The following is a 141,561-nucleotide window of genomic DNA, read 5'->3' as shown; positions in this document are numbered from 1 at the left end:
GTTGCCAAATGCATCCTTGTTGCTCGGGTGGCCAACACTACACATGCCAGAGCTGCAGCAGCAGCAGCGCATCATGCTGTCTGTCAGAGTGGGGGTGGGGGCGGAGGGCTCACGCGGGGCGCGGTGGCAGCGGAATGGCCACCGGCGCTGTAGCAGCCGCCCCGGACCCGGAGGAGGCCGCCGGGATGGGCGAGGAGGAGGAGGAGGCCAGTATTTGCTGCAAGCGACGTTTGGGCTGCAGCGCCTTCAGAGGGTTGAATCTGAGAGGGGGGGGAGAAGAGAGGAGGACAGCCATGCCACACGTTGAGAGCCGTCTGCAGGCACGTTCCTTTTATAGAGGGGTGTGGGCCTTGGGAAGGTCTTAGGCCCGAACCCATCAAGGTACGGTATGTTAATACTATCTGTCCCAGCACGTCATGAAAGCTACCTTCAGCGTGATATGAGTTCAGGACTTACCGGCGAGAGCCCGAGCCAGTCCTCCTAGCGGCTGGAGCGGGTGAAGACATGGGGCCGGGCGGTTCCGGGCGGGTTCTGCTGTCTCTTGAGCTGAGTTACGTCAGCCTGCAAGCCAAGAAAAGTACTTAGCAACTTTGCAGCAGCTTTCTCTCTCTTCTTGAATTATATTTCCACATTTTCTTTTCCTATTATGACTTTATTCCCATCATATTATGACTTTAATCCCACCATATTATGACTTTATTCCCATCATATTATGACTTCAATCCTATCCTATTATGACTTTATTGCTAAAATATTATGACATTATTCCTGTCACGGTACAGCAGGTCTGTGTTGCGATGCGACCCCAGGATGCAGAGAGCAGGACCAAATGCAGGTAAACAATATTTATTTTAGCTATAATTGCAGCGGAAGGAAAAGCAACTCAGGTAGCGGACGGACAAACAACAATGATCCCACACAGGCAGAAGCACACACCTGAACTAAATACACACAGAAATTAGGGACAGGTGTGGGTGACTATGGCAACAAAGGCAGATGAGACAAAACAGGAAGTCCAATACAAAATAAGAGCGTCAACAACGGAAACCAAAGCCCAGACAGGGAACACAAACAAACTGTCACAAGGGAACCCACACAGGGCGGGACAATTCCCATGATAATAGGACTTTATTCCCGTAATATCCATCCATTTTCTATGCCACTTATACTCACTATGGTCGCGAGGGTATGCTGGAGCCTAACCCAGCTGACTTTGGGTGAGTGGCGGGTTCCATCTGGATTGGTCGCCCATAACATCAATGTATAATAATAATATTCCCGTAATATTATGAATGTATTCCCATGAAATTATGACTTTATTCCCATAATAATATGACTTTATTCCAATAATATTATGAGTTTTTTCCCAGGCTATTTAAAAAAAAAAAATTGGATTTTATAGTTTTTGTCCTTCTAAGATTAGCACAGTTTATTCTCAGAAAATTGTCATAAAATAATTTCCAACCAAGAAAATGGCTTTGTTTTTTTTAAGAGGCCATCTTTTGAAGCATGAAACAACAACATTGATAATTGTGCATTGTGCATGTGTGAATGGATCCTTGGGGCACTCTTGGGTCCCAGGCCACCAGTTGAGGACAAGTGCAGTAACGATGCGGCAGACATTGATGTTAGCTGTTAGCAGGATACGGCCCTCACTCGTCTTGTGTTGTTGTCCACCCCCCCTCCCCCCAAACGCCCCCTCCCCGAGAGGCGGAGATGCTGCAAGGTCAAATTGCCGCTGCGCCAAGGAATCTGTCACGACTTCCCACCACCATGGACGCCCCCCGAGCGCGTGCACCGTGCCCATGTGGCCTACAGTGGAGCGCAGGAGCGACCCCTTCCCTGGCTGGTGCGCACCGCCAACCCCCTTCACCGCGAGCCGCGTCTTACCTGCGGGCCTCCCGCCTTCTCGGTTGGCGCCGTTAGTCTTCCGTCAGCCTTGTGGCCGCCATCTTTGTGTGCTCCCCCCGCGGCCGAGAGCACCGCTGCAGGCGGACGACAGAGAAGACGTTAGCTCAAAGCAGCAGCGGTAGGAGGGGGAGGAAAGGGTGAGTGTGTGATGATGAGAAGTGGAGGAGGGAGGAGGCAAGGAGAGAGGATGGATGTGCTGCGTCATCCTACCTCACTTCAGTTCCACGGCAGCTATGACGTTCAGTTTAGCTGGATAATCATCATCATAATACAACTAATTCACCCCCCCCCAAAAAACCTCACTTTTCTTTTACAGGCTGAAATAATCATAATAATAATAATGTTGACAAACATAGGAAACAAGCCACTTCCGGTATCTAAGAGCCGCTGTAAACTTGCACATGCTGCCATCTGATGGAAACGTTGGGCACTGCAGTCGTCACTGGTTCATATTTCTTAACAGCAGAGGGCGCCACACGACTTTGCCACATATGCTAAGAGGCTCTACGCTACATATTTAATCTCCGCTTTGTCATAGAGATGAAAAAGTCTCTTATTAATATCCACTTTGAAGAGTTCAAGGTGGAGGTGGGACTGCATCAGGGATCATCTCTGAGCCCCTTCTTGTCTGCTATGTGATGGACAGACTGACAGATGAGCGTAGACAAGAATCTCCATGGACTATGATGTTGGCAGATGCCATTGGGATTTGTAGTGAGAGTAGGGAACAGGTGGAGGAGATGCTAGAAGAGTGGAGGTTTGCCCTGGAAAGGAGAGGAATGAAGATTAGCTGCAGCAAGACTGAGTATATGTGTGTCAATGAGAGGGACCCAAGTGGAAGAGTGAGGTTACAGGGAGAAGAGATGCAGACTTTGAAGTACCTGGTGTCAACAGTCCAGAACAATGGAGATTGTGAAAATGAGGTGAAGAAGCGTGTGCAGGGAGGATGGAACGGGTGGAGAAAAGTGTCAGGCGTGATGTGGTATAGAAGAGTTCCAGCTAAAATGAAAGGAAAGGTATACAAAACTGGTGAGACCAGCCATGTTGTTGGTCTAGAGCACGGGTGCTCATTAAGTCGATCGCGATCTACCGGTTGATCGCGGAGGTGGTACTGGTCGATCGCTGGTCGATCGCAGCGTGACATTAAAAAAATATCATCCCAGCATCAATGCCGTCACTTGATTGACATACAGGGCAGCCATTCAGATGACAACTGAATGTTGCCCTTCGGGTGACCAATCAAATCAAACAACGTCTCTAAGTGCAACAGGACTTACGGCCTATCATCCATCCCTGTTACTTGATTGACATACAGGACAACCAGTCAGATGACAACTGAATTTTGACCTTTAGGTCACCGCTAATGCGTAAACAACGATGCAAAGTGCTAAGCTCGTCGGCGAATTGCGTCAGATTTTAAGCCCTCGCTAAAGTTTATGGTCACTAAAATGAGTGAAGGAGCTGGAAATGTGCTATCTCTTTGACTGCATTATTCGGCTCCACTTATTTATGTGAGTCAGCCTTTTCTTACATGAAGATCATTAAGTCCAAATACCGTTCCACCATGACTGATGAACATTTGGAAGTGTGCTTGAGGCTGGCTATCAGCAGCTACTGTCCGGACTATGCATCCCTGGCTGATTCAATTCAGTGCAAGTCATCAAAGTAAACTCAGGTAATTACAAAAAATGTTAATAGTTAATTATGTGTGTTTTGCAATATTGGCTCATTTGGTTATGTAAGGTACATCAACATACATTGTACGTACAAATAATCCTCAATACATTTGAAAATAAATAGATGTTTTGCATTTTTGTAGTGGGTAGATCATTTTGACTCGGTCATTTTAAAAGAAGCTCGCATGCTGAAAAAGTGTGAGCACCCCTGGTCTAGAGAGACTGCCACTGAGAAAAAGACGGGAAGCAGAACTGGAGGTAGCAGAGATGAGGATGCTGAGGTTCTCATTGGGAGTGACCAGGATGGATAGGATCAGGACGGAATACATCAGAGGGATATTACATGTTAGAGACCTTGGAGATGAAGTCAGGGAGGCCAGACTGAGATGGTTGGGACATGTCCAGAGGAGAGATAGCGACTATATTGGTAAAAGGATGCTGCCAGGAAGGAGGCGTAGAGGAAGACCAAAGAGGAGGTTTATGGATGTAGTGAAGGAGGACATGAGGGTAGTTGGTGTTAGAGACCCCTGAAGAGAAAAGCCCAAAGAGAAAGAAGAAGTTGCCACAACACGAAACATCACCCTTGTTCTTCTTTGTTTCACCTCAAAGTCTCACCATTTTCCTTTGTCGAGATGACACACCAAACACCTTCTTTCCAGTTTCTCCGGTTACCTTTACTGTGTTCGTCCAATCATTCGGCAGATCCTCCCTACCCACCAAGACTGACAACCAAATTATCCTAATTAATGACTCACCTTGGTGAATGTTTAATCAATCGATGTGGCCTGTCTTTGTTTTGTTACCTTACCTTCCCCTTCTCTTGGCTTGGACCATCTGATGCTAATTCCCAGGCAGTGGCGACGTGACCTCCATCCATTTATTTTCACTCGGAAAAAAGAAGCGCAGACTTCCCGGTCTATAGCTACCTCTTCCAGCTCCAGTGGGGGGGCATTGAGGCATTCCCAGGCTCCAATCCCTCTAGTGTGTCCTCGGTCTGCCATGAACCCAGGTGAGCATGCCTGGAACACTTCACCAGCCAGTGTGATTCACAGTACTGACCGTCACGCTACCTTACCTGCACCTAAAAAGAGCTAAATTAGTAACTAACTTGGTGGAGGCCAACCTTCACAAGGAACAGGGTCAACCAACTACTAACCTTGCAGTGTGCCCCCAAACCCATACTCCCAGACCACCTCCTCACAGGACACCGTAAGAGTGTGGCGCAGTTGGGCAAACAATGTTGAAAAGAAATGTCAACCAAGTCAGTCCCACAACCTTCAGGGCAAAATTCATTTATCCATTGAGCTTTGCCGCTCAGCAATTTTTTGACAACCTCAGATACCTCAGCCAAGACGATGGTCAAGTCTGCTTTTGTGTCCTCAGAAGGTATGTCAGTGGGATTGAGAAGGGCCTCGACATGTTCCTTCAACTGCCCAACTAGTATATCCTCGGTTGAGGTTCAACATCGTGCTTCACCAAAGTCCTCCAGCAGCTGAAGTTTTGCCTCGACTCCCACCAAGGCCGAGTGTGGCTTAGCCTGTCGGTCCCTGTCAGCTGCTTCAGGAGTCTCCAAGTTGGCATGGGCCAGTATAAATATCACCATCACTGTATTGCAATTACAGCTGTAAAATGTCTTATGTTGAAATAGCTTAACTGAAAACAGAAACATAGTCAAGTCATTTTAAAACCATATCGCATGATGAAAATGGAATATTAGCATTTCCAATAAATATATTGAAATAATTTCTTTCTCAAGAAATACGTACATACAATTGATTTGCCAATGCAGTCTACTGTGGCCAATTCTGCAACTCTTTGTTTTTGTAAAACCTCCCACTGCCAGTTTGAAACAGGTGATGCCAGATCGTCCCCATTGTCTACGTGACGCTGGAAATCAGTCTCACAAACCTTTAGAGAATGATCAACCGAGTCACTGCAAAAATGATGTGTCACGTTACATTGTATGGAGGGATGCCATCAGCATTCCAGGACTATCAAGCAAGCATATAAAAGGACGGCTCTTTGTTGTCCTCAGCATCAAGCATCACCGCTGCAGAGGTAAGATGACACGACCGTACATGCTCCTCTTCTACCTCCATTTCATGGGATATTGTTAATATAACCATATTTGTTTATTATTGCACAGATGGCATTTGCTCTTCGTGTGCTCTTCCTCCTTTGTGGGATCAGTGGAGTAGCGACTGTCGCTGTAAGTCCAAATGTTACCTGATGCCACCTGCTGACTGTAAATAGAAATGTGGAGATTGTCAGTCATCCATGTCACGACAGAATCAAGGCAACTGGACTGCATAACTGTTCATTTATCTCCCACACACACAATGTGAGACCCGGGGGCTTCCTTCACCCCTCTTTCAAATCATCAGTCTTCTCTGTCCAAGAGTCTGGACCAGAAGTTACATTGTAAAATTCCAGTTGCCTTGATCCAGGTCTGTTCATATTTGTCAAGAAGTCTGACTTGAAGGCCTTTTCTTCTTCACAGTGGTCTGACTCTTACTACGATGGTTGGTAACTGACTTCATGACATTTTTTCAAAAGAAGATGGTTTTGTTTCTCCCTAAAATAACAATTGTGTTGCAGCCGGTTGCTGTCCCAAGGGCTGGGCTCAGTTGGATAATTACTGTTTCATATTCAAACGCGAGGCCACGACTTTTGAAAAAGCAGAGGTATGCAAGAATCTCACACAGGAGCGGTGACGCAGCTGCTTATTTGTTGTTCATTTGGGATCCGTCTGTTTGTCTTTACTTTCACTCTAGCATGACTGCCAAAAACATGGCGGGAATTTGGTCTCCATTCACAGTTCCCTGGAAAGTCTTTTTGTTCTTGGACTGCTGGAACAGGTGCCTGCAGAGTTTGCCTGGATTGGACTCCATGATCCTGCTGAGGTGAAACATTCAGCAGTAGCAATGTTGTTGTTTTGCTCCGGAATACATCTTCACATAAACCCGACGGAAGGAAGCAGGAACGTATACTCTTACTCCACCGTGACTCGTATTCCTTCGAATAAAACTTGACGTTTTTAACTCCTAGTCTGACCTCACACTTCATGATGCTATTACATCTTGATAATAATGTTTAAACACTCCAAAGTTTTGTTATCTTGTCTTTCAGAATGACTAATTCAAATGTGTTTTGGGCTTCTAGGATGGAGACTTTCGGTGGACTGATAACACCAACTTTGATTTTGATAAGTTTTCCTACGGACAGCCTAGTGATCATGGTTCCTGTGTGGTGATTTATGTGGCAGGTAAAAGTATATTCCGTGAATCCAATGTACTGACGAGTGAGTGTCATGCCAATCTTAAAGTGTTGGGCTATTTTTCTAGGTGAATGGTTTGTTAAGCCCTGCACCTTGGAGAAGCCGTATGTTTGCATCAAAGATACGAGCTGCTGTGCCAACCGCGAAACAGCCTAGCACGACTGACCGACCTCTCACGATTCCTGTATCAACGTCATTCTCTAATCACGGTGATCAAACTTCAGTGGTGTCTTTGTATCTCTGGGTTTACTATCAAGTTTTCTTGGCTTGGACATTGCCAATCGTCAATCAAACACGATTGAAAGCTCTCTACTTAATAAAGGAACCTGTGTGCACCAAACGTGTGTCTTATTTCAGTATTTCTTTTTTCAGAATTCTTTTTCTAACTTGTAGAAAAGGCCTGAAAATGCCGCATGTCTTTAACAGAAGGCCTATACTTAGGGAAAATGGTGACGCATACACACAGTGAAGCTCAGCGTCGCTTTGGAGTAAAAATGCATAAAAATGGCAAAATCAACTAAAGTACAATACAGGCACTCGGAAGATGCATTCAAATACATACTTTTGTTGTGTATTCTACTCTAGTCACATTGATGAGACTGTAGGAAGTACTTGGTATGGTACTTTGTTATGTCTTAAATGGCTCATTGGCCATCTAATTATGTCTTATATCTTATATCTTATGATAGCATTATTGGGTAATGCTAGTGTAAAGGTTATCACAGGGTTGTTATTTCATGTGTAGGGGGCTCCAACAACGTTAAAAGCTCCAATTTGAGATGCTCTAAGTATATAAATATGAAGTTTATAAACAGGAATCCTACTTTGTCGGAATTCACTTATCACGGTCGGGTCTGGAACAAATGAGACGGGACAAAGAAGGATTCTATTGTGGCAAAAATGGCGTTTGCTTTTCATGTGTTCTTCCCCTGTGGGATTGGTGGACTGTTGACTGGAGCTGGAAGTCCAGATTCCACCTGCTAACTGGTGGATACAAATGTGTAGCTTCTCAGACATCCAGGTCACGGTAGTAGTAGTAGTAATAGTAGTATTAGGATGTTGATAATTAGAATGTTGGTAATTAGTTCTAAGTTGACTGCTGTGGAATGAGTGATTGTTGGTTTTAATGTTTACTTTCTCTCTCCTTTCACCATGAGGAGGTTTGGGAGTGTCTTGGTCTCCACCCAGTTACCTAGTCTGGTCATTGCAGGGCCGGGGGGTGCCTGGATTGGACTCCATAATGCCATTGAGAAGAAACACTTACTAGTAGCAGAGTTGTCTAACGCTGGATAGAAGTATCTATTGGAGTGTAAAGGTGGGTTTGTCCTGCAGGCATTGTCCGTTCAGAGGTGGCATGTCATTAGCAGAGCAGGACAACACAGCCCTGGAAAACCTCCTCTGGCACCACCACACGTGTTTTGGCGTTTGTTTTACACATCCACTGAAAGGACTTAGTTGTTTTCTTTGTCATCTCGATGTTATATTTATGCTGTTGCATGAAAAGTCAAATCAAAAGTTGTCTGTTTGTTCTGCATTTTGCATCCAACAATATTTGATGTGTACTGAGAGAGTACATTTAGCTTTTTGACAGACTTGGCTTCTCTCAACCAGAGAGACAGACTAACCACCCTTCTGGAGGTTTTTTGGTTGTGTCTTGAACTTAATTACCCTTAATGAAGGACTATCTCAGTAATAACGTTTTGGGAAATCTATATTTGAACAAGATGCAAAAAGACCACTACTGTCTCCCCCCAACCTTTTTATTCCTCCACCCGTTTGCCATGAGGCCTGTCTGCCTTCCCTTTGTTCATTCTCTCTGTAGCTGCTCTCAGCCTAACTGACGCCTGGAATGTCCTCATTTCGCCATTCAGCATTTGTTCCTTCTTCTTCGTTCCGTCTGTCTTGTGACTTCCTGTCACCAGGCACAAAATACCAATCTGTTATGGAAACCTTTGTTTCTCTGGAAAATTTGGATGACTAAGTTTGACCCTAGATGTCCTTCTTGAAGCGAGCCTCTCCATTTATCTGAGCTTGTGATGTCTTCAGTCTCTGGTTTAAACAACAAATACAAGGTAATTGGCCAATTGATTGACACGCCCCGGCAAATGTTCGAGACACCAATCTCTGTGGCTCGCTTTTGTTTTTGTTCGCTTAATTTCCCTTTCACCAACTTGGAACAGTTGATTCCGATTACCAGACAGCTCCCCAGGGCCTACGTGACCCATGCAGCTGATTTGGCAACTACTACAAAAATGGCGTTTTCCTCAGTGTAAAGAAAGTCCTACCAGAGAAATAATCTCTTTTGTTCAAACCTCTCAACCGCCAAGGGCAAGACCAAAAAGCTGTCAAAGGACCTCATTGACAAGATTGTAGACCAGCACAAGACTGGCATGGGCTATAAGGGCAACACAAAGCTTGGTACCAAAGAGGCCACTGTTGGGAACCAGCCGATACAGCTAGTCCATATGGGTCCAAAGCACTTGGCCTGGTTCTGATCGTCACATGTTGGCATTTCTGCAGCTAAATAAAGCAAACAACAACCTAATTTCCCAGGCAAAACTTTGTTTTACTTTGCTGTTGGAAACATGCCTCTCCATTTATTTGACCTTGTGGCCTGAACTAGGAAGTACACTGGCAAGTGGTGTCTACACTCTCCGATTTAAACCACAAAAACAACCTGATACACACAGACCGATATCTGGCCTGTAAAATAATTGGACGAAATAGACCAAACCTTTCTCCCGAGCTTTTGGAGGTTGGTCTCACCGTAGCAATCCTCAGTGTTATGCCATGATGTTAGTACATCAAATACAATCAGAAGTATTTTTTTTAAACCAGTTTGTACAACTTCCAAGCAGTGCCTGTAGTAGACATCTTCTCCATTCGCTGTTCTTGCCACATCTAATATGGATGGTACAAGTCAGTGCTCAATACGTCTTTGTCACTGCTCACAGAGCCCAGCAAAAAAGGAGGAAGTTGATGGTGTGATTTTGAATATATTGCATTTTTAAGACAAACTCTCTTCAACGCAATAGTCATTTATTGACGGTCCCCAGCCTGAGTGGGAACTATGTAGTAACAGCAGTACAACTGCTGCTACGGAGCATCCAACGTGAGAAACTAACTTAACCATGGTAAACAAGTAAGGTGAATGAAGTATCGCTTAACGTGGGGTCTGATCAACTTGCCTGCTTGTGTTTTTCATGATTTATCTGGCTGTCAATGATTCTAGTATTTCTTATGATGGTCACCCTTGCAAATGAGATTTTGATCTCAGTGGGTTTTCAAATCTTTCCAGAAATAACATAAACCAAGGCACAAGAAACACAAAAGTATTGTTGTATAACTAAAATATGTTCTACAAGATCTAGTCAGGGATGGGTGGGGTAGCCAATAGAACAACTGTACTTATGTAAGAGTATTGTTACTTTATAACAATTCCACTCAAGAATAATAGATGTGATGTTACACACATCAGTATCAGTTGAGGGTTCAAGGCTGGGCCGCATCAGGTTTTCAAAAAAAACAAAAAACGCATTTATTAAAAACAGAAAAATATACAAACTACAATAAAAGCTCTGATAAAACATTCCACTGTTCTCAAATATCTTAATTTTTATTTTTCTGCACAAAATAAGATCAAATCAAATCAAGAATAAAGAAAATCAATCAATCAGTAATAAATAAATATAATAATAAAACTTAAGAAATCACATATAGTTGGTGGGTAGACAAATTATTTTTTTCAGATTAAAATGAACAAAGCATTATTAGAGCCCTGTAGACATGACAAAACACAACTATAGTCACATATATACTTTTTTTTATTTACAACATATTGCGCAACTGCAGGATCTTGAGACACATGCTAACTCGCAAACTATAGAGCTAGCGACCTAAACGGTAGCCTTCAAGTTATTTCCTTTAAACTTAAATAGCCCAAAACTTACCACTTCCACACGGATAGGGAGGATAACTATTAACAGTTATTTAACCTTTAACATGAACATTGATCAAACGTAATAATTTTTTCTGGGTACATGATTCCATACAGCATCCATATCAAACTTGCGCGGGCCGCACTAACATTAAACTTTCATATCAAGGCTGGGGCCTCAAACTAGTGTCCTGCGGGCCACTTTTGGCCTGCGGGCCGCGTGTTTGAGACCCCTGGTAGACCATAGTCTACCATGAAACGGTGATAATTAACACATTTCTCAAAAAATGAGACATGGTGTGGGAGCAATAATCCAACCAATCCAATATACTGAGGGACAACTGTATATACAAAGGCTTTGCAAAAATCCAAACAATTTCTTTACTTCCAAGGGACCAAGGCTTCGTAGAACTTCATACCTGTCCAGGCCCACCATTGGTGAGTCCAGTGTCCGGAAGCAAGTACTTGGCTTGTTTGAGTTCTCACTGTTAGCTAACAGCTCAGACAGGAACAGGAAAGGGAAAGCAGATCTGTCGCTTTTTCCACAGAGTTAATACGTTGATCCAGATGTAGTAAAGTTGCACAGTTAATACTACCAGTTAAGCTACCTTGTCTTGTTTCCAAAGCAGTTGGGTTGACGCCAACTTCTGTGATTCTGATTGTCAAAAGATGACATTTCTGCAACTAATTAAAGCAAATAATAACTACCTAATTGACTAAATGAATGACACATCCAAGCCAATGGTTCATCATTCTCTGTGGCCTGCTTAGTTTTCAACTCTTTGTTTTTGTTACCCGTTCCACCAGCGTGAAACAGCTGATGGCGAGTCCCAGTCATTGTCACCTTTCATTGTCTACGTGACATCTGCTTGAATTTCTTTCCAAGAGGAAATCAGTCTCAGTGAGAGAAATCAATGTGAGTCACTTTTGTGATGATGTGTGATGATGTTCCTTTGTATGGAGCGATGCCGTCCATTCCAGGACTGTCAATCAAGCATATAAAAAGGATGGCTCTTCGTTGTCCTCAGCATCAAGCATCACCACTGCAGAGGTAAGATGACACGACCGTACATGCTCCTTTTCCGATTTCATCCCATGTGACATTTGGAATGTAACAGTATCGGGCTTCATTGTACAGATGGCACTTGCGCTTCGTGTGCTCTTCCTTCTTGGTGGGATCAGTGGACTGTTGACTGGCGCTGTGAGTCCAAATATCACCGACTGACTTGTTAATAGAAATGTGTAGCTGCTTAGTCGGCCAGCTCTTGGCTTTCTCTCAAACCATCAACCATCTCTGTCCAAGAGTCTGGACCAGAAGGGGCTACCTTCGTGTTTTGTAAACTGTACTAGAAATTCCACGTCACATGTCTTCAACAACAAAGAAGAATTCCAGTTGTCTTGTTTGCCCATACTTGAAACTGTTTGATATTTACCAAGTGTTCAGCTGTCTGATTTGAACAAACAGTGTGTCTTCTTCACAGCGGTCTCTGTCTCACCATGGCAAATATGGTTGGTAGCTGTGACTTATAACAATAACTTCGTCTCGCTCTTTCGACATAAAATAAGAATTGTGTTGCAGGTGGTTGCTGTCCAAGGGGTTGGACTCAGTTTGATGATCACTGTTACAGCTTGAAAGCTGAGGCCAAGACCTTTGCAGATGCAGCGGTATGTAAGAGTTGGACACAGTAGTTGTGATGTGGTCCAAAACCAGTGAGTCATCTCCTTGAGTTCATGTTTACATTCACTCTGTCTCTCCCATAGAATGTCTGCAAAACGCTTGGAGGGAGTTTGGTCACCATCCACAGTTACCGAGAAAATCTGCTGGTTGTAGGACTGCTTGAAAAAGGGGCTGCCAAATTCGCCTGGATTGGACTCCATGATCCCGCTGAGGTGGAATATTCACCAATAAGTTGCCTTGTGCCTAGTTGAAGTATTCCTTGCGACAAAGAAAATGTCTTTGTCTTCTAGGATGGAGACTTTCAATGGATTGATGGCAGCGGCTTTGATTTGGATAAGTTTGGCCGTGGAGAGCCTAGTGATAATGGTGCCTGTGTTGTGACGTATGCAGGAGGTAAAAGCATAGTCGGTGAAAGCATTTTACCCAAGGTTGAGTCTAATGTCATTCTTAAAGGTCTTGCTTTTCCTTCTAGGTGAATGGTTTGTTAAGGACTGCACCGTCAAAGTGCCATATGTTTGCATCAGAGATGCGTACTGCTGTGGCAGGCACTAATCAGCCTTCATACCACTGCATCTTCTGGAACAATGACTCTACTCAGATCATCTCAATCTTTAGCGGTGCCTCTGTATCTCTGGGTTCACTATCAAGACCTATTTTTTCTTTCACAAAGTGAAGTTGTCATTGCTTACTGTCAGTCAAACACATTTGAAGATATTCTCTGTAGTCAATAAAGGAACCTGTCTGCATGAAAAACGCATCTGTCCAGTATTTGTTTTTTTCAGCAATCAACCTCATTGGATTCATTTTCAGGGCTCAACAATAACGATGTACCGATGGCCCGGGGCAAGTTAAAACAAAATTCGGCCAAGTAAATCCAATCAGTGATATTCCCATCGGGCAAGTGTACTTTAGCATGCCGTACTGCCAAGAGCTTTTTTTAAAGCGGTTCTTGTTGGGTGTTGGTAAAACACGGACTGCGTAATTCCGGTGGTAGTTTGCAAACCAATCATTGCAAATCTTGAAATGGACCAATCAGAATCGTTTATTTAGACCGCAGTCCGCGTTTTACCCACACCCGTTCTTGTTCGCGATCAACCAATCAGCGATGGTTTGACTAGGAAAACATCTATCATGGCGTCCCTGCCAACATGGTCTAATTCTTCAACAACTTGTGAAGGAAAACAGCAAAAAGTGATGAACCAGTGCCTCCTAAACAAGTATTTTATTAGCGGCAGCAAATCAAATGATGGCACAGGTGAGTGAATCACATTGCTGTGACAATTTGAAGTGGTCACAATGAAACACCACCCATTAGATCCAATACCAAGTGCTGATATTGCACAAGCTACAAAATCTAGCACTTCCATTTCTCTGTGTATTTTTCTCACCTTTGCTTCACAAATTATTGTTTGACCAGCGTGTGGCCTGCTGTCCATTGCTGCCAGAGCTGTGGCTGTGTGTGGGAATTGTGTCTCATTTTCAACGTCAACTCTTCCATAGCATAGTCTTCAATGTGCTGTTAGCTTTAAGTTGAACCAAAGCACGTTGGTTACAATCTTGTCAGGGTTCCCAGCTCTCGCCACCAGCGTAAACAAAGCGGTTGTCTGGTGAGCATCTGCTTCACCTCCAGGTAAAACTTGAGTTTTACCCCATCAGTTTCTTTAAAAAGCAACCTTAAGACTGGTGTCCTCCTTTTAGGCTACCGCCCTCCAGTGCCATCGCTCTGTCAGAGTTTGTCTACTTTGTCCTCACAACCAAACCTCACTTCCCAGTGTGTGTGTAGTGGATTATGAGTGCCACATGCAGAGACTCTCCTAAGCAGAGCATAGTCTCCATCTACTGGTGCTATAGGGTAAGGACCTATTTAGTTTGAGCTCGTTCATGTGTTTGTATGATTATTTGGTTGACTTCATTTACGTGCCCTATATTGGCAGGATTTAATTCAAGAAATATCCTCAGTTATGAAACTAAATCTTTGTGTATGTGTTGCCATGAAAAGATGTGTTCCCGGGCGTGAAAAACGGAACAGACAGGAAGTGACGTGTGTGAGGCCCCTTGTTGGCAGACTTGTAGGCCTTGTTAGGGATTGTAGTGCTGTGTGCTGATGGTGTGTCAACAATAGAGGCTGTTCCGCCTTTCCAGTCTGCTGTTTGTAGTGTTCCATTATGTGACAGCTTGTTAGTGCTTGTCTTTTCCACCAGGTGGTGCCAGAAACACTACCAAACATTCAAACACACCATCCCTGAACAGACGTCTGTAAATGCCCAGACTAGTGGAGGTTCAAATTGGGACTGAAAAGGATATCAGGTACTCGTAGCTTACAACATAAACATTTAAGACCAGAATAAAAATCCCCATAAAACTAAAAACGAATAAACAATCTGGGACTGTTGGACTGGGAAACTGTCAGTCACAAAGGAAAAATGTAACATCAAGTAGAAAAACACCAGCCACGCAGGGCTTGAAAGACACTACATGCTAAGCAAAATGGCTGCACTCAGTGATGGCTTTGGTGAGGTGCCAAATGGGGGGCATGCACGACGGCGGCACCTTTTGGACTCAAAGTATAGGCTGTGACACAATGCTGCCAGCAAGAGTTGTTCTTCTCCCTCTTTGATTGAGAGGTGGTATTTAGTTGAAACGTCGGTAGATGGCCAAGCTAGCTTGGGCTGTAAATGCCACTTGGTAGATTTCATATGACATAACTGACATGAAGCGCCCCTCCTGAGTGGCTCCTCCTCCCCCGTGGTGAAACGCAGCTTTCATTTATTATTCTGATTACGGATAAACTAACTGACCGGCTAGTTTCACTTCTCTGACCTCTGACCGCTGACCTTTTAACAAATGTTGCATTGTGCAACCACTAAGTTTCAGATAATGAGTTTGGCTCATTTGGAAGTGAGCCCTGAAAGAAGTTTGGATGGCTCTGAATGCTCGGTTTCAGAGAGTTTTTTCAAACACTGACGTCAATGAGATCCGTAATTCCTCATACGGACATGCCCAGATACGCTGTAGGCCTGCCCTCCACCCAGCTTTCCTTCACTCTGTTTACGGTTTTAGCAATGGCTTCCGGGAAATGTTTATTCGGGTCTAACGAGCGGTAGGAGGAAGTTGGAATTCCTTGATTCCAGGCCTGCAAGAGAAAAATATTTTCAGATGTCAACGGCATTTCACATGGGACTGTTTTGTGAACATGGGCCAATATGAAAGTGCGCTATCCTCAAAACTGTTGCAAGGTGTAAGTAACAATTTATCAATGTCCCAACTGTGTTGATTTTGTTGTCTGGAGCTGCTAATAGTCTTTTCCCACCGCAATGAGCGGGTCTACCCAAGATAGTCCTGCAAAAAACGTGTAATGACCACATTTCCACCACATTTATGATCAACTCCAACACCGACCAAATTAGAAAGGGGTTCGGCAGCTGTCCGGAAGTCCTCAGTTGCCCAATGACAGTGGAGTGGGCGTGCCTGGAGGTGGGCTGTGGATGGAATAAATTAAAACAGACCGTATTGCCGGAAGCAGGAAATGCAAGGAAACACAGTTGGGATAGGTGCAGATTCTGGAAGATGTGTAAAGCTTTCTGTGCGGGTTATTGTGTGTAGCGGCTCTACAGGAGTCCACAACTCAATAAAAAGGGCCCAAAGTAAGCATAATAGGTCCAATGATTTCATGATGAATTGGAAAATGTGCCCATTGCTGAAATCTTTGAAAAATGTTGCTTTGACTTGGGCTGCAACGTCTTTTGTATTATCATTTTCATTTCTGTTTCTTGCTAACCGGACGTGATGAATACTACTTTGACTCACATGTTAGTGCTACTCAGTTTATGTGTAATTATTTTTATTGTCACGATTGAATGTAATTAGTATAGCAACTACTTTGATTACTTTGAAAGTAAAATTCTACTCATTAATGTTTACAATAAAGTTTTCTTACCAAAATGACACACCGTACACTCTGGAATGCTGAGTCACGTTGGCCACGTTGGTGAAAGAAGACTAGCACAGGGTGAGGCAGAGCTATTGACCAACAAAACAATGAAGTCAACGATGATCGTCACCGTAGGACACAATACTTCCTTCATCTCTGCACTTGAATAGTGTAGACGGGTGTGTCAGTCATTGTGAATAAGTTCCCCGAAATGTCATTTGTATTCCGAGGTGTGTAATTAACCTGATTGATTGGTATGTTGTTTTTCTCACAGGTGGAGACACACAAAGCATAGGTAAAGTCTGCCGTAAGTTATTTTTGGCAACAAATGCTGGGACCCCCACACAAATATCGATCAACAAGCCCCAACCCGGCTCCGCAATATTACTGTTGGAAAGATATGCTGTTTAGAAAAGCAGTTTGTGTATGTTTGTGTAAGACATATATTTACTATATATTTATAGTATGTATATCAGGGGTTATCAGTCAAAATGATCTACCTTTTCTGGAAAACATATACTGTATATAAAATCTACTATTCCAAATTGATGACTAGTATTTCCCCATTCACAGTTTCCAAGTGTACAGGTCATCCAAGTATTTCATATAATATTTACATTCAGTATGGCCTAGGCTCCTCACATTATTCACTGGGCCTCTCCAGCCGCATCCGCTGCACCCCCTCTTCAATGAGATTGCTGAGCAAGGAGTGACGATGATGGCCGACTTGGCAACACAGAGCACAGATCCCAGCAGAAGGGCTTTGACAGCTCGGGAAGGAAACTCTCGACAAAGACAATCATATGGAAGGAAGGAAGTCCCACACTTTTTATTTTTTATTTTAAAGCGGTACCGTCCATTTTCACTGATATTGGCCGATACCGATGGATCGGAGCACCCCTATTTTACATTAACTTTATTTTGCTCCAACTCTTCAATTCAAATAAAGCGGCACAGTTGCATCATTTTGGTGATATTGTGACATGTATTAAATATTTCTAAAAGTGTCAGTATGTGTATGGGTGATAGTATTAATCAGTCCTTTACTTCACAGGTCATTGAACCTGTTCGTGTTAGTACTTTTGTGTAGGATTGTTCTATCACACTGTATGCACCTCAAGTTGCCAAGCAAGTCTTTTGTAGTTAAAGCAATAATTTATTTAATTGTATGGTGTGAAACTGAGCCGAAGTAAATTTTCTAGTTCACCCAGTAATAGATAAGATATGATATCCCTTTATTAGCCCCACAGGGGAAATTCCAGGTTTACAGCAGAAAAAACAGACTACATACGTACGCAGTTTTTTTAAACCTGGATTTCCATTTCTTTGAGCCGACTCCCATTCATGGAAATACCTTTAATTTAGTCTTAACTCTGGGCATTACCACCTCCAATATGATGCAACTTCCTTCTATGACTGTTAGCTTTTTATGACCATATTATTTCATAATATTTGAAGTCTCTCTGGCCATCATCAGTGCTGGTAATATTACTTCTTCAACTGTAACTGCACTGGCTGAACTACTGCCCTCAGCAATCGTCCCCTTTTCCTCTTAAATGGGTCCCATTGGTAAGCTTACAAATGATTTTACAGAGGTTTGAGGTAATACTATATATATATATATATATATATATATATATATATGGATTCAAGGATTTGATCTCGATACCTTATGGCAGTCAGAGAGCACCATTTCCTAGGCAGTAGAGGTCTGTGCGTCCCTCCATGGACATACCTTCCCAGACCATCACTGACCCACCACAAAACCTGTCATGTTGAACGACGTTGCAGGCAGCATAACGTTCTCCTTGTCTTCTCCAGACTCTTTCACGTCTATCACAGGTGCTCAGGGTGAACCTGCTCTTGTCTGTGAAAAGTACAGGGCGCCAGTGGCGGACTTGCCAATTCTGGTGTTCTTGAGCAAATGCCAGTCAAGCGCCACGGTGCTGGGCAGTGAGCACAGGGCCCACTACAGGACATAGGGCCCTCAGGCCACCTTCATGAAGTCTGTTCCGGATTGTTTGGGTAGACACATTCACACCAGTGGTCCTCTGGTGGTCATTCTGTAGGGCACGAGCAGTGCTCAGCCTGTTCCGCCTTGCACAAAGGAGCAGGTATCGGTCCTGTCCAGCTCTCCGAGAATAACCACCAGTCTCCTGAAATCTCCTCCATGTTCTCGAGATTGTGCTGGGAGACACATTAAACCTTCTTGCTGCAGCACGTGTGGATGTGCCATCCTGGAGAAGTTGGACAACCTGTGCAACTTCTGTAGGGTTAAGGAATGGCCTCATACTGCCAGTAGAGATGATTATGCAAGCCAAAATCAGCACGAGTGGAAAACCAGCCAAAAAAGATCAAGAGGGAGAAACTTGAAATGACCTCCACATGCAAAACCAGTCCTGTTTTGAGAGTTTTCTAATTGTTGCCACTAAAGTGCACCTGTTGTTAATTCCATGAACACCAATACAACTGAAATTGATTAACGAGGCCTTATCAGACAGGTTTAATTCAATTCATGCCAGGCCCAATAAAAATAGTGTTCCTTTAATTTTTGTGAGCAGTGTATATATATATATACATATATATATATACGTATGTATGTATATATATACACACACACACATACATACACACCCACCCACATATATATATATATAAATATATATATATGTATATGCACATACACACACATATACGTATATATATGCCCATATATATGCAATTTCTAGATGAATTGACCTTCATGTAAATAACCCTAAATACTTATTCGACACAGTTGCATTGCTAACACAAAAGAGGTCCTCTCCCAATAGCTGACGAGTTTATGCAATTTTTAAAATAAAATTGAGCTCATTAGGAATGAAATGAAGGACAACCTGCCTCCAGGTCGGTTAAACGTGTCGGCCGCCGAGACTACTGTTGGCTTTACTTCTATTCTTCGTCCTACTAGATTTTCCTATTTTGAGGAAGTATTCCTTACGAGGGGCTGCACGGTGGACGAGTGGTTAGCGCGCAGACCTCACAGCTAGGAGACCCGTGTTCAATCCCACCCTCGAGTTAGCATGTTCTCCCCGTGCATGCGTGGGTTTTCTCCGGGTACTCCGGTTTCCTCCCACATTCCAAAAACATGCTAGGTTAATTGGCCACTCCAAATTGTCCATAGGTATGAATGTGGGTGGGAATGGTTGTTTGTCTATATGTGCCCTGTGATTGGCTGGCCACCAGTCCAGGGTGGACCCCGCCTCTCGCCCCAAAACAGCTGGGATAGGCTCCAACACCCCCCGCGACCCTCGTGAGGATAAGCGGTAGAAAATTAATATTGAACATTCATATATTAATATACGTATATATTAATATATATATTAATGAATGAATATTCCTTACGAGCTTACAAAACCTGTTAGTGCAACAAAATAGACAATATGTCTGCTTGACCATCTTCCTGGGAATCTTGTTAAAGAGCTGTTCCCAATTTTAGCTTCTTAGCTTCTTAAATATTATAAATATTCTATTTTTATAATAAATAATAAATAAATATCAATTATTATTATTATTATTAATAATAATAATAATAATAATAATAGTAAATAAATAATAATAAATAATAATAATAAAATATTATAAACTGTGCCGGCTTTCAAAACTGCGGTGATTCGACCCTGAGATGATTTCTCATAGGTCAGTATCTAACTTCCCACTGTGGTGTCACTTGTGGAGTTCCACAAGGATCAGTGATTGGCCCTCTTGTGTTCAATATTTACATGCTGCCGCTCGGTGACATAATTTGCAAACATAAGATTAGCTTTCACTGTTATGCTATTAAAGCGAACTGACCCACGGGACTGCGCTACTCTCCAGGCGTGTCTCATTGATATCAAAAAATGGGCGATGGGTGTACAGATATGGATACAGATACAGATAGTGGTGTACTCGCTCATCCCTAGTACAAAAGGCTACAGCACGACTCTTCCCAATGACATGTCAATTCCACCATATTTCTCCAGTCCGAGCCAACTTGCCGTGGCTCCAAGTTAATAATAATAATAATAATCCAAAATGTTTTGGTATCCTGGAGCATTCAAAGTTCCTTTCATTGGAACTACGGGGCCAAGCCCAACTCCTGAAAAACAACCCCACACCATAATTACTCCTCCACCAAATTTCACACTCGGCACATTGCAGTCCCAAATGTAGCGTTCTCCTGGCAACCTCCAAACCCAGACTCGTCCATCAGATTGCCAGATGGAAAAGCGTGATTCATCACTCCCAGAGAACGCATCTCCACTGCTCTATAGTCCAGTGGCGGCGTGCTTTACACCACCGCATCCGGCGCTTTGCATCGTCTTGGTGTAGCTTGGATGCAGCTTGGATGCAGCTACTCGGCCATGGAAACCCATTCCACGGAGCTCTCTGTGTTCTGTGTTTGGGCTAATCTGAAGGCCACATGAAGTTTGGAGCTCTGTAGCAATTGACTGTGCAGGAAGTCGGCGACTTCTTTGCACTATACGCCTCAGCATATGCTGACCCATCTCCATCAGTTTACATGGCCTACCACTTGGTGGCTGAGTTGCTGTTGTTCCCAAACTCTTCCATTTCGTATATTACAGCTGACAGTAGACTGTGGAATATTTACATTTCACGACTGGATTTGTTGCACAGGTGACATCCGATGTTCCACGCTGGAATTGACTGAGCTCCCGAGAGCGGCCCATTCTTTCACAAATGTTTGTAGAAACAGTCTGCATGGTTTTACACACCTGTGACCAGGCCAAGTCATGAGGATACCCGATTCTCATCATTTGGATGGGGGAGCAAATACTTTTGGTCATATAGTAGGGTATTTTTACACTTTAGCATTTAGTTAATAGTATTCCTGCCCTGCTTGACTGCCGCTTCACCCCCCGCCCCTTGTTGAAGAGGGGGCCCAGCAGAGGTTGCCGCAGTTGCCCTGACAGAATCAGACAAGATCTGAGGTGGTCCATCTCTTAGAGGCGCTGCCACCGACCCGCGGCTGATGGCACTACATGGCCTGGGCTATGACGCTATTTGAATTGACTTTGTTTATACTTACGTTGTGTCATATGTGTTGTCTGCTCGACATCCATTGCAACCTGGTCATCCTGGAAGGAGGATTCCCCCATCCGCTGTCCCTTCTCAAGGTTTCTTATTTCCCTAAATGGATTTTCAGTTTTTGTAAAGCCCTTTGACGTGACGTCATTGAAGATGTGATGGCAAAGACAGGATGAGGCAGCAAAACCAATGCAGACACCACCTTCGTGTTTTGTGATTTCCCGAATTCAAATGAAAGGCAAGAAATTGACCTTCAATGACCTTCAGTGTAGAAGGTGTAGTGTTACATTTGTTCACTTCCTGCTTTCCTAATATAGTTAAATTTTTTTATTTATTTTTAAATTTTATTTTTGTCACGTACCGAAGTACGAGGTGATATGACCATCCAATGACATAATGGGTACCATAGTAAGTTTCAATATAGTGATATGTATAGCACATCATGACTGGTTCAAGACTCTTCATTCAAATGTAGTTCTTCCCTGAGATCATATTTCTCCTCTCTTGTAGAGAATGGATGACATTTTTTGGTAATTGGTTGTTTTTAGCCTTATGCATTATTTTAGCTGTTTGAAGATGAACTATATCAGCAAGTTTAAGTATTTGTGATTTTAGAAATAAGGAGTTAGTATGTTCTCTGTACACGGCATTATGAATTATCCTTACTGACCTTTTTTGCAGTACATTTAGCGAGTGAAGATAGCTTTAATAGTTATTAGCCCATATTTCCTCACAATAAGTAAGATATGGTAGAACCAGAGAGCAATAAAGAGTGTGGAGTGATTTCTGATTGAGAACAAATTTTGCTTTGTTCAATATTGAAATATTTCGTGCCACCTTATGTTGTATATTTGTAATAGGAGGTTTCCAGCTCATATTTTTCAGCTATTAGTCTTTCGTGACTTTGGAGATATCATTGATGTACAAGTTGAACAGTTTTGGTCCCAGTATTGACCCCTGGGGAACCCCGCACGTAATATATGAACTATAATATACTGTAACTGAACTGTAATATATGAATATATGAAATATATCAAAGCGGGGCCTCACGATCCTTCCTGCTTTTTGGGTTTCAAGCAGGAGGTGTCAGAAAAGTTACCACAGGGATATCTGGCTTGTGGCAGCCAAGCGTTCATAGCGATGTCGCTTTTTGATCCTTCGATGTCGGCTCTTCCTATCATTGTGAAGCAGAATTCACCAAGCGTTGGATTGTTCACCCACTAATAGGGAACGTGAGCTGGGTTTAGACCGTCGTGAGCCAGATTAGTTTTACCCTACTGATGATGTGTCATTGCAACAATAATCCTGCTCGGCAATGGTTAGGCAATGGAAGTAATCATTCTTTTAATTGAAGGAGTGGGAGTTCAACCAGAAACAATTGTTGGCAACTCTGGTCTTTTTTATTCCGTATTTCCTTGTTGTGTTTCGGAACTGACGTGCACATTCCAGGATCGAGTCAAGCTAGCACATAAAAGGGTGGCTCTCTGTTAGCCTCAGCATCCCCCGTCACCGCTGCAAAGGTAAGACAACCTGGCATCCTACTTTTCTACCTACCAGATTTATGATAACAGGATTTGTTTACCGATGGCACAGATGGCGTTTTCTCTTCACGTGTTGGTTCTCCTTTGTGGGCTCAGTGGACTGTTGACTGGAGCAGTAAGTCCGCAACTCAATAAGCATTCATTTGATATTGTGTTTCATTCACTCTGGTCTTCATAATTATCGATGTTGTGTTCCTTTCTTCTTCATAGTGGGCTTGGCCAAGCAGGAACCGAGGTTGGTGGCTGTGGCTGAATGACTTAGTCCATGTGTTGTTATCCACCTAAACTAACAATTGTGTTGCAGCTCTTTGCTGTCCTAAGGGCTGGGATCAGTTTAATGATCGCTGCTACATCTACCAAGGTGAACCCAGGACTTTTGCAGACGCAGAGGTATGGAACCATTTCACCGGGTGGTTGTGATGGAGCTCTGAACCGGTCGACTGCTGTGGGAATCAGTCATCCGCTGTTTGTTCATTGAACACCTTGTCAGAAGTCCAACTCTGACCAACTATCTGATGGAACTAGATGAATGAAATCTATTCTTCTCCCACCAGCGTATCTGCAACCTTCTGGGTGGGAATCTGGCTTCAATCAGCGACGAGCTGGAAAATGCAGTCGTTTATCACCTGGTTGAGGAGGCGGGTGCGAATCAAGCCTGGATTGGACTCAGTGATGCCATTGAGGTGAAACATTGACCAGGACCAAAGCTATCTAGGGATGAGTACAAATATTTCCAGAATGAATAGGAATATCATCCAGAATGTAAAGGATTTGTGTTTCATGATGATACCGTATAATGCTTTTCAAAACAATCAAGATTTTAAATACAGTCGTATGAAAACGTTTGGGCACCCCTGATAATTTCCAAGATGTTCCTTTGTAAAATGACTGGTTGTTGGAATCAGCCATCCCAGGAAAATATATCATATAGCAGACCAACACAGTCATAGGTGAGAAGGGAAATTAAGTTTATCTAAGATTTTTATTGGCCTGCCACTCTGGGCCTTAACTAGAACTGAGCCTGTGGTCTTCCATTTCTTCACTATGTTCCTCAGAGTGGAACCTGACAACTGAAATCTCTGAGCTAGCGTTTGTATCCTTCCCCTAGACCATGATATTGAACAATCTTTGCTCTCAGCTCATGTGACAGTTGTTTTGAGGCGACCATGGTGCTACTCTTCAGAGAAGATGTAACTTGCCATTGGCCACCTTAAATACCCTTTCTCATGATTGGCTTCACTATGCAGGTCAAGGGTCAATGAGCCTACCAAACACATGTTGTGTTCCACTAATTAGTGTTAAATGTATTCAAATCAATAAAACAACAAGGGTGCCCAAATTTAGGCATTAGGCACCTTCATATTATGATATGGCTGATCCCAACAACCAGTCATTTACAAATCTTTCTGCATTGTGACAAGCAGTCGATGAAATTGCATCCAGTCGTTATTTTTAGGAGTAACTCAGTAAAATGTGACTTTGTCTTCCAGGATGAAGTATATTTTTGGATTGATGGCACAGACTTTGAGTTTGAGAACTTTGGCACAGGAGAGCCTGGTGACGATCAATGTGTGGCGATTGAAGCCGATGGAGGTACGAATGTCATCAGTGAATCCGATTCCCTTGAGTTTCAAGGTCATGCCATTCATCAAACTTCTGGTGTCTTTTCCAGGTGAATGGGTTGGTGAGTCTTGCGACAGCGAAGAGCCGTACGTTTGCGTCGCAGCCGCCAACTGTTATAAACACTGATCATCCCTCTTACCACCGTACCCTCCCTCAGCAATCACATGACTCGACTGAGACAGTACCTAACTTTAGTGGTGGTTTTGTTTACTCTGTTCTTCTAAATCATCTCTCTACCCAATAAAGGACCAATCAGCATCAAGATCTGTCTTTGTGTGTTATCCTCTACACCAGTGATTTTCAACCACTGTGCCGCGGCACTCTAGTGTGCCATGATGAATCATCCAATATCAAAAGGATTATTAATCATTTTCTGCAAACATGATGTCATTGTCGAGTGTTTGGCCTGTGGCAACACACTGTCCAAAAAGCAGCAACTGTACATATAACTTGTACTTTTGTGGTATTTTGCTTCATAGTGAAGTCCGGGCACGCCCAGTCCGCTGTGGTTGCTCACACCCCCAAGTGTTTAGAAAGACTTGTTGTGAACCCAACTTTATGGGCGTTGATAAATGGTATCGGAGTTCATAATAAAGGTGATGTATCTTTTTAAAATGTGGGCTTTTAACCATTCAGCCATATGCTTTGGATGCCCAATCCCATCCAAAGTGGAGACTGGACAGTCCCAAGTTTCTCCAGAAAAGAGGTTACTTCATGACGTCATCTCAATGTAAGTAGCCTTAGCATTTTAGCATTAGGTTTTCTACAGCATGGGTAACGTCTAATGTGGCCATCACAGTTTTTTTTGCAGGACTACCAGTGTTTAAAAAACTCTGGTAGAGCCACTAATTGTGGTGTCAAACAGCTGTTAGCAACCCCTCCCTGTATGCACACGCTATAATGCTACACAGGCAAGCGCTTCTGCTCCATGACTTCCACTAAAAAGACAGTTAGGAGACTGATAAACTGTTTAGAATAGAATAGAATAGAATACAGTAACGTTAGCGGGGCGTAGGGCTTCAGCCAGTTTGTGGGCTCGTCCAGCTGCATAGTGGCCACTAAACAGTACAGTGGGAAATGCCACTGACAGATTAAAATGCACCGACCTTTGACCTACTTGTTCATTTATTAAGCTCATATTTTAATACAGCGTTACTTCTAACCTACTTGTCATTTAATAGACGATAACTGTTATTTCTACAATGTACTTCTATTCAGGCACATAAATGAGTCACGAATAAAGACGAATAATATGAGTTTGTCTAAAATCTGCTTGTACACATCACTCAATTAATAAATCAAAAAGTACAGCAGTATCAATATGTGGTATTGAGAATAAAGTTTGGAGCATAAAGATCAAAAATTCACATTTTATGGGCATTCTCAATTATGTTCATTTCCTTTTCATGGGTGCCCACATAAAGTAACAACTGTGTCTTTATTCCGCTACATTGTTGTGAGTGATGTAGTACTTTGTTTTCATGGCCAACATGAGAATATAAACAGTCACCATCAGAAGTCACGTATGATTGAAAGTCCAGTTCAAGAAGGCAAAAGGACACAGTGGGACAGCCCTGCTTATTAAAATATATGAACGGGTTAGCATCAAACCCAAATCTGAGTATGGAAAGTATTAATATTTTACCACACTACCCAAAACAACAACTTTAAATAATAATAATAAATAAATTGGATGTTGCTGTTTTGTTTCTTTCCGTCCTTAATTCCCTGCCAGATGGCTAGCTTGCATTGGAGCGTTCGAGACAACTTTTGTAGGGTCTCTCCACATTGTGCCGCAAATGAGACACTTATATTTTTATTTTAAAGAAAGTAAAGAAAAACTCTTCCTCCCAATCTCTGTGAAATTTGTAAGTCCTTTTTCGCCTTTCTGCCATGTTTTTTTTCCGGCTAAACTGCACAAGTTAGATAACTCCTCATCACCGTGATGTCGCACACGTGAACTTTGACCTGAGGTCAGAGTTCATTATACATTAAAATCAAAATACATTAATGTAAGCAATTCTGATTCAAAATTTAAAGTACAAAATAATAATGATAATTTGTGACCAGTGCTATTTTTAGAACATGCCTTGCGGGCGCCTTAAGTGGCCCACATGGGCGCATGGGCGTTTATTCTGAAGAACAGAGTAATAAAATAAACATCTTCTCATCTGTTGATGCCAAGCACGTTGTTTCACGTGGATACAAAACGCAGGCATTATATTTGCACTATATTTATAATCACACTGCACCATTTACACCTAATGTGGAAACACTGCCGACTAGTGGCCAAGGTAAAGAACTGGGTGGAGGGAAGAGTGAACCATAAGTATAAAATTTCTACACTAGATTCTTCTACACTTCTACTCTGTGCACTGCCAGTGATACGATACATGACGATACATAGAATTTTCTGGCGACAGGATGCGATACGATTCACCCTCTTCACGATACGATGCCATGTGATACGATAATCATTTAGTTCAAATCAATGCAATCCGATATGATATGGTGCAATTTCTTGCGATATGATGCAATTCAACATGATGCAAATAAGTAAAGGGAAAAATGGAATTCAGTATGGTCCTACAAAAAGGATTTGGCTTTATTCCTTCTAGCCACTTGGCAGTAAATTCAAAGTGCTGTTTGTCTTTTTTTTTTTTTTACTATGCACCACTTCTTGATCATTCTTTTTGCCATCTTAAAACAACTTTTCCTCCCAGTTTCACATCGGCTATGCAATTCCAATAGCAGTGGTTCAATGGTGGAGTAAAACAATTCAACAATAATTACTGCTGTAAAAAATACAGTACAGCAACAACAAAGTTAAAGTGACACTTTCAACAGTAGAATCAATGTTTGTTTATATTCCTGTCTGTAAAACATACTGCTAATATGAATGAGCTAGCAGCTAGGCTAATACAGTAGTGAGGAGCAGAAAGTGGAAAACAACTTCTACCCTTTTAAAATTGTTTCCAAAGTCAGGAAGAAGCCAACTGCTCTGCTGTTCTAATGTCACCTGCTGTGCTGAGCACGGGGGGGGGGCTTGTTGAAGGGACGGACAAATAGCTCCTGGACAATTTGGAAAGCAGCGGAAGATCCACTGACCTGATTTGCTTGGTTCTTCCCCGGTGTCCGACCAGGAACGAGACGGGTTGGGGGGGGGGGGGGGGGGGGTAGACTTGTCTGTGTTGTGGTGTCCCCTTTTTAAGGGGGTCTGCATGTTCGTAGTGCTGCCGTTGGACGGCTTCTGAACGCGTCATTCTTTTCAAATGACCAACGTTAGTGTTTCCAAACATACCATTTAGACGTTACGGGGGGGTTAAGTATAGAAACTTCCTCGCTGCTGCTTGCGTGACAACTTCCATGCTGTTTTACGAGTAGTTGTATGTGCCTTACGGCTTCCGTCCGTATTCAATACAAAAGGGGAAATAATGATGGTGCATTCATGGCACCTGGGGAACAGCATATATGGCGAAGTTGAACATTAATAATCACCCGTCAATTGCATCCATAACCACTGAATGAGCCAATGCACTCCCATCGCGCGCATGCGCATCGATGTATCGATTACTATAGATTATTTCCCACACCCTTATTCTAAACATACCTGAAGGACAGAGCTATAAAACACATCTCTGCTGGTTTGTTCTCTTGTGTGCCTACAGATTCAAAACGTGATTGCACTTTGCATATTAATGTAACAACTTTTTTTAAAGTAGCACAATTGAACAGCACAATTATTTCTCAGAATATTGCAATTTAATTATCTTTATATTCAGACTATTCTTGTAAAATGACTGCTCTTTTCATCCATCCGGGGTGTTTTTTTTCTCTTTCTTTCAAGTTTTGCCCCCCATTCTTTGGACCCCCGTTTGAGATCCACCAGATTGGTAAGATGTTCCATACTTCTGCATCTGCAAAGATCTCGGCCTCATCTTGGAAGTTGGGTCCACACAAATAATAGCAGTAATTATTGAGGAAGGAACTACTGAGTCATGGTTAGGGTGTGTAGGTTGGTTCCTCATTAAGTACTAATACTACACATTTTGTGTACCTTATTGTAAGATGTAACAGTCATCATTCAAATGAATGATTATCGTCTTTTATAACGTCACGCGTAGAGCACAATGGCAGCCTGTCCACCCTGGAATGCTGAGACACACGTCTAAAAGACGGCAGACGGTGAGGCTGGAAATTGCCAAGCTTAGAAAGACAACAATCAAAGTTGTCATCACGGTAGCAGGAAATAGCTCATCCAGTACCGACGAATACTGGAGATGGGTGCGTCAGTCACTGGGACCTTCACATTCCCCGCAGTTAAAATGTCCTCTATTTTGTGAGTGATTAAGCTAATTGGTTGGTATGCTGCCGAGGGACATGATCTTACAGATGAGGACATGTCAAGTCTGCCATGAGTTCTATTTAACAACGCATAGGAAATGAAAAGTCATCCAGTCACGACCCAGCTCTGCAATATTACTGTTGGACAAATATTATGTTATTGCATTCATAAAAGCAGATTGTATTTGTATGATTGTCAATGGCTGCTTGCATATTACTATAAATACCGTATTTTCTGGACTATAAGTCGCTCCGGAGTATAAGTCGCACAAGGCCAAAAATGCATAATTAGGTAGAAAAAAACATACGTAAGTTGCACTGGAGTAATTTATTTTACAAACTACTTGACCAAAACAGACATTACATCCTCTTGGAAGGCATGTTCTAACAATAATAAAAGAATAGAGAACAGGCTGAATAGATGTAAGATATGCTAACACAATGGTTATTCAGCTACACCAAAAATAAACATGAATAGAAAAGGTGTCCAGTGTTTATGTAACATAAACAGTTGTTTCATTTATAAGTCGCTCTGGAGTATAAGTCGCAGGAACAGCCAACCTATGAAAAAAAGTGCGACTTATAGTCCGGAAAATACAGTATATATCACTGTTGGAAATTTTCCTGTAAAAAAAACGGTAAACAACTGGCAGCAGGGTTGCCATTATGTTACTGTAAAATTAACATCTTTTTATTGTCACTGAAATTCACGGTTTTGTACTCTTCATGAAAAATACAGTTTTGGTTTTAAAATTACTTTCACAGTATTTTACAATTTATTGACAATTTAGTTTGTATTATTTATACACTATAATAAACTATTTTGAAAAATGACATTAATTAAGACATAAACAGTCATATGATGACATACAATTTTGTGAAGAAAACATGTTAATAGACCCTCACTGGTTGGTTTGAACCTGGCTACATGCACAGAAGGCAAACCATAATAAAATGTTCTTCTTGTGAATGAAGACCATAATAATTGATTTTTTAATCTGTGATTACGCTGTAAAAGAAAAAAACCCACGAAGCTTCTTATTGCACTTTAATTTTTTTCATGTAAAGTTCAAAACTTGAAAACATGATGTAGCCCTTTATTCTTGTCACTTATACAGAAGTACAAGCAAAATAGTGCAATCCGTCCATACATATACAAAATACTATGCAGTGAGACAAGGGGTGACAGGACGGGATGATTGGGCGATGAAGGGGGTGAAGAAGGGGGGCAACACTAGGAGAGGGGAGGGAAAAAAAACAACAACTCCAAACTAGACTCCTAAATGAAAGAGCACAGTGTGGGACTGTTAAAAAAACCTCTTAATACAATTGGCATACAAGTAAAAACATTGTTCACACACATAGACACAAGACCAGTGCCACCACGGGAAAAATAGCCGATGCGAGCAGCAGCCAAAACATGCAGTACAAATGCGTTTTACACAACTGCTGACAAAACACTTGGAGTCAAAAATATTGACTTGATCAACTTTGTACCATATTATAACATACTGTTATACCCAGCCTTGAGGTGTATCAGTTGTAAAAAAAATATCTGAATGAATAATCTTATCTTAATGAAGAAAATGTCCCAAGCCTGAAACATTCAAACAATGTGTGAATTCAGAAACAGAACACAATAACAGAGAAAAATATAGAACGAATACAAGGTGTACGAAAAAGAGATGTCATGAGTAAAAGAATGACTGAGAATAAAAAAGATATCAGAGCGAGAGAAGAAAAGAGGGATTCAGACAACTATGTAAGGGAGAGAGATGAAGGAAAAAAGTCAGTAACATTGAGAGGAAAGGGGAGAGACAATTAGAAGATTGAGACAAATGTTTTGACAAACATATTAATGGGATTGAGCTATTTCACCATCTCGAATGAAGTCCCACTCAGAAAATATATTTAACACACACACACTATTTTACACTTACAATTCTAACATTACATTAGCATTGAATTAGTTGTCTAATATTATCTGTAAAAGTGTCATACTATATGATCTCATGTCCCTTTTTTCAGGAGCACTTTAAACATCAGACCACATCAAATTACGAAATTGAATTTTACATTTTTTTTACTGAATAAGACATTATTCGAGTGGTTAGCGTGCAGACCTCGCAGCTAGGAGACCCCAGTTCAATTCCACCCTTGGCCATCTCTGTGTGGAGTTCTCCCTGTGCATGCGTGGCTTTTCTCCGGGTACTCCGGTTTCCTCCCCCATTCCAAAAACATGCTAGGTTAATTGGCGACTCCAAATTGTCCATAGGTATGAATGTGGGTGGGAATGGTTGTTTGTCTATATGTGCCCTGTGATTGGCTGGTGACCAGTCCAGGGTGGACCCCGCCTCTCACCCAAAGACAGCTGGGATAGGCTCCAGCACCCCTGAGGATAAGCAGTAGAAAATGAATGAATTAATGAACAAGACATCCGACTTGCAAGTCATGTTGCCAGCTTGTATGTTAAAAGTTGAAATACTTAGAAAGCAACTGGCGGGCCGGATTCAAATGCTTGGTGGACCGCATGTGGCCCCGCATGCTGCTTACTATGATCGGTAGCGCAGTGGTAAAGTCATCTAGTGCATCTGCAATATCAGAGAAATGTGTCAAAAATCAATCTAAATACCAATGAACAGTAAATTATGATGATGCACAATGCAAGGTGGAGAAACAATCACGGTTACAGCAAAGCATACGTATCTTCAGTACTTCATTTGTGATCCAATACTTGAAAATAATCTTGCATTTGAATCTCAACTGTGACACACAATTTGGATGGACTATAGTCTTACATAATATTAGCCTAATTCAACTGTAATTCAACAATACTTAACAATACATAGACTGTAAAATGTTTACAAGAGGCTTCATCATAAAGCTTCATGAATTCACTGGCAACATGGCAGGTGTCAAAACACATTAACTTAGTTCATTGGCAATCATCTTAGAAGATGTAGCTAACTGCTGAATCAAATAAAATTGCTACTCGGCAAATAATTAGTAAGATGGAGATGGATCGGGAAAGGCGAGTATCTAGCATCACATGCGCAGCTCACTTGAAGCATTTCCCAGAATGCCAAAAATACTGCATGATACAGTTAGTTAAGATGATTTCATGGTAGAGTGCTGTTTTCTAGAAAACAGTAAAAGGGGTGTAATTTAGTATTAACAGTAAGATACTGTATTTGTAAAAAAAAAAAACATTCATTCATTCATTCATTTTCTACCGCTTTTCCTCACGAGGGTCGCGGGGGTGCTGGAGCCTATCCCAGCTGTCTTCGGGCGAGAGGCGGGGTACACCCTGACAGGTCGCCAGCCAATCACAGGGCACATATAGACAAAAAACCATTCCCACCCACATTCATACCTATGGACAATTTGGAGTGGCCAATTAACCTAGCATGTTTTTGGAATGTGGGAGGAAACCGGAGTACCCGGAGAAAACCCACGCATGCACAAGGAGAACATGCAAACTCCACACAGAGATGGCTGAGGGTGGAATTGAACCCTAGGCTCCTAGCTGTGAGGTCTGAGCGCTAACCACTCGACCGTAAAAAAACACCATAATACTGCAATTATATACAGTGTACTAATACCTTTCAAAAACCCCAAGTTGGTTTCTATTATTACTTCTATTATATTTGGAATATTTGGCTCACCTTTTATACACTGAATGCATGTTCCTTCCATAACATGAGGTCAATATGAAATGGTGACCCCTTTTCCACCATGCGGCTAAATGTTAAATGTAAATATACGTGTTAAATTGACATGTTGAATATGAATGTTTCATATGGTAATGGTTTGATTTCATTTGAACATGCATCAGATTACAATTGAGTGCATCCCATAATCAGTTCACAGTTCCACATGTCCAAAAGGAGTAGGAAGAAGCAAAGCTTATTAAATCCTACCCCTCCATCTGGTACTTTTACAATCAGTAACTGTTACATTTGTTCACTTCCTGCTTTCCAATATTATTTAATTTTTTATTTTTATTTTTTGTCACGTACCGAAGTACGAGGTGATATGACCATACGATGACATAATGAGTACCATAGTAACTAAATGAATTTAAGTTTTAAAGGGGCCTTTCCACTTTCCTGACCTATAAATGTCGCGAGGAGATTGTATTCTGGTGTTAAACCAGCCCAAGTTTCAGATCATGAGGTTTGGAAGTCAGCCCTTGAAGAAGTTTGGGATGGCTGAGAATGCTTGCTTTCTGGGGGCGTGGTAAAACTGTACGCTTGTGATGTCACACATGGACGGTCTTCCTTACTCGCCCAAGGTCTGCTTCTGCTTCTGCTTCTGTTAGCAAGGGAAAGCTACATTTGTTTCCAAGTCCTGGAGACGGCACCGTCAGACACCAGCGGTTGGAGTTCCTGATTCCCGGCCGGGGTTCTTCTTATCTGAAGAACCATGACCATTTTCATTCCAGCCCCTTCACACTGGACTGCAAACTGATCCAGTGAGAGTTGAAGATCACAGCCCGGTGAAGCCAGGAGGACCACATCATCTGCATAAAGCAAAGACCCGATCCTGCATCCTCCAAACAGGGACACCCTTAAACGCCCTGCGGAGTCCAACTCTCACTGGAAAGGAGTCGGACAATGTAGAGCAAGTCGTCCCCATAGACCTCCTCTCCAAGTCCACAACACATGTGGATTGGTTGGGCAAAGTCCCATGCACCGTCCAAGACCCTGCGGAGCTGTAGAGTTGGTCAACAAGAAACCACACTGCTCCTCCTACCCGCTGGTCCTCCTCTGAATAGACCTTACCTGGAAGGAGTGTTGGAGCACACCCTCGGGTGCCCCTTTTGAAGGACGGGAACCCGGGGAAATGGGGGCCTTGACCTGTGACTGCTGTGCTGTGAATGCAGAAGTGATTTATAAGTGTTCAATAAAGACGAAGAATATGAATACGCCAAGACGACAAAGCCCGGTCTGGTGGTAGAAATGAAGATGGAAAAGTGACACCATAAAAATGGAGAAACATCAGCACCGCCTTGAGAAGTACTACAATTACACCCACTGATCCTCTTATCGTTAACACATCGTTAACATGCCTTCACCTCCTTAGAAAAGAGGTTTAGAAGTTTTAAAGCAACACAAGTTAATGTGGTAGGAAACATGGACCGCATGTGTCGCCTGCAGGTCACATACCCGACACGTACTGCCTTTGACATCACAATAACAAGTACTCCTCATTGAGTACTCTGACTTACAAGGTGTGTGGAAAAGGGGACAGAAATCTGGCATCTTCCTTTTTTAGAAGTGACAAAAACGTCGCAAGACATTATTCCCACTAATTATACATACATTTTGTCAGTTAGCTCAAGACAGTTTTCAAGTGGCATAAAGTTTTCCAACTGTCTATTCCAATATTTAACATCAGTGAACAATCAGGGAGCATCGGTCATCCTGGGGATGGCATGCCTCCCATCCAAAGGAAGGATTATTCTGCCCCTTTTTAGTACTTATTTACATTTTCACTCACGCCATCTTTTTTAAAAGGGTAGGAAGACGTGTGCAAATGTGCTGAACATACCAAGAGTCAAGAATCCCACTGCCACCGTCCCTGTGGTCTCCACGGCTGAGAGGCAGCCTGACCTCCGACCTCCGCCCACTGGCTGTCTGGCTCTCATGGGCAGGATCCAGTGATAGCCTGCTTGGCGATATTTCCTCTCACCCAAACCTGCTCAGCGTAATGGAGACCTGCTGTGGTGAGGCCTGGGACCTGGTGGAGACACCACGCCATGGTGTGTCTCCACCAGGTAGGACCTTGGCTCACTTGACATGCTCATAAATCTGATGGGGGGGTTTTCCAAGCTTAGTCCTGACATCTTGGCCTGAATGGGGAAAGGATGGTCAACTGGGTACGGCATCTGCTCCAGGTTCAGAACTAGATCCAAGTTCAGTTCACACAGTATGAATATGAATACTTCATAGTTTCGGAGAGTTTTTTCTAATGCCGAGCTTTGTGACGTCAATGACATACAAGCTTCCTTATATGGGCGTGCCCAGATATCCCTCCAGCTCTTTGTTTACGGTGTTAGCAATGGCTCCCATGAAATGTTTATTGGGGTCGAAGGAGCATCAGGCATAGGTGGTTGGTTTCGCTTCACCCCCAGCAAGAGAAACGGCATCTCACACTGGACTGTAAATCATAAAGTGGAACAATCGCATTATTTTAGTGATATTTTGACTTTGTTGTATTAAGTAGTGTTGATCATTTTATGTTTACCAGAATTATTGCTCTGTTTTATAACTCTGCTCTGTTTTAATTGTTGCTCTGTTGATAACCACAATCAACAAATGAAAGGCAAGTCAAAAAGTAATTCAACAATGTTGAAAAATGTCCAAGTCTAATCTACTTGTCATTTAGATTACAGGTTCTAATTGCTCCTCTTCCTGCCTTTGCTTTGGTTTCGGCTTGTCCTGCCACATTGTATGCATGACACCAGTCGCCATGCAAGGCTAGGCAATGAGAGCAATGATGATGTCTTTAATTGTGTGGGTGTGAAACCGAACACAGTCAATTTTGGAGTTCAGCCAAAAACAATAGATTTTTTTTATTCCGTATTTCCTTGTTGCGTAGACGTTGTCTCAGAACTGACTTGCACATTCCAGGATCGAGTCAAGCTAGCATATAAAAGGGTGGCACGCTGTTATGCTCAGCATCCCCCATCACCGCTGCAAAGGTAAGACAACCTGGCATCCTACTTTTCTACCTACCAGATTTATGATAACAGGATTTGTCTACCGATGGCACAGATGGCGTTTTCTCTTCACGTGTTGGTTCTCCTTTGTGGGCTCAGTGGACTGTTGACTGGAGCAGTAAGTCCACAACTCAATAAGCATTCATTTGATATTGTGTTTCATTCACTCTGGTCTTCATAATTATCGATGTTGTGTTCCTTTCTTCTTCATAGTGGGCTTGGCCAAGCAGGAACCGAGGTTGGTGGCTGTGGCTGAATGACTTAGTCCATGTGTTGTTATCCACCTAAACTAACAATTGTGTTGCAGCTCTTTGCTGTCCTAAGGGCTGGGATCAGTTTAATGATCGCTGCTACATCTACCAAGATGAAGCCAGGACTTTTGCAGACGCAGAGGTATGGAACCATTTCACCGGGTGGTTGTGATGGAGCTCTGAACCGGTCGACTGCTGTGGGAATCAGTCATCCGCTGTTTGTTCATTGAACACTTTGTCAGAAGTCCAACTCTGACCAACTATCTGATGGAACTAGATGAATGAAATCTATTCTTCCCCCAACAGCGTATCTGCAACATTCTGGGTGGGAATCTGGCTTCAATCAGCGACGAGCTGGAAAATGCAGTCGTTTATCACCTGGTTGAGGAGGCGGGTGCGAATCAAGCCTGGATTGGACTCAGTGATGCCATTGAGGTGAAACATTGACCAGGACCAAAGCTATCTAGGGATGAGTACAAATATTTCCAGAACGAATAGGAATATCATCCAGAATGTAAAGGATTTGTGTTTCATGATGATACCGTATTCCAGTGGAGTACCAGAACTTTGTAGAAGCCACTCATCAGAATGTCATCTTGTCTTCCAGAATGACGAATATTTTTGGACTGATGGCGTAAAGTTTGTGTTTGAGAACTTTGCTTCGGGCGAGCCTGGCGCCGATGAATGTGTGGCCATTGAAGCTGCAGGGGGTACGAGGATCTACTGTCAATCAGCAGCTTCAATCTTAAGTCGTTCTTCAACCGATTTCTTTCATTTCCAGGTGAATGGGTTGGTGAGTCGTGCGACACCGAGGAGCCGTACGTTTGCGTCGCAGACGCCGAATGTTACAAACACTGATCATCCCTCTTACCATGGTATCTTCTTGAACAGTGACTGGACTGAGACAATATCTAACTTTAGTGCTTTTCTATCACCGTTTTCTGTTCTTCTTCTACAATGTAAGTAGATAATCTCTCCACCCAATAAAGCATCAAGCATCGAGATGTGTCTTTGTGTGTTATCCTCTACACACCTGATTCCAAACTTCATTATGGAATGGCAACCTTGTCAGAAAATCTAACTTGTACTTGTGTGTTCTCCTGATTCGTGTGTATCAAAGGCTGGCTTTGAGAATGATGACAATGATGGGCAGAACGAGGTCAAGGTCATTCTGGGTATTCTGGATAAAAACACATTGATGCCGCAAGGAGCACAGAATGGGGCTGCACTGGAAAATAAAAGATTTCCTTCCTCAAACTGCTTCATCTGCTGCATGTCTTAAGTGTAAACGTAATCAAGGACCATAAAAGCCTGGGGCCTCGCGTACAATGGAATCTAACCCAGGCAAGCACCAGGAACCCAAGACGTGAGGAGAAACATAGAATAAAAGTAGCACACGCACACATTCACGCTACTTGAGCTCCACCTGCTGTCCAAATGTGCGTATGCAACTCCACCCCTAGCCACGCCCTCTCCACGCCTTCAATTTCCCTGAAATGCTCAAAGCAAAGTGGCTCATTAATGCAGTGTCCATATTTAATGATCCTTGATTGGAGGCGACCCCCTCGTCACCTTCAGACTCGACTACTGCCTTGTCACTCACACCACCCCGTCCCTTCAAAATCCTTGATACAGAGGAGTCACGAAGAGAAAAATGTATATGTATATTATGTAATATTTGATATTGTTCATGTATTTTTATTTGATATTTCATTTTTACGTTCTGCAATTAATGCAAGTTTGTTGACAAGGTCTTTTATAAAAAGATGTTTCTGAGCTAAATTACATAAAAGTTTAGAAATGTGTGCACATTAATTTGTAGTAGGAAATAATCTTTAAACAATACTATAACACCAATCAACTTCATAAACAGGATTTACCAGAAATATCTGTCAGAGAGTAAACAATGAAATTGCAGTATTGTTTTGGCACACATGGAAGTTGCCAGTCAATCATAGCTAAAGAAATAGCAACATGTTTGTTGTCAGCCAAAATAGATAAACACGCAGACTTCTGCACTGACTTCTTTCTGGGCGCGGCCTACGCAAGCTCTCCATGGTTCTCCTGGTCAAGCGAAAGTGCTGAACATTACAATGCAGTACGCCTCTGGGCCATCATTTTGGCAACATTCTTTGGTTGCTTACCTTCAGCATGTCGCCTATTTATGCTTTACTGCGAACACCAAACGGAACTAAAACGCTACAAGTTACATAAATTCATAAGCTTGGTCAGCTGGTGGGCCGCTTTAGCGTGGCTTGCATGACTATACATTGAATCCCAAATGAATACAATGAACATATCTTACTTCCCCAAAGTGGGTACGCCGTCCGTTAATTCATTCTGTCATTAATCCGGCCACTTGCTGTTTTTGCTGGTTTCCGGACACACGTGGAACACATTTCAGTTAAAAGAGTTTTTTTATGGACAAGGTTGCAACAGTCAGACAATCCTTTAAAAAATAATTCAGAGTATCTGTTGACACCACTTGATTTAATACATAAATGCAATGTAAAAAATGTAATTAATTGATTTAGATAAACTTTCTAAGTTGCTAACTTATGTTCAAACAACAATGTTGGCTATTACATGAACTTAATTTAGCATGTCATATACACTCAAATTTTATTGTTGGTAAGCTTCAAGTTCAAGTTGCAATGACTTAATAAAATTAGCTTGGGAACATACTTTTTCTCAACATTAACCTTTCCATTTTAAGTTCCATCTCCTACAAGACACGACAGTGCAGGAGGCTGAAACAACATTTCATGGTGAGTAAAATGTATTTCTAATTGTTCTATTGAAGTGATGGCTTTAAATTAGTCACAGTAGACTTTCATTGAGATAAGTCAAACTTAGCTTGTTTAACCATGTGACTGCCAGCTTCTATAGCACTGTTACCACATGTTAGTTGTATTTTTCCCCTGAGCTAGTTTAGCCGTGTAACTGCTACCTACAGCAGCTGTTACCCAAGTGCCACAGCCACGTTTTTTTCTGAAAAAAATAGATATTTTGTTCATTCACATGTGCAGCTGGACTTTCCCCCAAATGGTGGTCTGATGTTCTGAGAGGAATCAAAGTAGTAAGTAAATTCTATATCTTGTCTACCTGTTTAAAGGCAAACGCACCACTGCTGCATATTTTTGTAACATGGCATTTTGCAACACCATACTTCATCAACAGTAATATTAGGTGCTAGTGTATAATATGAGCCATCAAATGTTCTGGTTGGTTTTTCAATTGGAAGGTCACATCGTTCAATCCTCAGAGTTTTGAGTTACCATGAACACACTATTACTCAGAAGTAGCTGGAGAAAAGTGTATTTTTTTAAATACAAACTATGTACCCTATTTGTGCTATTAATGTAATATTATGACTGTTGTGATCATTATTTGTGGAAGCTTTTTTTTAATCTCAGACTCATGATGTGTTAGACCCTGTGTTAGAAAGCCCATAATTGACATTGTTCATGTTCAGCTTAGAGTGCAGTGTTAGTTCTCAGGCAGTATTCAAGATTACATTCTGTTACTTAGTATACAGAAAACACGCTGATATTAATTTCATAAACATTGTGACTGTTAGAAAGCCCATAATTTACATTGCATTGTATGTTCGGCTTAGAGTGTCGTTTGTCCTACGGTGATCAGCGGTCAGTAAACGCACCACAGTGCGGGACGTTTTTTCGGTTGAACAATATATAGATCTCTGAGCCTTATTGCGCCTCATACATCATATCACCAGGTTGATGCTGTGCGTGAATGCATAAAGGTGAGTTTTTTGGCTTATTGTGGGAGCTGTGGAGTAGTTTGGACACCCTTTTCACAAAGTTAGGCTCCCTTTTCATCGGTGCTAATATCAGTACTATGACTAACGGTTTGCTTGGTTTCTTTGTTGAATTTCTGTGTGTAGCGTGCCTTTAGCTCATCATTATACTTGTGTAATATTAGTTACATTACGTTACTTATCATTTATTGTGTATTTGTCTTTGTATGTATGTCTCATCAGTACGACATCATAACCCAAATAAAATCACCAAAAGAGGACAACCTTCCGTGTTCTTTGATTTGAACACACCACCTATACCAGGGGTCGGGAACCTTTTTGGCTAAGAGAGCCATGAAGGCCAGATATTTTAAAATGTGTATCTGTGAGAGCCATATACATTTTGAATGCAATAAAATGTGTGCATTTTTATGTAAGACCAACAGTTTTAGATATAATGGGCTCTAATTATGTAGACCAGGCACACTACCCCACGCCAATGGGGTGTGGCCAGCATACTTTCGTGAGCAGCGCAGTGTCCAATAATAAATCAAATACTTGCTGCCATTAATGCAACTTCTGCTGCTGCATAGTTTTGAACCGTATTCAGTACACGTATTTCATTCTTTTGGCCATCTTCACTAGAAGGCTTGGTTCTGCAGCTTTAGCTATTTGACTAAAGGAGGAAAGTTTTACATTACATTTACATGTTTTTTTGACATCTCAATGACCGAGGTAGACTACAGCATTACCCAGTAATAATCAAGTTTTGGTGTTTGACCTGGAAAATATCATCAGGAAAGATGGATATGGTCGGCCGTATTGCAGTCGAAAATAGATGGACGAATTAAAATGCATAAGAAAGTTTTGATTTTTAATATTATTTTAAACAGTGATTTCTGTGATGTTTACTTTAAAATGTTAGCAAAAATACATTTTTATTGTGGTAAGAAATGCTTGAGAGCCAGATAGTGTCATCAAAAGAGCCCTACCTGGCTCCCGAGCCATAGGTTCCCTACCTCTGCCCTATACCTTTGACCGCTCCAAACTAGTGCATCCTGGGAGACGATCTCACAACCCGAGAAGCCTCTCCGCTACACCCTGGGTTAACATTATGCTGGAATATTATGTAAGCTTTGATAGCAACGTAAAGAAAAAGATGACAAATAGTTTAACTGGTTCTCCTATTTTATGCAACATAAATTGTCGAGATACAAATTAAACATGAAGATGTACTGTACAGACAAATTTAAGGTCAAATGTAAACCACGAAAGACAATAAATTCATTTTCTTTTCCTTTTAAAGGACAACAAAGAGTTCGAGTCCAGCCTTGAAAGTCACATGATGAAAATCGCCATTGTTGGAGACAGGTCTACCTCTGGATCAGAACGCAGGGGAACAGCAATTGTTGTGGAAGGAACCAAATGTTTGGTTGAGAGAGACATTCCAAGGTGCTGTGCCTTGTTGATGGGTGTCATTTATGCCCTTAACCTCAGCTACTGCAAAAAACTGAAATATAGTACTTTTGAAGCTTTTCAAAAGTTGTTTCTTGACCTGGATGGGCTGAGAGGTGTTAAAGTCAGGGGTCTGAAAAACATTGTTTTCTAAAAATTGCAGATCCATCTGTTTCAGAACACCGACACTGTCACATTTTCTTCAGGTGACGTGATTTTTGAAGAGGCAACAAAGAAAAAAAATGAAAATGAGTTTGTTAGGCTAGTTAGTGTTATGCTGTAAAGTATGTTCAACCTTCATGACAGTTGTGACAGTGGACAAAAAAGGTATTAGTTAAAAAAATATGTTCATATTTTAGCCCAAAGTTTGTTTACTGAACTGAAGATGCAACAAAAAAGGAGACTGTTACTCATATATTTACATATATATATTACACTCACACATTTTATCCCAAAGAGAATGTTTTTAGTTTGTTTTCAAAGGGCTGATGCGGGCTTAGTTATGATTATACTTGTTACTATGCAGCTTTCAGTCTTTTGCAGTTTGTCTCTTGCCATAACATTGGACGAGTTGTCTTTTGCTGTTATATATCTATGAAGACTTTGTATGTGGTTATTTTGAGCTGCTCACACAAACATACATAAGAATTAAAATTTTTTGTCACAGAGGACCAGTTGAAATGTAAGATTGTTTTCTTACCTTCTTTTTGCAACGCTTGCGTTCAAAATAATAATTTGCAGTTAATTGCACAAAAGCAGTGGTTGAACTGTCTTTCTTGAAAGCACAAAAAATACCAAAAAGAAAAAATGAAGTATGTATGTGTATATATATATATATATATATATATACTATATATATACTATATATATATATATATATATATATATATATATATATATATATATATATATATATATATATATACGTATATAGTTACTGCTACTTAAAAAGCTGTGTGCATTGTTATTATAATTAAGTAGACAACAAATTAAACAACTTTGAATAAAATGATTAAGTCAGTTGACCTTTGAGTGAAGAGGAAAAGCTAATTCGTGCAATGCAATATTGTTTGTTGGAAATAATGAAATAAGTTGTCATAACTAAGAAAGACTAATGGAAACTGTTGCGTTGATTTTTTTTGTTGAGGCTAAATATTTATATTTTTTGAGTGCATTCCAAAGATCTCAGAGGTTTTGTAAACAATGTAGTCCTGCAAAAAATGAGAGTATGACCAATCACAGCGGAAAGGGCGTGCCCGCAGGTAGGCCGCGGTGGTGTGCAGCTGCTCTATATGAGTCCACAACTCAATACAAAGGGAGGGCCCCCTTTAAGGTGCTGTGTTTGGACTAGGTTGCCATTCTATGATCAAGAAAAGCACAGAGTCAGTTCAGAATGGAGTATAAAAAAAATAAGACCGCAAAACACATTTTATTGTTCTTTTCTTCAGTTGACTGCACTGCTGCCAACACTGCAGCCAGTAATACAACAAGCTGTTGGCGCTGCTACAAGTCGCTGGATGATGTTAGCGGCTAATTTCCATCTCATTTGCATATAGTGTAGGAGAGACCAAACACCTTCATTACCTTTAGAAAGAATGATTACTGGATTGTTCATTTAAAATAGGCCATCATTTCATCACTTTTGAGTCTCCAAATACCCCCAAAAGTCCCCAACAACCAATCAGAAAAAGTCGCTAGATTTATCGTTTCTGAGAAAATATGTCGTCAAGAGGTGTTGGAATGTGGACCAAATGGCCCAGCTGGCAACACTGATGATCTTTCTAGGTTGGAATGTGGAGAGGAAGACGACAAGAAGACTTGATGGTAAAGCCAGAGACAGAAAGATTTGATTTTGATACGAGAGCAGGAGGTATGATTAGTGGTTGGAACAAGTTGCCTCTCGGATGCAAACGTATGGCAGCTCGATGCCGCACGACTCACGAATCCACGGACCTTGAAAAGAAAAAAAGTGTTTTTCAGAAAGACTCTACAGTTGAAGCTGAAGTACTTAGGATTGAATGATTATACCTGAACTTCCTTTGGTTAAAATCTCCAGACAGAAATCATCGCTCGGCTCTCCGGAGTCGATCTGGTTGAAGCCAAACTCTCTGCCATCAGTCCACAAAAAGTCTCCGACCTGGAAGGCAAAGTCACATTTCAATGAGTCCCTCTTAAAGATAACGTTCCGATATTTCCAATAGGTGTACATCTCCTTCCCTGAGTTTTTCGTCTCCATTTAGTCCGGAGGAGGCTTTCATTTTCCGTATTCTAATAAATCGGTTTTTAGACAACTTTGGTACTGGGAAATGTTTCACCTCGATGGCGTCGCTGAGTCCAATCCAGGCTGACCTTGCTTCTCCCGAATCAACCAGTGAAGTAACAACTCGGTTCTCCAGCTCGCTGGTGATCGAAGCCAGGTTCCCACCAAGAAGGTTGCAGATGCTCTGATGGGAGAAACTGAGTGAAAAAATGATTTCCAAAGTCTTGGCCAAAAATGGTCATAAATTCCATCTTGAGGCGTCATGGAAAAGGGTGCACCAAAGAACAGAATTCAGTCAGCGGTGAAAAGGAGATGTGACCCTGATTGAACCAATGTCCCGACTCCTCACCCCCACGCTCCATAGAAGGGGGGTGGCAACAAGTGCTCACAAACTGCCATTAATCTCATTCTTTGTCCTTCTTAGTCTACTGCGTGCTTTTCTACCGTACCTCTGCATCTGCAAATGACCTGGCTCCTTTTTTGAAGACGTAACAGTGGTCATCCAACGTGGTCCAGCCCTTAGGACAGCAAACACCTACAAGACAATTTTTGTTTGATATATGGAACATTTGTGTGAAAAAAATGGAATAAAATCCCAGGTACCAACCATTGTCCTTCTGGAAGGGCCAAGACCACTTGTGAAGAAAAGAAACAAGGAGAGACAAATACGCAGACAGCAGTTATTGAAAGAGAATATCACACAGGTGATTAAGGAGGACAGCAAATGAGATTTGGACCTACAACTCCAGCCAAAGGTCCACTGAGCCCAAAAAGCAGGATGGTCACACGAAGACCAGATGCCATCTGTGCAACGATAGACAAATTTCGCTATAATACAAATATAACAGGAATCGTAATGAGAGAAGTAGGCTATGAGTCTGTGTCGTATGATGATGCTTCATGCTGTAGACAACACAAGGCCATCCTTTTATATCCCAGCTTTCCTGGAACGCAACCCTGGAATGTTCTGTATGTCGAACATATCAACGTATGCAATGAGGAAAGACAAGAACAGCCACAGCGTTAGGTTATTAATTTAAACGATCAATGGAAACACGTTCATCCTGGACTGGTTGGGAGCCAATGGCAGTCACACCCCAACAATTAAACGGATTATTGTTTTCTTTGCCAAACTTTTTATTACCGCCGCCAAGCACACTACGGAGGTTGTTTACGCGGTTGATCTGTTTCTCTTCAAAATAACTTAAAAAGTTCTGTATGGATTTGGATGATATTTTCAGGAACTGGATAAGGAAGAACTGTTCATTTTGGGGGCGATCCTGATCACCACCTGGATCCAGGATTAAGAGGATTCTAGGACCATTTTCCACTCAATTCGGAAAAAAATTACAGAACAATTTTCCATAGGTTCTACAAAGTATGAAAGACTGATAATGAAATATATATTGTAATACAGTAAACCTCGGATATATCGGACTCGGATATATCGGAAATTCGCTCACAACGGACAGATAAAAAAGAACCGATTTTTCTGTAATGCATTTCCAATAAAAATTCATTGCATATATCGGATTTTTTATAACGGATTTCGCCTATTTCGGACAAAATCTCCAGTCCCGTTCCAATGCATTTCCATTAAATTTCCCTCGCATATATCGATGGCCACATCGTGGCGCTCCGATTCGTGACAGGCCGCTATACGACGTCATTTGCAGCGTTTGCAGCGTTGCCTGCGCGTCCAGGTACATTGGAAACATAGTCAAGGAAGTGCCTTTTTATAACGGATAAATCCGATTTACGCATATACCGGATATAAATCCGATATATGCGTAAAACGGACATTTTCCGGTATACGCATATAACGGATTTCGCTTATATCGGACAAAACCAGTGGGAACAATTGAATCTGATATATCTGAGGTTTACTGTAATATGATCCACAATATGAAAAAAGAGGGGAAGACAACAATTGAAGCTGTAACCAAATACTGTGATACTGCATATAGTACTTGCTATAAGACACTAGCTGCATTTACGTCACTTTACGTCAATCTTTGGCACCAACTGACACCAACTGGCGCCGGCCCAGTGGACTCCTAGCATAAACTAAGCTAAGCTAATATATGATATTGTCACGCCTTTGTAGGCTCCTGTGTGGCAGTTTGCTCAAGTTACCTTCTTGCGCTTTAGTTTCCGTTTTTGACACCCGTATTTTGTATGGAACTTCCGACTTTGCCATATCTTCCTTCGTTGCCCCAATCATCCACACCTGTCCCTCATTTCTAATTGTTTGCATTTAGTTCAGGTGTGTGCTTCTCCCTGCGTGGGATCATGGTCGTTTGTCATTCTGCCTTCCCGAGTTGCTTATCCTGCTGCTATTTGCACGCAATAAATACTTTTTCCTGCATTTGGTCCCGCTCTCTGCATCCTGGGGTCGAACCTCAAAGCTCTCAAGCCCGATGGTGACATGATATGCCTTTATCAGTCCTACAAGGGGGCATTTCAGGTTGACAGCAGCAAAAGTAGCACACAAGAGTACTTACGACTGCTACGTGGTGATGAAGAGGTGTGCTCTACAAGTAAATATGTCGCCCCCACCTCGTCCTTGTATGTGTTGAATGCCCCTTTGTAGGCGCGATGGAACCCACGGAGGAGCGACCATAGCCGGCTAAACAAGAAGTCAGGTTTGATCTTGTCATTATGATAGTCGGTGGGCTTTGAGTCATTGATGACTACTTATGACAACTTGTTGAAGTGGAAATTGTGAATTAGGCAGTGGACAACGGCGCGCATACCGAAGAGCCCGAGGCACTGAGCTGCAGTACCAGAACTAACCAAAAGGGGGCAGTAAAACACAGAAAAAGGTTTGGAAGAAGACCTTTGAAAGCAAGAGGATCCAAACTATCACAGTTACAGTTTTTCTCGATTATTTAAACACATTTTGTGAAAGGATGCCTCATATTCTCAGAACTCTACACACAAATAAAAAAATCACTCACACATTTCTGAAAACCCCTCAATTCTCCTGCAAAATGAAACTTTACATCCAAAACAGTCTTCATTCTTCCCTAAATGGTGTTTTGTCTTCAAATGAGGCACAGAAACCACTATATGAACAAACATTTATATGAACCAGTTGAACACTGATGTGCTCAGTGTAAAACACTGTGATTACATCATATTCATCATGACTTGGGCCTTTTTGGGTTCAGTGTGACACTTCTTGCAAAATGTTTTAGAATTGTTTTTTGTTTTTTTGGTATTTTTTTTTACTCAGAACACAAAATTACACTGAAATATAATTTTTTAATTTTTCACAAAAAAACAATGTACGGAGTGTTCATCACAGCCAACACAAAGTTCCACATACAGTGATATAAATAATCATCATCATCAACAAAAAATCAATCAATAACAAAGCAAAAGACTATGCTGCATCACGTCTTCTTCTGTCTTCTGCACCTCATCTACATCACATGCATGTGTGACAGGTCTTTACCCATGTGATGAGTCAGTGTGAATAATAGGAATATTAATTTTACTGTTTTGAGTGGCATTGTGTTCTTTGTGAAAACAAGAAGTTTACTTCATGAAAATTGTGCCAAAACTCAGAGAATTGTGTGTAGTGTTTTGAAAAAAGTGTGTTATAGATCTGCAGTCTGAGTGTAAAGCAGGAATTGTGCTTATAGTTTAGCAGACTTGGTTCATGGAGTTGGTGCATTGGTTATATGTTGTGGTCCTTGTGTCTCAGGCATCACAAATTGTGTGTAAACAATCGAGAAAAACTGTAACAGCGGTGATGGGTATAACGGCGTTTTTTGAGTAACGGGTAATCTAACTAATTACTTTTACTGTCAGCATAACACCGTTACCATTTTCGACACCCCGTCACTGCACGTTACTGAAGCCGCCTAAAAATATATCACCGACTTCAAAACTAATCTGGAGCGCAGTGAGAGTGTTGCAGAGCGACAAGGGAGGGGGTGAGATAACCACATAAGCAACGAGGATTGGCTAAGGTTTAGTAAGATTGCGTCTTCATCCAATCAGAGAACTTGGGTGGGCGGGTGTTTAGAGCACATAAGCAACGAGGATTGGCTAAGGTTTAGTAAGATTGCGTCTCTAGCCAGAGAACTTGAGTGGGCGGGTGTTTAGAGCATTCATTCATTCATTTTCTACCGCTTATCCTCACGAGGGTCGCGGCGGTGCTGGAGCCTATCCCAGCTGTCTTGGGGCTAGATTGGTCGCCAGTGCATGTTTTTGGAATGTGGGAGGAAACCGGAGTACCCGGAGAAAACCCACGCATGCACGGGGAGAACATGCAAACTCCACACAGAGATGGCCGAGGGTGGAATTGAACTCGGGTCTCCTAGCTGTGAGGTCTGCGTGCTAACCACTCGACACATCGTGCAGCCCCACGTCCAAACAGCGTTTGCCAAATGGAAGTACAGGTAGAGATGGGATTTTTGAGGGGAGCCGGATCTTGGTGAGCAGTTCCTTTCAAAGAGCCGTTCAAAAAACTGGCTCATTTTTATATTTATTTTATATTTAAACTTATATTTAAGTTTTAAGAAGCCAGCCTGGCCTTAACTCGTTTTATCATGGAAATAATCACTGGGAGGAATGAATTTAGATATCCCACCAATATGAGTTTGAATTATTCTGAAATACTGATTACAACCTTTTAAAGTCTGATCTGGATTCATTGTAAATATTCCACAAGGTGGTGCTATAACACTGCTTTGACAGTGACGTCAATGTTCTGAATTACCCTAAATGTAAAAATTCTGTGTATGTGTGTGTGTGTGTGTGTGTGAACCATGACTTGAACATATATAAACATTAAAAAAAAACAAAGCAGGCTGCAATGAATTTATGTGTAAAACAGCTCATTCATTCATTCATTTTCTACCGCTTTTCCTCACGAGGGTTGCAGGGGGTGTTGGAGCCTATCCCAGCTGTCTTCGGGCGAGAGGCGGGGTACACCCTGGACTGGTCGCCAGCCAATCACAGGGCACATATAGACAAACAACCATTCACACTCACATTCATACCTATGGACAATTTGGAGTGGCCAATTAACCTAGCATGTTTTTGGAATGGGGGAGGAAACCGGAGTACCCGGAGAAAACCCACGCATGCACGGGGAGAACATGCAAACTCCACACAGAGATGGCTGAGGGTGGGATTGAACTCGGGTTTCCTAGCTGTGAGGTCTGCGCGCTAACCACTAAAACAGCTATTAGTGCGAATAAAAAAAACATCCAAAGAAATAAACTGTTCAATAGACTGGTGGACTGTCCTGGGGTGCATTTTGTTGCTTTGTAAAAAAGTTAAACCCTGAGAAATCTAAATCTGAGAAACCAACTTGCAACACTGGACTTCAATTACAGAAAATATTTCAAGTATTAGAAAAATAGATAAAACTAGAATAAATAAGAAGAAAATATGAACATACAGCCCACTATTACTTCTAATACAAACTCTGCATTGACAGGTGGGCTGTCCTACAATTGTATGCAAATGAGCTCCTTTTCGAAAAACAGGAGATCTGCCCCTTCAAGTCTAAACTGAACAATAACAAAATGTGATGTAAACAAATGCAAAGCAGTTCCATATTTTATGGCTTCTTCTGCCTGTCCATCTTGTCTTTGGGCAAATTAGCGTTAAGGAAGACAAGCAACCTTTGAAGGCTTGAGGCGACTTCTCTTCTCTGAGATAATAAGTCCGGTTTTCGAGAATATTCTCTCAGAGGGAACTGATGTCGCCACAACACACAGCTTCTTGGCCATCAGCTTGCTAAGCCTGGAGTACACAGGGGCCCGACTTTCCCACTACTTGAGGGGGTCCTCATTTTTTGCAAGAAGAGGCTCCGTAGGCTCACACCTCCATGACAGCATCTGCCGTGGGATTCCTGGCTGATACTATTCCCGCTACCTGCTCATGGTGGGAGATACAACAATATTTTATGAGATTGTGATATTCGATTGATGTCATCATAGATTTACAGAAAAGTGATACATTTTTGCTACCCTTACATCCTCATGGAAATACGTACAGTAAACCTCGGATATATCGGATTCAATTGTTCCCACTGGTTTTGTCCGATATAAGCGAAATCCATTATATGCGTATACCGGAAAATGTCCGTTTTATGCATATATCGGATTTATATCTGGTATATGCGTAAATCGGATTTTATCCGTTATAAAAAGGCACTTCCTTGACTATGTTTCCAATGTACCTGGACGCGCAGGCAACGCTGCAAACGCTGCAAATGACGTCGTATAGCGGCTTGTCACGATTCGGCGAATCGGAGCGCCACGATGCGGCCATCGATATATGCGAGAGAAATTTAATGGAAATGCATTGGAACGGGACTGGAGATTTTGTCCGAAATAGGCGAAATCCGTTATAAAAAATCCGATATATGCAATGAATTTTTATTGGAAATGCATTACAGAAAAATCGGTTCTTTTTTATCTGTCCATTGTGAGCGAATTTCGGATATATCCGAGTCCGATATATCCGAGGTTTACTGTAGCTCCAAACAATTGATTCAGCTGCAGTCGCACTGCCTGCTTCTTCCACTACGACTTGTTGCTGGATGAATTCACTGCTGTTAGGACTGAGTCTTCCTGCTGCAGTTGATATCCTCTGGAAGGTCTCATTTGCAGTTCTGGCATCAGCGAAAGTCATCCTCTTAAATCGGGGGTCAAGAGCAGCAGCATCTGCAAGGATGTGGTTTGATTCGACTCGACTGGAATCTAGTCGACATGCTTGCAGAAAGACCGTTGACCATGTCTTTTGCTGCCTGTGTTGATGCCCTCCTTCGGAAATCATTTGTGGCTCTTTGCAGTCGCCTAGCCAGCAGTATGACTTTGGAGGCTGTCACGTAGCTATAGTGACAAAAAAACATGTTACATGTACAACACGGTGCTGGAGCCTATCCCAGCTGTCTTCGGGCAAGAGGTGGGGTACAGCCAATCATAGGGCACATATAAACAAACAACCATTCCCACCCACATTGGACACACACCAATTAAGTGGCCAATTAACCTAGCATGTTTTTGGAATGTGTGAGGAAACCGGAGTACCCGGAGAAAACCCAAGCATGCACAGGGAAAACATGCAAACTCCACACAGAGAGACGGCCGAGGGTGGAATCGAACTCGGGTCAGCTGTGAGGTCTACGCACTAAGCACTCAACCGCTGATTAAACAGATATTCCTCATTTAGTATAAGGTAATTTGCATGCCTGCTATAGAATTCTACTGCAGAACAACACACCTTTCTGCACTGACTTCAACAGTGACCTCCTCAAATGGTTTCAAGATGGTGCACATATCCTGCAGTGTAGTCCATTCTTCTTGGGATAAAAGGCGGACTGGTGCATTGGTGATGGCTAGGGTGGACGTGATGGGATTTTTCATTCTTCATTTGGAGCTGTGTTTCCTTCAGTTTTTGTGCAGCCACTGTGCTTCTGTGGAAGTGTTGCACTGCCTCTTTCACTTTATTGATGATAGATTGTGGACCATTAAGGGCATCTCTGACCACAAGATTAATGGTATGCGCCAGACTATTATTTGAATAGCCTTAGTAATGTTTGCAGTATTGGCAGTTAAGCAGCAGGTGCTTGGTCAGGCAAAGATGTGGGCCCAGTGGTATCAGAGGCTGCTGTAGCGGTAGCTGTGGCTAGAGTGGTAGTAGCACTGGTATGACGTCTAGCACTACCCGATGTGGAGGCAGAAGAGGCACTGGTATTTTCAGAGACCGAGTTATCTGGCTCTCTTCTCACCTCCGCCACTCTTACTGTTGGATGTTGAGTTTTCAGGTGTCTGGGCAAATTATTTTTGGAGCCTGACTTAGAAGAAATACTTTAAAAGTATGTTTTTGAGAAGTAACTAGTAACTATAACTAATTACTTTTTTATCCAAGGACTTTGTTCATGTAAATGATGATGTGTTACTGCTGCTTCCTGAAGAAGAAAGAGGCTTATCAAAGTCTGTGGTCCAATCCAAAAAATGAACATCAAGTTCATGAATCCTACAGAAAAATGGATAAATACGTACTTGCTTATTTTTTTAAGAACCTTAGGAACTTCAGGCTGTAGTGGAATGTGTGACTAATACACGGAGCTATGCTTTATGCTAGCTTCTGTTGTAAATGCCGAGGAGTGACAAGTAGAGTGACAGTAGAGAGAGAGAGAGACAAAAACAACAGTAGCAAGAATTCCCATTACAACAACAATGACAAACAGGACTGCATCCGTTAAATGTTAATGATGACTAAGGGTCACAATGGAGATGACATCACTGAAATGAAACAGTCCAACTTACCAGTGGCAATAGTAACAATGAAGACATGAACCGTGATAGTAAACACAATTACAGCAATACAGTTACAGTAATTAAAATCTCACTGCTTAACATCATTATTACTGTAATAATAGCATAGCAATAGCATAAAGACATCAAGGATAAGATGGTAGATTGTGTAGAGAAGCACCCATGTACTGTGAGTGCACATATGGAGGTGTGTACTTCTGTTGGTGTGCATATTCATATATGTGTGCGTAAATGTGTTCATATGTGTGTGTGAATGTGTAATTGTCACTGAGAATGACAAAAGGAGAGGGGCTGCCTTCTACCACCCAGTAAACCCCGCCCCGCGCAGCCAGGTCAAGCACTCACCGGCAGAGATCCACCGGCCCTGTGGGTGCGGGCAAAGCCAGGGCCGACTCCCCAAGACCCGCCCCCGAAGCACCCCCCCGAAGAGACCAGGAAGGGGCCATGGAGTAGCAATCCCAACCAGCAACAGGGCGCCAGCAGGCCAGAAAAGAGCCACACCCCCGAGACCGGCGGGAGACCATTTAAAACAAAAGCACACACCGTGGACGTCCCTGGGTGGGGCGTCCGGGGCGTTATAGGGCGGGGGTCCCAGGGGTCCCAGACCCACAATCAGGCCCCGAGCCCAGGGAGATACGGACTGCCAAGGGATAGCACCACAGACCCCCCTCGACCACGGCGTCGGAGCTACAGCAGTGAGGCAGACAAAGGAGCGGGCGAGGGGGGGAGGCCCGCAAATGAGCAAGTGGAGGGGGCGCGCATGCGAGCAGAAAGGCAGCCCACCGCACCGGCTGACACCCGCTGGTCAGCTCACCCCCGGAGAGGAAGTGCCACAGCTCCAAGCCACAGGGAGGCCAAGCACCAGAGCCGAGGAGTCAAGACCAGCACTAGGCCACCAACGGACCTCATCATCCACCGGGATGCCCGACCTCCCCCTCTCCACCCACAGAACCGGCAGCGCACCACCCACGTACCGGAGAACCATCCCCAACGAGCCCTAAGACAGACCGTGGACGGGCAAAGACAAGGAAAGTGATGCAGCAGAGCATCGAGACCAGTGGTAGCAGAACCAAACGCCCGGGAGAGCATTGTCCCCCCCAGCAGGCCCGACTCTGAGGCGCATGCCCCCCACACGCCACCCAGGCCCCCGTCCCCACGAGCGAGATCAGGCCCCATCCCAACACACAGCCCGGTCCCCGCAGCAGCCACCACAGCGTAGCAACCCCAAGCCACCACCGCAGACTTCAGGCCACCAGCAGCATGGACTCCACTGCCCGGAGGTGCAAGGTGCGACCCAGGACAGACCAAGGGAGGTATCGCCAACCGCGCCCCCAGGGCAAACCCCAGCTACAGCTGGTTCCAGCGGGACCCTCAAGAAGGCTAGGCAGACCAGCCCAGGGCACCCCGAGCGAGCCGCCACGCCCCAGCAGCCAGCGGGTCAATCGAGGGGGTAGGCAGAAGGCTTTCCGGTCCAGCCTGCCACGCCTACACAAGCGACTCTAGCATCTGATGAGCGTATGACATTGCCAGAGGGAGGCCCATCATTGCCTGCGGCGTTACACGTGTCCCACAGAAGCAGCAAATCTTCCGGGTTATATCGCAGTATTTCGCCACCATGTCTTCCAATCACCGCCAGCACAAACCAGGCTGTGCAGAACAGCAGCAGCACACATTTCCTCTTGGTAGAAAGTATACTTTACAGGCCTGATTTCACCATGATGAGAACGTCCAACAAAACAAGCCTGTTGAAGCCCGATGAGCCCCTGGTCAGGATGCCTCCCTGGAGAGGGCGTCTGACCGGTTGTAGGCCTTGGGAAAGGCCCAGGATCCCTTGGAGAGGTTAAGTCTCCCAACTGGCCTGGGAACACTTTGAGATTCGCCGGGAAGACAGGGATTTGCCACCCGACTTGGGATAAGCGGAAGCAGATGGATGGATGGAAAATATCAGCAAACCCCAAATCCTTCTCCTTCCTGTTTGTCTGCTTTCAAAAGAGTCCAAAGTCATGCCTGTACTCCACATAGTTCAGTGACAGCTTGATACTTTCTTTGGGTGTGACATTTATGAGCTTTTTAGCCAAAAACTATGTTCCTAAGGGCTTGAAAAGACACCAGTTTTTCCAGTTCTTCAGAGACTGAAAGAAGGTGGTTGAACAAAAGGAAAGAGACCTCCTCTTTGATGTCTCTGCAGCCCATACTTGAAGTTTCTTGTATTTAAATGATCCACAATCTCATTACTCTTTTGCACAATAAATGTTTGCACATAAAAGATGTTCTGAACATCTTGGCTTCTATGTCCCAAGACCCACAAAGACCAAATGTACCGTTCCTGAAATGATCATCAAACTTGTCTTGTGCTGATGCATGGCGTTACTGTGCAACCACTGCAATGTCATTTTATTCAATTGCAGTTCAAATATCTGCCATTTGGGGTGTCGCTTGTGTTCTAGTAGTGATGGTGGGCCCCTGTGCCAAAGCAGTTGAGGACCCCTGTTCTCTCCATTGAATGTTACAGATAGTAAGGGAAATGTAGGAAAATGTATTATTCAGACTCCTGTAAACCCCTGCACCAGATTTAGCATTCCACAAGTATCCACCTATTTCAGCATTCCATACTAGACCATGACTTCAGTCAATATAGATAGGAATTCATCCTGGTTGTGGTTTTTGACGATTCCCGAAAGCACTTGTAGAACATTCCAGGGTGGGGCTGACATATATAAAGATGCTCCTTGTCGTGTTGTTGCCTCAAACATCAGCAAAGGTGACATCTCACAGTTGTTTGTTGTTGGCTGTCACTAACTTGGGATGATGATGATGATGATGTGCTTTATCCACAGATGGCATTTGATCTTCACTTTGTTTTCCTCCTGTATGTGATGAGTGGGCTGTTGACTGGAAGTGTAAGTAACAATCTGCAACGTTTGAAACACATCAGCAGGCTCTCTACTTCCGTCATGACATATTTTCTTCTCTCCCTCACAGCAATCTCAGTCTGATGATGGTCAGTGTCTCCATTCCACCTTCACGTCTACTCCTCATACCGTATGTGCTATTCATCTAAAGTGAGCACTGTTTTGCAGATGATCACTGTCCCGATGGATGGACCCAGTTGGACAAACGCTGTTACATCTTCAAAATGGAGAAGAGGGAATTTTCAGATGCAGAGGTACTACCACTGTTTCACACAGTCCTGGTGATGCTCCTTGAAACATTTCATGGTCAGACTAAACACACTAAACAATCTTCATAAGAAAAACATAATCCCTCTCGCGTGCCCGCGGTCTGCCCGGGGGCTGGGTATGCCCATAACGTCCAGGAGGAAACGCTTGTACCTGTGATCTCATGCTTTCAGTAATGACCCAAAGTTCACAATCAAAGGCGAGGGTAGAAACATAGATCCATCTATAAATTGTCTCTCCGCCATGACGGTCCGTCACAGCCACCTCGTTACGGCAGATGCTGCTCCAATCCGACTGGCAAGCTCACACTTCAGCCGTCTTCAGATGCGGGGAAAGTCCTCAACCTACCCTAATCCAGCTGAGAACCATCACCTCAGACTGAAACGCTGAAGGTCACAGCTCAATGAGGAACACATCATCTTGGATAAGCGAGATGAGATCCCAAGGCCCCCAAATTGGGAGAGGGGACACTTCATCCGTTCACTTGTGAGCCCTCATGGGGTGGCAGGGAGCCAGAGGTGTCACAAGTTCAAAGACGTGGATTTTTGTTGCGGGTTCGATGGTCCGTCCCAAATCCCAAATCCAGATTAAGATACTGAGGTTACTGAGAGTAGCCACATTCCCATTCTCTCAGTGGATCTATCTGCCTTTGCAAAGCCGAGAACTTCTCCAAGATGTTTTCCTTGTTGTGATTCATAGTCACAGTCCGAGTGCTAACGTCTACAGCACCAGGCCTGTTATTACGGTTCCGAATAGTGGACGTCTTCTATATCCTCCACAGACGCATGACCTTCCACTCCAGATCCAAAAACGCGCTGCTTTGTGATTATTGGCCTTACAAGTTATGTTGTTGGTGTTTTCTTTCTTTTGACATGTACATTTTTGGACTAAATGTGGAAATTAAAAAAAAATATTTAAACAAATGTTACTTCCAGCAACATGACAACATGTCATCAAACATGTTTGTGTCTCACTCGCTCACATTTTGTATTTGCTGAACCTTTGTGGCCGTGTTTAAGAGCTAATATGCTAATAATAAAGAAAAATAGTAATACAAAAATATGCTTGGACGGAGGCTGCACGGTGGTTGTGTGGTTAGCGTGCAGACCTCACAGCTAGGAGACCTCAGTTCAATTCCACCCCTCGGCCATCTCTGTGTGGAGTTTGCATGTTCTCCCCGTGCATGCGTGGGTTTTCTCCAGGTACTCCGGTTTCCTCCCCCATTCCAAAAACATGCTAGGTTAATTGGCCACTCCAAATTGTCCATAGGTATTTGTATTAAAGAATACAAATATAATATGTATACACTGTCTATAAAAGTGACAGCATGAGAACCATTGAACCTTGGAATTCTAGAATTTCTTAATCTTTTTTTTCCCACAAGCCATCTGACTTATTCCCCCTTCATCAAGGCCCGCCGGTGGTAACTTTTTCCGAAGTTCTACATGCAAGAACAGCGCATGTATGCGGAATATTCGCTCATATTTGACTTCTAGCAACGATTATACGCTATATGCCCCCCCCCCCCCAAAAGGCTGTTTGAGGCGGTGACGCCAACCTGATGTATGGCCACCTGAAACGGAGCAGTTAGCCGATATCAGCCAGACGCCCAACACCAAAATGGTTCCCAGTTTCACAGATACGCTGAACTAAACATGACTGTGGGATTATGAATGAGATGATTTGAAAGCCATTTACAGTACCTTGGATATTCACAGGGACGCCTCCTGGCCTATTTAGGCAGCGCTAGCTTGATGTGCTATTGTATAAAACAATTTGTACTTTGTTTTCTCTTGTCAGAGCGTCTGCAGAGTTCTTGGTGGGAATCTGGTGTCCATCCACAGCGCCCTGGAAAATGCAGTCGTTAAAGAACTCATTCGGAAAGGGTCTGCCGTGTTTGAAAATACCTGGATCGGACTCCATGATACTGTCCAGGTAAAACATTTGTGAAACAGATGTGTGGAGGACAGGAAGTGATGTTGAGTTTTAGGACAGTAGCCTTATTTTTATTTATTGTCATCGTTCACTGTTGTGAGATGATTGAAATCTGCAATAAGAGCTGTCTGGTGCTCGTCTCACCAAACAATTACTGACATCGAGTGACCAGTGTACAACGTTGTATTTGGATCTTAGTTCATTTCATCATTTTGTACTTATAATGCCTAATTTAGACAAAAAAGGCATAAATGTTGCTTAAACGTGCTGTTTTCCCCAAATAATAGGCTTATTCAACCACAAAACAGATATAATTTATTCATTATTGAATTTTAAAAAAAAACCCGAAAGTGAAGGAGTGGTGTTGGAACCGCCAAGTAGCGAGGGCGGACAGGTCAGAGTCACGATTGAAATGTGACGTTGTCTTGCAGGAGGGGGACATGATGTGGACGGATGGTTCACCCACTGACTACACCGACTATGGAGATGGAGAACCTAATGGTGACGACTGCGTTGAAGTGCAAGAGAAGGGTATACTGATTTGTCATTTCAAGTCAATGAATGGATGTTTGGGATTTCACTCATGTCATTCATCTGTGTGTGTGTGTGTGTGTGTGTGTGTTGGGCTTGTACTGCTGCAACATATATGAGGGTAATATTGTTGATATCACTAATTGGACTGTTTCCTTCCAGATGAGCAGTGGAATGATAGCAAATGCAATGAAGAGCATTCATTTCTCTGTGCTAAAGATGTGAACTAAAAGACCCCGTTGCTGTCATTTTACCTGCAAGGAGGAAAAACTGAAATTCTCGCCTTTTTGTTCTGGAATTATCATCTCTGTATATGGCTTTTCATCCCCTGGAATATTAGGCAGATACCTGGATATTGTCCACTGCTGTTAATAAAACATCATAGAACAGGGTGTCCAAAGTGCGGCTCATTTATACACTTTAACAAGAATTTTTTTTTTCAACAGGAAAATTAACAAGAATAAATATCAAAATGGTCGAGTGGTTAGCACGCAGGCCTCACAGCTAAGAGATCTGAGTTCGATTCCACCCTTTGGCCATCTCTGTGTGGAGTTTGCATGTTCTCCCCGTGCAGGCGTGGGTTTTCTCCGGGTACTCCGGTTTCCTCCCCCATTCCAAAAACATGCTAGGTTAATTGGCCATTCCAAATTGTCCATAGGTATGAATGTGGGTGGGAATGGTTGTTTGTCTATATGTGCCCTGTGATTGGCTGGCCACCAGTCCAGGGTGTACCCCGCCTCTCGCCCAAAGACAGCTGGGATAGGCTCCAGCACCCCCGCAACCCTAGTGAGGATATTAAGATATTATCAACATATTAAGAGAGGGAAAAGGCAATCGAACTAAAATAATACTTTTACCAATAATAATACTATGTGGAAGATTTTAGCAGCATAAAGTTGAAAGTTAAATTTCCCAATCAAAATTCGCCTTTCTTCATCATTTCTTTATCATTTCAATATTTGCTCCTGCTTGTCGCTGCACGGTGACAACTACGGGGTCAAACAGGACGAACGTTAACGCATGTTTGACGCACATCAAAACAAAAAGTTTGCCGTTAAAAGAAACTTCCACTAACTTTGACAGCCCCAGCCCCCATTGTATAGAATTAATGAGAATAAAGTCAAAATACGATTATGAGAAGACAATTTACAAAAAGAAAGTTGAAAGAGTTGGAAAATAATTTAAAAATCAGCAGAAATGAAAAAAAAAAAAAAACGATAGGTCCAATAGGAATGTAAAATCGAAACTTATGATGTACCGAGTTCGGAAAAAGCTGTGAGGGGAAGGCCGCTCTTCAAAGAGGGTATGGTGCTTGGAGCGCAGACGGCAAAAAACAAAGTTCTGCCCGTGGTTTGCTTTATTGAGTCCTATCCTCCTGTTCATGAGCGTCCCATCAGAATTTGAAGTCTAACAGTCGGCTGTGGTGAAGCAGGAACGGAGCAGACGCGGAGCGCCCAAGTTACAGGTCAATCTACATTCCTCAAATTGAAATAGTTGTCAAATTTTGAAAAAATGTTGATACTAGTAGTAGGCTTTTTAGGTGAGATGTGTTTTTCCTCTTGTGCAGTATATCACTTCCTACTATATCTATACGTGTTGCTTGACAAATACCAAAGTGGCTAAGTTGGACACCCCTGGAATAGAATGTATTCAAATGTGTTGTTTTGGCTAGACAATTCAAAAGGTGCACGCAACAATAAAGCTTTACAGTATAGATTTAAAACATGAATTGTATGCAAAGAATACTATTGTATGGACTTTATGTGCAAAATACTTATAGTATTACTGTAGATATTGTGATACGACCCAAAAATATCAGGATATATGGTGCATAGCACCCAACCCTGCTTTCCACTATTAAGGAGTACGCTTAATGTCATAGAGTCTGCTAAGTGGTTTGGAAGAAGAATGTAGGTTCCATTTATCTATACTGCTTATCCTCATTAGGGTATGCTGGAGCCTATCCCAGCTGACATGGGGGAGAGGCGGGGCACATATAGACAAACAACCATTCCCACCCACATTCATACCTATGGACAATTGGAGATATGTGATGAGAAGGAATTTCTCTGAATTGCATTGAATTCAATTGAACATCCTGTGGTGGACTCAATTCAAATTCAGCTCAGTGCTGGCTACTGCTTGCTCCATGCCAGCAAGCTAAAGTACCTAGCCCAGGGTGTGTTGATGTCACGTCGGGGGCTATGAAATATCTGACACAGGTTGGAGGATGTCATAACAGTCATGTCTACAGTAAATGTCAGCATGGCTACATTTTTACTTAACCATCAATGTTGACGTAAACAAGCATTGTACGGTTCTGTCATGGTAAAATGTCACATACTTACCTTCAATTATTTAAACAAGCTGGAGTGCCTGTCTTTCAGGTTCCAAGTATTTCCTCCTTTGGCTGGAAAACCACGGAGGACTATTGTGTTATTTCAATTGGGTTTGACTTTGTATGTTGCCCAGTCCACATCCTGGTCCAGTCCATTCCTTGGCCAGTAGGGGGTTCAGATCAGGGGATGTTGTTGATTGTTGCCAGCTTGAAAAGCCCTTTGCCACACATACACAGTAAATAAAGTCAACTTGATGCCGCTTGCATGTACAGTCTGTTTTCATATATGTTGCAGCAGTACAAGTCCAGCACACACACACACACACACACACACACACACACACACACAGATGAATGACATGAGTGAAATCCCAAACATCCATTCATTGACTTGAAATGACAAATCAGTATACCCTTCTCTTGCACTTCAACGCAGTCGTCACCATTAGGTTCTCCATCTCCATAGTCGGTGTAGTCAGTGGGTGAACCATCCGTCCACATCATGTCCCCCTCCTGCAAGACAACGTCACATTTCAATCGTGACTCTGACCTGTCCGCCCTCGCTACTTGGCGGTTCCAACACCACTCCTTCACTTTCGGGGTTTTTCAAAATTTCAATAATGAATAAATGATATCTGTTTTGTGGTTGAATAAGCCTATTATTTGGGAAAACAGCATGTTTAAGCAACCTTTACGCCTTTTTGTCTAAATTAGGCATTATAAGTACAAAATGATGAAATGAACTAAGATCCAAATACAACGTTGTACACTGGTCACTCGATGTCAGTAATTGTTTGGTGAGACGAGCACCAGACAGCTCTTATTGCAGATTTCAATCATCTCACAACAGTGAACGATGACAATAAATAAAAATAAGGCTACTGTAGGCCACTTCCTGTCCTCCACACATCTGTTTCACAAATGTTTTACCTGGACAGTATCATGGAGTCCGATCCAGGTATTTTCAAACACGGCAGACCCTTTCCGAATGAGTTCTTTAACAACTGCATTTTCCAGGGCGCTGTGGATGGACACCAGATTCCCACCAAGAACTCTGCAGACGCTCTGACAAGAGAAAACAAAGTACAAATTGTTCTATACAATAGCACATCAAGGTAGCGCTGCCTAAATAGGCCAGGAGGCGTCCCTGTGAATATCCAAGGTACTGTAAATGGCTTTCAAATCATCTCATTCATAATCCCACAGTCATGCTTTTAGTTCAGCGTATCTGTGAAACTGGGAACCATTTCATGTTTGCATGCTAACGGTGTTGGGCGTCTGGCTGATATCGGCTAACTGCTCCGTTTCAGGTGGCCATACATCAGGTTGGCGTCACTGCCTCAAACAGCCTTTAGGGGTGGGGGGCATATAGCGTATAATCGTTGCTAGAAGTCAAATATGAGCGAATATTCCGCATACATGCGCTGTTCTTGCATGTAGAACTTCGGAAAAAGTTACCACTGGTGGGCCTTGATGAAGGGGGAATAAGTCAGATGGCCTGTAGGAAAAAAAGGTTAAGAAATGCTAGAATTCCAAGGTTCAATGGTTCTCATGCTGTCACTTTTATAGACAGTGTATACATATTATATTTGTATCCTTTGCCCCCCCCCCCCCCCCAACTACAATGATAATTACACCACAGTTCATGTAAGGGATATCAATTTGGGAAATATGGGCCATTATTTAAACAAAATAAAATACTGCCCAAGCATTCATTCATATTCTACCGCTCCGAGCAGACGCGGAACGCCCAAGTTACAGGTCAATCTACATTCCTGAAATTGAAATAGTTGTAATATTTTGAAAAAAAATGTTGATACTAGTAGTAGGCTTTTTATCTGAGATGTGTTTTTTTCTCAAAATACTTATAGTATGTGCAAAATACTGATTATACAGATTGACTTTTTGTTTTGATGTGCGTCAATTTAACTTTCAACTTTATGCTGCTAAAATCTTCCACATAGTATTATTATTGGTAAAAGTATTATTTTAGTTCGATTGCCTTTTCCCTCTCTTAATATGTTGATAATATCTTAATATCCTCACTAAGGTTGCGGGGGTGCACATCTCAGATAAAAAGCCTACTACTAGTATCAACATTTTTTCAAAATTTGACAACTATTTCAATTTCAGGAATGTAGATTGACCTGTCAGTATACTGATTAATATGTGCAAAATACTTATAGTATTACAGTAGATATTGTGATACGTGCATAGCGCCCAACCCCACTTTCCACCATTAAGGAGTACGCTTAATGTCATAGAGTCTGCTAAGTGGTTTGGAAGAAGAATGTAGGTTCCATCCATTGTCTATACTGCTTATCCTCATTAGGGTATGCTGGAGCCTATCCCAACTGCCATGGGGGAGAGGCGGGGCACATATAGACAAACAACCATTCCCACCCACATTCATACCTATGGACAATTGGAGATATGTGATGAGAAGGAATTTCTCTGAATTGCATTGAATTCAATTGAACATCCTGAATTGAGTGGTGGACTCAATTCAAATTCAGCTCAGTGCTGGCTACTGCTTGCTCCATGCCAGCAAGCTAAAGTACCTAGCCCAGGGTGTGTTGATGTCACGTCGGGGGCGACAAAATATCTGACACAGGTTGGAGGATGTCATAACAGTCATGTCTACAGTAAATGTCAACATGGCTACATTTTTACTTAACCATCAATGTTGACGTAAACAAGCATTGTACGGTTCTGTCATGGTAAAATGTCACATACTTACCTTCAATTCTTTAAACAAGCTGGAGTGCCTGTCTTTCAGGTTCCAAGTATTTCCTCCTTTGGCTGGAAAAACACAGAGGACTATTATGCTATTTCAATTAGGTTTGACTTTGTATGTTGCCCAGTCCACATCCTGGTCCATAGCCTGGTCATCCTGGAAGGGGGACCGGGGGGGACCCCAAGGGTCCTGGGGTCTTTTTTCCCCCAAAAGAGGTTATGAGTTTTCCTTGGTCAGTAGGGGGTTCAGACCATGGATGTAGGATGTTGTTGATTGTCGCCAGCTTGAAGCCCTTTGCCACACATATACAGTAAATAAAGTCAACTTGATGCCGCTTGCATATACAGTCTGTTTTTGTCACTTTATGAATGCAGCCTGATTGCAGCTTTGCAAATATTTCTTTTTTTTCCTGAAGCAAGCTATCATTAGTGACAGTATTTGCCTTGAGGACCTTAAGAAAATCCTTCCTTTACGAATATTCAAATTGCTGTGAATCACTGCCAGGACCAATCAGACCAAGGGTGTACTAGAAAGTGCAGTCCAGGGCTATTTAAAGAACAGGTTTTTAAAATGAATGAATAGAATAACAGAAATAGTCATTTGACCCCAAGAAGATGACTGGCATTCAAGCATTCACTCACTGTGCAGCCTCAGACATGTGACTGGAAACTTTAGCCCTGATGACGTTACTACAGGCACAATATTCCTCAGCTCAACATTTTCAAAACATTGCTGAACACAAGAATGTGGGTGGAACATCATCAGCAGCAGCAACTGCAATCATGCGTTTGGGATAACCTCCATAATGCTGGAGGCTTTTCCTACATCACAGCCCTTTTGAAGGTCATGCCACAGCATCTCAATAGGATTCAACAGAATTCATGCTTCCATTTATCACAGCAAGTCTTCCGGGTCCTGAAGTATTTTCCCAAAGGTCTTGGGGAACATTAAGATGTTTTCTGAGACAAGCCTTAATGTTTTGTTGGATCAGTAGTGGTTTTGGTCTTGGAACTCTGCCATGCAGGGCGTTTTTGCCCAGTCTCTTTCCTGTGGAGGAGTCATGACCACTGACCTCGCAAGCGAGGCCTGCAGTTCTTTGGATGTTGATGTGGGGTCTTTTGTGACCTCTTGAATGAGTCATTGCTGCGCTCTTGGGGTCATTTTGGTTGGCCAGCTACTCCTGGGAAGGTTCCCCACTGTTCATGTGTGTGCCATTTGTGGATGAGCTCTGAATGTATTGGTCCATTTAAGGTATATCCTTACCCACGCTGAGGTCACAAGCTTTGGGTTGTGACAGAAAGAACTAGGATACGGATACCGAATGCGGAGGCCGAAGGAGTTGGGTGAAGAGCTCAGCCTTCTGGGAGGGGCGCGAGTGGAGCCACTACTCCTTCACATCCAGAGAGAGCAACCAGTTGAGGTGGCTCGGGCATTTAGCCCTCCCTGGTGAGGTGATGCGGTCATGCCCAGCCAGCAGGAGACCCTAGGACAGACCGGGGACACACTGGATGGATTATGTCACATAGCTGGCTTGATGCCCTCCTAGTGGAACTGGAAGAAATGGCTGGTGAGCGGGACGGGACGTCTGGCCTTACCAACCAAGACCGCTGCCCCTGTGTGTCGGACCCGGATAAACGGAAGAAAATGGAAAGTGACCAACTCAAAATGGAGGACAGCATCTAAACAAGAAAACAAGAGCTCTTGTCCAGGAGGGACCAATCCATGCAAAGAAATTACACCCGACCTGACGCTTGAAACGCCCCAATCTCTGTGGGCACAAAGCCCCAAGACAGTGATTTAGTCAAGAAGCTGCTTACTCAGCCATGTTCAATCCCCAACATCGTCTGCAAAGTATACCAGAAAAACCTCAGATATGACTGAAACATTTCCTGGATGCACACCTTTACCCAGATCAGAACCAGTCTGCCAGGCAGGCATCTTCCACTCAAAGAAAAAACAGCTTTCACTGGTAGAATTTATTCGGCAGTGCATCTGCAATAGTTGTGATGAAGAGCTGTCAGGCGTTCCAACACTACAAGGGAATAAACTTTGTACTGTCCATGCTTGTCAAATCCCCTAACTTGGGTGCACTGACCATCACAAGCGGCAGCTAAAGAAACAGATGCTCAGGAATATATTCGGCAGTCCTCAGATCTGCTGTGGCCACACCTGAAGGGAAAAGCCGGAAGAGAACCAAGAAGAGGTCCTCACTGAAAAGTTTGCTTCTTTTGACAACGTGATTTTACACTTCTTACCCAATATAGTATGTTTTTCTACTTCCTGTTGGATACAGTACTTTCCGCGCTGGCTATTGCCTCTTCAATGTAAAATTCAATGTCATATTTTACTTCATTTAGCCATTTTGTGCTTGAAAATGCTCCACTGGAGGCAAAAATATGCTTTTTAAAACTAATAGGCCGTATGGAACCATGAAACCAAGGTAAATATCAGTGAAGCCGTGCAATTCAAAGCTTGATGCAGTGCAGGAGGACTGTACATATTAAACTCCTTTGTCATATTCTGACTTGGTTAGAAATTGTGAATGACTATAATATTCAGCCCTGAATCTGTTCTTCTCTTTGCTTTGGGAGCAAGAATGAAAAGATCTTGGTTTCAATGACGTGAAAAGCAACGCTGCGTGTGAGTTTTATGAATTATTTACACTGTACACTCACAGGCTGCTCTTTCAGTCTCTTTCAGGGATAAGCCTCATATACACAAACCGCCAACGCACCAAGCGCGCTAATCAACACATTCTCGGGTCGGCTCTAAAAACCCCAAATAAAAAAAAAAGACGCTCAGAATTCCTCGTGGACGTTCTTGGCATAGTCCATCAACTTGCTGCCCGTGAAGTACTCGCTGTACTTGAGGATCTCGTCCAGCTCCAAGCTGAAGTTCCTGTTCTCATCGGCGACGGCAATCATCTGCTTGGCTTCGTTGAGAGCGTTGTGCTCGTTCATTGGGTCCATGTACTCCTGCACCATATAAACCATACAATAATAAAAATATCAGTGCCTGTGTGATTATGACAGGTGCTCGACATTACACGCAGCTCGTAATATTATTGAAGAAATGTTAAATACATGGATTATATGTAGTATATTCTGCAGAAAGCAACAGAGCGGTGAAAGCATGGCCTCACCTCCAGCTCTTCCATAGTGACGATGCCATTGCGGTCCGAATCGATGACTTCCCCAAACTCCTTCCTCCGCTCGCGAACCCAGTTGTCGTCCAGGTCCTGGGCCTGCTGGTTCTCCACAGTGCCCGCGGGCAGCGAGATGAACTCCGACAGCGTCAGCTTCTGGTCGCCGTCCTGGTCTGTGACACGGGTACACAGAACACATGAAGCACGCACGTCTGTCACACGGCAAGCATCCCGGGGGACGTTTGTGAATTGAAGAGGGAACCTACCCAAGTCACGCACAATCTCCTTGACCATGTACTTGAGCATTCCTTTGCTGTGCTCCGGGTGCAGGAAGGACAGGAATTCCTCCTCGTTCAGCAGCTGGTCCATGGGAGGGTTGTCGGCCTGCAACCAGCGGTCCTTCAGGTTCTCTAGAACCTCCTGAGCTGTGAGGGGCAACAAACACACAGAGGTGCTTAGGCCATTCAGTCCAAATTCTGTTTGGGGTATTCTACACCTTCAGTGATTTCAGGATTTTGTTCTTTAAAAAAGTTCCTCATCATATTGTACCTTTCATTACTTCATATAGTAGTATTTATATAATATTATTTTATTTATTATTTGTAAAATTACAACTTATTTCCTGTATTGCTATACCTCGACTTTTGTGCTACATTAAAGATGTAGCCAGGAACCCAAGTGCAGGAACTGTTTGGTGTCGTTCTCAACTTACTTTCTTCATCCAGTTTCAGATCGTCTTTTTTCTTGATTTTCTCCGCAGTCTCCTTTTCATTAAAACCTTTGCTGGCAAGAAACTTGATTCTGTATTCATCCCACGTCACGTGACCTGCACATTCAAAAGAAAACGTTACAAAATAAAGATGAGAGTTGGTCGTGTTGCTTGAATCAGCTCACCATCGCCGTCCGGATCGACGGCACGGAAACTGTTCTTGTTCTCCTTCACAGCCTCCTGGAAATGCTCTTCCGTCTTCTCCATGATCCAGCGCTGCAACTCCTTGGCGCTCACGCTGCGGTCCTTGTTGAAGTCCACTCTGGGAGAGAAGCATTACAATCAGCAGCCAAACCAACGTCATCGATTGTAATCAGTCATCAGTATTGCCTCGTACTTTGTGAATATCTCAGTAAGCTTCTTCCTGTTCCGCCTCGGTTCAGAGTCCTCGTCAAACTCCTCCATGTCTTTGCCCAGGAAGACCTCCTGGTGGAAGTCCCTGTTGAGGTGGCCGTCCAGCTCCATCTTCACGCCGTTCAAGTGGTCCGGCGGGAGGATCTCGTTCTCATCCTTGCCAGCCGCACCCTTGTCTTTGGTGTCGACAGACACATTGGCCGGCCGTGCCTTCACGTCTATCCCCAGGAGGAGCAGAGCGCACAGGAACAGGGCCGCCACCAGGACGTTGTGGCAGCTGAGCAATCTCCACACAGACATTTTAATATCGCCTGCAGACATGTAAAGTATCACATTACGAGTGGGAGTTCAACATCTCTGAAACACACACAATTTACCTCCTTTATTTTCTAATGCATTAAATAAGGGCTTTCACGACAGCTTTTTGCCTTTAAACATAAAGTCACCTTAGCTGGTTAGCTGACAGCATATTTAATCCTTACACTTTGATTAAGAAAATACATATTTGTCAAAACTGTAAAGTTATCCAAGAATGGTCCATGTTAACACCTGCCATTTGCGTACTGCTACGTGTCGCCAAGTGACGTTTATGACGTAATGACCGGTGCTATGATGCGTCCACGCAAAACAGAGCAAAGCGACGTCAGCCTAAAACTTCTAATTTGTACTATACATATGTATTGATCAAATAATACCCAGAAAAAATAAGGACGCTCCCCTCAAGTGTTGGTATCAATCACGGACCCCTTCAAAGATGTCAAAATGAAAGCTACCTCGTCAATGTAGCCCTGCTGTGCTAGCATAGACAGACAAATAATCGAGGGCGTGGTAACATTGGAATTAAATAGACAAAACGTTTATTTATTGCAATACGATAATGACCGCTCACCTTAATAACCCTTACAGTAGTCAAAACCCGCTAATGATGACGTCGTCGGCCGAGAGGCGGGGGCTACCTACGGCTAACGACGCTAAACTGTCACACTGTCGTAGGTTCTTTTCCTGTTGCCGTGGCTCTCCTTCCTCTGCCGTTGACTGCACAGTGTGGGACGGATAACGACAGCGACCTACAAAATATCCGAGGGAACGTTGTCTTTAAATAAAAAAAAAGACGCATCGAAGCTGACGCCACACAGTTTTAAGTTTACGTCCACGCTAATCAAGGAAGTATCACGAAAACCGGAAGTGGGGCGTTCAAGTTAAAATGTTTCCGTACGACCGTAACAGAAAAAAACTACCGTCAGACATGGAAATAAATTACAAACTACTAAAGAAACGTACTTATTTGTTGCTACGGTTTATTTAAATAGGGCTTTGAAGTCTAACGTCAAAACTCCCCGTTCGCTGTGCTTTGATGTGCGTTACCGAAGTGACGCGAGCTTGATCAGAACAAAGCCAGCCATTGACGCAGCCACTGCAAATCAGGTGACATCCATTAGGCGCCATATTGGGAAGGTCAGTTGTACTTCACGCTGCAGCCTTTAGGTGGCGCAATATTACAGCCTAATAATATTGCGTACTACACAATAAACAAAAAGTTGGAAAAAGTCCAGTTTTATTTTTGACATATATTTGCAACGATTACAGGATTTGACACTATTTAGTTACATGTTGTAACCCTTCACACCTCTCCTACTTGATGACAGAAGATATTTCATGAATTTGCTCAAGGCAAATTGGATCTTGAAGGGCTTCAGGTAGCATTTCACCTGAATTATCATGCAGAGCTCCACACGTTGTAACACACCTCTCACGCATGCGAGTCGTTGCCAAAAGAACCTCTTGTACTTCATATCAGATAAAACAGAACCGAGCTGGTTCAGCTGGAGTGCTTGCCAACAGCGGAGAAGGGCGGTAGGACGGCTCCTGTGTGCTCCCTCCTGGAAGCTCAGAAAGCCAAGAGGACACTGACGCACAGAGCCCAGCAACACAACTCGCTGCTGGTGTCTCCTGTGTGTGTGGGGTGCGGTCGGGGGCCTTCAGAAACCACAATGGCCGTGGATGGCTGTGGCCACTGATGAATATTCAGGAGGAAGAGACAGGGAAGCAAGACCTTGCCTATACTCAAAGGTGTGATATTTTTTGTTGGCAGACTTGACTTTTACTCCCTCCATCTCTGTGCAGAAAGAAAAGTTGTGGACGCCCCTCCCCTCTGCCTTTTTTGGTGCACCCCCTCTTGCCTCCTACCTCCCATCTTCCAGCTCAGCCCCCAACAGAGCAGAAAGCGTGAAAAATCTCACTAATGGGTTTATTTGCTGTCAGATGGGGGCCACGTGTCATTCCCTCGGTGCATTCTGCTTGAAACATTTCATAGTTGAGTAACCAGGAGGGCGAAGAGGGGCGAGGGTGGTGGTGTGGGGGGGCTCAGCTGCAGTTAGTGACTGTCTCTCGGAGTTGCTGCATTCTTCTCGGCTCGGTGGCTCGTGAGCATCCTCCCAACAGAGAGTCCTGTCAGGAACCCGTGCGTACGAGTCTGGAGATGCGGTGTGGGTACGCTCCGCTGGCTGTGGCGCTGGCGGCGTTGTGGACGTACTGTGTTCTGGATGCAGTGGAAGCCAAGAAGGAGAGGAGGAGGCCGAAAGAGAGTTCGCCACAACACACCGAGACCTACAACGCGACTCTGTCAAACAGTGAAGAAGAGTCCGGAATCCTGAAGGTATGCGCCCAAACACTTGTGATGAAGTTTCTCACCAACGCTAACAGGTTGCAGGGGACAGGTGTGACCCGCAGGGGTCAAACCCCATCAAAAATGTGTGAAACCCTGAATGGACGACTTCCAGGGGGTATGCCAGGAATGTGCACAGCTGAAAGCTGATCACAGCATCAATTAGTGTGAAGTGGAGTGTGAACGTTCTCCACCCGCTTCACTGCAAGGTTAGCATTGTTAGTCGTGATACCTTGACCCAAGAAGTCGACTTGTAAACACTTGCTAGTTTCTGTTTCTCAGTTACTATGCTTGTTTGATGGTTGGCTTCAGGGGCGTCACTAGGTTCTGAGGACAGTGGGGGCTTAGCCCCCTGGAGATGCACAGGATATGAATGAATGTAGTAGACATTCCAAAAAATTCAAAAAATCAAAAAAACAAATAACGAACAAGAACCGGGATATAAATTTCCCACTTCTGGACAGATTTAGAAGGGATACTCTAATTGTTTTAGGCTACCATTAAATTTACACAAGTACACACAATCTATACTGCAAAACCGCTGCTCAAGCTCTAACAACTATTCTGTCCAGTGGACAGTGATCGATTACGTAATAATCATAATTATATTATTAATTAGCCTATTATTATTACTATCATCATTATTCTTCTTGTGATTATTACTACTACTATTACTAGTAGTAGTAGGCTAGTATTAGCCTGCTTATTGGCTCGCTTATTAGCATGCTTTTGCCCTATTTTATAAAATTTGTGAGCTCCAGCTTGATTTTTTTGTAAACAAAAAAAATCAATTAAAAAAATCAATAAAAAATACCAAATTATTTAGGGGGCCTTAAGAACATTTTAGGGGGGCTGACGTCCCCCTAAAATAGGCCTAATGACGCCACTAGTTGGCTTTATTCAGGTTGTTCAGAAACCAGAAGGTTGGTGGTTCGAACCCTGCTTTCTCCTTTGCAGTCTTAGTTGTTGTGTCCTTGGGCAAGACACTTTACCCACCATGCCTTCAGTGCTGCCCACACTGGTGGTCACGTTTCCATCGTCATGGAGCTGTGGATTCTCACTTGGAAGTGCTTCGGGTATTTTCAAAAGTGCTACATAAAACCAATTTATTAAAGATCAGTGTCCTGTCACCCGCCTCTCAAAGTCAGCTGGGATAGGCTCCAGCTCACCCATGGCCCTGAACAGGAGAGTCAAAAGATCAGGCTTCCAATCTCAGCATCTCTGTGTGGACCATGCAGGTTCTCTCCGTGCTTTCAGGCATCCAAGACCACTTGCGAATAGTGAATAGTGTCAACCAATTCTAGTTTCATTATGCACCACGACAAAGGACGCTCGCAAGCTAAATGCATAAAAGCTGAATCCAGGTTTATTCCCACACCCTTAAAATATTTTAAAGTGTAAAATGTATAGTTACTCACCTAATGAATGATAATGAACTGTGACCAGATGGAATCCAGGTAGGCCTGTCACGATAATAAATATATGAATCCATCGAACAGGTGGGAAGCATGAGCCCTGGATAAATTGACATATAAGTGTATACATGTCTGCGCCATTTGTTAGTCTCTCTGCGCTACACAGGCTGGATGACAAGAGGGTTCACCCTGCATGTGTCTGTGTGCATTGGCTCTATATAAATCAACACAAAAGAGAGTGAGCATCTTCTCCCAACACAAATGAAAGACCAAAGGTGATAGTTTGTAAGCCCGATGCAACAGTGTGCACTTGCTGAGGCTTTCGATGGGCGGTGTATAAATATTACACCAAACGGTGCAAAAATGTGACATGTGACATGACAACAATGACGTGACACAATGATCTTTGAATGATCATCTTAATGATTTTTTAAAAGTTGAAATGATATCATCTCAATGACTGTTTAGTCGAAATTGTCGACCAGCAGAGCTGGTTATCGTGGCAGGCCTAAATCTAAGCCATGTTTTGCCGTCCTTGGGTGTGAATGTTTGTTCGCGTGTGCCCTGTGATTGATTGGCAACCAGTCCAGGGTGTCCCGGCCTCTCATCCAGAGCCCAGCTCATCCTAGTGAAGACAAGTCAAGTCCTTTCCGCTCTTCTGATGGCATCGCTGTCATCATCGCGAGCAGGCTGACATCATAAGGTAGATTGAGTCCTTTGTCATGGGGAAGGACTCAGACTGCTCACAGATTAGCGACTGTTAATGGGCTTGCAGCAGTTCAAGGTTTTTCTGGGCAACTGGGCAACAAAAGAAAATGCAGCCAGACTCATCAGTGGATCAGGTGGCTCTTTTGCAGACTGTGTCCAAACATTTTGAGAAAATCTCTCCAGCCCAGTGGTGCCTCCTAGCTTCGGGTGATTTTGACTCCAGCACAGCGGCCATGCTGGCGGACATGTGCACAGAGATAACCCAAAAACTCTCGGCTGATACAATGAAAAGCATCATACTGTTGGTCCAGCAGCGGATTGGCGACACACTTGTTGACAAGGTGAAGCCAATCCCGGAGGGCACCATGAATAAAGCCTTTTCTTTGGCGCTAAGTGTCCCCGTGCAGCCGTGTGACTACGCCAACAAGTTGGACTCGCTTCTAACGGATGAGATTTCTCAGAGGGTTAACCGCGGTTTGGCGTCGGCCATCAAAATGGAGGCTCAGTCGTTGGTGCCATTCCTCTACATCCCCGGCACATTCACCAATCTCAAGATACTCTTTCAGATGGTGCGGCTCGCTTGTGGTGCATTGTGGACTTACCTGGGTCAAGTTAAGTTGAAAACCCGGTGTTTTGGACCCTGTTGGCGTCAGTTGTCAGGCAATGAGCCACATGACCACACTCAGGTCACACAGCCATCCAGCCGGATGTCGGCCAACAGTCCAAAGTCAAACATCAGTGTTGATGAGACAACAGAGGCGGTAACTGAAATCCTCCACAAATGGTCTGAACCCAAGGACACAGAACCTGCAGGTTTACGACCCAAGACTCCCGTGAATGTACACGGCACAGCATCTGACATTGTCACCACGATAGTCGCCGACCTTCATTACGCCTCAGACACTGACAGCAGCAGCAGTAGCAGCAGCAGCAGCTCGGTCAGCCCTCATTTCGATTTGAGGTTGATTCAAAAGACGCTGATCAGCTTCTTCGCATCAAGCGTGCAACCCATCCACCGCCAAGTGTTTCTCCGCAAAAACAGCTTTGTGGACTTCTCAAGAATGAGATTCGAGAAGATGATGGCGGATGTGGTCAGTCAGGGTCTGTGGAAAGAGTCGGAGTACCTGGTGAGTCTCCCCGGCATCTCGGCTGGTACATCAGATCCGAAGGTTTCCCTGCCAACTCTCCTTCCTGAGGCTTCTTTTACTTTTGAGCTAATTCAAGATGACATTGAGGACCTGTACAACAATTTTGCAGTTGCAGGAACAAAAGTCACCGAAACCCTTGAGAACCTGAGTGATGAGATCACAATGTTTTCCAAAAAGCTGAGGAATAAAATCTACAACTCTGTCAATGCCAACCAGGAGACCTCTCAGCTTGCAGCCAAGCTGTCCCACGGACAGAGAAAGCCCACCAAAACAGATGTTTTGTTTCAAATTGTCGACGATTCTGTCGGGAAGTTCTTGCAGCAGGTGATCCTCTGGATGGAGATGGAGCCCAGGAAGTGGAAGGCCAGTGCTGATGAAGTTTGCGGTACCCTAAGTGACATTGATGCGCTCATCACAACAATAGGCACCTCAGCCATCACTGACTCGTCACTTTCACGATTTTGTGCACAGACTCAAACAAAGCTGGCAAGAAGCCTCATGAGGAAGCTGATTAAGACGCTGGTCAAAGATCTACCTCCCAACAGGCGCAAGTTGCTGAAAGCACACACCATACAGCTGATAATTGTCCGACTAGGAAACAAAGTGTCCAAGAAGGCCAACCTGCAGTCTCTGTCTACCTTAGATGGTAACTTCATCCAGACTGTTGCGGAGGACATCCTCCAGCATTACCGTTCTCAGGAGAAACTCTTAGAAGCTTTAATTTCACAGGAATTGTCTTTTGATGACGTGGTGTTGAACCATCTGATGAGCAACCTCAAGAGCTGCAAAAGTGCTGCTGAGAGAAGTAAAATCAAGAAGTTCTTTACAGTTTTACTCAAACCCTTCGCACCTTTCTGCATGGACTGAATGTAGGAAGGAAGGCTGTTCGTTCTTTGGTCCTGACCAAAGCACTGACACGATACACAGTTGTTGTCCAGTAATACCACAGTAATACCACAGTAATACCACAGTAATACCACAGTAATACCACTGGTTACTGGAATCCTCTTCCACTCCTCGATGATGACATCAGTGGTGGAGCTGGTGGGCGTTAGATACCTTGCACTCCCTCACCGTCCTTCCTTCCGCTTGAGGATGCCCCACAGGTGTGGAGGAGACATACTTGTCCACTCCATCACCTTCATCTTCCTCAATAAGACTCTTTGGTGTGTGTTTGGACTCCTTATTATGTTGGACAACTGCCATGCAGCCCAGTTTCTGCTTCACATTGTCACAGTATCTTGGAATTCATCTTTCTCCTCAATGAACCGCAGCGCCCCCAGTGGCAGTAGCATTCGTGCTGCCCAAATCGTTATGATACCACGACCAAGGGAACTGATCTTCAGAATGGCCCAGAACATGTTGGAATTCATGTTTTGCCTCAACAAACCACTGCTCCCTCAGTGCAGGAGTACTCATGCAGCCCCAGACCGCACTAACACTGTCACCACCTGGCGAGCGGACCTTGAATACGTAACAGTACACATTGGAATTCATGTTTTCCAATGAACCAGACTTCCCCAGTGTGAGCAGCACTCGTGCAGCCACAGACCGTGACACTACCGCCACAAAAGGAGCGGACCTTCAGAATATCACAGCACATTTTGGAATTAATGTTGTGAACCGCAGCTCCCCCAGTGCTGGCAGTACTCATGGAGCTCCAGACTGTGAGACTGCCGCCACCAAGGGAGCGGATATTCAGAATGAAAAGTGTATCCGACTTTACTTTGTGTAGTATTGCCCCCTCTTTCCACTTTGAGGAAACGCATGTTTTCATTTTACTGTTTGATTGTTTAGTGGCTCAACAAAAGATGAATAGGTTTCATGCTAAAAACAAAACAAATGATGGCACATTTTTATGCAGCGTGAACCATATGTGCTCTGTGAAGGCTGGGTCACAAGCTCCAATGTCAAAAGTATGGACTGGATGCGAACTGGATGCAAACTGGATGCAAACTGGATGCAAACTGGATGCGATCCAGACTGTGCATTTGGCAGGAATTTGAAGGTAACGTGGAAAATCCCATTGAACATGTTGAGACGCTTTAATGTGTATGTTGTGTTGATGTAGCACCCGGTTACATTGTGTTCCCTCGGATTAAACATTAAACATTCAACTCATTCATGAATGTGCGCATGTGTAAAGTAGCAAGCCGCAATGAAAAACGTTGCCTTGCTCAAGGGCAGCTTGTTGTGAATGTGTCAGTAGATTTGTTTGTTGATTTGGGTTTTTTGTTGACGTATGGCCCACCCATTATGTTGGCATCCATGTTGTAGTGTCCAATATAGAGTTGCATGTATGCGTGTGTGTTTGGAAGACAGCACGGAGGCACTTGCGGCCGGCTGCTGTTTATTTGGCTTCGGGCCGCCCCATAAAAGCACAGCCAATGAAGAATGACTGCGCGTCTTAACTCAAGGCTGCTCAACATTATGAGTCCCTGGGATTCCGCTCATCCGTCTTGGCGGGTGCGGGGGTCTCGCTGTTTTGACAAACGACACCCCCCCGCCCCCTCGCCTCCTCCTCATTGTCGGCCCTGTGCCATGATGTCATTCCTGGGAACGCTCGGCGGGCAGATATTTTAAGAGTTCTTCCCAGTCAATTGATTCTGTCATTCAAAGCTCCATCTGACTCCGCCGTGTCTAGGACGTCCCAACCGGGAAGGGGGAGGGCGGGCCTGGAAAGTATCCAGAGTCCTGAAACAGAACACCTTAAGGCCGGGGGGTCCAAAGTGTGGTACATTGGAAAAATATCATTCAACAAGACAACAAACAAAACAACAACAGCAAAAATGGACAAATTAGTACTCTTTCAAGAACAAGTCAAAATATTTAGAGAGACATGTTGTCATTTTACAAAAAGTATTGTCAAATTATTAGGAACAATAACTAGTTTGGTTGCATAAAGTGGAAAGATTTAAAAAAAGATTTGTCCATCTATTTCTATGCCGCTTCTATCCTCATTAGTGGGGGGTCGGTGGGAATACAGGTTGTACCCAAGTCAGCTGGGATAGGCTCCAGCATACCAGCGACCTCAGTGAGGATAAGCAGCATAGAAAGTGGATCGATGGATTTGTTTTGTTTGTTTCTCTTTCAACTTGTCTTTTACCTTTTTACATTTTTCTTCTTCATATTTATTTATCATAAAGAAAAGCTACTTCTGATGTTCCCAATTTTAGCTTCTGTCCTTTTTTAATGCTATTTTTATCATGCTCAGCTGGTCAATTGAAAAACAGGCGCAGGCTGCACTTTGGACGCCCCGGCAACAGCATGTCAGCATTAATATCATGTATCCAAAATACGACAGAATGGTACCTTTACGTGTCGAGTGTTGACACGTGGCAAGTAGAAGGACGACACGTCCTGCCGTGACACGTGCATTGTGACAAAAGAGGCAAACATTCAAGCCTGACGTTGACGTAGCGGTGAGGGCGGCCAGGGCCTTCTCCGGATTGATGGGGCCGCTCATGCCTTTCCAAGACACCTAATCCTCTCCTTGTGCCAGTTTACACTCTCTTAGAGGGAATGTGAGCCTCTACAAACAAAAGACCAGTGCAATCTGTCATTGTTGAGAGCGCTGAGGAATCTGCCACGGCGGTAATTGGGGGCGTGTCCAGTCAATGACTAATGGCGGGAGTTTGCCTCAGGCCCAGCTTTTTCTTTCCTCACGCTCGTCCTCGCCGTGGATGAATGCGCCTCTGTCTGTCTGACATTTTGCACCGAACAACGCCACAGATGCGCCTGTTGTTCGATAAGTCCGTCCGATCACGCGCCCCCGCCTCCGTACCCCGCCAGGGAGAATAACTCTCATTTTAGGATGACAAATACTTCAATACACGCATTGTTTCGGTTGGAAAACTATTTTGTGTCATGGGAAATCAGGGAAACTGTCATACAAGCTTCAATAATACCGTACATAGAAATAGTCTGTTCAAGGGTCAAACTGTGGTCATAAAAGCTTGATGAAGTGTACGAGCAACAGCCTTTTCTCAGGTGTGAAGAATGATTGATAATGATGGTAATGAACAATGCCACGTGGCTGCTGCACGTATGACAACATTTTACCTGGAGGTTGCCTACAGCCACAGCTGTTGTGAGTCGATCCTTGCCTTTATGGACCGCACACCCGGCAGTTAATTGAACAGAAGCGCCAAGGGATCATGTTGCGTATTCTGAGGTCTCATCTGCATGGAAAGTGAGTTTGTGTTTACTGGAAGCCATCTTGGCGTCTGCTGTTACGTGTTTCCCAGCAGAACGGGGATTAAAAAAAAAAAGCTAGCTTGTTTGTTTAGTCTGAGAAAGTCGCGCCAGATGTTTTGAAAGCATTTTGATTCAAACGTGTTGAGAAGGCAAACAAGATGTGGCTTTTTTTTATTGCAGTGGAAAGCAGACGCAGGTCCGCTGTTGCTTTTGCAGATCAGCCAAAAGCTAAACAAATTCCACCTTGCTCTTTATCTCCTCATCTATCTGCACTGAAAGACATTGGCTGAAAGGCTGCTTAAGATTGATGCTGTCTGGAATTCATCGGGCCTGACGTTGGACAGGAATAATCTTTTTTTTTTAAGCGGACGCAGTGCGATGCATGAAAACAACGCCGCTTCCAGACGGCTTCTTGGAGCTTTGGCGTCCGGCGAGCTCTCGGACTGGCTTGTTTCACACCAGCTAACATCACACCCACGAACTGCACTACGCCGTTTCCCCCAGAGGGCAAACATGGTGTTACAAGACAAGTTTTCCACTTGTCTTGCAGGTTTCCGACCAGCAGAGAGTGGATCCACTGGGATCATGGATGGACTTTGTCAAAAGACCTGTTGGCAACTTCCCGGCCAAATGTCGCAAAAGGAAAAGACCTCTGGTAAACACTCCATAGCCCCCAAACCACCCCTTGACATTTAGCGCAGTACAATGTAGTACTATTATTTATTTAGGATTTATTTATTTATTTTCCATCTTAATTACTCAAACTACTTCACCATTTTTCATTCAATTCCAACATCATTATTAATATTGCAACACTATTATTGCAACAAAATTATGGGTAGTACTAAAACCATTAGTAGTAATTGTAATACTGTATTGCTTTTAATAATCATCATAATTGTTGTCAAAATACATGACTATTATCATTATGACCATCTGATGTCTTGCTAACTTTGAATGTCTGTCCTTCCTGAGCCGGGTCCAGCTGGTCCCCCGGGTCCTCCAGGCCCACAAGGCCCACCCGGCTCACCTGGAGCTGAGGTGACACAGGAAGTTCTTCTGCAGGAGTTCAAAGAGATGATCAAAGGTGGATATGACGTAGATATACGATGTCATAGACGCAGGTAACATGACCCCGTGTTCTGTGACGATAGAGGCCACAGAGAGGCGGACCGCGGCCCTAGAAAGACAGTCCGTATCCAGCCAGCCGCCCGTTACTCTCCTCACGCTGCAGGAGGACATGACCCCCTGCCGGCGGATCCAGGAGGCCTTCCAATGCAAGCTCAAAGGACCCGTGGTGGTCGACAAGAAGACTCTGATGGAGCTCCAGAACTTCCAAACCGTATGTTCTTCACTTTTACCCTGACTCGGAGTGCACGAGAAAGAGGAAAGTTGTAATACCCGTGGGGCCACGGTACAGTCCTAGTGTGTCTGGGTAGACCGCCATAGACCTGAAAACGCTCCTTCCGACCCGTTTGCTTCTCTTCCTTAAGACTGTTGTGGTGAGACGTTGTTGTTCTTGGTAGTCGGCAATGGGTTTGTGGGCGGGGCCAGTCGCCCACGGAGGTACCTGGCTAGCGCAAGGCTGAGGTTCGGCGCAGAGACCGACGGGCTGTCCAAAATATCAGTTGAGTCGCACGCATCACTCTCTGGCCGGCGCACAAAAGACACTCTGTCTGTGACTTGGACGACACTTTGGAGAGGACAGAAATAGACACTTGCAGAAACAGCACGCCTGGTGCCCGGGCTAGCGTAGCATAGTGAGTTCCAGTCCTGAAGAATGACCATTTCATTGGGGGCTGCATAGCTCAGAGGTAGAGAGGTCATCTCCCCAACCTGAGGGTTGCCATTTCGGCCCTCTGTCCTGATCATGCCGAAGTGTCCTTGGGCAAGAAACTGAATCCCCTACCTTGAAGCATTCATGGTTGTCCATGTGGTTATTAAGTTATTAAAGCTCTTTCACGCACTAAACCTCCTGTTGACCTGTTTCCTCTTTAACACATCTGATTGTATTTTCAGCCGCCGGCTAAGGGAGCCTTCCTCAGAGGGTCTGGCATGGACAAGTCCACCGGGAGATTCACGGCCCCCGTCTCAGGGATCTACCAGTTCTCTGCCAATGTCCACATTGGTAAATCACACAAGACAAGCTTCACTTGATGGGAGTGTCAGTGGTCTCACTGAAGTGGGTGCTGTAAACAGGACATTCATCCAAACACTACATGCAAGAATGACCCTTTGGGTGTTTTCCAGGCATACAGGAAGAGGCAGAGGGTTGCAAGGGAAGGAGAGTCAGGATTATTGCTTAGTTGTCACTTTTCCTTTCATAGGAGCACATGTTCAAAGATACCATCTTTATCCATAATGATGTTAGCCTTCATTTTCATTGACTCGCTGGGATCAGCAGAGCCCATGCCCCCCCCCCCCCTCCCCCCCGCATCTGGGGGACATGCCAATGTAGTTCTCTCTAACTAGTTCTCTCTTTTTGTGTGCGGTATTCATCATTTATAGGAGGGCATCGTAACCATGACACATTGTAACCCCAAATTGGCGGTAATGCCAAACATCATACGACAAAATGTAACACAAAAACTGTAACTTGAAACCTCTTAGCCACGAAAGTTCGTATAACCGCCAAACTGTATAACTTTGGAAGGTAAAATGTCGTAAAACAAAATTTCGGAAGGCAAAATGTCGTAATACGAAACATTGTAATGCCACATGTCATAACCACCAAATGTCGCTGGGCATGACACTTCCCAACTTCAAGCATTGTAACCACAAAATGACGTAACCATGCAATTTTGTAACAGGAAATCTTATGACCATGAAATGACTATGAAACGTTTCAACCACAGAATGTCATAAGACGAAATGACATAATGTCAAATGTCATAACCCGGAAACGTAACCATTAACGTAACCGTTAATATGCCTTAACCACAAACTTTGTAACCAAAATGCCACAACGCCAAACAGTGTAACCACAAAACCTTGTTGCTTTGGACATAAACACTACAATCTTTCCAGATCACAGCGAGGTGAAGAGAAGCAAGAGCCAACTCAAGGCCAGAGACAACATTCGAGTTCTCATCTGCATCGAGTCGCTGTGCCACAGATACACGTAAGCACCACACATGGTGTCTTGCATGCTCCCAAGCTCCCAACGCCTTCCTTTTCACAAGTAATGCCAACATCATTTATCTCACCGTCTGTCCCCTCTGAAAGGAAAAAAAACAGACACTTGCTGGTGATGTTGTTGTCTTCTTTAATGTGTTTTTGAATATTCTCTTTTGTGGTTGTCATTTTGTTCTTTACATTCTCTCAGTCTGTCCCCTCTGAAATGAAACTTAACCAGACACTAGCTGGTGATGTTGTTGTCTTTTTTAATGTGTTTTTGAATATTGTCTTTTGTGGTTGTCATTTTTTTCTCTACATTCTCTTAGTCTGTCCCCTCTTAAATGAAACTAAACCGAACACTAGCTGGTGATGTTGTTGCCTTTTTTATCATCTTGTCTCTTTGTTCCCAGTTTTCTGTCAGTTTGGTTTCCATATTCAGTCTCACTTTTGTGTTACTCAGTCTGTCCCCTCTTAAATGTAAGCAGACTACGCACTAGCTGTGTTTATTGTCTTATTTGTAGTAGTTTTTCTATATTAGAAATAAGGTACACAGATGACTGATCAGTGCAACGTTCTCTGCAGGCCTTGAAATGAGAATTCCCTTTGAACTCGTCACTTAAGTGACCATGGCCAGTCCCCTTGAGCTATTGTTACAGCATTTATGGTGATGTCTTGCAGGTCGTTGGAGATGATTGTGGGCTTGGAGAGCAACAGCCGGACCTTCAGCGTGAGCGTTCAAGGACTCCTGGAGCTCCAGGTGAGTCCAAGGCAACTTTTCCACTGATTCTGAGCGAGGAAGGACACCTAGCATCGACTAACAATCGGGCTGGCCCCTGCAGGCCGGCCAGTACACGTCCATCTTTGTGGACAACGCCGCCAGCGCCGCCGTGACCATCCAGAACGGCTCCGACTTTATGGGCGTGCTCCTGGGCGTGTAGCGCGACGCTGCGGCCGCCGTTGCCGCCACGCCACCACATGAACTGCTGTGCCGAGCGCGGCCACGCGAGTTCAAATTGAAGGGGGCGGAGCTTAAGCCAGTTTATTTTGGACAAACTCTGAGCGACCAAACGAGACGTGATTGTCACTCTTGTACTCCACGTAGAACGTAGAAGCATGTACAGTACGTATGATTCATACTGTGTACATTTCTTTACGCTGTTGTCATGGCAACATGCTCCAAAGTCCAACATTTGCTGTACATTAATATCCCTACTCTATACACCCTTGTAAATGATCATCATTTGTTAGCACTGGACTTTGTTGTGATATTTATGTATGAACCTTGCAGTGTGTATGCTATTCCACCAAATAAAATGACTTTTATTAGAAACTGTTCTGGGGTCAAACTGTGGCCATCATAGAAGTACACAAGTACAGACAATGTTTGAAGTCATTTAAACATTTTTACTTGCCATACAAGTGTAAAAAGAAGTTAATTGCTGTTAACAATAATGTAAATGGGCGGCACGGAGTGGTTAGCGCGCAGACCTCACAGCTAGGAGACCAGTTTGCATGTTCTCCCCGTGCATGCATGGCTTTTCTCTGGGTACTCCGGTTTCCTCCCACATTCCAAAAACATGCTAGGCTAATTGGCTACTCCAAATTGTCCATAGGTATGAATGTGAGTGTGAATGGTTGTTTGTCTATATGTGCCCTGTGATTGGCTGGCCACCAGTCCAGGGTGTACCCCGCCTCTCGCCCAAAGACAGCTGGGATAGGCTCCAGCACCCTCCACGATCCTCGTGAGGAAAAAGCAGTAGAAAATGAATGAATGAATAATGTAAATTGTTCCAGGGTCAAACTGTGGCCATGATAAAAGCTATAATAAGTGCGCAGGTTGAATGTAATTGTAAAAAGAAGTTAGTCATAATGTAAACAGAAATAGTCTTTTCCAGGGTCAAGCTGTTGCCATCATGGGAGCTCAAAGGTACAGGCGGGTCTCAACTCTTATTTAAGTGTAAAAACGTGGCATGTCATGCAGCGCAAACAGGATGACGTTTGTAGCGAGTTAGTGACCCCTAGTGGCCTTTTACGGATGTGCTGCAATGAATGTTGCCATGTGGATTTTGGGTTTTTGAAGAAATTGGTCTTGAATAAATTGTGTTGCAGCCAGAGCCTTTCCCACGTTGCAGCCAGACTGTCCCATTTCCTGTTCTATGTTTATCATCACATGTTGCCACACGGGCCACAGTTTGGATAGCCTTGCTTTCCAGGCTCCCCGAGCTGACGTCTTTTAGGCACCTTTTCCCAGAACAGAACTCAAAAAGTGTTGAAAATGGAAGATTCTTCCTTGGTACTTCCTGTCTCTATGGCGACGGCTGGAGGTGTTGGACGCGTGTGCTCGACGCCATCCGTCACCCCGCAGGTCGGTGAGGTGGAGGAATGTGCTTATTAGTGCACACACACACACACACACACACACACACACACACACAATGGGGCTGCTTGATGCAGAAAGGTCTTGGTGTAGCAGGGGCGTCTCTCAGCGTTTGCTGTAATCGCCGTCACTCAGTCTGATGCTGATAATGGCGACGATGGGAAATTCCTGTCAGCGCTTGGGCAACCTCTGTCTTGGCAGGCTTAGTCCAATGCGTTACGGCACGCATGCTGTCATTAAACACAATTTGGAATAGAAAGACACACAATTAAAACTCCAAAGGCGTATTGTGTGCATCAGGCTGCGCCTTCCTCCTTGCTCATCTTGGCATGTCGTGGAGAGGAATATGTGGGAAAGTGGGCTTTCAGCCGTGATGATGCTTTCATGGGAACAAACACAATCCGACATATGAAACCTCTCATGTCATCAAGCTCTGACAGGCGACAGGATTTTGGACTCGTGGTTTAGAACGCGGCCTATTTCTTGTATGACACTTGTATGACAGTTAGGAGTGTTAAAAATGTGATTTAATACTTTGCCTGGAAACACTAAAGCTTTTATGATGGCGGCTCCAAATAAGGCGGTGTGCAACAGCTGACCATAGTAGGAGGCCTTAGTGTGATTATTATTAGCGGCTGATCCGGGACTCCCGGGATCTTTCTGTCTTTTGTCAGCACTTCCAAACATGGCCACCTGCAGAGCGGCTCAGACCGTCAGACGGTGTGCAAAAGGATGCCAGGGTCCTGCATGTGACGTCTCTGGCAGGCCTGGCATTTTTGTCAGCGCTGCCATTGGTTACTGCAAACACTGGCCTGATGATACTAAACAAAAGCTGCCTCCTGCTTATCCTCACAAGGGTGGGGGGAGGCTGGAGCCTATCCTAGATGTGTTGGGCAAGAGGCGGGGTCCAATCACAGGGCACATACGTAAAGACAAACAACCCACCCACAATCATACCTATGGACAACTTGGAGTGGCCAAGTGCGGAATCGAACCCAGGTCTTTCCATCTCCTGTCTGTGCGGCCTCTATTCTAACCAATTGTCCATCCAACATTTTCATGCTTTTCTTTTCTGTGTGGGTCTACTCTTGCTTGGGGTTCCACGTTTGGTGGCGTGGTGGAAGGAAGCTTTGGGTGTAACACATTGGCGGCCACTAGAAGCGCTGTCTTACCGCTTCGCCTGTGTATGGTGTTTTGAAAGCGTAGAAGAAGAGAGTTTTAAATTGTCGATCTTTTACCTGCTTTTCTTTGATTTAATCTTTTTCCCTCCCCAATTGATATCTTGTTATCCAGCACTCAAGCAAGTGTTTTTCGGCGCAGTTCATCGCTGTCCGCCATGCTATATACACGCTTTGTGAACTCGTTGAATTGCTAAGGAAGTACCATATGGGAGTTGTTGTTCCCTCAACGTGGAGGACGGCAGGGAGGAACTTCCCTCAAGACACCAGTAGGATTTCACCTGTGGATTCAACGGTAGGATTTGTTTTCGTAGTCCATAGTAGCGACCTGAACATGTTGTCACAACGTTGTACTGATGTGTCTTCTACTGACGTCAACGCGAACCGGACTTCCTTATATGGGCTGGCTGCAGGGCCGGGGCTGTCAAACCAGAGCTTTTATTTAAAAGGTTAAAAGGTATAAAAGGTTTTTTTCAAGGAAACGGAGGTTGAGACCTTCTTGAGTCTGGTTCGTAAAACTTCATTCATTAGCTCAGTTCAGGGGTTTGCAACCATTGAGGGTACAATAAGCAGACAATTATTTAAAAAAACAGCCGAAAGAAAGGTAACACAACCAAAGCTTGAGCTAATGACACCACGAGTCACTTAGCCACGCAATAACAAGTCAATGAGAAATCATTCAAGGCGCAATCAAACAAGTCACCTTACCACACAACATAGCCGGAAAACTTCGGGAGAGCTTGGGAGTGTGACCAATCACAGTGGAGAGGCGTGGCTGCAGGCGGGCCGTGCGTGCAGTAAATGAAACAGAAAGTCTGTGGAGAGACTGCAGAAAGAGGTGCAGATACTGAAAGAGCTAGAAAGTTTCTGTGCAGGTTGTGGTGAGTAGCTGCTCTACAGGAGTCCACAAATGAGCATCATAGGTCCCCTTTGAAGAAAAAACTGTTACAAACTGAAAAACGAGTTGTACTATTTGTACAATTACATTGCAGGAAAAGTTCTAATATTATGGGGATAAAGTAATAATTGTGAAAAGAAAATGATTTAAGAAGTATGTTGACATTTGTGGAAAAAAATAACAGCAAAAATGGGAAAAAAAGAGCAAAGTAGTAATAGATGCAGTTTTTTTTCTTTTCTTCTTTCTTTGTCTTGCACTCTGTGTGTATGATGGCGGCCCCGCCTCCACCCACGGAGTCAAAGAGACCGTATGACTGACAGAAGGGCTCACTCCATTCACTCCTTTCTCGATGGCCGTAGACCAGCGTTATCAGTCTCCCATCATGACAGGAAGTTAATGTTGTGGGTCTGTCACTGGGAAAGTGCCCTCGCTGGTGGCGGCATCATGTAAGTGGAACACCAACCGAAGAAACAACATAAAAAGATGCCGCAAGGCATACTGGGAGTGTTTCTGTATGCTACATTTTAGTTTCAAAACGCGGTTTTGATGCTGGTGTTTGCATAAACGCATTATAATGGCACCCCTGAGCCCCCACCCGCCATCCTTCCTGGGCAAGACAGTAATTCCACCCAGGACGGGGGGCGGGGGTCCCCAACTGGAGCCGCTGGTCAGATTAGTATCGTGTTAATGGCTCCACAGGCTCCAAGAACCGTAAGAGGGCCCGGAATGCGGAGCTCCCTCCGATTGTGGCCCCTCATTAAAGACAATTGCTTGTGCTCACCGTCTGCTCTTGGCATTTCCCATGCCACTCAGGTCTGCAAGGAATGTGCAGAAAGATCAACACGTCCATCCACGCTCAGTCACGGATGGGATCTATTAGTCTGCCTGCAATTGTACTGCAACCTGCACAAATGTGTTCCTTATACGTCATATACTGGACGTCTTTGTGCCGGCAGACGTTCAGAGAAGAAAATGTCATCATGACATGCATCGTAGGACAGGCAGGAGAGCTCCCTCCAAGTCAAATTGCTCTATTAGCACTAATAAGGCCAACTAGCCCCCATTATCTTTTCTCCGAGCCACGGCCAACGACGGTCTGCGAGGGCTGGACGAGGGCTGGACAAGGGCTGGACGAGGCCACTCGGCGGCTCCTGGGAATAAACGCACACCTTTTGATGACAATGATGCATAAACATACGTACCTATGATGGCCCAGATGCTCCTCCTCCTTCCGTAAACATAACAAATAAATCAACAAATTAATCAATCAATCATCAGATGGCATATTGCGAGAGGAAAAAGAAAAGCATACATTTTAGGAGACTAACATTTGAATATACGAGACTACATATTCAAGTTATGAATTATTATTAGTAGTATTAGTAGTATTAGTAGTAGTATCAGAAAAGCACATACATTTTCTGAGAATGAAGATGTCATATGATGAGAAAAAGACAATTCATTTTATGAGACTTATGTTGGCATATTATAAGAACCAAAATATTGAATAAATTATTTTTACCAGAAAACTATGGAATCCGGGGCTGCACGGTGGTCAAGTGGTTAGCGCGCAGACTTCACAGCGAGTTCAATCCCACCCTCAGCCATCTCTGTGTGGAGTTTGCATGTTCTCCCCGTGCATGCGTGGGTTTTCTCCGGGTACTCCGGTTTCCTCCCCCATTCCAAAAACATGCTAGGTTAATTCGAGACTCCAAATTGTCCATAGGTATGAATGTGAGTGTGAATGGTTGTTTGTCTATATGTGCCCTGTGATTGGCTGGCCACCAGTCCAGGGTGGACCCTGCCCAAAGACAGCTGGGATAGGCTCCATTATTATGATTTGCCGTTGCGATATTGGTTCCTTTGGTTCCATAGAGAAGGCATACATAAATAGAAAAAGCAGATCTTTTGTGAGAACACATTTGTAATATTAGAAGAAAAAGCTGTGGTTGCATGTGCGCTATGTTGGTTTTGTAAATAACTATGGAATAAAACGTCGTTCGTTGAACCACGCGTGCGAGTAAACCCGGGGAATGTGGAGCGATCCTCGTGTCGGATGGCAGCCGTTGGTGTTTTGGGCGGGTGGGAGAGGTTGCCAGGATGGATTCCTAAAAGTATCTTCCCAGACGCTGGGAGTGGAAAAACAACAACTCCCTGTCTTCTCCCAGGGAGACACGGCTCGGCCCGATATCCATCAACGGGGGTAACCTTTAACCCGAGCATCACATGACGCCGGGTGCTCAGAGATCCCGCTGCAGCCAGACAGTCTGTCTAGGAAGTCTTATCCCGACACTTCCTTTGCTCTCTCCTCACAGCCCCGCTTTATCTGGGACTCCACTGCACGTTTGACCAAGCAACCTGCGAGGCAACACACACATGTTTAGTAGAAAGTAAATATTTGGAAAATGTAAAAAACTCAAGGGCAAAAAGCGTGAATTTGATATTCATAATCGGCTTTTTCACTGATATCACAAAGCTGAGATGCAGTTTTTTCGTGATCCAAAGCATAAAGAACAGAGACCACGGAAGTGAAAAGCAAAGCGGAAGAAAGACTTATTATCGTCAATGCGGTCACGACGTACGGCGGATGCAGCGTCTGGTTCCATGTTGGTTGCTTCTGAGCGTTGGATGAGCTCGCCAGATCTGGTGGAGCCGGGAGCTCGAAGCGTGGAGCTTCCATGTGTGTTGAGCTTCACTGACGACCAAATCTTACTCGGGGAGAAGCGCTGTCACGTTCTCTGCCCGCTGCCGTTGTTGAGTGTCCACACGGGCTTGCAGGGATGATCATCTGGTAGACCGTGTCGAGAAAACATGGCCTGCTTTGACCTTCAATGGCATGACCTTGACCACCAGTCACTGGACCGCTTAAACTCCACAACTTAAATACTTTGAACAAAATCTTAAAAACTGTCCTGACAAGACCTCTAACCAAATATTTTGGACAACACATGCCCGTCTTTTATTGAGAGGTCAGAGCTTGCTGATGTTTGGGGTCTCTGCTTCTGGTTCAGCCAAATAGGTCTGGTGGACTTGTTCTTCCACAGCAGAGGTTTGTTGGGGGATTGGACATGTCGGGGTTCGGTGTTAGTTTTAGGTTCATTAGGTTGATGGGGTCAGGATTAGAGATTATGGTCATCTTAGTCCGAGTTAAGGTAAGTAGTGTTGAGGGTTAGGGGGTCACGGGGTCAAGGGTTCAGGTTAGGGATAGTGTCTGGTTGGAGTTAGGGCTTGGTTTGAGGGTGGAAATGTTTTGGAGCGAGGGTCGGTATCAGGGTTTGGTTGTGTTAGGGTTTTGGGCGTGAGCACCAGAATGTTTGGGTATCAGGGTTTGGCTTCGGTAGGGTTTGGGGCGTGAGCACCAGAATGTTAGGGTGTCAGGGTTTGGTTGTGTTAGGGTTTGGGGCGTGAGCACCAGAATGTTAGGGTATCAGGGTTTGGTTTCGTTAGGGTTTGGGGCGTGAGCACCAGAATGTTAGGGTATCAGGGTTTGGTTGGGTTAGGGTTTGGTTGTCTAAGGGTTTAGCGTGAGCACCAGAATGTTAGGGTATCGGAGCAAGGGTCGGTATCAGAGTTGGGTTGTCTTAGGGTTTGGTGTGAGCACCAGCTTGTTAGGGTATCAGAGCGAGGCTTGGTATCAGGGTTTGGTTGGGTTTGGGCGTGAGCACCAGAATGTTAGGGTATCAGGGTTTGGTTGGTTTAGGGTTTGGGCGTGAGCACCAGAAGCCATTTTATGTGATGCTCATGTTTCAAAAGCAGAGCGATGAATATAGAAGCTGCGTATTTGACGTGTTTCCCCGTTTAGCATTGTGCAGGAGTGAGCCAGCGTGGCCAACGTGTCGTCTCACGCTCCGTGCGCCACGCCGCGCTCAGGCCGACACCCCCCCCTCCTGTTGGCGTGGCGTGACTCACTGCTGAGACATGCCTGCTGCGTGACGCCTGCCAAAGTAGAAATTGCACATAAATGTGTCAAGCAAAGCAAAGGGGGCCCACCTTCGAGACCCCCAATTTCAAAAGCTCTCGTCGCCATTCCCTCGCCAGAGCTGGTCATGTTTGGGCTCCGTGCCGCTCGTTGATTGGCACTGAGCGGCGTCTTGCAATGCAAACACTGCATGTTTCTGCAACAAAGTGATGACATGTTTAGTGAAAGTATGAATGCACGCCGGCCTCTGCAATTATCACGCAGCGCCTATAAAAACCTCAACAATAAATCAAACGCGCGTCAGGATAGACGATGTCAGCGCGCAAAAGGAGGATTTAGGATTTGTTTGCACAACCACAGACGCACTCTCGCCGCATTTCAAGTCAGGGCTGTCCCAACGTTCTCCAGCCTGGGCCACCTCGTGAAAACAGGGAGGAGGCAACCTTGATATTTGGTACGGCAACACGTGTGGAAGTGCTAAGATGTTATCAGATACACAGCAGCAACCTTCTGCTAGTCAATGTTCTCCACACACAGGGCCATCAAGCTTAAGACTTCTTTATATGTTTATGCTTCTTGATGATCTGAAACATTTCAGTGTGACCAACAGGAAGGGGAACACCAAAGGTTTGGGACGTCACCCCAACATTGGATCATAACTTTGAATTTTCCACGTTTTGGACAGCTGTAAGCTAGGCAGGTGGGGACACTTTGGGTAAGGCCCCAATGCCACAAAGCATTCTGGGTAAATATTGTGCTTTAGGAACGGATGGCGGACAGGCCGCCTGGGTCCGGGACGTGACTATCACCTGCACTGACGTGCTGACGTGCTGCTCAGTCAGCCAGGAAGGCTCCCGGCAGCGAGGTCACAGGTCAAGTGATGTGGTGCTGGTGCCTCGGCTTGAACGCTTATGTGGCTTTCATGGCCTCCTCCCTCCCACAGATATATTTCTATTCATAACATATATAGATATAAATATATATATACATCTATATATATATAGATGTATATATGCTCTTTTTGACTTTATTGTTGGAAGTTTTTGTTTGATTAAAAAAAATATTAAAGGTTTTTATTATTTCCATATTTTTATTCAATTTTATGTATCATATTGTAATAAAAGTATTTGTTTTTGTTATATTTTACACATTATATGACTTTTATATTTGATGTGGAATGATAACAATTCAAAAGTATCTGTCCAAATTAAAAAAAAAAAACATTTTTGATAACCTTTGGCATACAAAAATTGATGGATTTTAATATTTGATTTGTTTTTATTTATTGGATATATTTTGTTGAGCTTTATTTTTCATAAATACTGTCTATAGTTAATATAATACAATTATCAGACCGTTATATTATATTATTAAGTTTTACATAAATACAAAAATTCAAATCATTGATTGACATTGTGTGATAAAGCTGCCAAACCCGATGTCGACTGAGTGCGGGGTCAGTTTTAGGTTTTTCTCTCAAAAGAAAAAGATATAATTAATAAGTGACATCAAATTCGTTTGAATGAATCCGAGGTAAGATGCGGTGAATTGCTGCCATCTTGTGACCGACTTGTGAAATGACGTATATGTGACCTAACTCAGTCCAGCAATGCAGTAAATGACCCAGCTGTCCCTGGGTCTGCTGGTGTGGAAGCTGCTCAGAAAAAGCTTGATGTAGCACAGGCTTTTTATCGCAGAAGTGCTTTTTTTTTGTAAAATTGAGAATTCTGGCTGAAAAATTGAACTTATTTAGGACTAATTCTTGATTTAATTATTTTTCTCTGGTCAAGTTTCGCCATACTTTTTTGTTGAATTGATTGAGTTTTTTTCTTGTGAAAATGCATCTCTCATCTAATAAAATATTAGTTTTCATTCTTTGTTTATTCTTACTTTATTGTTGGTACATTGCAGTATTTTATTATAAAATTCTTACTTTTTCCCATAAAGTGACAGTTTTTTCTCATTTTGTTTCTTGTAAATTTGCAGCATAAAAATGAAGTGCAAAGTTTGTCTCCTAAACTTGCACATTTATGATGAATGATGAACATTTATGTTTCAAGTCTGCCACAATAATTCCAGTGCCCAAGAAATCCTCCATCACATGTCTAAACGACTTTCGGCCCATTGCACTTACATCCACCATCATGAAATGCTTCGAGAGGGTGGTTAAGGACCATATAACCTCCATACTCCCCCCCCATCACTCCACCCATTCCAATTCGCATACCAGCCAAACCGCTCCACTGAGGACGCCATCTCCACTGCTCTCCACCTGAGCCTGGAGCACCTGGAGAAGAGAAACACCCATGTACGGATGTTCCTGGACTTCAGCTCAGCATTCAACACGATCCTCCCCCAGGACCTGGTATGCAAGTTGGAGCCGCTGGGCCTCAAGACCTACCTGTGCAACTGGCTGCTTGACTTCCTCACAGATAGAACCCAGTATGTCAGAGTGGGCAACAACACATCCAGTGTCATCTCCCTGAACACCGGCTCACCCCAGGGATGTGTTCTCAGCCTGCTGTTGTTTACCCTGATGACCCATGACTGCCGCTGTGGCTTACAGGGAGGAAGTGAAAGACCTCGTGGATTGGTGCAAGGCGAACAACCTGGTCCTGAATGTTGACAAAACAAAAGAGATCATCGTCGACTTCAGGAGATCCAGACCCAGCCACACTCCGCTCTGCATCAACGACACAGCTGTAGAAGTTGTGAGCGCAACCAAGTACTTGGGGGTGCACATCACAGACGACCTCGACTGGTCACTCCACGCCTCCTCTCTGGCAAAGAAGGCACAGCAGCGACTGCACTTCCTGCGGCGGATGAGAAGAGCCTCCCTCTCCCCTCCTATCCTTACCACTTTCTACAGAGGGACCATCAAGAGCCTGCTGACCAGCTGCATCTCCGTCTGGTCTGGGAGCTGCAAGGCCTCGGACTGGATGTTACTACTGGATTTATTCTAAATTATTAAAATTATTTGTACAAATTACTGTACATTGTTCATATTTGATGTCATCTATTTATTCTCCACATTATTATTTATTATTATACGGGAGCCAGGCAACGACATTTCATTGGCAATTTCACTGCTGTGTTATTGTGCAATGACAATAAAGAATGTCTATGGAATGGCGTCGGGGCCTGCAGCTTTCTGCACGTTGACCTTCCTCAGGACTCTCCACACTGCAGCAGCATCCAACTTGACTGCCTGTTCATCGGGGTGGGGGGTAGCCTTCCTCGCAGGGTTGTTGTTCAGAGCCTCGAACCTTCCAAAGAAGTTATTTAGCTCATTGAGGAAGCTGATGTCATTCTGGCAGGGTGCAGGTGTGGCTTTGTAGCCAAGTGACAGACTGGATGCCCTGCCACAGTTGTCTGGTGTCGCATGGGTCCTGGAAGAAGCTTAGGATCTTCTGACTGTGGACACGCTTTGCTACTCTGATGGCACGGTTCAGGTTTGCCTTTGCTGATCTGAGTGCCATCACATCACCAGATTTAAAAGCAACATTGCGTTCCCTCAGTCTTTCACGCTCCTCTTTAGTCATCTAAGGTTTCTGGTTGGCCCGCGTGATGATCGTCTTGGTGACTGTGACCTCCTCCATGCACCACTGTATGTAGCCTGTTACAGATGCTCAGATACAGATACTCTTCCACGTTGGTGTGCTGCTTGTCTGTTGCAGCCTCTCTGAACATGTCCCATTCGGTGCCCTCAAAGCAGTCTTGCAGTGCAGACATAGCTCCCTCTGGCCACACCCTCACCTTCTTCACAGCAGGCTTTCCTCTGGTGAGTAGACCAGAGCAGACCGCCGGCTCAAAGCTAGATGGTCACAGCCAGAGGACCGAGTTCGCCAGTGGGTGCTTGAACAACGTGCTGCCGGGAGAGGCTTGTCAACGGTGCAGTTACGTCTCCACGACCAGGTCGTTGCCAAGGAGATGAATATTGAGGACTTTGCGGGAGGACCTTCTTGGTGCTTCCGCTTCATGAACCACAATCACCTCTCAATCAGAGCACGGACAACGGTGTCACAAAAACTGCCAGCAGATTTCCAAGCCAAGATCGATAGTTTCCGTGAGTTTGTACTGAAGTACTGAGCACAGCGTGACACCGGATCATATCCTCAACATGGACAAAGTCCCCCTCAGTTTTGACATCCTCGTGGGTCAAAGTGTCGCAGAGAAAGGGCCAAAGAGCGTGAATATAGTGACAACTGGCCATGAAAAATCACGCTTCATAGTGGTGCTAGCATGTTGTGGCGATGGATGACAGGTGCCAGGCATCCCAGACGACCTGAAGTCGTGAAGTGACACCACTGCCAAAAGAGGCAAATGGAAGGTGGCATCGTCCCACAGAAGCTCGGGAGTGGTCCTTGACTCTAGTGCTCGTTGTGAGATTTTGCTTCCAATATCTCACACCTCCTTTGGAGACTCCCAAAGGAACTTGTTGCCATAAATGCTGACAATGGCTCTCAACTGGGAACATCTTGGGATCTGATGGGAGGAGACAAAGTCACCAGGGAGAGGAAAGTCTGAGCTTGCCTGCATAGGCTGCTGCCCCCTGGCCCCACCTCAGATAAGCGGAAGAAGACGGACGGACAGACGCATGGACAACGGACGCATGGACGGACGGATGCATGAACAGACGGACGGACACACAGACGGATGGACACACAGACGGACGCATGGACGAACGGACGGACGCATGGACGGACGGACGCATGGACGGACGGACGCATGGACAGACGGACGGACACACAGACGGACGCATGTACGGACGGACAGATGGCACAAGAGGAAGGAAATGATGTCATTTGATCAAGACGTTTATGAGGCTGATACTCAGCAGTGGGTGTTCTCTGAGGCGGGAAACTGCTGAGATCTTACGGCATCAAAATCTCATCACAGCACCAACAGATGGAAGTCCAATAAAATGAATATGAAAGGACTTTTATTTTTATTTATTTATTGAAAGGCCTCATTTGACAGGTTATTTGACAGGTTATGAAATACAATCTTTAAATTGATTCACTCTGGGGGGGCAATGGCGCCCCCTGCTGCATGCAGATGGAGACACACTGGAACACGTCTCGGGCACAAACATAGGAGTTGCTCTCCGAGCAAGATGCCTCACTCCACACACCCCCTGTGGAGGAACACACACAGAGCAGTGAAAGGAAGATGTTAGGTCGGTTGGGTTTTTTTTTTTATTAAGTCAGTCTCTGAAAGGCACCAGATGGAAAAATGGAGCGTGTACCGTCAAACAGTACGCAGAATGGAATGTCATCGATGTCGCCTACTGAATTCAGAAGATCAAAGTCAAAGTCTGAGCCATCGGTCCAAACAAAGTCTTCCTCCTGGAAGACAAAGTCCTAGTGAGTCAATCAGGCAGACAGCGTCCCTCAGGACTGCAGTATGAGTATCTACAGTATCTATCCATGTTTTCATGGAAGAGGCTCCAAAAGTCTCCTCCTGGATTTGCTGCCCGTTGCTGCTTTGAAAAACACAACTTCGAGTGGCCTGAATGCCATCTAAATAGTAGGCAACAGCAACCCCTCATACTACATCTTCTTCTTCTCCTATTCCATCTGACGTCAGGTGAATGCCCGGGGGGGCAGACGGACACCGATGTTGTAACAGGAAGAGTGTGGAGGATGAGTCTTCCGGCTCAGCCTGGCAGGAACATTTCTTTACCAACGTTGGATTTGTAACAAATGTCAACCTGTAGGTGGCGCTAGAGGACATGTTCTGTCTGAAGGACACCTTCATGTTGCGTGTACCAACAAATACTTCTACTGGGCACAAGAAAACCCTGTTTCACCTCTGTGGAAAAATGGAGTCCAATCCAGAAGTCTCCGCCATTGACCAAACCTTCGGTAACTTCTTCGTCAACTTCCAGGTTGAGCAGCACCTCCTCAGTCAGCACATCGATGAGTGCTTGTTCCACGGGACTGCGGATGGAGGCCAAATTCCCACCAAGACGTTTGCAGTTTTCCTAACAGGGGAAAGAGAATTGTCCAAAAATACACTGGTTAGCGCCCTGGTTAGCGTCCTTTCCCTCCCAGAAGGTACAACTCTAACCCAAACAGAAACAAAACCAATTCATTCCAATTCATTTTGTTAACACGAACCCTCTTTTCATCGTATGGAAATGGCTTTGCTTTAGGTTTAGAGTTACTTGATCCATACCTCTGCTTCGGCAAAAGTAAGTCTGTCATTTCGAACGATGAAACAGCGATTGTCCAACCGCGTCCAGCCTGTGGGACACTGATTACCTGCATCACAAAGGGAATTTTAGCATGAGACAAGACGCAGACGGTGAAGCAGGCATCAGAACATCAGACCACCTACTTGAGGCTCCAAGTTGAGACCACTGTGAAGAGGAAGAAGAGGAAAACGCCAATGTCAGGAGCACGTATTCAATTGCACGGAGGTCCTAATCAGTCTTTGAATGGGACGTATATGTGTATTGGACATGTGCCAGTCATGAGTTTTTTATTGAATCTTGATTCCGTTTACTCACCCCGCTAATCACGGGTACTCGGGGTCAAACATGCACGACAAAGACTCCAGGTTCACTGACTCACATGCACTGGACAAAACCTCTGGTTTGGCTCACTTGCAGTGCCCTAGGAAGACCTGGGTTTCACTGACTCGGTGGCTCTTGACAAAGTCGCCGGTTTCAGTGAGTCCAAGGTACTGAAGCTGATTTTTAGGTACTCGACAAAGCTTCAAGCTTCACTGGCTTACGGGTGCTCCAGGAAGGCTCACGGGTACTCCACTGACTCACTGGAGTCTGTGCTGGAGCCTATCCCGGCTGTCTTGGGGTGGCCAGCCAATGACAGGGCACAACCATTCCCACCCACATTCATACGCCAGTTCACCTAGCATGCATGTTTTTGAAAAACCCAGGCAGGGGGGAGAACATGCAAACGGCACACAGCAGTGCCCGAGCTAACCACTTGTCCACCGTGTGGCCCATATAAATGTCTGATCATTCATTCATTCATTCATTTTCTACCACTTTTTCTTCACGAGGGTCGCGGGGGGTGCTGGAGCCTATCCCAGCTGTCTTCGGGCAAGAGGCGGGGTACGCCTCAGACTGGTCGCCAGCCAATCACAGGGCACATATAGACAAACAACCATTCACACTCACATCCATACCTATGGACAATTTGGAGTGGCCAATTAACCTAGCATGTTTTTGGAATGGGGGAGGAAACCGGAGTACCCGGAGAAAACCCACGCATGCATGGGGAGAACATGCAATCTCCACACAGAGATGGCCGAGGGTGGAATTGAACCCTGGTCTCCTAGCTGTGAGGTCATGTCTGATAATAATAATGAATAATATGATGGACTTACAGCTCCAGTCATCAGTCCGCTGACCCCACAAAGGAAGATCAATGTCCGACATGCCAACGCCATCTGTCCCGATGTAGACAAATACTTTGTAAATATGACAACCTAAAATGGTGGCCAGCTTCTCATCTGACCTTGTGAAAGGTTTTAAAAAGGAACATCAAACTTGACATCATATAAAAAAAGCACGTAGATTCGTCTTACCTTTGCCTGAGGCGGCGAATGATGACTCCGCTTTTGTTTCAAGCCGGCTGGAATGTTGACGCCTTCCCAACTGGGAAAGCAGGAAACAGATTTCTGAATAGAACCTGAAAGGCCTGTTGTTTTTTCTCAGCTCAGACTTTACAACGTCAGGTATGGTACTTTTATTTCAGCAGAGACAGAATATCAACAAACACCAACAGATTACCAGAGTGACCAATCGCCTTGTTGGGGTTGGACAGTCCCTCAGCTGGATAGTGGAAGTGAACCCGCAGCCTCTGGATGGACAACCAAGTCCTCCACTAGTTGAGCTATACAGCTTCCATAGACTCAGCAGAATGATGGATAATAGTAATAGTATAGTAGTAATAGTAATAGAATCATTCTATTGCTGTTTCCCAGGATTATAACATTTTCTTAAAATTGCAGCATGAAAATTGAGTTTTGACTATTTTCCCCCAGTAAAATGCAAATTATTTCTGATATTCACATTTTTTTGTATTTCTGTGAAATGTAAAAAGTTTTTGTGCAGTATTCATCATTCATTTTCTACCGCTTATCCGCACAAGTGTGGCCGTGGTGCTGGAGCCTATCCCAGCTGTCTTTGGGCGAGAGGCGGGGTCCACCCTGGACTGGTGGCCAGCCAATCACAGGGCACATATAGACAAACAACCATTCACACTCACATTCATACCTATGGACAATTTGGAGTGGCCAATTAACCTAGCATGTTTTTGGAATGGGGGGGGGGGGGGAGTACCTGGAGAAAAGCCACGCATGCACCGGGAGAACATGCAAACTCCACACAGGGATGGCCGAGTGGAGATTCCAACCCAGGCAACGCGGAGGAAGTCAAAAGCCAATTTAGGAGGCAGCTGAGTCATTACTCAAACCCGATTGACCGTCCTTCCTCATACTTGACGGGCCGAGCACACATAACGCAATGACACCCGACGTTGCAACTTTATTTATAACCGTACGGAAAACAGACTAGTTCCACAACTCAGCAAGCCTGCATGTTGTTCTACATGGATAAAGTACATGATGGCACTTTAAGATGTGTAGCAAAGCCTTGTTTGTGGTGGTGGGCCTCGGAGGTTTATATTTATATTTATGTTGGTTTGGTATTGACGAGTAATAAGTATTACAATATTACAGTATATTAAAAACCTGCTTCTTATGGGAGGCAAATGGGACCCAATCGGACTCAAGGGCATCTTTGCAAATGTCATAGTCATCATTTCATTTGAAAGAAAATAATAATACTAATAATAAAGCAACTTTTATACAATTGTTTTATTGCTCTCTAAAAAGCTAACTTAAAAAATGGTAATGGTTTTATTTCATTTGGACATGCATCAGATTACAATTAAGTGCATCCCATAATCAGTTCACAGTTCCACATGTCCAAAAGGAGTAGGAAGAAGCAAAGCTTATTAAATCCTACCCCTCCATCTGGTACTTTTACAATCAGTAACTGTTACATTTGTTCACTTCCTGCTTTCCATAATACAGGTTAAGGTTTTTTTTTTTTTAATAATGCACCTCGTACCGAAGTAGGAGGTGATATGACCATCCAATGACATAATGGGTACCATAGTAAGTGTCAATATAGTGATATATATAGCACATCATGACTGGTTGAAGACTCTTCATCCTTGTATTTAGCAAACATCAACTGCTTGTATTGTTTCTTGAATTGGCTCATCGTTGTGCATTGTTTGAGGTCCTTACTCAATCCATCCCATAGTTTGATTCCACATACTGAAATGCTATGGCTTTTTAACGTAGTCCTAGCATATAAGTGTTTCAAATGTAGTTCTTCCCTGAGATCATATTTCTCCTCTCTTGTAGAGAAGTATTGGATGACATTTTTAGGTAATTGGTTATTTTTTGCATTATTTTAGCTGTTTGGAAATTAACTGGAAAAAAAGAAACCATTTTAGTGGCAAAAAGTTTAAATATTTAAGAGACAAAACAGTGAAAGGAGAAAAAGTTTCAATTTTACAGGAATAAACTGGTCATATAGAAGAAAGTTGATGTTCAAGTCTGTTCAATATACCAAAAGGAATGACCACAATGAATGAAATCAACCAATCATTAGCCTGGAACATTGGCAGCCATAGCAAAGACGTCAATAAGAATGTAGAGGCATGGTATGGTTTTCATGGACAGAAGATGAAAATGCACATTTGAATGATTTGTTCATGAAAAAAGGTGCCAGTATGAGGCGCTAAATGTGTCTTTATTGCATTTCATGACATAAAAACATGCTTGAATAAGAACATAGGCATGGTAATCATGGAGAGAAGATGAAAATGTGCGTTTGGGTGGTTTCTTAATGGAAAAGGTGCTGATATGCTTTGAAAACGTGTGCAGCTGAGTGTGTGCGGCCTCCTCCTGCAGGCTCCTCCCTGAGAGAAAACATTCCAAGAGAGAACTCGGCTCCAGGACCCGCCGAGTCTCCAGTCTGTGTCCAACCCCCAGCACCCCACGCTTGCTTGGACCAGGACGTTCTGTGAAGTTCTAGAGGGATTTAGACGAGAGAAGAATGAAGCTGGTGTTGATTTTGCTGGCGTCCACTAGCTGGACGCTGTGCACGTCTCAGTTCTACGACCAGGCCCTGATGGACTATGTGGAGAACCGGCTGTTGGCTATGGAGGTAGGATCCATGTCCACACACCCGCCCACCCACTTTGCAGCGCTTCCAACTTTGAAAGGGAATGTTACTCTTGCGTGTCTGGTGTAGCAAATGTTTCCAAAGAAAAGTCCAAAATATGACATTTTTATGCTTGTAAAATGTGTGACTTTTTTTGCACCTTTTTTAACACTCATAATTGTATGACTGTAGTGTCTTTAAAATTTACAAATTTTATGGGCAAATTTTGACTTAATTGAGATCATTTTTGCAACTTATGATATTACAACTTTATTTTTGGAAAATTGACAACTTGATTTTATTTTTTGTAAAAATATGACTACTTTATCGTAAAATATGCAACTTTTCTGGTAAAATGACGACCTAATCTTATTTGCTTTATCTCAATTTTGGTCACGTTCATCTTGCCAGCAAAATTGTGACATCATTCAAATAAAAAGATTCCAAACATTTTCATCAAAAATTAGCAGAATTTTCTTGTATATGTATTCCCAGAGTTAAAAGACAGACAGGCATCTTTCCAATTGAGGTATCTTTCCAATTTTATGGCCCCCGATTGTGGAACAGCCTGCCGGAGGACCTGAGGGCCATAGAGAACGTTGAAATTTTTAAAAATAGGCTCAAGACCCACTTATTTAATTTGACTTTTAACTCATGCTCTTAATATACTCTTTTTTTTAACCTTTTGGACTTGACTTTTATCTAATGGTTATTTTATACCCTATACCTTTACTCATGCTTATGTTAGTTTTTATTAATGTTCTTATTCATTCATTCATTTTCTACCGCTTTTCCTCACGAGGGTCGCGGGGGTGCTGGAGCCTATCACAGCTGTCTTTGGGCGAGAGGCGGGGTACACCCTGGACTGGTGGCCAGCCAATCACAGGGCACATATAGACAAACAACCATTCACACTCACATTCATACTTATGGACAATTTGGAGTCGCCAATTAACCTAGCATGTTTTTGGAATGTGGGAGGAAACCGGAGTACCCGGAGAAAAGCCACGCATGCACGGGGAGAACATGCAAACTCCACACACAGATGGCCGAGGGTGGAGTCGAACCCTGGTCCTCCTAGCTGTGAGGTCTGCACGCTAACCACTCGACCGCCGTGCCGCCTCTATACTTTCAAAAATGATATATTGATGTTATAAATGATGTTAGTATTGCTTTTTAATAATATTGTTACATTATGCCTTTATTGTCTTAAAAAGATGACTTCTGGCTTTCACTTCAGTGGAATGAAAAAGGCAAACGCAGTAACATCAAGTGTTTGAGTTTTCCAAGGAAATGACCATCAAAAAGGTTTTTTTAATCACATTGCCGACATAATCATGAAGTGTTTGTGTTTCCCAGGGCCACGTGCACCTTTGGCAGGAGCAGTTGCGTCAGCACCACGGGGAGCTGCAGGACTTCCACAAACAGTCCAACAGGACCCTGGAGGCCCTGAGGCGGCAGCACGCTGCGCTGTCCGAAGACATGGCGGAGGCGGCAGCCCGCGTGGAGCGCGTGGAACGAGACCTGTACTCGGTGGAGAGCCGGACGTCCCCGAGGGCCTGCGCTAACCAGGCGGAGCGTGTGGTGGAGCAGGGGGTGTGGAGCCAGGAGGAGAGCCGAGAAGACCGGGATGGGGGCTGGGAGGAGATTCCCTCCAGAGTGTCTGGTGAGAAAGCCTTTCCATGATTCCCAAAATAAACCGACGCTGGCTGGTGCGCATCGTACGTAAGACATACGGAAAATGATCGACCATCAACTACTGTCAATTGGCTTGAATGTTCACGTAAACAAGTACGTTTATGTTACTTTTGTGCAAAGCAAATGAGGTCAAATTGATTCGATCAGCTCTACAATTTCAGGTCATCAAAATATGAATTTGAATTCAACTGAATGTCTGTTTCACCCTGAGGAAACACTGGACAGTTTTGTCCTGGTTGATGCTGGCATGCTTGGTAGAGAAAGTTTCCAAGTCAAACCAACAACTTTCCTTTTGGACCTGATCCCAATATCACTTTTTAAAACATTTGATGGATTCTTTGAAGTTGAGCTTTTAAATATCGTCAATTCTTCTCTTCATACTGGCGTCTTCCCTGCAGCTTTTAAAACAGCTGTAGTGAGGCCTCTTCTGAAGAAGAAAAATTAGTATCCCAGCATTCTTAATAATTACAGACCTGAATCCAACGTACCATTTTTAAGTCAAATTTTAGAAAAAAAATGTTTTTACTCAGCTGAATAATTTTTTCAACTAACCATTCAATCTTTGACAAGTTTCAGTCTGGTTTTAGGATGAATCTCAGGTGCAATCTGGACACACGTAAGCTTTCAGTCCTGTGCTACTGGATCTACGCGCTGATTTCGATACAGTAGATCACACTATTCTTTTAAATAGACTCAGACACCTGCTTGGCCTCTCTGGCACTGTTTCTTTTTAATTTACGTATATATGCTCCCACGAGATAACATGAGATAAAATGTGGTGTGCCCCAAGGATCAATTGGGCAATTCTCTCTCGGGCAAATACAGAGATGCTGATGCATGCTTTTAGTTCCAGTCCTATTGACTATTGTGATGCCCTGCTTTCTGGCCTTCCTCAAAGAAACATCACAAGTCTGCAACTTTTACAGAACTCAGCTGCTAGTGTGCTGACGAGGACCAGAAGGCAGGCGCATATTAACACCGGTTTTAGAATCACTACATTGGCTCCCTGTATGTTTCAGGATCCATCTTAAGGTTCTCTTAATTGTTTTTAAATGTCGTAGGGGTTGTGGGCCTTCTTATCTTTCTGAATTGCTTTTACGTTATGAACCCTCGAGGAACCCTCAGGTCCTCCGACACCGGCCTGTTATGTATTCCCAGAGTTAAAAGACAGACAGGCATCTTTCCAATTGAGGTATCTTTCCAATTTTATGGCCCCCGATTGTGGAACAGCCTGCCGGAGGACCTGAGGGCCATAGAGAACGTTGAAATTTTTAAAAATAGGCTCAAGACCCACTTATTTAATTTGGCTTTTAACTCATGCTCTTAATATACTCTTTTTTTTTAACCTTTTGGACTTGACTTTTATCTAATGGTTATTTTATACCCTATACCTTTACTCATGCTTATGTTAGTTTTTATTAATGTTCTTATTCATTCATTCATTTTCTACCGCTTTTCCTCTTGAGGGTCATGGGGGTGCTGGAGCCTATCACAGCTGTCTTCGTGCGAGAGGCAGGGTACACCCTGGACTGGTGGCCAGCCAATCACAGGGCACATATAGACAAACAACCATTCACACTCACATTCATACCTATGGACAATTTGGAGTGGCCAATTAACCTAGCATGTTTTTGGAATGGGGGAGGAAACCGGAGTACCCGGAGAAAAGCCACGCATGCACGGGGAGAACATGTAAACTCCGAGGGCGGAATAGCACGGAAAAGCACATACTATGTATGTTTGGTCGGCAGATTGACCCAAATCTTCAATGTTTGACCACTGGTCTTTTGAAACTGGGAAGGTCGGGGCAAGCACGGAGCGAATGGGGCAAAGAATTCCAGAGTGTGGGGGCAGCGATGGAGAAGGCTCTGTCACCCCAGGTTCGGAGCTTGGTCTTACAGGGGAGTGCGGAAGAAAAGGCGTCAACAAGCTGGACCAAAGATGAAATTGTCTCGGCTGTGGATGAACGTTGACACCACATGACAATACTAGCTTGGACTTTTCCAAAACCACGTGGGATTGAAATGCTCCTGCGACTGTCAATCAGTCGATCATCTGTCACGGCGCCGTCTTCCAGTAGTTCATCTCGCTCGTGAAGTCATTTATCAAGGACAAGGTCGGCATTTGGACAAAACGGCGGTAATAAAGCACACGTGGAAGGATACCAGCACCATCATGGAAGAATTCCCAATGAGGGCTTTGCTCTCTCCAGCTGGTTGGAGACACCTGAGGCCAGGAGCATCGCTGTGGCTGTGGCGTTGTCAAGCAACCCCCAAACGAACCCTGATGTTTACTTTACCGCCGGTCACCTCCAAGGAGCATCTTCTGTTGTTCTGTGCTGCTTTGATGTTGAATTGTGGGTGCCTCTTTCCTCCCCCTCTGGGCTTGGCATCGCAAAAAAGCGGAACAAAATGTTCCAAACTCTCTTCCATTTTGGATGAGTGATTGGACTTCCAGATTACTTCTCGACTTGCCTCAAACAACGGAGGCCTTTTGTCGTGATAGGAGGCAACAAGTCTGCACTGACTGGAATCCAGACGTTGATTGGAGCTTTTTGGGGGTGGGGGGCTGACAAATGATGCAAGGGCCAGTGATGGAGATTTCAGCAGTTATCGCCATCAACTTTGCTCTTTTTGTTCCAAATATTTTAACTTTCTTCATTTTTGTAATATTACAACTTTATTCCCATAATATTGTAAACCCCCCCACCCCCAATTTTCCCAAAATGTTATTTTGTTTTGTTTGTTTCTCATGATAGTATATAATATTTCATATTTTCAATCTATGCTGATAAAATCACTTCATTTTTTGTCCTAATATTGCAGGTCAATTCTTGGAAAATCCATACTTTTTCTCTTCATATTTTGACTGCAGTTTTTTAGGGCTGGGGGCAATATGCCAACAATTTCAACTTTCTTCTTGTAAATTGTATTTTTTGTTATTTTGTTTGTTTCTCATATTACGACTTAAAAAAAACGTTCAACTTCACTAACACAACATTATTTTCCCTCATAACAGTGAAAATTCATTTTGGGAAATGTGCAACTTTTTTCAGATTTTTAGCTTCTTTTTTTACTTTACTGGTTTTGTTTCAACAATATCGACTTTCATTGTGTAAATTGTATTGTAATAGTCCCATAATATTTGGACTTTATTCTATTTTTTTCTTTATTCTATTCTTGTAACATTAGAACATTTTTAGCAACCTAATTTTGCAAAAAAATTGTCAAAATATTCTATATATTTATAATATAAATAATATAATATATTATAAATATATTTTCCCTTCAATATTTTGACTATTTTGATAAAATGACAGTAGTTTTTTTCTTTCTTTTTTTCAACAATTTTTAAAATTCTTTTTGTGATATTCCCGTAATTTTTCAACCTAATTTTGCAGAAATGACAACTTTGCTTTCGTCCCAATCGTGCATCTTTTTTCTTTAATAACTTCAACTTTATGCTCCTCATCGTATTACTAAATTCTGAGTAAATTACTGTTGTTTGTGTTATATTTTTAGAATGTGCCGGGTCCAATAAAAACGATCCCCCCCACTCAGCGTATCAGCCCCCGTAGCAGTGATGTAGCAATGACGAATCCATTGGGCTGTGTGTTTTGTGTCTTTGCAGACTGCGTGGAGATCCCCTCTTCCATCCGCTCGGCGAAGATCCTGAAGCGGGTGGGCGCCCCCAAGGGTGTGTGGCTGCGAGACCCCAGGTCGTCCAAGGTTTACGTGTTTAACGGGACGTCAGGGGACACCGTCTACCGGTTTGAGTCGGTGAAGGAGTTCGGAGGGTCTGCTGGGGGTGCCCTGGGCCGACCCATCAGGCTGCCCTCTCACTGGAGGGGGAGCGGTGTGGCTGTTTACAACGGGTATCTGTATTACATCCAGCAGGGGGCGGACGTGCAGGTGGTCAAGTACGACACCCTGAGGGGCGAGCCGGTGGACACGGCCATCCTCCCTGTGGATAGTCGCTCTGTCGTTTACAGCCTCAACCCGGAGACGCTGGCTGACATCGCAGTGGACGACCACGGCCTGTGGCTTCTTTACGCCGAAGGCGAGAGCGAGCCCAACATAAACCTGGCCAAGGTGGACCCCGTCACGTTGGACATCGAGCAAATCTGGGACACCCACTGCCCCAGGGACAAGTCGGAGGCGGCGTTTGTGGCGTGTGGGATGGTCTATGTGGTTTACAACACTCTGCCAGCGAGTCGCTCGCGTGTCCAGTGTGTCTTTGACGTCAACGACAAGGTGGCGAGCGAGGAGGCGCCGCTCTTCTTCTTCCCCCGACGCTACGGAGCCCACGCCAGTCTGAAGTACAACCCCGAGGAGAAACAGATCTACAGCTGGGACGATGGATACCAAATCATCTACAGGCTGAACACCAAGAGGAAGCTCCCGGTTTGAAAATGAAAATACTTCATCCGTCAAGGAAGATCGTGGAAGTCAGGAAAAATCCATGCTAAGCTGGACGAAGACTCTTAACGAAAAAGACACAACCAGGCCTTCGCTATTTACGCTCGACTAAAGCCTCCATGTTTGCTTTACTGACAACTCTAAAAGGATCTTCAAAATAACTATCTTCCAGTGACGCTTACGTTTCGTTGTCTTCATTGAAGACGTGTACATAGTAGGTTGGTGGAAACACTTGTTGGAGACCCTGAACTCTCTCCACGAGGTCCCTCTGTGTGTACATGGCTTGGGTGTACTGACGGCTCTAAAATTGTTTTACGCCAAGTTTGCTGAATGGGACCATTTGCAATGTTTTTGATGTTTTTGAACTCCTACATTGTGTTCGTCGAAGACACCACAGAATTTTGGACTTGGACCAAAACACATATACTGGCTTTGTGTAAATTGTCTTTGTGAGTCGTGCTCGTTGGAGACTTGAAAAACACACGTTGGGTCCATACGCATTTACGGTAGACAAACGTCTTTGGTGGGTTTGCTGAACATGGCTCATCATTTTCAGTTTTTCATAACCTCAACGTTGTCTTCATTGAAGATCATTTTTGAGGTCTACCAAAACACGTACGTTAGCTTCATCTACATTGTCTTTCTGTGTTGTGCTCATCTGAGACTCTAAATCAGGGGTCTCAAACACACGGCCCGCGGGCCAAATGTGGCCCACAGGACACTAGTTTGAGGTCCCCGTCTTGATATGAAAGTTTAATGTTAGTGATATGGATACTGTATGGTATCATGTACCCAGAAAAAAATATTATGTTTGATTAATGTTGATGTTAAAGGTTAAATAACTGTTAATAGTTACCCTCCCTATCCGTGTGGAAGTGGTAAGTTTTTGGCTTTTTAAGTTTAAAGGAAATAACTTGGAGGCTACCGTTTAGATTGCTAGCTCTCTAGTTTTCGAGTTAGCATGTGTCTCAAGACCCTGCAGTTGCGCAATATGTTGTAAATAAAAAATTATAAATGTGACTATAGTCGTGTTTTGTCATGTCTACAGGGCTCTAATAATGCTTTGTTCATTTTAATCTGAAAAAAATAATTTGTCTACCCACCAACTATATGTGGTTTCTTAAGTTTTATTATTATTATTATATTTATTTATTACTGATTGATTGATTTTCTTTATTCTTGATCTTATTTTGTGTAGAAAAATAAAAAGTAACATATTTGAGAACAGTGGAATGTTTTATCAGAGCTTTTCTTGTAGAAAATCGGAACCAAAGCAAAGTTTATTCATTTTTCTGTTTTTAATAAATGCGTTTTTTTTTTTTTTTGCGGCCCAGCCTCGCCCAGACCCTAGCTAGCTCCAGTGGCCCCCCAAGTAAATTGAGTTTGAGACCCCTGCTCTAAATGGTCTTCTACGTTCAATGTTACCATGGACGGTACACTGCGTTTGTTGAAGAATCATTTTAAAGATATTTATCAAAACATACGTAGGTTAAGACTTTCACATTTTCTTTGTTGTTTTCAAAAACGTGTACATTTGAGTCGTTGTTTGATGTTTACAAAATATATGTCAATTTTGTAAGGACAGCATTTTGCTGCTGTTTTTAATCACAAAAACAAAGAATCCACTGGTGGATTTTTAGGTCAAATTGAGCATAAAATTTTGGCCATACATTGTTTTCCTTACGCTCATTTCTAACATGCTGCCCCCTAGTGGTTCGGAGGGCTGAGGAGGTGAGCTATCTTCCTAACGACTTACCTGAATCTCAGCATTTCACTTGGCATTTTGGCTTGTAAACAGAGTGAATCCCACGTCCTCCATGGCCGTGTATCTTCTATATTATTATTATTATTGCCATAAAACAACAATATAGAAACACTTTAATTGGATGTTGTCAAGCCGTCTCATTTTGTGTCGTCGATGGCCGCCGTGGCTCGTTAGACAGGGGGCCATTGGAGCCCAAAAACCCACAAACAAGATCCAGTTTTGCATATAAGACCCTTTTAATCCAAAGAAATATCAGGTCACAGAACCCAGAACAGCAAATGACACCTCAAGGAAGGAAAACAACACAGCGGTCTGACAGTAACAGCTATTGGCCCATAGAATGGCGATAAGAATGTCATCAAACGTAAGGATAACAACTCAACTCTTCATGGCATCACACACGTTCATCTTTGTTACAAATACAAAATGTCCAATAAGAAACGTCTGTGCTATCGTATCAAGAAATCATATCGAGAAAGGTAGGCAGAGCGAAGAGATAACAGTCCAAAAAGTACTCAAACCAGATCGTATGATTTCAATGGTTGAGCAAACAAACAGACAAAGTTTCAAGGAAATATTATTGGAGAGCCCGAATGAAAGTAAAACAAGTGTAGAACTGCTGTAGAACTGGGACAATAACGTACAATAAAGTGGATGTTCCGGTTTGCTAGACCATTTACTGTTTCTAGATCCTAGCTTATGTTTCTGCTGCTTCTGCGTCAAGGCAACGGTACAGATCGTAAGAAGTGTGATTGGTCGGTCTTTACCATGATTTTTCTGTGTGTACCGATCATTCCAAGGGCGTATGTAGCCAAAGTTCGTGAAATTTTTCTGTTTCCGATGAACATTTGCAGTAGAAGCGACTGTTGAACACATTGATTCATTCCTGCTCCAATGACACTCCGCTCCGTCTCTCTTGAACCCCACTGGCTCAACTCAACTCTCTGTCAGCGGGCTTGTTTTTGCAGGGCTGGACCACCCAGGCTCCATCCTGCGACCACACAATCCCTCTGATTGAGAGCTGAGCAGAGTAGAAGCCCAGGCCTCAACCCGAACGACTCCTGAGACGGCAGGAGTCAGGTTTACTCAACTCGACTTACGATCTCCAAATGGGGCAAACACAGCATTGCTGAAAACGAAATAGATCTGCATCAGTTTGACCCTTGAAAGACAGCTTCGTTCTCCGACTCTGACAGATTTTTTTAGAACAGGGATCACATGATCCTTAGGTCATGTTCACATTTTGGTATTGGGAACTCTAACTGAAAACTAAATCACTTGGGTTGTAGTTTTGTTTTTTGCTTGGGCATGCCACATGACAAGACAGAGAGATGACACAACCACCAATGAACACGCTCCCCGCCGCCGTCTCTCAACGAGCGGCAGTTAGACTAAATGTCACGGCTTTTCCGCCGCCCACTCGACTGGGCTGACCCCCGTCAGGCCGACGCAGCAGTAAATGTCGAAAACAGATCCTGCCGGAAACATCTGCACGCGGCCTACACAGTCTGGAAAGCGGAGCCCCTGGAGACACTGTTGACATACGGTCAGATAAGGGGCGTGGTTTAGACAAATTATGGAAGAAATGACTTCCTGTTGAGTTGTTTTTGATATTAGGACCTAACCCGACATCATCAGTCACCCTTTTTTATTTCCTATGATGACACGTCTAATCTTCATCTAATCATCCCATTAGAAAATAACTTTGCATTTTTTTTGGCCAGTCGGGGGCAGATTAAAGGACTTGAACCCACCCCGATCAAAGCCGCCTGGCCGCCATTAGATATGACTGGATCAACAACCAATCGTCTTGATAGACTTCGAAAACCAGCTGGTTAGTTTAATGTCATTGTTTTTTTTGGCCATTTTGAACCCAATCCTGATGGAAACTGATTGGCCGTCCGTAGATATGACATACCGGATCATCAACCAATCGTCCAACCGTGGTTAGATTTTGAATGTTGTCATTGTCTTTTTGGCCAGATGAGGGTGGCACCGATGACTTTTGGAATCCGACACACTGGATCATCAACCAATTGTCTTTTGCTATTTTTTGCCCTGTTTTTAGACTTGGAAAACAATCTTGCATGAATGTGGTTAGATGTGCCAATCCTGGCCAGTTGGGGGCAGCATTTTGTACCTAACCCTGGTTGAATCCCATCGGCCCTCACACCGGATCATCTTTCTCCATGTTTTCCCCAGTTTTCAGAGTTTGAAAACGACTTGTCTTTTATTTGTGGATGAAATGAGATTTCTGATGTGGTTGTGGGTTTTTTGGCCAGTAGAGGGCAACATAATGACTTTTAAACCCAACCCTGATTGAATCTGATCAACCACTTAGATTTCACACACTGATTCATTGACCACTTTTTCCCCAATTTTAGACTTTGAAAACAAGTGTGTTTTCGATTTTGTGCATTGTATTGGGGGCAGCATAAACGACTTTTGAACCCAAATCCAGAAATGCCTTGATGTAGGTGTAGATGACATCTAAATGTAGATGTCCATGTTTGGGTTTTGAGCAGACAAAAGCAGAAACACGTTTCAAACCAGACCTTAGATCTGCTGGGCCACAAATGGGTGTGACGCGTCTAATCCTTGTCATTTGTGGCCACTAGGGGGCGACATAGACAAGTTGAAGTTGATGACAACACAAAAAGTGGAAAAGCCAAACAAATATGTCCTGTTGAGATGTCTCCAAAAGACTTCACGAGACTTGTCGCTCATCGAGCGTGTTCAAACCCCAAGCCTCCTGCTACGTCTTCTTCTTCATCATATCTGGCAGACTTTGTGGCGTATGGGAAACACGGCACCAAAATGCTGATTTCTTCTCACAACGTCAATGAAAAGTGTGACGAGAGCCTGAGGGGATCCGGGTGAAGCACAGAATCACAACCAGAGTGGAAAAACCCACGGAGGGAGGGAGTGTTTGGGGTTGCCTTATTTTCCTCGGAATGTCACCACTGGTGAGGCTACGCTCCAAACATCGCTACGGTTATGTACTCGTCACACCGAAGCGCTAAAAACACATGACATGAAAATATACAAACTCCGCCTGGAGGAACCACCACAAACGAGCAGAGAAGGTCACGGCCTGGCGGGCTTATAGTCGTACTTTTCTACAAAACAATTGCAATTCACGAGAATTACTTTTTCAGTCATTTGGTTTTATTATTATTGATTTTGAATTATTTTATGATTATTTTTAAAACACTTTTATTATGTTATATATGTTATTTTCATTATTTTTTTGTATTTTGCTTGAATCACTACAAACATAATCTATTTTAATTCAATTAATTAAGTAAAAGTGTAATGAATATTGTTTTCAAATTGCGTTTTCTACTAAATGAAAAAAAGCCCGATTTGTATGAAAACAAACAGAGAATTAACACGTTGTGCTCATTTTGATGACTTTTTTAGAAAACTAAATTCATTTCAATTCAATGTTAATTATTTTATTTTATTTTTTTTAATATATATAAAACATATGTCAATGAAATTAGTTTAATTTTGAGTATTACTTCACAAAACATTTTTTGTTGAAAAACAACAAAGCCTAAAACTAACGAGTGGTGCTCATTTCAATATTTTTTCAAATGACAAGTTATTGTTTTAAGTCAGTTTTATCATTCTGAATAAATTTCAATGAATTAAAAGGTAAACAGTGTTTTAAATTAAATTAATTTAGCTTATTTTTATTAATATTATACATGAGTTTTATTGTTTGAATGAAAAAAAGAATAATGAATGAAGACTTAATAGAGTAAAACAACCAGGGAAAGTGGCAGGTTGTGCTAATTTCATTATATTAATTTTGAGTTAGTGTCATTAATTTTATTGGTTTAAACCCCATTTTAATTTGATATCATTTAAAAAATGAATTAAGACTTTAATTAAGAGTGAAAATAACCAGGAGAGCAAATGATTTTACGTGTTGCTAGGCAGAAAAACAACCATTGCACGATCAATCATGTCATCGTGTTGTTGATGCGATGATGCGAACTCAGCTTGAACAACAAAAAACATTTTTTTTCATATGTGACACTTAATTTCGGAACTCCTCTCCTCCGACTTCCCCTTTTGCACCAGAAATGTTCCCTGGCGACCCCCGACCTTCCCGTCAAGGAACAGCCGCTTTAGCTGACGGCCCCTAAACCGCAAACACCAGACGCTCTGACCTGACGTGACCTGGCGGAAGGTGGGGGTGGTAGGATGGGGCCTCGTTTGGGAGGGCAGACGGAGGGGTGTCAGAACAGAGTCAGACAGACAGGAAGTGGACCGGCAGGAGGCAGAAGACACAGCAGCGTCGCCCCCGCCTCCGCCGCAGGGGGTCTCAGGTGGCGCCTCTCAGGGTGTCGCCGGGGGCCGAGGGGAGGGGCAGGAGCCCTGGCTGTCAAAACTGGCCGTCCTCGCTTTCCACTGTCACACACACACACACACACACACACACACTTGTATTTTAGTCTGTAATCAGTAAGACAAAGGGGCAAAAAAATTGAAAAAACATTCAAAGAGATACGATAGCCAATTTTAAATATTTCAACTATTTATTTTTTATTCAATAGTTTTTTTTTATCTCACAAACTTATCCCCCCATTATTCATTCATTCATTTTCTACCGCTTTTTTCCTCACGAGGGTCGCGGGGGGTGCTGGAGCCTATCCCAGCTGTCTTCGGGCAGAGGCGGGGTACACCCTGGACTGGTCGCCAGCCAATCACAGGGCACATATAGACAAACAACAATTCACACTCACCTTCATACCTATGGACAATTTGGAGTGGCCAATTAACCTAGCATGTTTTTGGAATGGGGGAGGAAACCGGAGTACCCGGAGAAAACCCACGCATGCACGGGGAGAACATGCAAACTCCACACAGAGATGGCCGAGGGCGGGGACCGAACCCTGGTCTCCTAGCTGTGAGGTCTGCGCACTAACCACCAGACCGCCGTGCCGCCTCCCCCCATTATGAAAAGTAAAAAACATTACAATAAATAAATACATTTTGATTTTTTTATTATAGCGAAACTATATCACCTTTTTGATAATTTTTAATCAACTGGCATTAATTAAAAATATTTCTCATTATATATATATATGTGTATATATATATATGTATGTATATATTTATATATATGATGTGTATATATGTGTATATATATATATATATGTCTGTATATATTTATATATATATACACACATGTATATATGTATACATATGTATATATTCATATATATATGTGTGTATATATACATATATATGTATATATATGTGTGTGTGTGTATATATGTATATATACATATGTGTATGTGTATACAGTGAAGAAAATAAGTATTTGAACACCCTGCTATTTTGCTATTTCTCCCACTTAGAAATCATGGAGGGGTCTGAAATTTTCATCGTAGGTGCATGTCCACTGTGAGAGAGATAAACTAAAAAGAAAAATCCAGAAATCACAATGCATGATTTTTTAACAATTTATTTGTGTGATACAGCTGCAAATAAGTATTTGAACACCTGTGTATCATCTAGAATTCTGACCCTGAAAGACCTGTTAGTCTGCCCATTAGAAGTCCACCTGCACTCCATGTATCATCCTGAATCAGATGCACCTGTTTGAGGTCGTTAGCTGCATAAAGACACCTGTCCACCCCATACAATCAGTAAGACTTTAACTTGTAACATGGCGAAGACCAAAGAGCTGTCCAAAGACACCAGAGACAAAATTGTACACCTCCACAAGGCTGGAAAGGGCTACGGAGCAATTACCAAGCAGCTTGGTGAAAAAAGGTCCACTGTTGGAGCTATCATTAGAAAATGGAAGAAGCTAAACATGACGGTCAATCTCAATCGGAGTGGAGCCCCATGCAAGATATCACCTCGTGGGGTCTCAATGATTCTAAGAAAGGTGAGGAATCAGCCCAGAACTACACGACAGGACTTGGTCAATGACCTGAAAAGAGCTGGGACCACCGTTTCCAAGGTTACTGTAGGTAATACACTAAGACGTCATGATGTGAAATCATGCATGGCACGAAAGGTTCCCCTGCTTAAACCAGCACATGTCAAGGCCCGTCTTAAGTTTGCATATGACCATTTGGATGATACAGAGGAGTCATGGGAGAAAGTTTTATGGTCAGATGAGACCAAAATAGAACTTTTTGGTCATAATTCCAATAAGCGTGTTTGGAGGAAGAAGAATGAAGAGTACAATCCGAAGAACACCATCCCTACTGTGAAGCATGGGGGTGGTAGCATCATGCTTTGGGGGTGTTTTTCTGCACATGGGACAGGACGAGTGCACTGCATTAAAGAGAGGATGACTGGGGCCGTGTATTGTGAGATTTTGGGGAACAACCTCCTTCCCTCTGTCAGAGCATTGAAGATGGGTCGTGGCTGGGTCTTCCAACACGACAACGACCCGAAGCACACAGCCAGGAAAACCAAGGAGTGGCTCCGTAAGAAGCATATCAAGGTTCTAGCATGGCCCAGCCAGTCTCCAGACCTGAACCCAATCGAAAATCTTTGGAGGGAGCTCAAACTCCGTGTTTCTCAGCGACAGCCCAGAAACCTGACTGATCTAGAGAAGATCTGTGTGGAGGAGTGGGCCAAGATCCCTCCTGCAGTGTGTGCAAACCTGGTGAAAAACTACAGGAAACGTTTGACCTCTGTAATAGCAAACAAAGGCTACTGTACCAAATATTAACATTCATTTTCTCAGGTGTTCAAATACTTATTAGCAGCTGTATCACACAAATAAATTGTTAAAAAAATCATGCATTGTGATTTCTGGATTTTTCTTTTTAGTTTATCTCTCTCACAGTGGACATGCACCTACGATGAAAATTTCAGACCCCTCCATGATTTCTAAGTGGGAGAAATAGCAAAATAGCAGGGTGTTCAAATACTTATTTTCTTCACTGTATATATATATATTTTTTTTTTACAGCAGTCGATGACATTTCCTGCGTTACGGCGAGGAAGGCGCTCACCTCCTTCTCGGACTTCTTGGGCTCCAGCAGGGGGTGCCAGTGTGCGATGGGCTTGCGGGGGTAAGCCAGCATTTCGTTCCAGTGGTCCCTGCCCAGCCCCTCAGCGTTGCATCCCAACAGCATGACGCCGATGACCTCGTTGTGACCCACCCTGCGGGGGGCAGACCAACGCCGTGTGACTTCACGTGGAAAGCTTACTTTGATGAGATTTTATTTTTTGCGGCCGTGTTTTTCCGTACAAGTCATAGTCCATGACGGAGATGTGCAGGCTGACGTGGTCCATGCTGTCGGGGGGGATGTCGAAGATGATGGCCTCATTGTAGGTGGGGTTCAGGGTGTTCTTCTTGATGCTCGTCTTCTTTTTCTTCAGACGTCGCCCGTCACATATGAGAGACACTTTGACGTACGGATCTGCTCGGAAGAACCAGAGACAAACGGGCAGGAAGAGAAGTCATGACGGGAAACTTTATGAGACATTTACCAAAGTACAAATTCAGTTGTACATTTGCTAACTGTGTCTCAGACCAAATGGCTATAACCTGCGGTGTTCCCCAGGAACCTCAGTCAATCCTGGGACCGCTATTGTTCAATCTGTACACGCTCCCTTGAGGCCAGCTAATACGCAGATGCAATGTGTCGTACCGCAACAATGCCGACCTCACATCTACCTGTCGCTGACGGCCGATGAACACGGCCCTGCATATTTACTTTCACTGCAACAAAAAGATTTTCATGGAAAGGTTGGACCCCATATGAAAATAAATGGTGCTTTCCAAAAAAAAAGATACAAAGCTTTTTTTTTTTTAAAGAAGAAACAAAGTGGCTGCACGGCGAGCGAGTGGTTAGCACGCAGCCCTCACAGCTAGGAGACCCAAGTTCAATTCCACCCTTGGCCATCTCTGTGTGGAGTTTGCATGTTCTTCCCGTGCATGAGTGGGTTTTCTCCGGGTACTCCGGTTTCCTCACACATTCCAAAAACATGCTAGGTTAATTGGCCACTCCAAATTGTCCATAGGTATGAATGTGAGTGTGAATGGTTGTTTGTCTATATGTGCCCTGTGATTGGCTGGCCATCAGTCCAGGGTGTACCCCGCCTCTTGCCCGAAGACAGCTGGGATAGGCTCCAGCACCCCCGCGACCTTCGTGAGGATAAGCGGTAGAAAATGAATGAATGAATGAATGAATGAAGAAACAAAGTCATAATAATTTGGGAATAAAGTCTAAATCATAATTTTTCACCCAAAAATCGTAATCCTAAGTAAAGTCATATTTTTTTCAAGAAAATGGATGATGGAATTCATAATATGAGAATAAAATTGTTCATTTTCCAGATTAATTTACAGTTCCAGATTGTTTTCAACAGTGAGGTCTTTTTGGGGGGGGATATTTTCTAAGAAAAAAGTTTTCCACAGAAGCAAGAAAAAAAATTATATTTTCAACTCAAAGTATATGTCGTTTTGCTGGATGAAAAGCCTTGTTTTTCCAAGAAAGAAGAATTATAGAAAAAGTCATAATAATAACATTAGAATAAGGCATATTTTCCAGAAAAAACATCCTATTTTTGAAAAGCACATTTTATTTTTAGGTGTATATTTTCCTGAAAAAGTCCTAATTTTGCAGGACTACAGTCGTAGTTTTCAAGAAAACGTATATTTCATCCCCCAAAAGTAATAATCTTGCCAGAGCAATGTCATATTCTTTACAAGGAAAGAACTTCTCACATGAGCAAGTAACGTTGTTACTTTGAGAAGATGTTTTTTATCCAGCCTCCCTTGATGGTCCAAGCAGACAACGACTATGTTACGGTAGCGTGCATCTTTGTCTGGAATGACGCTCAGCCGGCGCCGCCCGTCTTTGGTGGATGACGAGACGCACCTGAGTATCCGGTGATGTCCATGGCCTTCAGGTTCCTGCACTTGATGACGGTCAGCGTGAGTCTGCCGGCGGTGGGCAGGTAGCAGAGGGAGAACATGATCTCCCCGAGGTCCACGCTCTCCTGAGGACGCATAAGACCAAGCCTAGTGAGAAGCGTCCCAATACTTTTGATATGGAATAATAATCATAAAGAAAGACAATGCCATTCCTGCCATTATTATAGTCCTATAATCCTTTTTTTAGGAATAAATTCCCACCCAAGCAGGCGAGGAAGGAAAAGAGACGACGGGGGGTTGTTGGTCTTACGCTGGTGGCGTAGTCGATGTCCTTCCACACGTTGGTCTCCCGGGACAGGTCGGACGTCTCCAGCAGGTTGTCCAGCACCACCTCCCCGATCATGTCATGGCGGGAGAACCTGTCGAAGTCGAAGACGCTCATGTGGAGCTTCCTGGCGGCCAGCTGGTCGTAAGGCACCGGGAAGCGGAAGCTCTCGTCGAAGGTTGGGTTGAGGGTCTTCCTGTGGACGCGCGTCTGGAACTTCTTGCGGTCAGGCAGCAGGTAGATCTTCACATAAGGGTCGGACGTGCCGCACAAGTCCTTGGCGGGGAGCTCCACCGCCCGGATGATGTGGACCAGCAGGGCCTCGCCCTCATAGTCGTACTTGAGGGAGAAGTTCATCCGGCCGCAGTTTTTGCTGCTGCTGTTCTTGGACGAGTCCTCCGACTCCGACGTTTTCTGCTGGTAGAGCTCCGGCTGGATGCGGCCGATGCTGGTGGACTTCTCCTCTTTGTCCGACACGTAGTCGTTCCCCAGGTCCAGGCTGCCCACCTGCATCTGCCGGGGAAGATGGCGCTTGAAGGAGCTGTGTCTGCGTGGGGACGACAGACAGACGCGGGTGACTTTGGAGTTTGGTCCATCCATCCATCCATTCATCCGTGTGTGTATGTATATATATATATATATATATATATATGTATATGTATATGTATATGTGTGTGTGCATGTATGTGTGTACATATCGGCTCATTCACTGGGTATGGATGCAATTGATGGGTGAAATCTAGATTAATCTCGATGCATTTGTGGGTATCGGTAAAATCCGATTCAAGCGCCGTTTTATTAATGTTCAACTTCGCCATATATGCTGTTCCCCAGGTGCCATGAATGCATCATCATTATTTGGCCTTTTGTATTGAATACGGACGGAAGCCGTGAGGCACATACAACTAGTTTCTATATTTAACCCCCCCCCAACGTTTAAATGGTATGTTTGGAAACACTATGGGTTCTCAAAGAACAGCGGAGAGCTGGACCAAACGTCCGTCATTCGCAAAGAATGCCACGTTAAGAAGTCGTACAACGGCAGCACTACGATCATGCAGACCCCCTTAAAAAGGGGACACCACAACACGGACAAGTCTCTCCCCCATTGTATACGGTGTATAAGTTGTATGGTGTATACGGTTTATATGGTGTATAAGCTGTATGGTGTATATGGTGTATACAGTCTATATTGTGTATAAGTTGTGCGGTGTATATGGTGTATTCGGTGTATACTGTGTATATTGTGTATATTGTGTATAAGTTGTATGGTGTATACGGTGTGTATACGGTGTATACTGTGTATAAGTTGTATGGTGTATACGGTGTATACGGTGTATATTGTGTATAAGTTGTATACGGTGTATACGGTGTATACCGTGTATATTGTGTATAAGTTGTATGGCGTATATGGTGTATACGGTCTATATTGTGTATAAGTTGTACAGTATATACGATGTATACGATGTATACGATGTATACGGTGTGTATATTGTGTATAAGTTGTATGGTGTATACGGTGTATACTGTGTATATTGTGTATAAGTTGTATGGTGTATACGGTGTATACGGTGCGTAGGATGTATACGGTGTATACAGTGTATAAATTGTATGGCATATGATTGACGCAGCAAGAGGAAGCTTGAATTGTGACGGACGCCAGCGTGAGACGCTCACTTAGCATGCCAACACTCAAGCCCCCGGTGCCCCCCCAGCCCGGTCCCGGGCTCCTCATGAAGTCGTCTTGTATAATTAGCGTCAGAGTGATGACCTGCGAGGCGACGCGTGGCTTTGGTCTTGCGTGACGAAAGACTTTTTATGCATTTCATGTGGCCGTTAATCCCAAGAGGACCGGATTTCATTTCAAGCTCTTTTGGAGGACTCTTTGTGCCCCACGGAGCTGGTTCATAAAAGTCACTAACCGGGTGGAGGAAGCGGGCTCCGTGGTCTGCCTCTGCATGCGCTGCGTGCGGCGCAGGAAGTGCTCCCTCATGGAAAGCTGCACATCGGTGGGGATGTCAGGAGATGTATGGCTTATCTTCACCGCCGCCTCCAGGAAGCCCATACGGCCCACAGGGTCGTTCACTTTCTCTGTCGCCATGGTAACTGCCGGCTGCTGCTGCTGTTGCCGTCGATGCTGGTGGTGGTGTGGTGGGGGGGACCAGCCGCCGGCTGCAGCGGGCGTTCGTCCACGCTCCGAGACCGACCCGGGAAAACGGCCTTACTGCGGCCAGGCAGCCCGCACAGCTTCCAGGAGCCAAAGACCAGGAGGCCCAGCAGAACCAGGCACAGCACAAACACAGCCAGCAGGAGGCCAAAAGGAGCGTCTGGTGGCCGCCCGTGGGGTCTGGGAACACAATATGGACGGACAGATGGCGAGGACGAGGGTGAGAGGACACAGAGAGACACTGTCAGGTCAATGCTCAGCACAGTCATAAGGATGCTTGTAAAGGCAAGTACGCATCCGATCTAGTGATGTCATGATGGAGTATCCATTCCAGCTACCCCCCCGCGGGGGGTATCTGGAATGGTATTCATATCCTATGAATTTACTTTGGTCATCTTCACATGACTCTTCTTAAACTGAGGAAAAACCTTGAGAAAGTACTAAGACCTTTATTGGGGGGGAGGCCACGGGGTTGACGGGGGTCCAACCCTGAGGTAAGGACACGACCACTCCCCCTGAGGCTTCCGTGTCAATCTTACAAGGAATACTGCACTTTAGTCAGGAATTTGGCCATCGTCCACAATATCCTCCATAGGACAAGAGCATGGGGGCGAACCTGCTTTTCAATCAGGTTCCAGTGAATAACGTGAGGAGACGAGAAATAAATCCAAAAGGTGAGCTGTGGACACCAGCATGCTGTTCCTGTTCTGGTAAACAAGCATAGTTTTATATTCCAGCTATTTCAGTTTCCTTCTTATAACTTATAACTTTATTCCCATAACACTTTGACAAATGACAGATGTTCTTTGTTTTTAAAAAATCTTTTCAGATAAAATACAGCCCCGGGCTGCACTTGGGACACCGGTGGTTTACGTATTTCCCTGTTCTTGTCTTCCTGTTCCCCCACAGTTAATGTGTCAGTGGGGGAACTTTTTGTTCAGAGGGGAAGCTGCGACTGCACGTACATGGACTGTTCCGCACCTCGTGTCACATGACATAAAAAGCACAGTAGTTGTAAAGGACATGATGTACTCCAGCCACGGATGGCACGGGATAAGCATGGAATGTAAGGATGACCAAACATCGGCTGGCCGATATATCGGGCCGATATTTGTGTTCTTTACTCCAACACAAGTAAATGTGATACCGGCCCGGTATCGGCCAATACGCCCGTGGGTTCGCCGATGTATTTTTCCGCCGCATGATTTACAGACAGGCATCCGCCGGGCAGCTTTGTGTTGCCGGAGGACCCTGCAACACACGTTACCCCTCCCACACCGCAACAGTGGTGAATCACAACAAGGGTACGTTTTCAACTTTTAATTAGCCTCTAACAGTTAAACTTAGTTGAAATATTTCCACCTGTTTTGAAATAGGAAACATGAACACCAAGTGTATGCAATATACGTGCTTGAAAATATAATTTTGTTTTTATGGGTCTGAAAACCAGGAATGCTGCTGAATGCTTCATCTTTAAAAGTGCCTACCGTTGGAATTAGGGAGCTGTTGATGTAGTTGGAGGCTAATATGTACAGCTAACAGTTACCAACACCGCTTTAATGGCAACGTTGTCAATTCAGTCCCATGGTGTTTGTAGGACTTTCATTCAGCCAACGCCGGGCTGAGGTTAAATGCGTGTCGTGTTATGTGTGTGCGCTCTCTCCGAGCATGCGCGCGCACACACAGAATGAATTGGAGCAGCCGTGTCTGCTATCAGATGTCTTTAGCGTGCACAACACGAACTTTAATGATGAGAGATGTGTTTTATATATCGTACTAAATTGTGTCAGTGTTTGGGGGGGGGGGGTGCGTCTCACTGCGGAGGAGCAGTCATCACATCGATGCTGGATAAACGACAACAGAAATGTTTGGCACATGGTTGAATATGTATTCCTTTTAAAGTTGATAGTGCCGTTTAAATGTGTGTTTAAGAATGCCGAATAATTTCAATAAATATTTGTTTAAAATTGAGACCTGTAATATTTGTTATCATTATCATTTTTTCATGTAAATTGAGGGAGCAAAAGCAGTATTGGCCACAAATATCGGCCCAAGCAAAATCGGCCATCGGCTAAGGGTGATGGAAAAAAATCTGTATTGGCATTGCCCCCCCCCAAAAAAAACATATTGATCGATCCCTAATGGAAAGCATTGAAATGCCGATGAGGGATGGGAGATGAGAGATGAGGGGTGGGGGATAAGGGATGGGAGATGAAGGATGTGAGATGAAGGATGAGGGAGGAGATATGAGGGATAAGATATGAGGAATGAGAGATGAGATATGAGAGATGAGATATGAGAGATGAGGGATGAGATATGAAGGCTGAAGGATGAGGAATGAGAGATGAGGGATAAGATATGAGGGATGAGATGAGGGATGAGATATGAGAGATGTGAGATGAGGGATGAGATGAGGGATGAGATATGAGGGATGTGAGATGAGATATGAGAGATGAGGGATGCGAGATGAGGGATGTGATATGAGGGATGAGATATGAGGGATGTGAGATGAGGGATGAGATATGAGATATGAGGGATGTGAGATGAGGAATGAGATATGACGGATGTGAGATGAGGGATGAGATATGAGGGATGAGATATGAGGAATGTGAGATGAGATATGAGAGATGAGGGATGAGGTGTCCAAGTGGCCAACAGAGGAGGCCGAGCTTTGAACGTGCACACAAAGATGCGGACGCCAACCAGGCGTGCCGACAAGCAGGATGCACGGGGCCTGAGGGAGAAGAGACAAAACCCGCTATTTGTTGAATCCATATAGTAATGATATAATCCTATTCCCGTATCTGATACCTGGAACACTCCCCATTGCATTTCGCAGGAGTCTGCCTTGACTCTAATTTATCTGGTCCAGCTGAGTGCTGCTCATTCTGTGTAATAGTGCACGGATAGCAGGAAGACGCTTTAGGCCACATTCAATGAGATTTTTTTTCCTACTTCAAATGTTTACTGAGCTAAATCTTCCTGTGCTGAAGACAAACCCGAGCTGCTGGAGCCTCCGGGCAGGGATGAGTTCACGTTGCTTTTGTCGTAATGGAAGCCTTTGTTAATCGAGAGAAGCCCGTTATTTTCATCTGCATCGTGTCAGCCTTCATTATCTGGCGCCATCCAGGGAACGTGAGCGGACCGATTCGGAATCCAAGAAGCGGCAAAACGTGGAAAGACTGTGTCAACTGGACTTTAACGTTTCCTCATCTGACGACCCAGACAGGTTCTTTGACTCTTCCTGCCCAATGTTAGCTGCTACATGGCGAGGAGACCACATGTGCAAGCCCGTGAGGGACAGACTCGCATGCCCAGATATCTTGTCCAAACCTTTTCATTTTTCCCTTTTTATTCAATCAAATGTAAAACAAGCGTTTTTGTGTTGTTTATGTTGGTATAGTTTGTCACAAGAACAAAACATAGTGTCAAAGTGAAAGCTGCCTGTCTTTCTTTTTTAATGGGGAGCTGATATTTCCCTGAAACTTACATATGTTCTACTGCTGATTACTAAACAACGGAAAAAGGTAGAAACAAATTTGTCAGTTTTTTCGTTTTGGTAGGTTCCATGTTTAAATAACCATAGAACACAATTTTCTGTGTGCCTTAAAAAAAGTAAAAAATCTGTCAAAATCGTTGTTTTGAAAAGTGGCCTGGATTGAAAGAGTTACAGCGGGTGCTAGCCACTGAGTCAGTTTTGGAAGTTTGTGTTTGGCACCCCGGGAATTTTGTTGCGTTTTGGTGCATGTCGAGGCCCTCAAAAAAAGGAGGAAAGTGCGGAATATTAATAGTAAACATGGCAGTTTCAAAATGGCCTTTGAACCGCTATCGCTAGGTGCTAAGGGCCTAAATGTAGCAGTTTCAAAAAGGCCCTCACCCGCCGGTGTTCCTTTACGTCTCAAACGGCTTCCAAACTTAAGCTGAGCCAAAAAGTGGGTAGGATTTAGGCGCAAGAACCACTCAGCGGGTCTCAGCTGACCACGCGTTGGCCAAATCCTGGTGACGGTGGATCATCCGTCATCACAGCAAATTGATGCTGACTCCGCAGTCTGCATGTGCAACGGAAAATTTGCACGGCTGACTATTCGGAGGAGGGGATTTATCCCCAAAGCGGAGTACAAGAAAGAGACTCATGTTGAGTCATGTCATCCCATTTCCTGTCAGAAGATGGTTTGGGTGTCTTCATGGTCTTGCTTCTTTAGCCTCTTTGTGTTTAAGAGCGGGAACAAGCATCTGTACGCTAGAAGAGATGAAGTGTGTTGTCGGGAAAAAAGGTTAATGAGGGAAAGCCACGCCCGCCCACGCACTCGTCAATCAGACGCGGAAGGCGCGATTAGCATAATGGCTACAGAAATAGACGCAGCTCAGCTTCAGTGGCCAGATTGCTAATAACCCAGCCATGGTCAGACGTAGGCAGGCGTGACTGTAAGTCACACGGCCAGCCAGGTAAATGATAATAAAGTCATGGATGCCTGCTGACACACACCTTATGGAGCGCAGCCGAGTCAGCGCATTATTCCTGCCGGACAGCGTGGGAATGTAGCCACCTCCGTCTTTTTTAGCCGCACTGTTAATGATTGTACCCACGCCTATTTCCGCAGGAGTGGGGCTCTTTTCGGGATCCCATCATGCTGAGAAACACTTCTCCCAATCAATACTTCCTTCACGGAATCAATCAGGCCGCCGCGCTCCCTCAGGTGGCTGTTGGCACCGCAGTGAAGGGCGGGCAAGTGAGTCTTTTTGTTGCTCACAAGATGATTTGCACAAAGACCGTACCCCCCAGTCCCCCCCGCCAACCCCCAAAATGACAACTGAAGTTGGATGGCTCATCCGTTTGTTTACAAGGTGCACACATTTAATGAACGTTTGCGCCGGAATGGAGCAAGACAGCAAATTGACACCCGAGGGTCTTCTCCTTTTAATCAAACGGCGTTTCCACAGCAACCAGGTCATGTGTTGCATCACAGCTTCAGTGAAAAGCCGGAGGACATCTCGCACTTCAAGTGTGATGACCACATTGCGGCGTGCCGTAAATGCTACATCACGTACTTGCTAAAAAACCTGATCCGATACTCCATTCCCTTGAACCATTCGCCACGAGCGAGCACAGAAACCTGCGTGAATCCGCAATTCCATTGACTCCATTGACTCCAGCCACACAGTACATGCACAGGAACTGCTCGGCTACTACATCATCAGTCACAGAGCGCATGTGCGGGAACACAGTGTGCTCGGGTCACCTGTCACCTGCGTGTGAACCAGAGTGAAGCCGCTATCTGAGTCACCCAACTCATCCGTCATCATGCCGAAATGTGCGTCAATCAGATACTTGATTCAGAAACTTGCACAGTTGTGAAGCGAATGACCCAATGGAGAAAAAGATGCTGGCTTTAAAGGACGCCTTCGGGACTCGCACGTCTACTCTTCAGCCCGAGTGTTGTGTCTTACTTGTAAGAGGGAGCTAATGAAGTCGGGTGGCGTTCCGTGACACTGGAAATGTAGGAATGGGATTTAGCAGCTGGTGACATTCATTTGTAAACGCTGTTTCACCAACAGGCTCGTCTTGCTGTCTACTTTCCCTGAGGGCGACAAATAATTCCCGCTAATCTCCATGTGGGCACCTCAGCCATTTTTGGAGCTCTTATTCCATGGTGCCTTTTTCACCAAATCCCATAATCCCCTTCTCACCCCCCCCACCCCAGCACACACACAAGCCCAAATCCTGAAGCTCCAGCATCCACCCGTGAGGTGGTGTGAGACGCTGGCGGATAAGTCGGATGTGTGAGGAGGTAAACGATGCCCATGTGGGGTTTGTACAACTTCTGCTTTGTCCTATTGAAGTATCGTGTCACGCTGCACGTTGTCTTTGTGTTTCACAGCCTGTGTCAATCCTCCACTATCATTTGTGTGCGAGCTGTGCCGCAGAGATCCTGTGTTGACCGAGCAGGTTGATTGTTCCATTCCGCTGCAGCTCAAGTGGCCGATAACGGCCACAACCAGCACGGAAGCAGGCGGGAAGTGACCCAGAGGAGAACATGGGCAGGCATTAAAGAAGTTGAATGGGTTAACTTTCCCGGAGGGATGACGATGATGAACATCACACGGACGTAACAGCTCCTGGCGTATGGACGCTGATAGAGAAGAAATTCTGGGAATACTACAAATACTAGAAATATTCACACACTCAAGCACAAGTTCCACAATTCCGTTTCCATTAGCATGACTGGCCACGCCATCGCAAACGAAACGGAGCAGCCTGGGAGAAGTTGGCTGGGTGGGGGGGGGGTTTGAGGCGAGCGATACATGCTTTTAAAGTTTCCATCATGTCTCCATCATGTCTCCATCATGTTTCCATCATGTCTCCATCGTGTTTCCATCATGTCTACATCGTGTTTCCATCATGTCTCCATCGTGTTTCCATAATGTCTCCATCGTGTTTCCATCATGTCTCCATCGTGTTTCCATAATGTCTCCATCGTGTTTCGATCATGTTTCCATCATGTCTCCATCATGTTTCCATCATGTCTCCATCATGTTTCCATCATTTCTCCATTATGTTTCCATCATGTTTCCATCATGTCTCCATCATGTTTCCATCATGTTTCCATCATGTCTTCATCATGTCTACATCATGTTTCCATCATGTCTCCATCATGTTTCCATCATGTCTCCATCATGTTTCCAGCATTTCTCCATCATGTGTCCATCATGTCTCCATCATGTTTCCATCATGTCTCCATCATGTTTCCATCATGTCTCAATCATGTTTCCATCATGTTTCCATCATGTCTCGATCAGGTCTCCATCATTTCTCCATCATGTTTCCATCATGTCTCCATCATGTCTCCATCATGTTTCCATCATGTCTCCATCATGTCTCCATCATGTTTCCATCATGTCTCCATCATGTCTCCATCATGTTTCCATCATGTCTCCATCATGTTTCCATCATGTTTCCATCATGTCTCCATCATGTTTCCATCATGTCTCCATCATGTTTCCATCATGTCTCCATCATGTCTCCATCATGTCTCCATCATGTCTCCATCATGTTTCCATCATGTTTCCATCATGTCTCCATCATGTCTCCATCATGTTTCCATCATGTCTCCATCATGTTTCAATCATGTCTCCATCATGTCTCAATCATGTTTCCATCATGTCTCCATCATGTTTCCATCATGTCTCCATCATGTCTCAATCATGTTTCCATCATGTCTCGATCAGGTCTCCATCATTTCTCCATCATGTCTCCATCATGTCTCCATCATGTTTCAATCATGTTTCAATCATGTTTCCATCATGTCTCCATCATGTCTCCATCATGTTTCCAGCATTTCTCCATCATGTGTCCATCATGTCTCCATCATGTTTCCATCATGTCTCCATCATGTTTCCATCATGTCTCCATCATGTTTCAATCATGTTTCCATCATGTCTCGATCAGGTCTCCATCATTTCTCCATCATGTTTCCATCATGTCTCCATCATGTTTCAATCATGTCTCCATCATGTCTCCATCATGTTTCCATCATGTCTCCATCATGTTTCCATCATGTCTCCATCATGTCTCCATCATGTCTCCATCCAAGGACATGCGTCTCTTTGGACGGGACTGTGTTTTGCTTGAGCGGCCTTGAGGAAATCGGACGCATTGATCGTCCGTCTGCATCCAAAGAGGCCCAGCATGGATCTTTGGATCAATAGTCAATAGCGGGGTCTTATGTGAGGGCCCGCCGTTCGATCCCCTGTTGCCAGACGGACTGTTGTTTCCTGTTTACAGCCAAAAGCTTTGACTTTTCCCACAGAGTCTTCCTGTGATGTGCAGTCACAGTCTGCCGTTTTTGTATTCCAGTCTTTTGTCTGCTCTGGCTAACAACTTTAGAACATGTACGTCATCACAGGTTATGGACAAAGTGCAGCGGTACTCGTTCAAGTCCCCTTGCTGACCGACTGGCTCACGTCGATGTAACTGAAATGGAATCTTGCCATTGCTTGCACATTTAAGACCTCCATATGCTGCAGGGGCTTCTTCCTGCTCTTCCAAACCTCCACACCCTCAAGTGGAACCTTTCGTGCACCTCCAAAAAATCCCAACCTCCCATCATCGGCGACATGACTTTTAGCAAGGGAATGGGAAATGTGCAAATATTTATTATGTAAACAGGGATAGAGTCGAGAACGCTAGCCATCCAGCTATAAGCCAAGACTGACAGCTCGGCGGACCTCGGTTGGAGCCCAGGGTGGAATGATTGGCTACATCACTGCCGCCACTTGGATGAGTGTGACGTATGAGTGTGAGGTTTGGGGGGTGAACGCAACGCGTGCTCGCCAGGGTGGCCGTGTGGGTAACCTTGGTAAACCTCTCTCTCTCACCCTGACTGTCGAGTTGAGAGCGAGAGCGAGCTCGACTCTGCTGACCCGGGTTCACACTCATGGCGAAAGGTAGCGTAGTGCAGCATAACGGAACCTAGCGGATCGTAACCAAGCATAGCGGAACCTAGCGGAACATAACCTAGCATAGCGGAACCTATCTTAACATAACCTAGCATAGCGGAACCTAGCGGAACGTAATCTAGCATAGCGGAACCTAGCCTAACGTAACCAAGCATAGTGGAACCTAGCGGAACGTAACCAAGCATAGTGGAACCTAGTGTAACGTAACCTAGCATAGCGGAACCTACCTTAACATAACCTAGCATAGCGGAACCTACCTTAACATAACCTAGCATAGCGGAACCTACCTTAACATAACCTAGCATAGCGGAACCTAGTGGAACATAACCTAGCATAGCGGAACCTACCTTAACATAACCTAGCATAGCGGAACCTAGTGGAACGTAACCTAGCATAGCGGAACCTAGCGTAACGTAACCTAGCATAGCGGAACCTACCTTAACGTAACCTAGCATAGCGGAATCTAGCCTAACATAACCTAGCATAGCGAAACCTAGCCTAACGTAACCTAGCATAACAGAACCTAGCGTAACGTAACCTAGCATAGCGGAACCTAGCAGAACGGAACCTTGCCTAACGTAACCTAGCATAACGGAACCTAGCCTAACGTAACCTAGCATAACGGAATCTAGCATAACAGAATCTAGCATAACAGAACCTAGCGTAACGTAACCTAGCATAGCGAAACCTAGCCTAAGGTAACCTAGCATAACAGAACCTAGCATAACAGAACCTAGCATAACAGAACCTAGCGTAACGTAACCTAGCATAGCGGAACCTAGCGGAATGGAACCTTGCCTACCGTAACCTAGCATAACGGAACCTAGCCTAACGTAACCTAGCATAGCGGAACCTAGCGTAATGTAACCTAGCATAGCTAAACCTAGCATAATGTAACCTAGCATAGCGGAACCTAACGCAGTCTTGACTTGTGATCTTGTCCTGAGACATTATGGTTTGTGCCATGGTTTGTGCCATGGTTTGTGCCATGGTTTTGTGCCGTTTTGGAATGTTGTTTTTTACTCTGAGTCATTTTGTCGTACATTTCACTCCAACGACAAGAAAACATCAATTTGACCCTGGAACAGATTATTTCCATCGCCTCCTTCGGGGAAAAAACGTTCCCAAATGGCATTTATTTTTTTAGCCAATCATCTTCTGTCCCGTTCCTCTGAGTGTCAAAGATGATGGATGTTTTTTTTTAAAGAAAATCTGGCCCCAATCTGTTGCAGTTACTGGGGGTCGAGGGTCAAATTGGTTTTGCCAGGCGTCCGCCACATATAGTGGTCTACTCGCAGCTACTTTTACAAGCTGATTTTCTCCTGGCCTCAGGGGTCCCAAATCAACCTCACGTAGGTGTCCGAGTGCATGACGCAGCAGCAGGGGGCCCTGGAAGCGTCCACGCTTAAGCCAGGGCTGTCTCATAATACAACTTTATTCCCCTAATATTTGGACCCGATTCCCATAATATAACTAAAGCCAGGAAGTTACATTTCTAAAGCATTATTAATCACGGTTGTAAGGACATCGTCATAGTAACCTGTTCAGCATGACGCCATCCAATAATAATAAAGTTTCCAGCAGCATCACAATAAAAAGCAGGGGGCTGAAATGATCAACAACAATGGAGCCCTGGACTCATTTTCAGTCTGACTCATTTTCATCAGCAGGGATTAGCAATGGCTTTGCTGCATCCTTTCCAAGCACACAAGTTAGAAGACTATACAGTAGCGCCTGCCACCGGCCTGTGACAAATCCCGCTGGTGAGCCCGTCGGAGGGATTGCGGGCCTGTGAGTGATGGGAATTGAGGGGGAAGACGCTTTAGCTACTTAACGTCTCGGATTAGCTTGGGAAAACCAGTTGGGTGGATGTACTGTATGTACAGTTTTGATTCTAAGAACCCTTGATTTGTTTGCAAGCCACAGCACGAGGAAATAGGAAAGTTTAACTCATAGCTCAAAAATATTATATGGAAATTAAATCATTTGGGTTTGTATCATTAGTATTTTTTTTATATCAGGACTGACGTTAATCAGATCTACAAAAAAAAGTAGAAAAGAGCACGCAGACATCTATTAGGCCATCTACCCACGCTAACACCTAGCATGGTAGTGTTTATATAATAGTCTACCTATGAAAATGCTTAAAATGCTAATATTAGCATGCAAACCCGCATAATAGTGCTAACGTTAACATGGCAACACCTAGTATGATAGTGTTTATTTGTGTAGCTGTGTTACTGTTGGCATGCTAGCAGTGCTATAATGCTAACATTAGCACGTTAACATCTAGCATAATAGTGCTAACATTAACATGGCAACACCTAGTATAATAGTGTTTATATGTCTAGCTGTGTTAATGTTGGTATGCTAGCCGTGTTATAATGCTAACATTAGCATGCTAACACCTACTGTAATAGTCCTATGTGTTTGGAAGGATTTCATATATGTTTGTCTCCTATTCTTTGCGTCTCATGTATGTTTGTCTCCTATTTCTTGTGTCTCACTCATATAACTATGCACTACATTTAATCAAGTACAACCAAGTAGCCTTGGGCAAATCACAGGACACATAATCGCTTTCAGGCACATACAGTTCCGGAGCTCTCCTACACATCCACAATTTTGACTAACAACAGATAACGGGGGAGCATGATGTCGGCAGCCATGGCCTGTCGATAACAGCTGGCTCCACCGTTCCACCCCGCCCGCCTTGAGTTGGTGAGAAGACATCGGCCGAGGAAAGAAGGAGGGCCACCTGTGATGCGCCAGAGATCTACCGACATTTCTTAGCATAATAAAAGCCGGGCAGGGACAGTTAGCTGTACTCATTTGTTCTGACCTGTAAGTAAAGCCTACGTCTCTGCAGGTGTTAGGGAAAGACTTATGAGCCCGGAGCTCCGTGTAATCTGACTGGTCTGAGAGTAAACCATATAACTGACAAGTTTGTTGTCATCTCTTGCCTCCAACACGACACCCACAGGAATCACTGACCTAAGAACAGGTGGTCAAATTCCAACAGTTTCTATATCTGTCTACCTATGAAAAAGGTGAAAGGGTAAATGGGAACACCTAGCAATAGTAGTAACTATCTAGCTATGAAAATATTTAGCAATACTACAATGCTCATGTTAACATGCTAAAATTGCTACCTAACCAGTGCTATAATGCTAACATTAGCATGCTAACACCTACTGTAATAGTCCTATGTGTTTCTATATCTGTCTACCTATGAAAAAGGTGAAAGGGTAAATGGGAACACCTAGCAATAGTAGTAACTATCTAGCTATGAAAATATTTAGCAATACTACAATGCTCATGTTAATATGCTAAAATTGCTAACTAGCATAAAAGTGCTAAGTGTTTGCTAATGTATGTGTCTATGTGTCCAATGAAAACGGAACGGTGAAAAATGCTGCTACGATAATGTTACCATGGCAGCAATGCTAACATGCTAATGTTAGCATACTAACACCTCTCACCGGGAAGTCTAAATGTCCCAAGTGAGCTGAGAATTTTGACTTTGGAAGCGTCTGAATAGGTTGAGCAATGTGGAAGTAGAAAGGAGTCTTTAGATCAAAGGCATTTTGCATTCCAAAAGAAAGGTGGGAATGTTTGTGCTGTGGCTACTAGCATGACTGTCCTGACTTTGTTGAATGGTGAAAGATATAGTGACTTTTTTGTCATTTTTGGTGTGCGTGACGATGATGACATCCCAAAGACAACCACAGGTCACTTCCTCAGGTAGTCACAGCGCCACCCAGTGGTGACAGGAAAAGACAAATCCAAAGCTGGCGATGTTGACCTTTAACTTGTTGGAGCCGCTCAGCAATCTTTGCCAGGATAAAACATCCGCCCCTCATTATGGAGTGCAGTGAAGCATGTTTGTCTTAATCACGTCTTAACAAGATGTCATTCTGCTCCTTCAACTCGGAATGGGCAAATAAAAATGCCACTACATTAGATTTGTTTAAGTTTGACCGGACCCCTGTCCCCACTGGGTGTGGGCGGCAAACAACAAGTCAGCATGAAGAAACGAGGCGTCCATCACACTCTGGCGACCCTGTTGGACGGTCTGGCGTTAGCCTGCCTAGCTAGCTGATTTACACAGACATTCTGCCTTTGATCCAACTTGTATTGATCAGTCAAGCCTGACTTGGGAGGGGGTAAGCTTAACCTTCACATATAATGTTTGAATCCCTTACTTTTAACCCCCGTGCTTGTCTTTCTCACAGGAAGGGGCGTTGCAAGGGAGGGAGAGACAGGTCTCAGGGAACACTGCTTAGTTATCACTGTCCATTTCATACGAGCAGATCCTTTCACATGTTCAAGGATGCCGTCTTTATCCGTCTTCATGGTGGCCAATTCTCTTTGCTTCACTTTCCACTTTCCTTTTCTTTGACACACTCCAATCAGAAGAGTCTGCCTCGTGTTTGGCACACATAAAGGAAAGATGTCCACCATGTTCCAAACGAAACATTGTTACACGAAATGCGCCAAGGGGAAAAAGTATGGATGACTTGGCGGTTAGGAATGCTACATTCCCAGCTTTTTGATGAGTAGACATAACGAGGGCATTGGGGGGTTGAGGGGCTGGGGGGGTCTGAGGCCTGAGGGGGGCCATCACATTGCTGATGAAGTGAGCGTCTTGCAAACACTTCCTGTGCAATTTCTGATGTCATCTATTAAACATGCGCTTCCTGTAACAAGTGAGATCATTGTCAGCCGACTGCCTCCCCTCGTTTACACAGCCGATATTGTTTCCTCTCACGCACTATTGATCCGGCCCCCGCTGCCCCCGCCGTGATCCGCTCCAGTTTGGTATTAAGCGTGTGTTCCTGCAGGAGGCTGGAAGGCGGTGCTTTGGATGGGGGGGGTTGGGCTCAGCATTATCAGTCCTGCAGCCTGTTTGTGGTTCCCGTGTTTACACGCTACTGCCAGCGTGTGTGCAGACGCGGGCCAGCGAGGGACCTTTAAACAAGGAGTCGTAAAAGGTGTCACGCCACAGGCGCCGCAAATCCCCGAATCCACGCACGCACACAAAGAACAGCCGCACACCCCCTCCTCCACCCCACGGACATCCGCATCACACGCAATCATGTCAGCACTGATATACACGTGCACGTGCACTGTAAGTGTGCACACGCACGGCGAGCCCGAAAAGGCCCCAGCCAGTCGGATAAGGAGGAGGGATTTGTTTCCGTCCGTGTAGTCGCTCCACGCTTGAAAGGGCTAATATTAGCGTGGCAGCACAGCACACGGTGGAAGCCGACGGAGTTCACAACATTCTCATTTGTTTTCCATGCTCGTCTTTTCAAACCATCGTTTGCACTTTTTCATTCAAAAGTTAAATATTTCAGGGAAATGTCATATTTTCTAGATTTTACAATAGAAATATTTTCTAGAAAAAATCCACTTGAGAATAAGAAGTAGATGCAGGCTTTTTTATGAGTGATTTCCAGGAAAATATACTTATTTTTCTTGAAAACAACCTTCTTTTGTAATGCAGCAAAAATAGAGGATGCATATTTTTGAGGAAGAAAGTATATTTTCTTCTGGAAACAAAATCCCATTTTCACAAAGGGAGTCATATTTTGATTAAAAAGTGAAACATTTCATGGGAGTAAATGGACCGAGGGACACGTCCTGGCTCGGGCACACTTTCATGACGATGATGACGTGAGCAATACAGCCATCCCTCGTTTATCACTGTTAATTTGTTGAAGGATTCCTTATTGATAAATGAAATATTTTCATTGTTAAAACAAGAAAACCTGATTTTGAGCCTCTAAATATGTTTTTAAAACAAAACTAGAGACCTCTATACATGACATAACACCCCTACTACCCAATATAGGGGGTAAACAGGTTTATGACATTTTTGGAAATGTTTGGCGTCCATCCTCTCTGATTCACATCTGTCTATTTTTCATGTTGTTTTCACCTCTAAGTGCATACACCGGCAAAACCTATCCCACCCAATACCAACGTAAGTGTAGGTATTCAGCGCTATTTGGATTGAATAAGCAGCACACGTGGGCAACAAAATACACCTGTCAGTCACGCCTTCCAATACTGAAAAAGGGGGTTTTCACACAAAAGGTGCTACCTTCTAAGTTGTGCTTATGTAACATGCAAATAGATGTAAACACCTAGACAGAAAACCTCAGCTCATTTTGAATTTGACTGAAAAGATCTGCCTACAGTATCTAAGCCACTTTGAGGGGTTATTTTGTGTTAAGGAAGTAAAATACAAATGTAAGACATTCAGATGATGTGTAGAAGCCCACACTGGTCACTAGGTGTCAGTAATGTTACATTGATGAGACAATAACCACTGCAGGAAGTACTGTCCAGAATGCTAACATATGACTCTACATGCTTACTATATTGTTATTTGTGTTATTTCATGTCTAGAGGGCTTTAGTCTGAAAAAATTAAAATCTGAATTTAGAAGGTTGGAACTATGAATAGATTCCATTTTATGAATAAGGAATCCTACTTTTATGGAAATTCACTGGAATAGATGTAGCGTGATAAACGAGGGACAACTACAGTCATCCATCGCCACTTTGCACTTCCAGTTTAGCGGCTTCACTCTTTTCGCTCTTTTTCAAAAATATATTATAAGTCGTTGCTGTTTTGTGGTTGCCTACGAATATTGTTAGTCCAAAAATATGCATAATGAAGCCATTTTTGTCTAAAGTAAGCATTTTCCAGCATGAAAATGGCTAAATGAAGTCAAATAAAAGGCATTCAGAAGACTCATTCAAAGACGTTGGGATGATGTGTAGTAGCCCACACTGGTCACTAGGTGTCAGCAATGCTACATTGATGAGACAATAGCCACTGCAGGAAGTGCAAAGGTGACTATAGGGTTGTTATTTCATGTCTACAGAGCTTTAGTCTGTAAAAAATTAAAATCTGAATTTAGAAGGTTGGAACTATGAATAGATTCCATTTTATGAATAAGGAATCCTACTTTTATGGAAATTCACTGGAATAGATTTAGCGTGATAAACGAGGGATTGCTGCGGCAAGAACTAGTCATCCATCGCCACTTTGCGCTTCTAATTTAGCGGCTTCACTCTTTTCGCTCTTTTTCAAAAATATATTAGAAGACTCATTCAAAGACGTTGGGATGATGTGTAGTACCCCACACTGGTCACTAGGTGTCAGCAATGCTACATTGATGAGACAATAGCCACTGCAGGAAGTGCAAAGGTGACTATAGGGGTGTTGTTTCATGTCTAGAGGGCTCTAATGATTTAGAAGGTTGTAAACTGATTTTCTCCGCTCATGCTACTAAAATCTTCCATTCATATAAAAGGAGGGATGACCATACGTCCCTTGGCAACTTTCCCAAGTAAAAAGCTGATGAAAGTGTAGCTAGAATGAATTCTTGCATTCAGCCTCCCTGAAAGCTGCCGTGTTGGAGGGGGGGGGGGGGGGGGTGAAATGGCAGCAAAGGAACAGGTGAAAGAAAACCCCCGTGACATTAACAGGTTGCACCTTTTTTTTCCTCCCATGTCTTCCTTCGCAAGCTCATCTCGTCATCACACACAAAGCTGCTATGGAAGGTGCCGACTCCGCTGTCACAATCCCACTTTTAACCCCCCTCCAGTCCGCCCCCTGCGCTCCGGCCCCTTCATCAAAGTGTCAGGACAAGGGAGGGCAGAAATGACGCGAAAAAAACCCAGTTGACATTTGGTGGCGCTTTGCAGCAGAGTAGCTTGAAGACGGCCAACACACGCCGCTTTATCGGCCATGCAGACAAAGCACACCAAAGTAAACTGCAGAGCAACATCACAACATCACAACATCTCACACTACGTGCCGTACTCACCCGTGAAAGTCACTTTTCCCTCTCTGGATAACCTCGCTCGTTCTCCTCCCTCTGCTTCTCCTCACCTCCCCCCACCCCCCACCACCTCATCCTCCAATAACACCGCCATCCCTTTCCCCGACGCTCTCTCTCCCGCCGCTCCCGAGCGCACGGATGCGCCACCCAGGATGCTCCTTTTGGTTTCTATGGCAGCGGGGATGCTGCGGCGCATAATGTCCAAATAGAAGGTGGGGTGTGGGGATCTTGGGCAGGGGGGAGCAGGGGGGCCACGGGGGGACGGGGGGGACGGGTCAGACCAGAGCTGACTGAGCATGCAGTGTTTGAGTTGACAATGCAGCAAAGCTGTGTAGGTTTGGGCTGAATGAAGATCAATGGAAGAAGTGATGAATATCAAAGCGGGTGTTTGAAGAAGAACACTCCTTTCATGACAAGCGATGGATCAAACGCCTTATTGGTAAATACGTCAATACATTAGCAAACAAGGTTTTGCTCAGTATACACTTATTTTTTTTGTTTTTTTTAAAATGATTATTATGACTCTTGTGGAATCCATTTATGTCGACACCCCTCGGACCAACATCAGCGCTTGCTACCATAACCCAGACTATCCATTACTTGCACATTTGCGCCCCATTTTTATTCAGACTGCCCTTTTTAAAAATTGTGTAACCAGTAACACCTTGCTTATCACTGTAAGCTGGGTTCAGGCACGAGCATAATATGTGAATTTATAAATATTTATAACTTAGAGCATAGAAAACCTGTTACAACCATCTAAATGTGCTCTTTAACATTGCTAGAGCCCTTGAGCCATGAAATAACACCCCTATAGTCACCTTTACACTCATATTACCCAATATAATCCTCATTAGGACCATGGGGGTATGCTGGAGCCTATCCCAGCTGTCTTTTGGCAGGGCACATATAGACAAACAACCATTCCCACCCACATTCAGACATATGGACAATTTGGAGAGGCCAATGAAACTAACATGTTTTTGGAAGTACCCGGACCGGAGATAACCCATGGGAGAACAGGGAGAACATGAACATTCCACACATGACGCCCGAGTGGAGAATCGAACCCAGGTCTTCCCCATCTTCTGACCGTGTGGCCGTACAGACATACAGTAACTGTCTCATCAATGTAATGTTACTGACACCCAGTGGCCAGTGTACAATACCACATTATATTTGCATTTTCTTCATTTAGCCATTTTATGCGTGAAAATGCTTCATATACAATTTGCTTCAATATGCATATTTTTGAACTAATAGGCTGTATTTGACTCCAAACGAGCATGATGCGTTCATGTATTTCAGAAAAGCGGATCAAGAAGGTGGATATGAAGAGGGCCCGCCCGCCTGCTGTATGAAGTATCGACTGCAGTCCTGGCGGCGGTCATGCGACATATTGCAGCATCTTCACCAGAGAAAGAGAGAGAGTAGGAGGGCTTATCGCCGCCCCCCCACCCCCGTCTTGCCTCTATCTACGTTACAATCAGCAGCAGCCTGTGGAGGATGGCCGCATGTGACTGCAGCCACACCAGAATTCAAGTTAACTGCTTTGTTGTTACGACGCTGATGGTTTCACCTTTATCGCTGCATGGCCCACAGCGACGCCGACAAAGGAGGAGGAAAATTTGGGGGGTCAGAGAAGATTGGGAAAGGGTTGGGAACCATAGACCATAGACCAGTCCGCTCTAGGTGGCACAGAAGCCATGTTGCCTTATTGGCATATTTTTATTAAAGGGCTTCGTCAGATTCCATGCTGAATGTTCCATTGATAGCGCTTTTATTTTGAAAAGTCATCTTCAGTTTGTCTACTCGAGCATTGCCAGCCACCAATTTTTGAACCACATGGTTTTTGAAAAACATCTCGTATTTGACTTAGAAAACATGCATATTTAAAATTTTGGCCGAAACAAAGCATGTAAGAGATTATCTCCTTCGTTCCCTCTCAATATCTACAAATGAGAACGTCAAGCAGAGTGATTGTTTGTTCTTTTTATAACTTGATTCATCTGACAAGTCAGGGAGGCCCGAGGTCTCATGCATCATCCTGTAATGTTTACTCTGTATGGTGTGTGTGGTTTTAGCAGCCCAGTAGAGCACTCCTGATTCTGTTATGTTTTGTAGAGAAATAGAAATAATGATTTTCTTTCTTTTTACGTCACAAAGGGGGCTTGAGTGCTTTTAGCGATGGGGGGGCAGCTGCTGCTCGTTGAGAAGAGTGATTCTAATTAGGACAGAAAAAGTGTTTGTTGCTAGGCGCTCTTTTGCAAAGATAATCGAGATGGGGTGTGAATACCGGCTAAGTTGGCAACACTGATCCCTCCTGCTACATCTTCTTCTCTGGAAGACGACATGGTGCAGTGGTAGCGTGAAAGCAGATATCCAGCTCTGGTGATGGGGAAAAACATTCTCCAGCTGCTTTCTGTCATGAAATCCAGTCGATGTTCATGAATGTTACGAACATGCATGAACATATTTCCATGCTAATGGCTGTTCATCACCCCATGACATCCTTGGTGCCACACAGGTGACGTTCCTCCCGCAGAAAATACATTTATCTCATCACGTATCTGTGAAGAAGGTGACCCAGCTCTTCACAGCACGCACGTTCGCAATTTGTATCTGAAGAGGCCTCGTCACACCTGAGCATAACCTTCAGTCCGAGTTGGATATGGAAAGCACGCCACCTGCATCTCGCCGCAGAGCATCTTGACAGTCGCGGCTCGTATCTGACGAGTGTCGGCAATCGCTTGACAGCTCTCCAACCCTCAATCCCCCCCCTCACCGTCATCACCTGTCCAGCCGCTGTCAGCACTGCCATGCAAACTCATCTCTTTAAAGGTTAGGACTACACATCATCGAAACACATCCTACTTCATCTTCAACTGCCTTTAATACATTCCGCTTTTTCCTCACGAGGGTCGCGGGGGCCGCTGGAACCCATCCTAGCTGTCCTCGGGCAAGACGCGGGGTACACCCTGGACTGGTGGCCAGCCAATCACAGGGCACATATAGACAAACAACCATTCACACCCACATTCATACCTATAGACAATTTACCTGTTTTTGGAATGTGGGAGGAAACCGGAGTACCCGGAGAAAACCCACACATGCACAGGGAGAACATGCAAACTCCACACAGAGGTGGAATTGAACCCTGGTCTCCTAGCTGTGAGGTCTGCGCGCTAACCACTCGACCGCCGTGCAGCCCACCTCTAATACATCATATTTACATTATATATGCCATCATGCCAATATTGACATTCTAATGTGCCATATTGGTATGCTGATGTACCATTACCTTGTATCATATTGGCATGCTGATGCACCATTACCATGTACCATATTGACATGCTAATGTCCCATTACAATGTACCATATTGGCATGCTAATGTACAAATACCATATACCATATTGGCATGCTAATGTACCATATTGGCAAGATAATTTACCATTACCATGTACCATATTGCCATGCTAATGTACATTACTATGTACCATATTGGCATGCTAATGTACATTACTATGTACCATATTGGCATGCTAATGCACCATTACCATGTACCATATTGGCATGCGAATGCGCCATTACGATGTACTACATTGGCATGCTAATGCTCCATTACAATGTATCATATTGGCATGCTAATGTACAAATACCATATACCACATTGGCATGCTAATGTACAAATACCATATACCATATTGGCATGCTAATGTACCATATTGGCATGCTAATGTACCATCACCATGTACCATATTGGCATGCTAATGTTCCATTACAATGTACCATATTGGCATGCTAATGTACCATATTGGCATGGTAATGTACCATCACCATGAACCATATTGGCATTCTAATGTACAATCACCATGTACCATATTGGCATGCTAATGTACCATCACCATGTACCATATTGGCATGCTAATGTACCATTACCATGTACCATATTGGCATGCTAATGTTCCATTACCATGACCCAATATTGGCATGCTAATGTACCATTACCATGTACCATATTGGCATGCTAATGTACCATTACCATGTACCATATTGGCATGCTACAGAAGGTGTTGGGGTTCTTGTATGGTTGGCATGAAAGGAGAAATTTTCTTGACTGTATAAGTTTGGTTCTGTAAGGATTTTTCTAGATTAGTTAAAGGTCATTCTTGTTTTCTAGTTAAATATCAAAGGGTTCCCATGGCGATGGTGTGTCCTCCCAGTAGCTAGCAGCTACTTAGCATAGTTTGCCGATACATATGCATGGCCCCAAATTCTCTAGTAGAGATTCTAGGGTCAGGAACCAAAGTGGTCTCAGGGAGGAAGCACATTTGAAGTTTGTGTCTTGAGCTGAAAGCCCGCTATTGACTTTTGTGTTTGTTTATAGTCATCTGGTTGCCAGGTTGAGTTCCTTCAAGCTACCGCTCTTAGCCCCCAGAGGCCCGTTCATCCTGCATCTATGTTAGCTTATATATCATGCTTCTCCGAGCAGTACCCACTGAATCATTTAGCATGCCGCAGCCAAGACTTCCACTGAAGCACGGACTGGTGCTAGTATTGGCTGCACTCTGGAGGGGAGAAGTCTGACATATTCCTAAATTCTGCCCTGGAGCAATGGCTAACAACTCTCAACTTGAAACTCTTCTGTCATCAATCTCAGTGCTTGAACCCAGTCAGTGAAAGGTATGGGATTCATCAAGTGTATCGCCTTGAGTTCTCCTCATTCCGGAGCACAAAGAACAGCTGAAGGCTTCACAGGGCCGCCTGCGGAAGTGGACTCAGTGGAGGGAAATAACTATGGTATTATTATATATCGCTTCTGATGCCTGAAGGGAAAGAGTGGCTTTCACACGTTAGTGTCTTACCTTCATTCAAGTCACACGGGACTGCAATCTATTTGTGGCGATCCAAACGTATTTGTGGCGAGCCACCACAAATCAATAATGTATGTGAAACCCTGCGAGGTTAAGCCTTGCAGGTTTAAAAAGTTTGGGAAAGTATCTCAGCTCCTCGCCCAGAGAACAGGGGTGTTCACCATGCAGCCCGGGAGCCAACTGCAGCCCAACAAAAGAATTCAATAAAAGCTGATAAACTGTTGAAATATTGATACTAATATCAATACACTTCTGCATATCTTCTCATGTCATTTTCCAAACGTGGAGGAAGTTGCCAACTTTTGTTAGTTTTTTTTATACTGCCATTCACCCCGCCCCACAATGAAAATTGGTGCTATCACATCATAGTCCATAAACCAGGAAGTGGCCCACTAGCTCGCCGATAAACAAAACTTTTCACTTTTTCTACAGGAATTGATTTCCTCACAAAAGCCATTCCAGTCACACTGAAATCCAAAGGAATGTCTTACGTCATCCTCCCTTAACCAGGAAGTGGCCTGCTCATACTAACTTTACGAGTAGTATTTCCATCCATCCTCTTCCACTTCTCCGAGGTCGGCATAAGCCTAAGCAGGGAAGCTCAGACAGTGAGCTCTTTGGAGGTGTGATGGGCCGATCAGTGGGCCTATCATGGAAACACCAATTGCCTAGCTCATTGGCCCCTCACCACTCATGTGTCCCGTGCCCAACACGGGCACGGGACACAGGCTCAGGATCACCCTGTATTGGCCACCTTTGATGGAGGTGTCTATTGTTGAAAGGCCCAAACACCCAATGATTGAAAGTTAGTACACGACTTATGATGTGTCCCTAATTTGACATCCTTTTTGTCAATTTTGAGAAACTTCCCACGCTCATGTGTTTTCCATCTATTGGCCCATGGGACATTTTCCATCAAGTCCTGTGTATTTACCAACTGATGACAGTGCTTCTCACTTTATCTCCAGGGAGAGCCCAGCCACCCTGCGGCTGCTTGGTTTTGGCTTAGCTCCCTCTTCACCCCAACAGACCGATGCAGAGTCTGCATCATTGCAGATGCTGCACTAGTCCAGCCTGTCAGTCTTCCGTTCAGTCCATCCCTCACTCGTGAACAAGACCCCAAAGTACTTCAACTCCTCCACTTGGGGCAGCATCTCATCCATCCCGGTTTGTTTTTTTCCCCTCCAAATGTGAATACGTACCTCAGCCTTGCAGGGGTTCAGTATCCCAGATGGTGCCTCATTTGCAAAAACAGTCAACAGGTCCACAGTCAGTCGTTACCGTTGAATTTTGCGAGTAATGAAGCTCTCCTAAATGTCAGCGTGAATAAAACATGTCTTCCCACTAACAAGCTTGAATACACATGAACTTTAGTTTCATGTCACAAGAAGGATGGAGCCGCCTGTGAATGCACAGAAAAGTCTCCAATAAGACCACAATAAGTGACAAAGTGTGTCCAACAATGAGTGCTCCTCCTCAGGCAGGTGAGGTGGACGTAGCTTTTCCTGAGCTCCACCACACCAGCGGTGCTACGTTACCATTCTGAGTTCATACACGGTAAGTCAGGGGTCTCCAGCCAGTAGATCGTGAGCCCTCCATATGTTTTATTCGTCTTTTATTATCTCCTATACCCACCATATTAGAAAGTGGGGTTTGTTTGTAGTTAGGAAGCACTTGGACTGTGACCAATCACTGCGGAGTGGGCGGGCCCAGGGGCGGGCCGTGGGTGGAATCAATTACAACTGACCATTTTGACAGGAAGCACAAATCCAAGGAAATACAACTGGAATAGGTGCAGATTCTGGAAGATCTTGAATGTTTTCTGTGCTGGTTATTGTGAGTATTCTCATAAAAGTGTAACTTTTTTCTCATTTGAATTCAACACTTTTTTAAAATTAATACTTTGACTTATTCTCATAAAATTCTAGATTTTTTTTTTTTTTTTACGTTACTTCAACTTTCTCATTGTCAACTTTTTCTGGTAGTGATGACTTTTGTCCCACAATATTTTGACTTTATTTTCATAACATTATAACTTCTTCCTTATCCTCCTTTTATTTAGAATATTAGAATATGACATGGGCCATAAAAAAAACAGCTGCGGACTGCAAATAGCATCCAGGTCGCACTTTGGACACCCCTGTCTTAGTGCAACCATGACGGCTTAGCTCACATTTGATTGGTCAGTGGCTTTCCTGGGTTTGATGCATTCTTTTGGAATTGGGAGTCAAGGAAAGGGGTCCAAGAGATTTCTCCAAAGCGTACCCAACAAGGTTCCAAGAAGGCGGGAGCCCGGAGCTGTAATTAGCCTCTCCCGGTGGATAAATAACCAGCGCTAATCCTTCTGGAAGAGTAACCTGAGCAGTGATAGCTCACCGCCTCAACAGGATTAGCAGCGATTAGGTAGCAAGCAGGCCTCCATCACTCAATGCTCAATGGGTCTCCAATGTCTCCAATGAAGGAAAACAAAGGCAAGATGGCGGGAGGCGTTGTAGATCCCAGCCGCTGTGTTGGAAAATGACAGACGGTTGATGTCACATTAAGCTTGACACTTTCTCC

General features: G+C 44.0%; 11 protein-coding genes across 23 annotated transcripts in view; 6 read left to right on the top strand and 5 right to left on the bottom strand.

Annotated features, from left to right (window-relative positions):
* Positions 1–2,305, bottom strand: part of snphb (syntaphilin b) — an 11,054-nt gene extending 8,749 nt beyond the window's left edge. For 2 of the 7 annotated variants that reach the window (XM_058051147.1, XM_058051151.1), the window contains exons 1-3: positions 1,891–2,087; positions 457–561; positions 114–260 (exon numbers count right to left, since the gene is read on the bottom strand). In XM_058051147.1, coding sequence (XP_057907130.1) covers positions 114–260; positions 457–506 — 197 coding nt within the window. In that variant the 5' untranslated portion in view covers positions 507–561; positions 1,891–2,087. The other 5 variants (XM_058051150.1, XM_058051153.1, XM_058051149.1 and 2 more) reach the window with 3 other exon arrangements.
* Positions 1,763–7,178, top strand: LOC131104212 (galactose-specific lectin nattectin-like). Of its 5 annotated transcripts, XM_058051164.1 has the most exons (9): positions 1,763–2,029; positions 4,439–4,596; positions 5,431–5,645; positions 5,734–5,796; positions 6,088–6,109; positions 6,186–6,271; positions 6,362–6,490; positions 6,750–6,852; positions 6,932–7,178. In XM_058051164.1, exons 4-9 carry the CDS (start codon positions 5,734–5,736, stop codon positions 7,018–7,020), a joined length of 492 nt encoding a protein of 163 aa, XP_057907147.1. In that variant the 5' UTR covers positions 1,763–2,029; positions 4,439–4,596; positions 5,431–5,645; the 3' UTR covers positions 7,021–7,178. The 5 variants fall into 5 exon arrangements, with proteins under 5 accessions (XP_057907147.1, XP_057907149.1, XP_057907146.1 ...); XM_058051166.1 differs by lacking the exon at positions 4,439–4,596; XM_058051163.1 differs by lacking the exon at positions 4,439–4,596 and having other exon boundaries at positions 1,763–2,048.
* A 15,887-nt stretch (positions 7,179–23,065) lies between these two features.
* LOC131104562 (ladderlectin-like) lies at positions 23,066–24,895 on the top strand. Its single transcript, XM_058051873.1, has 6 exons — positions 23,066–23,136; positions 23,232–23,256; positions 23,326–23,411; positions 23,576–23,704; positions 24,512–24,614; positions 24,694–24,895. Exons 1-6 carry the CDS (start codon positions 23,074–23,076, stop codon positions 24,768–24,770), a joined length of 483 nt encoding a protein of 160 aa, XP_057907856.1. The 5' UTR covers positions 23,066–23,073; the 3' UTR covers positions 24,771–24,895.
* Positions 24,896–35,514: 10,619 nt separating this feature from the next.
* On the top strand, positions 35,515–36,965 carry LOC131104561 (galactose-specific lectin nattectin-like). The gene is made up of 7 exons (XM_058051872.1): positions 35,515–35,694; positions 35,768–35,830; positions 35,926–35,950; positions 36,020–36,105; positions 36,270–36,398; positions 36,571–36,673; positions 36,745–36,965. The coding sequence occupies exons 2-7, from the start codon at positions 35,768–35,770 to the stop codon at positions 36,819–36,821; spliced, it is 483 nt and encodes a 160-aa protein (XP_057907855.1). The 5' UTR covers positions 35,515–35,694; the 3' UTR covers positions 36,822–36,965.
* A 5,633-nt stretch (positions 36,966–42,598) lies between these two features.
* Positions 42,599–46,068, bottom strand: LOC131104563 (galactose-specific lectin nattectin-like). 2 transcript variants are annotated; one of them, XM_058051875.1, is made up of 7 exons: positions 45,943–46,068; positions 44,180–44,242; positions 44,046–44,073; positions 43,888–43,973; positions 43,494–43,622; positions 43,207–43,315; positions 42,599–43,131 (listed from the first exon to the last, which is right to left on the bottom strand). In XM_058051875.1, exons 2-7 carry the CDS (start codon positions 44,240–44,242, stop codon positions 43,055–43,057), a joined length of 492 nt encoding a protein of 163 aa, XP_057907858.1. In that variant the 5' UTR covers positions 45,943–46,068; the 3' UTR covers positions 42,599–43,054. The 2 variants fall into 2 exon arrangements, with proteins under 2 accessions (XP_057907858.1, XP_057907857.1); XM_058051874.1 differs by lacking the exon at positions 45,943–46,068 and adding an exon at positions 45,575–45,687.
* Positions 46,069–51,208: 5,140 nt separating this feature from the next.
* Positions 51,209–57,737, top strand: LOC131104578 (galactose-specific lectin nattectin-like). The gene is made up of 7 exons (XM_058051897.1): positions 51,209–51,284; positions 54,585–54,647; positions 54,730–54,748; positions 54,828–54,913; positions 56,727–56,861; positions 57,293–57,392; positions 57,555–57,737. The coding sequence occupies exons 2-7, from the start codon at positions 54,585–54,587 to the stop codon at positions 57,620–57,622; spliced, it is 471 nt and encodes a 156-aa protein (XP_057907880.1). The 5' UTR covers positions 51,209–51,284; the 3' UTR covers positions 57,623–57,737.
* Positions 57,738–64,428: 6,691 nt separating this feature from the next.
* sdf4 (stromal cell derived factor 4) lies at positions 64,429–68,082 on the bottom strand. Its single transcript, XM_058052271.1, has 7 exons — positions 67,625–68,082; positions 66,719–67,046; positions 66,507–66,643; positions 66,325–66,438; positions 65,879–66,037; positions 65,610–65,785; positions 64,429–65,442 (listed from the first exon to the last, which is right to left on the bottom strand). Exons 2-7 carry the CDS (start codon positions 67,033–67,035, stop codon positions 65,266–65,268), a joined length of 1,080 nt encoding a protein of 359 aa, XP_057908254.1. The 5' UTR covers positions 67,036–67,046; positions 67,625–68,082; the 3' UTR covers positions 64,429–65,265.
* Positions 68,083–68,364: 282 nt separating this feature from the next.
* Positions 68,365–81,294, top strand: c1qtnf12 (C1q and TNF related 12). Its single transcript, XM_058052272.1, has 8 exons — positions 68,365–69,391; positions 77,419–77,523; positions 77,844–77,955; positions 78,023–78,210; positions 78,888–78,996; positions 79,896–79,989; positions 80,664–80,742; positions 80,825–81,294. Exons 1-8 carry the CDS (start codon positions 69,215–69,217, stop codon positions 80,921–80,923), a joined length of 963 nt encoding a protein of 320 aa, XP_057908255.1. The 5' UTR covers positions 68,365–69,214; the 3' UTR covers positions 80,924–81,294.
* Positions 81,295–83,557: 2,263 nt separating this feature from the next.
* olfml3a (olfactomedin-like 3a) lies at positions 83,558–105,600 on the top strand. The gene is made up of 4 exons (XM_058052270.1): positions 83,558–83,835; positions 98,318–98,573; positions 99,930–100,236; positions 103,899–105,600. The coding sequence occupies exons 2-4, from the start codon at positions 98,463–98,465 to the stop codon at positions 104,675–104,677; spliced, it is 1,197 nt and encodes a 398-aa protein (XP_057908253.1). The 5' UTR covers positions 83,558–83,835; positions 98,318–98,462; the 3' UTR covers positions 104,678–105,600.
* On the bottom strand, positions 93,332–96,224 carry LOC131104767 (galactose-specific lectin nattectin-like). 2 transcript variants are annotated; one of them, XM_058052273.1, is made up of 8 exons: positions 96,120–96,224; positions 95,915–95,984; positions 95,714–95,776; positions 94,700–94,721; positions 94,538–94,623; positions 94,170–94,343; positions 93,606–93,705; positions 93,332–93,494 (listed from the first exon to the last, which is right to left on the bottom strand). In XM_058052273.1, exons 3-8 carry the CDS (start codon positions 95,774–95,776, stop codon positions 93,367–93,369), a joined length of 573 nt encoding a protein of 190 aa, XP_057908256.1. In that variant the 5' UTR covers positions 95,915–95,984; positions 96,120–96,224; the 3' UTR covers positions 93,332–93,366. The 2 variants fall into 2 exon arrangements, with proteins under 2 accessions (XP_057908256.1, XP_057908257.1); XM_058052274.1 differs by lacking the exons at positions 94,700–94,721; positions 95,915–95,984; positions 96,120–96,224 and having other exon boundaries at positions 95,714–95,838.
* A 1,088-nt stretch (positions 105,601–106,688) lies between the features above and the next one.
* Positions 106,689–123,110, bottom strand: syt6a (synaptotagmin VIa). The gene is given in 9 exon segments (XM_058052181.1): positions 106,689–110,873; positions 113,447–113,597; positions 113,686–113,857; positions 115,322–115,442; positions 115,628–116,189; positions 117,565–117,796; positions 117,799–117,989; positions 122,296–122,398; positions 123,050–123,110. Coding segments are annotated over 9 exon segments (1,665 nt in total). The 3' UTR covers positions 106,689–110,801.
* Positions 123,111–141,561: the final 18,451 nt, after the last annotated feature.

Source organism: Doryrhamphus excisus, chromosome 16 (assembly GCF_030265055.1).
Source record: "Doryrhamphus excisus isolate RoL2022-K1 chromosome 16, RoL_Dexc_1.0, whole genome shotgun sequence".
Lineage (NCBI taxonomy): Eukaryota > Metazoa > Chordata > Actinopteri > Syngnathiformes > Syngnathidae > Doryrhamphus > Doryrhamphus excisus.
The sequence above is the reverse complement of the archived record's forward strand: the minus strand, read 5'-3'. Positions and strand labels throughout refer to the sequence as shown.

Excerpts from the sequence above, each read along its gene's own strand:
- LOC131104212 (XM_058051166.1), top strand. The coding sequence starts at position 5,734 with ATGGCATTTGCTCTTCGTGTGCTCTTCCTCCTTTGTGGGATCAGTGGA. Across the intron at positions 6,272-6,361 it reads CGACTTTTGAAAAAGCAGAG|CATGACTGCCAAAAACATGG; the intron begins GTATGCAAGAAT and ends CTTTCACTCTAG. Across the intron at positions 6,491-6,749 it reads GACTCCATGATCCTGCTGAG|GATGGAGACTTTCGGTGGAC; the intron begins GTGAAACATTCA and ends TTGGGCTTCTAG.
- LOC131104562 (XM_058051873.1), top strand. The coding sequence starts at position 23,074 with ATGGCGTTTTCTCTTCACGTGTTGGTTCTCCTTTGTGGGCTCAGTGGA. Across the intron at positions 23,137-23,231 it reads GTGGACTGTTGACTGGAGCA|TGGGCTTGGCCAAGCAGGAA; the intron begins GTAAGTCCGCAA and ends TCTTCTTCATAG. Across the intron at positions 24,615-24,693 it reads GGCGATTGAAGCCGATGGAG|GTGAATGGGTTGGTGAGTCT; the intron begins GTACGAATGTCA and ends TGTCTTTTCCAG.
- LOC131104561 (XM_058051872.1), top strand. The coding sequence starts at position 35,768 with ATGGCGTTTTCTCTTCACGTGTTGGTTCTCCTTTGTGGGCTCAGTGGA. Across the intron at positions 36,106-36,269 it reads GGACTTTTGCAGACGCAGAG|CGTATCTGCAACATTCTGGG; the intron begins GTATGGAACCAT and ends TTCCCCCAACAG. Across the intron at positions 36,674-36,744 it reads GGCCATTGAAGCTGCAGGGG|GTGAATGGGTTGGTGAGTCG; the intron begins GTACGAGGATCT and ends TTTCATTTCCAG.
- LOC131104563 (XM_058051875.1), bottom strand. The coding sequence starts at position 44,242 with ATGGCATCTGGTCTTCGTGTGACCATCCTGCTTTTTGGGCTCAGTGGA. Across the intron at positions 43,316-43,493 it reads GACTCAGCGACGCCATCGAG|GTCGGAGACTTTTTGTGGAC; the intron begins GTGAAACATTTC and ends TTTGCCTTCCAG. Across the intron at positions 43,132-43,206 it reads TTTAACCAAAGGAAGTTCAG|GTCCGTGGATTCGTGAGTCG; the intron begins GTATAATCATTC and ends TTTCTTTTCAAG.
- LOC131104578 (XM_058051897.1), top strand. The coding sequence starts at position 54,585 with ATGGCATTTGATCTTCACTTTGTTTTCCTCCTGTATGTGATGAGTGGG. Across the intron at positions 54,914-56,726 it reads GGGAATTTTCAGATGCAGAG|AGCGTCTGCAGAGTTCTTGG; the intron begins GTACTACCACTG and ends TTCTCTTGTCAG. Across the intron at positions 57,393-57,554 it reads CGTTGAAGTGCAAGAGAAGG|ATGAGCAGTGGAATGATAGC; the intron begins GTATACTGATTT and ends GTTTCCTTCCAG.
- sdf4 (XM_058052271.1), bottom strand. The coding sequence starts at position 67,035 with ATGTCTGTGTGGAGATTGCTCAGCTGCCACAACGTCCTGGTGGCGGCC. Across the intron at positions 66,439-66,506 it reads CGTCGATCCGGACGGCGATG|GTCACGTGACGTGGGATGAA; the intron begins GTGAGCTGATTC and ends TTGAATGTGCAG. Across the intron at positions 65,443-65,609 it reads TCACTATGGAAGAGCTGGAG|GAGTACATGGACCCAATGAA; the intron begins GTGAGGCCATGC and ends TATATGGTGCAG.
- c1qtnf12 (XM_058052272.1), top strand. The coding sequence starts at position 69,215 with ATGCGGTGTGGGTACGCTCCGCTGGCTGTGGCGCTGGCGGCGTTGTGG. Across the intron at positions 69,392-77,418 it reads AAGAGTCCGGAATCCTGAAG|GTTTCCGACCAGCAGAGAGT; the intron begins GTATGCGCCCAA and ends CTTGTCTTGCAG. Across the intron at positions 79,990-80,663 it reads TCGCTGTGCCACAGATACAC|GTCGTTGGAGATGATTGTGG; the intron begins GTAAGCACCACA and ends GATGTCTTGCAG.
- LOC131104767 (XM_058052273.1), bottom strand. The coding sequence starts at position 95,776 with ATGGCGTTGGCATGTCGGACATTGATCTTCCTTTGTGGGGTCAGCGGA. Across the intron at positions 94,344-94,537 it reads TTACTTTTGCCGAAGCAGAG|GAAAACTGCAAACGTCTTGG; the intron begins GTATGGATCAAG and ends TTCCCCTGTTAG. Across the intron at positions 93,706-94,169 it reads GACTCCATTTTTCCACAGAG|GAGGAAGACTTTGTTTGGAC; the intron begins GTGAAACAGGGT and ends TTTGTCTTCCAG.
- olfml3a (XM_058052270.1), top strand. The coding sequence starts at position 98,463 with ATGAAGCTGGTGTTGATTTTGCTGGCGTCCACTAGCTGGACGCTGTGC. Across the intron at positions 98,574-99,929 it reads ACCGGCTGTTGGCTATGGAG|GGCCACGTGCACCTTTGGCA; the intron begins GTAGGATCCATG and ends TGTGTTTCCCAG. Across the intron at positions 100,237-103,898 it reads GATTCCCTCCAGAGTGTCTG|ACTGCGTGGAGATCCCCTCT; the intron begins GTGAGAAAGCCT and ends GTGTCTTTGCAG.